Source organism: Ctenopharyngodon idella, chromosome 3, assembly GCF_019924925.1.
Source record: "Ctenopharyngodon idella isolate HZGC_01 chromosome 3, HZGC01, whole genome shotgun sequence".
NCBI classification, from domain to species: Eukaryota; Metazoa; Chordata; class Actinopteri; order Cypriniformes; family Xenocyprididae; genus Ctenopharyngodon; species Ctenopharyngodon idella.
Window position 1 is genome coordinate 50,394,494 of NC_067222.1, and position 130,216 is coordinate 50,524,709.

The window sequence follows — 130,216 nt, forward strand, 5'->3', positions numbered from 1 at the left end:
GTGAGTGAATGAGTGCGAGTGAGTGTGTGAGTGAATGCGAGTGAGTGTGTGAGTGCGAGTGAGTGAGTGAGTGAGTGAGTGTGAGTGAGTGCGAGTGAGTGAGTGCGCGCGAGTGAGTGAATGAGTGCGAGTGAGTGTGTGAATGAATGCGAGTGAGTGTGTGAGTGAATGCGAGTGAGTGAGTGCGAGTAAGTGTGTGAGTGAATGCGAGTGAGTGAGTGTGTGCGAGCGAGTGAGTGTATAAGTGAGTGCGAGTGAGTGTGTGCGATTGAGTGCGAGCGAGTGTGCGACTGAGTGAGTGAGTGAGTGCGAGTGAATGAGTGAGTGAGTGTGTGAGTGAGTGCGAGCGAGTGAGTGAGTGAGTGAGTGCGAGCGAGTGTGTGAGTGCGCGCGAGTGAGTGAGTGCGAGTGAGTGAATGAGTGCGAGTGAGTGTGTGAGTGAATGCGAGTGAGTGAGTGTGTGCGAGCGAGTGTGTGAGTGAGTGCGAGTGAGTGAGTGTATAAGTGAGTGCGAGTGAGTGTGTGCGATTGAGTGAGTGCGAGCGAGTGAGTGAGTGAGTGCGAGCGAGTGTGTGAGTGCGCGCGAGTGAGTGAGTGCGAGTGAGTGAATGAGTGCGAGTGAGTGTGTGAGTGAATGCGAGTGAGTGAGTGTGTGCGAGCGAGTGTGTGAGTGAGTGCGAGTGAGTGAGTGTATAAGTGAGTGCGAGTGAGTGTGTGCGATTGAGTGAGTGCGAGCGAGTGTGCGACTGAGTGAGTGAGTGAGTGCGAGTGAGTGAATGAGTGCGAGTGAGTGTGTGAGTGAATGAAAGTGAGTGAGTGTGTGCGAGCGAGTGTGTGAGTGAGTGCGAGTGAGTGAGTGTATAAGTGAGTGCGAGTGAGTGTGTGCGATTGAGCGAGTGCGAGCGAGTGTGCGACTGAGTGAGTGAGTGAGTGCGAGTGAATGAGTGAGTGAGTGTGTGAGTGAGTGCGAGCGAGTGAGTGAGTGCGAGCGAGTGTGAGTGAGTGCGAGTGAGTGTGTGAGTGAGTGCAAGTGAGTGAGTGCGCGCGAGTGAGTGAGTGCGAGTGAGTGAATGAGTGCGAGTGAGTGTGTGAGTGAATGCGAGTGAGTGTGTGCGAGCGAGTGTGTGAGTGAGTGCGAGTGAGTGAGTGTATAAGTGAGTGCGAGTGAGTGTGTGCGATTGAGTGAGTGCGAGCGAGTGTGCGACTGAGTGAGTGAGTGAGTGCGAGTGAGTGAATGAGTGCGAGTGAGTGTGTGAGTGAATGCAAGTGAGTGAGTGTGTGCGAGCGAGTGTGTGAGTGAGTGCGAGTGAGTGAGTGTATAAGTGAGTGCGAGTGAGTGTGTGCGATTGAGCGAGTGCGAGCGAGTGTGCGACTGAGTGAGTGCGAGTGAATGAGTGAGTGAGTGTGTGAGTGAGTGCGAGCGAGTGAGTGAGTGCGAGCGAGTGTGTGAGTGAGTGCGAGTGAGTGTGTGAGTGAGTGCAAGTGAGTGAGTGCGCGCGAGTGAGTGAGTGCGAGTGAGTGAATGAGTGCGAGTGAGTGTGTGAGTGAATGCGAGTGAGTGTGTGCGAGCGAGTGTGTGAGTGAGTGCGAGTGAGTGAGTGTATAAGTGAGTGCGATTGAGTGAGTGCGAGCGAGTGTGCGACTGAGTGAGTGAGTGAGTGCGAGTGAGTGAATGAGTGCGAGTGAGTGTGTGAGTGAATGCGAGTGAGTGAGTGTGTGCGAGCGAGTGTGTGAGCGAGTGCGTGAGTGTATAAGTGAGTGCGAGTGAGTGCGAGCGAGTGTGCGACTGAGTGAGTGAGTGAGTGCGAGTGAATGAGTGAGTGTGTGAGTGAGTGCGAGCGAGTGAGTGTATGAGTGAGTGTGAGTGAGTGAGTGCGAGTGAGTGTGTGCGATTGAGTGAGTGCGAGCGAGTGTGCGACTGAGTGAGTGAGTGAGTGCGAGTGAGTGTGTGTGTGAGTGCGAGTGAGTGTGTGAGTGAGTGTGTGCGACTGAGTGAGCGAGTGAGTGTGTGAGTGAGTGAGTGCGAGTGAGTGTGTGTGTGCGAGTGAGTGAGTGTGTGCGAGTGAGTTAGATAGATAAAGATAGATATATAGTTAGTTAGATAGTTAGATATTAGTTAGATAGTTAATTAGTTAGTTAGTTAGATAGTTAGAAGAAGAAAAAGTTTATATAGCAGATCAGTAAGTTGGCTTTTTCAAGCCAACTCAATTAATAGCACAAATTTAGGCTTTAGTCTCAGATAAAAGTTACATACATGTTGCTGAGCTGCTTCAAGAATCAATTTAAAGCAGGCATTCGCAATCTGCAAGAAACAATTAAAACTCATCAGTGAACAAGCATAAAAGCAAATAAAAAACATGCCGTTTCCCTTCCTTGTGTTTATTAACTTCCCAGTACTCACATGAGAATCCATGTCCCTTAGCAACCCCAAGCTCCAGAATTCTTCACGCGTGATACATAAGGGCCCTTCTTTCACAATAATTTCCGCTGCCGGCCGTCCGGTGTCCAGCACATAATTGAGCTGCAAATAATAGATATTATTATTATAATAGTGTGTGACATGAAAAACAATTACTATTTATACTAATTAACTTACCAGTTTGTCCTGGATAGGATTCCATTCTTTTGCAAAGGGCTTAAATGTCAAAGAGTAGTCAATGGCCGCTGTTGGGGATGTGCCGAGGGCCGTTGTCTGGGGCGTGCCGAGGGCCGCTGTCAGGGGCGTGCCGAGGGCGGCTGTCAGGGGCGGCACGGCATCCACCGGCGGCACGGCATCCACTGGCGGCACCGGCGACACCACATCCACAGAGGCCACTGGCGACACCGCACATTAAAAAAATATGGTTTTTTTGGATTATGTAGGCAAACATTTAAACAATGTTATCATTCTATGATTGTTTGTTGAACAGTAGCCTAGATGCACATTTTTATTTATCTTTGTTACTTAAAGTAGTTAAACTTAAATAGATTTTGTAAATGCAAATGTATTAAAATAAGGAAATGAAAGTATAAATACCCAAAATGGCATTTCCATGTGCATCAAGGGTGATATCTCCACGAGAAACTTGTTTAAAGTCCTCAAGTGTCTTCTGATTAACTCTCTCATTGTGGTGATGTAAAATATTACGCATAAGGAAGATGTGGCTTGCTGGGGAGAGAGAGTTAATGAAATAGTTGTTCTTTCGCATGCCAGCGAACAGCTGCTCTGCTGTCTGGGAATTGAGCCACCCACATAGCTCAGGCACAAGCCCAATTAATCTCAGAGCATCCTTATCATCTTTTGTGTTGTACTGATGAAAAGTGTCATACAATGCATAGTGCTCGGCAGAGTCAGTTGCAGGATGGCCATTAAGATCAGGTGGGTCTTTTTTCAATTGCAACCATGGTAAATTTATTTTCAGTTCCCCTCTCTTGGCAGAAGCAATATTCTTTGGGGTAGGTGCAGCCATTCTTCCTTCATATGGACTAAAGGGCAGTCTCTCTGGTTCCCGTAGGTTGGTATGACTTACTAACCCGCGTGCAAAAATCATAGACGACAATATTTGGGAAATGTTGGAATGACAGCAACATATCTGCATAATCGCGTGGGCTTTCAGCTCTTATGTTGAATTTGACCGAGTTCACAATGAACCAGCTCAAACCAGCATACCAGCTCCAAAACCTACCTTAACCAGCATATGCTGTTTTTTTCAGCAGGGTTACAGAGGGTCATGCTGTTGTTATCCCTTAATGCTTTAACATTAAGAAATCAGGGCGATACGATGATAAGATGGCTGAGATCAATCTATATTGTGTTTATTATTTTATCTGGCAGATATATCGGTGCCACTTAGTTATTAAAGGAACACTCCACTTTTTTTGAAAAAAGGCTCATTTTCCAACTCCCCTAGAGTTAAACAGTTGAGTTTTACCGTTTTCGAATCCATTCACCACTTTTAGCATAGCTTAGCATAGTTCATTGAATCTGATTAGACGGTTAACATCTCGCTCAAAAAAATGACCAAAGAGTTTCGATATTTTTCCTATTTAAAACTTGACTCTTCTGTAGTTACATCATGTACTAAGACCGACGGAAAATGAAAAGTTGTGATTTTCTAGGCCGATATGGCTATAATAATCAAGGAACTTTGCTGCCGTACCATGGGTGAAGCAGACGCAATGATATTACGCACACACTTTCACACACAATCAGGACAATGTTTGGATTTGTCCTGTGTATGTTGCTGTGTACTTTAGTAAATATGTTTTAATCGATAGAAACAGTTCAATGATTTATAGTTGTGTGTTTTGTTTTAAACAAGCGATGTAAAATGAGTTTATTTACTATTTAATGTAACATTGTAATTCTTTATCTACCTGTAATGAAGGATATTTGTGCGAGTAAAGCTCATCCACTGATGAGAAACAGTAAACCTGCATCTCATTTCTCTCTCTCTATATATATCATAAATCATGAACACGAGTTCAGTCTCTGGCGAGTAATGATGGAGAAACCGAACTTTTCAACTCCGAGTCAATTGAATCAAATACTTTGAGAAATGATTCAGTGAATCACGACACGTGTTGCTCAAACAGTGAACATGAATGAGAACAACAAACACTAACTTACAAACTACTCATGTTTTCATCAAAGTGTAATCATTTAAATATAATCTATAATTCATTAAATACTAAATGTAGATCATAAATGCCTAAAAATGAAGTTTATTAATTTTATTTTTTTTGTCTAAACAGGTCATTGAAGACCATTAACTCTGTTAATCAGCCGTAATGGTACACAAAACTCACGGTTCGGTACGTACCTCAGTTTTGAAGTCACGGTTCAGGGGTGCGTTTCCCAAAAGCATCGTTAGCCATCTAACATCGCAAGTTCCGTTGTTACTAATATAGTTCAATGATTTGGTGTTTCCCGAAACCATAGTTCAAACGAACATTCGCAAACTGCATCACAAACTTGTGTGGTTGGAACGACAGCTCTCGAGCTGTAGTTTGAAGCATAGTTTCTTGTTTTTATGACACATGGACTTAATAAATCATTATCTTGAGCAAAATAAGCAAGCTGACATTAAGTACAACGTATATCTTTTATTTCGAATATATAAAAATATCACTTATATATTTTAGTTTGTCAAGAGATTTAAAGCACCGTTTTTGAAGCGTACATGTGCGTACGTGCTCTAGTATGTAAGAACAAGCATTTGATTTAATCTGGAAATAAAGCAAAATTGGAAACAATCATCTCGACTCTAAAACCTGGGGACTCTGCCCTCACTATAAGTACAGAAGAGGTGGTGCGAGCTCTTAAGAAAACTAAAGTTAAATCTGCACCCAGAGTGGATAATATTTGTGGCTGAACTTTAAAATACTGTGCGGAGCAACTAGGGGGTGTGTTACAGACTTTGTTTCAGAACTCCTTGGTCAGTGGCATAGTTCCACAGAAATGGAAACACTCCACAGTTATTCCGATACCAAAAAAAAATTCCGTTAAAGCATTTAACGATCTGAGGCCAGTTGCTCTTACCTCTCTAGTGATGAAGGCAATGGAGAGAATTATTAAAAACTTTATCACTAAAGTCACCGACCCACAGTTGGACCCACTTCAGTTTGCCTATCATACAGCTAGAGGAGTCGATGACGCAAAAGTGTTTATCACAGATGTTGTTCATGAGCACCTTGAATCTCCTAATACCACAGCGAGACTTTTGTTTGTTGATTTTTCTTCGGCATTCAATACTCTGCATGGCTATGGCAGTTACTACTGTTATTCATGAAAATCCTATAGAGATCGTCGAGGAGTACAAGTACTTGGGTACAATATTTGATAACCTGTTGAAATTTACTTCCAACACAGAGGAGATACTTCGGAAATGTCAGCAGCGGCAGTATCTTTTAAGGAAGCTCAATTCTTTTGGGGTCAATAAGAATATTCTCTCTTTGTTCTATTACTCTTACATTGAAAGTGTCATTACATTTTCTATTGTCTGCTGGTTTCATTCTATCAGCCTTCAGAACAGAAATCGCTTGGAGCGTACAGTTAAAGTTTGTTCGAAAATTATTGGACTTCCTTTCAGGACTCTTTCCACTATAAGTGAACAGCAAATGCTGAAGTTGGCTGGTAGGATCTTACATGATCCATCACATGTTTTGTTTTCTGAATTTGTGTGGCTCCCTTCAGGGCGACGACTTCGTTGTCCAGGTTGTAGGACACAAAGGAGGAAGGCAACCTTCATTCCTAAAGTGGTTCAGCTTCTAAATTCTCAATAATTTCTGACCCCCATATTATGTTGTGATTACATATTTTTAAAAAACTTTTTTGTTATATTTTTATAGGGTCTGGATCAGCTTCTTAGATGTTTATATGTCATATCATAGAATACACATATGTTGCGTACATTGTGTTATTTATTTACTGTGTTGTGTTTTTGACGTATATTGCTTGTTACTCTGCGTGACCTTGTGAATTGCCCTTCGGGGATAAATAAAGTATTTGAAATTGAAATTGAAATTGAAAATAACTGAGGAAAATGAGAATTAGTCCTCTAATGCCATGTCCATAATTTATAGCAGAAATTCTAGCATTAATTCGATCTCAAACGGATTCATTTAAAGAAGTTATTGCTCACCACCTGCGTGACGTCATTCACCGACGTGGTTGAACGACAGGTTTGCGACAATACGGTTTTGGGAAACAGTCGTGACCTGCTATTTGATTTGTTCAACGATGCATCATAATATGGTAGTTCAGCAGCGAGTTACATCGTTGTTTGGGAAACGCACCCCAGTACGGTTTTCGGTACAACAGCTGGGGAGAAAACTAAACATAAAATTGCTTTTTTTATTATTAAACAGTGGTTTACTGAACAAATTGTGTTTTGTGTTTAAATACATAAAATTAAATTATGACTAAAAGGTTCTTAAGGATAAAAAAAATGATCTCTGGTATGGCTATAAGCTATGTAGGAAGCCCTTACTTGAACATTATGCTACTATAATATTAAAGGTTAACAACTGAGCACAAACTATTAGCCTAAATTCAATCGCTTTTTATTTTTAGATATAATAATCAACACTCAAATTGTATGCAAACATTTAAGTTGCAGCTAAGGCAGTTTTTGCATTAACTTCTAAATGTTTTTACTCCAATTCGTTGTTGAAATATAATCATTTCTACACACAGTGGGTTGTCATTTTCATGACAGATTTCTATAAACATACATTAAATAATCCAGACGTCAATAAAAGGTCAGAGGTGTAAAGTACTTGAGTAAATGTAATTAGTTTCTGTACTTAAGTATCTTTTTGGCTACTCTGTAGTTGTACTGAGTATCAAAGATATTGGCAACTTTTACTCTCTACTTGACTACATTTTAGTCAATGTACTTTTTACTCCACTACATTTGTGATTAATAATGCAATTACAAATTACATTTTTCATGGCAGCTAACATTTTCTGCAGCAGTTTGTTTCTGATATAAAGAAACGATATCAACATCTAAGAGCATTGAAGGTACTATATCTTGTGCATTTTGCTTTTACTCCCCCAAAACTTGTCAACAAGGATACTTGAATGTGAGTCCATTAGCAGGTAGTTGCTGATCGCAGATGTTTTATTTATTAGATGAGGAAATGACTGCAGCTGGTGATGAGGCTCAAACCAGCACATACAGTAGACTTTTACTGTTTAATTTTACTTAACATTATTTTATTTATCCGCTATATTGACAAGACCTTTTTGATGGATATGGGTTTACTTATGGCCTTTTTGTGCACTTGAGCTCAACTGAGACTTGAGAGTTTGTAGACGTTTAAAAGGTTGTTGTGTCGACCTTGATTTATAGCAACATTGAGGTGTTCAGTTTTATTTTGATTTTAGAAGATAAACTTGATTTCTCATCTTACAAATCAATTGTTTCTTATTTTCACTGGCATTCTCAGGACTAGTGCATCTTTGAGCTGACATTCAGCAGTACATTCAGTAAAATACTTCAGTACTGTTAAAATCAGATACTTTAAGACTTTTACTCAAGTTGTATTGGAATTGGTTACTTGTAACTTGTAGTGGAGTCATTTTCGATGTAAGGTATTAGTACTTTTACTCAAGTATGGTTTTCAGGTACTCTTTACACCTCTGTAAAAGGTTAAGTAAAATAAAATGAATATATGGGCTAATACAGTGCATATATTAAGCGAAAGAGTTAATTTCTCTGGTGAACAAGCTGTGGTGGACACTGAATGGCTTTTCTGAGGTAAATGCTACATGACATTGTTTACAATCGGTTTTATTGACGTCTTTCCGCCGTTGAAACTCTGACTGAGCAATTACATGAAATATGATCGTTTCAGTAAGTTGTACTGTATCTTTCAACATACCTTCAGATGTTCTTTCATGTTTATTCTGTAACTAGTATTAAAGAGGAAGAGATGCTCGTGCTGCCGGTTGAACTGAGGCGCCTGTAAAAGTGATCTGTCACATCACATCAAAGAGCGTCATAACGGCATTTTCTGTTTAAATTTCATGATTTCGTGGATATAATTTGAAGGATGGCACTTTGTTTCTTGTCGAAAGTAACAAAATGCAGCGCTTAATGTGATTAATAGGAGACCTTAACGTAATACCTGCCAAATAGTGAGCCGTTTTTAACTCACATGTTATAAATGCTTAATAAATGTATTTATTCACACTTATTTAACTCAAAACCAGATTCCTGGTTTATTTCATGATGCAGCAAAAATTGACTATCATAATTAGACTGAAGGGTGTTGTATTTGTGGTTTTCTTATTATTATCTCATGACTGCCACTTTTCTTGCTATGTTGCTTACCAGAAGTGTCCGTGTTGCCCATGATACTCTCCAAAAAGGTCATGATTCCTATCCACAGCAGTGTATAAAAACTGATTTCTTGTTTAAGATGAAATTCCAACTTTATTTTGAAAATAAAACATAAGATAATAACCATAACTTGATGAGATATTAATAATGAAAAAATTACCTGTAAACCTTAATGTAGGGTGGACACTTGTGAACCATTTATTCATGAGTTATAAACATTAATAACCTGTAAAAGTGAACCTTAATGTAAAGTGAACACTTGTGAACCATTTATTAATGAGTTATAAACATTAATAACCTTTGAACAGTGTTGCCAACTTAGCGACTTTGTCGCTAGATTTAGTGACTTTTCAGACCCCTTTAGCGACTATTTTTCAAAAAAGTGCCTAGCGACAAATCTAGCGACTTTTGGACAAACCTCAGTAACTTTCCCACATGTCACCAGCACTGTCCTGTGAGTGTGAAGTCTTGCTTTCACGCTGCCATCACACCTCTCTCTGCGTCTATTCTGTTCAGTGAGTGGCTGAGAGGAGCAGCAGCACATTCCATTGAGTGCACGGCATCTGACAGGCGTGAATGAGCAACTAACACATGAGCACACAGTGTTGCCACGAACCAAACACTATCTGATTCTCCTTTGTTTTATATTTAAAGAATTTAGTTTGACCATTTTGATTTCCATTCTTCCCGTGTGCTTATCACTTATATTACTCACTATCACAGAGCTTTAGTTCATCCAGTTTCCGAACTCTCTGAATGCATGTAATTTACATATAAAAAAAATGGTCATTTACTATATCATACTCGTTTTGTTGTCTGACTATATATATATATATATATATAATATGTGTGTGTGTATATATGTATGTATGTATGTATATATATGTATATATATATATATATATATGTAGGAAATGAGAACAGCTTTATTTGACATTCGGCTATATTATATTAAAATACAGTATGTGAGCATGGATTAGGTGAGAAAACATTAGGCAGGCAGAATGCAACCGACGTGATCACGTCACGAATATGCTAATTGACACATGACGTCATCTAGTGACATTTAGCGACTTTTTGGGCAGGCTTTAGCTACTTTCCATTGAAAATAGTTGGCAACATTAGCTGTGAAAGTGAACCTTAATGTAAAGTGAACATGTAACATGTAAGTGTTTATGAGTTATATTCATATTCAAAAGTGTTTTATGTGAGTTTATATGCATTTATTTGTCTACTTGATATGTGTAATGCATTGAAACTGTATGCATTGTATTTCTGAAGAGCTTAAAAATGCTTATTAGCATAGTATTATCATTTATGTAAATGATTGGTTATGTATTGAGTGACAAAAGTGCTAAAAATGTTTTTTTTTTTTCACCCAGTTGAGTTAATGTTTGTAAGATATGTTACGTTTAAAAGACATATTAATTGTCTATGATGTTTATGGCGCTGTGTGTATGAACAGGTCAGGTTTTTTGTGAAAGTCTGGAATAAGCCGTGATCCTGAGATGGCGAGCCCCCCAGTTTGAGAACCCTAAAAGAGACGAAAAGAAGAGAATTCATGATTCATCAAGTGATCCGTGCCTTATCTGCTCTCACAAGTGGAATTCATTCAGGCTTATTGGTATTTCTCATCAATTACCTCAACATTGCACAGTACTGACTGTTGCACTACTGAACGTTTACACCACAGATATTTGCACACGTTATACTAAGACTTTTGCATTTACTGGATTCATCATTTGGATTCAGAGGACTATTATATTCGCACACATACACATACACATACACTTGTTCCATGGACTGAGAACTGTTCATCTACCGTGAATTACTGACAAGTTTTGAATTATTTTCATTTATATTGTTATTTTTTCTTGATTTAATCTGTTTATTGAAAATTGTATATTCTTTTGTGGATTAAAGGTTCTAATTTAACCAATTTAATAAGAAACAAAGCTCCAAAAATAAGAGATTATAAAGCAATGTCAAATTTAAATCGAATTAAACGCAAATTGATATATAAAAAGGGACAATTCATAAATCAAAGTAACAAATATAATACGAATATAAATATAACACAATATAATTAGATCAAGTAACTACAAAGGAGCTCAAAACCTACATTTCTTAAAGGGAAAGAAGGGAAAAAACATTTTATTTGTTATACTATTTTATTGTTTCATTTTCATTTCATTGTTTACATTTCATATTTACATCCATTCAAACTTCCCTACAAAATAAATCAAAACCTTCTTGTTGAAAGTCATTTTCCTGGTCTGTCTGTTTTTATGTTAATGTGCATTTTCTCATTCTTGCCCTCTGTAGCGAACCTAGCATTCTGGTCCATTACCGTGTATCCTAATATATTGATAGCGTTACCTGTTACAAACACACATGAACCATTTATTCATGAGTTATAAACATTAATAACATGTGAAAGTGAAAAGGTAGTGTAGATCATAAATATATTTATTAAAGAAAAGTTCAATTTCACCTTGATTGAAATCAGTTTTTATACACTGTTGTGGATAGGCATCATGATCGTTTTGGAGAGTATCATGGGTAAGACAGACCCTTCTGGTAAGCAGCATGGTAAGAAAAGTGGCAGTCATGAGATATTAATAAGAAACCTTCAGTCTAATTATGATAGTCAATTTTTGCTGCATCATGAAATAAACCAGGAATCTGATTTTGAGTTAAATAAGTGTGAATAAATGCATTTATTAAGCATTTATAACATGTGAGTTAAAAACGGCTCACTATTTGGCAGGTATTGCGTTAAAGTTGCCCTTTTTATTCATGCAGTTATAACTGCTTATTATAATGCATTTATAAATTACTTATTACTCATCAACAAACACCTTTATAAACCCTTTACAAAGAGAACCCTAATGTAAAGTGTTACCAAACATTTATTTCAAAATTAGATTTCCCCCCTACTTTCAATTGTTTTACTTCAATGAAAGGATAGATTTTTGTGAATTTTTTGAATGAAAGATCAAAAACATAAACAATGAAGATATATTTTTACAGCCCATATGCTCATATTTACCAAGGGTGCCATTATTAGAGGAGGGCACTGTATATAGCCTACATCATTTTCATATTTCTGTCTTCTCCAAACTCTCAGAGTGCTTGGCATTGTCACGATCACCGTCTGTTCCTGTCAGTTCCTGGACCCCATTTCCCATAATCCTCCCTGCCAATCACATGCGCACTCCACACCAATCACCTGTTGCCACATACAGTTTAGCACACTACCTGGACTTTAAAAGACTCACACACACACCACCTGATTGCGAAGTCTTGATTTGCCCCAGTGATCAACTCTGAGCGTTTTCTTGTGGACTGTTTACCCTGTTACCGTTGGATGGTTTATTCGTTGTGATTCTCTGCTGCCTGCCCTGAACCTTGCCTGTGTACTGGACTGTGTTTGTCTGCTGCCTGCCCTGATCTCCGCCTGTGACCCGATACAGTTTGTCTGCTGCCTGCCTCGACCATTGCCTGTCCCGTTTATGTCTTTGCCTTTGCCCCTGTCTGCCTTGGTGACTATTCTCAATAAAGCTGCAAATGGATCCCCGCTCTGCCGTCCCATCATTACAGGCATGGTAACGGGTAAGACAATATTGGTATGTTCAGTCTTATTTTAATAGAGCTGCAACACTGCTGCTGCAGAGCAAGTATGGGGACTTAATACTGCCAAGACATTCATAACCATGCTGTTGTGAACATGTAATACACGTTGCTGCTGTACAGTATAACATACATGAACTACCACTAAGCAGGTGACAATACATATGTAGTTCTGCAGCTCCAAAGAGACGGATGAAGCGTGTGTATGTTACCTGTGTTTGCCTGGCCCTTTAGATGTATTTGACTATGAGAAATGGGGGCATATTCTTTGTCTTGTCTGCCTACGTGTAACGAATTAAAAGTAAATACAAGTTGAATGTAACACATTGCTTTTTCACTAAAATCCTTCTATTGTATTTTGTATTTACAAACCCGATTCCAAAAAAGTTGGGACACTGTACAAACTGGGAATAAAAAAGGAATGCAATGATGTGGAAGTTTCAAATTTCAATATTTTATTCAGAATACAACATAGATGACATATCAAATGTTTAAACTGAGAAAATGTATCATTTTAAGGGAAAAATAAGTTGATTTTAAATTTCATGGCATCAACACATCTCACAAGGCCATGTTTACCACTGTGTGGCATCCCCTCTTCTTTTTATAACAGTCTGCAAACGTCTGGGGACTGAGGAGACAAGTTGCTCAAGTTTAGGAATAGGAATGTTGTCCCATTCTTGTCTAATACAGGCTTCTAGTTGCTCAACTGTCTTAGGTCTTCTTTGTCGCATCTTCCTCTTTATGATGGACTGCAGGCTGGCCATTTCAGTACCCGGATCCTTCTTCTACGCAGCCATGATGTTGTAATTGATGCAGTATTTGGTCTGGCATTGTCATGTTGGAAAATGCAAGGTCTTCCCTGAAAGAGACGACGTCTGGATGGGAGCATATGTTGTTCTAGAACTTGGATATACCTTTCAGCATTGATGGTGCCTTTCCAGATGTGTAAGCTGCCCATGCCACACGCACTCATGCAACCCCATACCATCAGAGATGCAGGCTTCTGAACTGAGTGCTGATAACAACTTGGGTTGTCCTTGTCCACTTTAGTCCGGATGACATGGCGTCCCAGTTTTCCAAAAAGAACTTCAAATTTTGATTCGTCTGACCACAGAACAGTTTTCCACTTTGCCATAGTCCATTTTAAATGAGCGTTGGCCCAGAGAAAACGCCTGTGCTTCTGGATCATGTTTAGATATGGCTTCTTTTTTGACCTATAGAGTTTTAGCCGGCAACGGCAAATGGCACGGTGGATTGTGTTCACCGACAATGTTTTCTGGAAGTATTCCTGAGCCCATGTTGTGATTTCCATTACAGTAGCATTCCTGTATGTGATGCAGTGCCGTCTAAGGGCCCGAAGATCACGGGCCTCCAGTATGGTTTTCCGGCCTTGACCCTTACGCACAGAGATTTTTCCAGATTCTCTGAATCTTTGGATGATATTATGCACTGTAGATGATGATAACTTCAAACTCTTTGCAATTTTTCTCTGAGAAACTCCTTTCTGATATTGCGCCACTATTTTTCGCTGCAGCATTGGGGGAATTGGTGATCCTCTGCCCATCTTGACTTCTGAGAGACACTGCCACTCTGAGAGGCTCTTTTTTATACCCAATCATGTTGCCAATTGACCTAATAAGTTGCAAATTGGTCCTCCAGCTGTTCCTTATATGTACATTTAACTTTTCCGGCCTCTTATTGCTACCTGTCCCAACTTTTTTGGAATGTGTAGCTCTCATGAAATCCAAAATGAGCCAATATTTGGCATGGCATTTCAGAATGTCTCACTTTTAACATTTGATATGTTATCTATATTCTATTGTAAATAAAATATAAGTTTATGAGATTTGTAAATTATTGCATTTCTTTTTTATTCACAATTTGTACGGTGTCCCAACTTTTTTGGAATCGGGTTTGTATTTATTTCTGTTTTTCTTTGAATAATATATGTTGATTCTACTCTTCACTATTTAGACTTTTATTTTGACATTTTCTTCTGGCGCTCTGCTGACGCCATTTTCAAGTGACTGCGCGCCTCTCGCCAGTTGATAATGGTTATGCTGGGGAGAGGTAAGCGTTTTTCGGAGCTCTTCATTTTATGAGTGAAATAAGTTTACAAAGTGTATAAATCGACTAAATATCTTATTGTAAATGGCACTGAGACTATTTGCAGTGTTCTGCTGTATGTTTTATACGCAAGTGGATTAGGAATGTGAAGTTATATCGTGTGGGCCGTATGATATGCTATTCGCTGGGTTTTGAGTCATCAATTAGCTAACAAATGTTATATCATACAGGAGTGTCTCGTGATGTTTTATGTTTATTAGAAGCTGAATTCATATCAAATTCTGCCAAACCTCCCATACTACTTCTATATAGGATGTCTACTTCATAAATTGTATGAAAATAATTGAAATATATGGTTCAGATCACTCAAACCATATATGGAAATGGTGGCGCCCTTATATGGTCAGTAATGGAGCTTGGTTGTCATCTAGTGAAAAAGTGTGGTACTGCGCCCAAACAAAATCTTACTGAAAGCTCATTTTTTGAGATATCAACCTGAAATTTGGAACACAACTTGTTCAGATTTTTGGCTTTGATTTCCTTGCAGTTTTAGAGTAAATCCTGTTTTGTAAAATATATATTTTATGTAAAATATAAAATATTATATTTTTACATTTTATATTTTCATAAACTTAAACTTTTTTTCTGTTTCACAATAATCTGCCAAATTTCATCTTTAAAACAAGACCAACCTTATGTCTATATTCCAAAGTGTTCTTGAATTACAACCATTTAAGTTTGGATAGTGAATTTTCATGTCTAAAAAAAAAAGTGGGGGCGACAGTTAACAGGTTAAACCAATTAGCACAAGTGGAGAGCATTCAGTTTAACAACTCAACCAATAACAAGAGGTATAAATACAGCAGACTTACCTCTGTTCGACTGACAGTTCATCAGCATCCCTCCTCCACCCCATCTCCTCACTTCTAGTTCTATCTACTTTTACCACACCGGGGGGAGTACTCTGGGTTCGGGCCAAAATTCCGAGCTTGGAGCCCTCCCCCCAGACAGCACGCCAAATACGCATAACTGTACTCTATTTATTTACATGTATATGTGAACTCATAAAAATGCCTAAATGCGCTGTCTCTATAGTAGAGAAGTAGGCGGTTTTGGACACAGAGTGTCGCAACTCTCATATTTAACGGCTCTGACGAATAGTTGTTCTCACTGTCCAATGACAGCGCGTGTTACATTTACAAGTGAGAGAGGATTGGCTCTTCAAACTGAGGTGAAAGTTGATTGGTTGCTCCACATGTGTACTGTCCAATGGCATTTTTAACTCAATTGACAAATGGATAAAGAAAAGCAATTGGCAAATGCTTTTAAAAATTTAAAAAGCGATTTAAAATGTGCATTTAAAATTATTTATTAATGTACTTTTTATTGTTCTATTAATTTACATTTTAAAACATGAATTAAATAAACAGTTTTAAACTGTGTATTTATTTATACATTTAAAAATGTCCATTTATGTTTGAATTATTAAATTGATAAATTGATTCTTCATTTTATTTTTAAGTGGGTTAGGGTTAGTGGATCTAAATCTTTAAGTGTCACTCCTGCTCCTCATAACGACACCACATAACACAATATACATGTAAACTGCAGTTCAACATTTATTAAAATATTTCAACATTTATTTAATGATGTGATTTTGAGTAATTTGGTCCTCCATTGTAATGATGGGTCAACAGAGTGGGAATCCATTTGCAGCTTTTATTAAAAGCAAACACAACATGGCAAGGGCGAGGCAGAGACGAAAACAAGAACAGGCTGAGGTCGGGGCAGGCGGCAGACAAACAGAGTTCAAGAGACAGGCAGAGATCAGGGCAGGCAGCAAATGTACACAGTCCAAAAACAGGCAAGGGTCAGGGCAGGCAGCGGAGAATCAAACAAGGGAAAACAGTCCAATCGATAACAAGAGTAACAGTCCACAATAACGATCAGAAATGATCACCGGGGCAAATCAAGACTTCGCAATGAGTGTGTGTGTGTGTGTGTGTGCTGCTTATAAAGTGTGCAAGTGTGATGTGGTGCAGGTGTGAGTCAGACCCAGGAATGAGGGCCTCTGGGAAATGTAGTCTGAATGGTAAATAGTCAATATTCAGGTGAGGGCTCCCTCCGGTGGTGCGAGGGAGGAAGTGCGGGAGCCTCACTTGTAACAGAGCTCCGGATGCGTCCTATGAAAATCTTCCATGAGTGTGGGGTCCAGGATGTCATCCACATCGACCCGGGACCGCTCCTACGGGCCGTACCCCTCCCAATCGACCAGATACTGGAGTCTCCTGCCCCGGCGTCTGGAATCGAGTAGTTCTCGAACTTGGTAAGCCTCCTCGCCCTCGATCAGAATGGGTGGGGTGCTGTGGGCTCCTCCGACTCTCCCCTCGGCCGACTGGAGGGTTTCAGGAGCGAAACATGAAAATTGGGAGAAACACAATAATTAGAAGGCAAGTCTAACCAAAATGACACTGGGGTAATTTGTTTTATGATTTTGAAAGGCCCTACATACCTGGGACTGAGTTTTTTGCATGGAAGTCTGAGGCGAAGATCCCTTGTGGATAACCAAACCCACTGACCCACAGTGTATTCAGGACTGGGACGTCGATGACGGCTTGTTCCTCCTGCCTCCTTACGGCGCGTTGCAAATGGGTATGTGCATGATTCCAGGTGTCCTCGCTCCGCTGTAGCCATTCTGTTACATTTTGGCAGGATTCCCGTGGCGTTGTGAGAGAATGGCCCCGATACCAGTGCTGGATGCGTCCACTTCCATGATGAACGGGAGTTCTGGGTCTGGATGGCAGAGAATGGGAGCAGAAGTGAATCGCTTCTTGAGATCCTGAAAGGCCTGCAAAGCTTCGTGGGGCCAGGTGAGACGTGAGGACGTGCGTTTGGTCATGGCAGTTAAGGGAGCAGCAATGCCACTGAAGTTTCTAATGTGTAACGTCTGTACAAGATCAGTTAACCAACCAACTTCAGAATTTTCAGAATGCTTTTAGCCTCCAGAACTGTTCATGTTAATCACGAATCGGCTCCGGGAAGTCTGGGACAAAATTGCCCCATTGGCATCTTTGTTACCTCTGAAGCAAAACAGAAAATACCCTCACCAGCTCCAGGGACTTCAGAGTCACCCTGGTGGGTCTAAGGGCCATGTGGTCATGGACACTGGTCAAAACCCCAATACACATCACACACACACACTTGGCCTTTCTTAGCTGTTCGAGGGCTGCGGGTACCAAAGGCAAGGGGTAGCCACGATAATTGAGGCCACGATAATCAATACAGGGTCTGAGACTGCCATCTTTTTTCCTTTTTTTTCACAAAGAAGAACCCGGATGCGGCTGGTGAAGTGGAGGGTCTGATGAAACCCTTGGCTAGTTCTTCAATGTATTCTTTCATAGCGGCAGACTCAGGCTGAGACAACGGGAAGATTCTGCCCTTGGGAGGAGTGATACCAGGTAACATGTCGATGGCACAGTCACTGGGATGGTGAGGAGGTATTTCTGCTGCTTTACTCTTGCTGAAGGCGATTGCTAAATCGGTGTATTCTACAGGGATTTTGGAGTCCTCGAGGCTGGTTTCGTGGAAAGAGATGGATTGAACAGGTAATGGGGTGACTTGGTTCAAGCAGAGTTCGTGACAAGCTGGGTCCCACTGAACAGTTTGCCCTTCCTTTCATGAGATGTGTGGGTTGTCTTCTAAGCCATGGTAGGCTGAGAATGACTGGATTGTGAGGTGAATGAATGACGTAAAACCTGATCTTTTCGTGATGTAAAACTCCAACTTGCATGTGAATTTCTTCTGTGATGTGCACCTACTTTTCCTTCTCTTATGGGCCGACCATCTAGCGCCTCCACTGTCAATTGAGAGTTGCATGAAATTAGTGTGACATTATGTTCTTGGATGAAGGTGTTTGACGTGAAATTACCAGCTGCCCCGGAGTCTAACAGGGCGTGAGTGGATATGGTTTGGCCATTTACCATCATTCTTACAGGTATTTTTATGCTGGTTGGTGAATAATTTGCAGGCGTTCTAGAACTCACCGATTTGGAGCTAGATGAGCCTGGTCGGATCGGACATTAGATCTTGTGATGGCCAGCTTGGCCACAATACAGACAAAGGTGAAGTTGTAATCTTCTCTCTCTTTCTTCGGGGTTGAGTGGAGTGTAGCCGATTTGCATTGGTTCGGGACTGTGAGTGACTGGCGACTGGAGAACTGGTAGATAAGCGGGGCGTCGTGAGCGAATCAGATTATCAATCTGTATAGCTAGCTCAATGAATTCATTGAGTGTTCTTCCTTCATCGCGGCAAGCTAATTCAGCCTGAAGTTCTAGAGTCAGTCCTTTTCTAAACAATAGTTTCAGTGTATCATCAACCCAGTTAGTTTGTGCTGCGAGAGTGCAGAATGACAAAGCATATTCTGCTGCAGTGGTTTTCCCTTGACACAGAGATAGTAACTGGTCACCTGCACTCTTACCTCCCGTGGGATTTTCAAAGACCTCTCTGAAACTTTGTAGGAACAAGGAGAAGGTGGGAAATGTAGAACCATCCTCTCTCCAGACTGCAGTAGCCCAGTCCAGCGCTCGTCCAGTCAGCAATGAGCATACAAATGAGATTCGGCTTGAGTCTGTGGGATATAGAGCGGGCTGCTGGTTGACGAAGAGGGAACATTGGAGCAGAAACCCCTTACATTTAGCTGGATTGCCCTCAAACTTTTCGGGGAAGGCGTGTCGTGGGTTCACTGATGATGCGAAAGTGAAGGTTTGGCTGGCAGGAGTGGGAATTTGAGGTGGTGGCTGCTTCAGTGGGTGTTAAACGAAGGCTCTGCAGCGTCTTAACAAGCTCCTCGGTGAGAGAATTCAGCCGGTTGAGCTGATGCTGATGGACAGCGAGCTGATTGGCTTGGGCAGATAGCTCGGTTGTGAGTTGCATAAAGGCTGCTGGATCGCTAGTTGGCGAAGTCTTCTGTAATGATGGGTCAACAGAGTGGGAATCCATTTGCAGCTTTTATTAAAAGCAAACACAACAAGGCAAGGGCAAGGCAAAGATGAAAACAGGAACAGGCTGAGGTCGGGGCAGGCGGCAAACGTACACAGTCCAAAAACAGGCAAGGGTCAAGGCAGGCAGTGGAGAATCAAATAAGGGAAAACAGTCCAATCGATAACAAGAGTAACAGTCCACAATAATGCTCAGAAATGATCACCGGGGCAAATCAAGACTTCGCAATGAGTGTGTGTGTGTGTGCTGCTTATAAAGTGTGCGAGTGTAATGTGGTGCAGGTGTGAGCGCAATCAGTCCCAGGAATGAGGGCCTCTGGGAAATGTAGTCCAAATGGTAAATAGTCAATATTCAGGTGAGGGCTCCCTCCGGTGGTGCGAGGGAGGAAGTGCGGGAGCCTCGCTTGTAACATCCATACAGTATTGACACAAATACTTCAGCTACAGTAATGTTTGCATTATATCTAAGTTAATACATGTTCAAATCACTTCAGCAAAGTCTGCACATTTTTACACGTTTTAGTAAATAAAATAACTGATTTATGATCCATAATAATTCAACAGTAGTTACAGTAGATATATTTAATGAAGTGAGATGATGAATGTCATATTTGATGTCAGAAACTCTCCTGAAGGAATGATCATATTTCACACGCAGCTGATGATTCATACAGCATTCAGACATTTCACACATTCATCATCAATTCATATCTGATTTATGATTTGAGCACAAACACTAGAGGAACATCACATGAATAATGAAAATGACATGTTCTTCATGAATCATGTTTGAGAAAGACACTTTCAGCTGAAGCTCATTTTAACAGTAATAAAAGAGATTGATGAGAAACTACAATAAAAATGATTTACATCAGAACAAGTAGAGACACACACACACACACACTCACACACTGATCTATATGAGGATTTATCACACACACACACACACACCGTCACTCATCTTGACTCACTCACACACACACACAAACACACACACTTATTGTGACATGATATTTCAGTATTAATGTAATGAATAGACTCTATAACATCTCACTGTCACTGATTCATCATGAGCTCAAAGCATTCTGGGTAGAATCTCTCTACAGTCTGTTCTGATTCATCAACACAGTTTCACTGATGATCCAGACCAAACCCTAAACCCAGGACAGAGCGGTTGAGTGAATGTGGTCTGGACTGTGTGAATGAGTCTCATTGTGTCTCCAGAGACGCTGTAGAAGGACAGAGTTCCTGCACTGTGATCCACATACACTCCTATTCTATAGTGATTCTCCTCATTCACTCCTGTTCTACTGATGATGGGCTTTACAGTGAGATCAGTCTCTATCTTATTGTGTCTGAATGAGTAACTGGAGAAAGAGCAGATCAAACTCCAGGACTGATCATTAGATCCAAACCCACACTCTTTACCCCGTCCCTTCCTGCCGATGCTCTTATATGACACTGATATAAACACACCTAACCCACTCCACTCAATCTCCCAGTAACAGCGTCCACACACACTCTCTCTACACAACACCTGCTGATAATAATCAAATCTGTCTGGATGATCAGGATACGACTGAAGATCTGGGACAGTGTAAATAATCACTGTGTTGCTCTCAGACAGACGGAGGCGTTTATTCACAGTGTTCAGATCCAGAGTGAGCCGATGGGAATCTGATGGAGATAAAACACATCACAATCAGGAATTATCAATCTGTCCATCTTTTCATCTACACTGTAAACATGATTTCTGCTGATTGTTAAATGAACTTCATTAAAATGAGTTAAAACCACACAATTACTGCACATTCTGTCCTAATTTAATTGAGTAAATCCACTTAAACATGTCAAACTGAAGTTTACTTCATCATTTGTGTGTGGACGGCCAAACCTGCAAAAACAATAAATAAATACATACATAAATAAATATATGAAGAAATGTAAAAAAAAAAAAAAAAAAACATAATTAAATGATTAAATAAACATACAAGAAAATGTGAAAAAAGAAAAATAAATGAGTATTTATACCTTTATTTCTTTTTATGTATAATTGTATTTATTTATGCATTTATTTATTTCCACATTTATTTAAAGCAGGTGTGTCAAACTCATTTTAGGTTGAGGGCCAGATTGGGAAAAAAATAACCATGTGCGGCCGAATTAATAAAAAAAATAATAAAAAAAACACCTTAGTGCGCTGATTGTTGCATTAATATTAACCATATAAACAACAAATTAATTTGCAAGTAAACTAGTACACTGCTCCTTAAAACTGCATTTGTTTTTACAGCAAAATGACTATTAGATTTTTAAAAATTTATGTAATATTTTTTATTAGTGATGCACCTATTTTGATTATTCATGGCCAGTTCCAATTTTTTAGAAGCAAATTGGCTGATTCTGATACTGGTTGCATTTTTTTTTTTTTTTTTTAATCTAATTTATTTGTTTATTTGTTCAAAAAAATATGTGTAGTTCTTTGTTATTAGGGGCAAACACTGCATTTTTATCACAGTCCCAACAAAGATGTTATGCACATGAGCATTTTTAATTTAAATTATTGTATAATTTCAAGATTAAACGCAAAAACAGCATGGTCTGACTTTAGCTTTGTGAAATTATGCTACATAAGACACCTGCACAAAACAAAATCAGCAGACAGACTGAATGAAAAGCAAATTCACTCTCTGACAATAGGTGGCACTTATGGATCAGCAGTGATATAGCATTTCCACGGTTACCGCTATACACAAAGCAGCGCTGCATCGATAGATAGGCTACTACTTTATACAGAGATAAGAGGGTCATTCTACAGAAACGTCCACTTTTCTGTCCCTAGCCTTTACAGAAATATTACACTTGAAAAACACTTTAGGATTACAATTTCTTTATATTTTAAAATGAAACAATATGTTATTTGAACAATTAAACCTTCTTGAGCCATCAATGTGGCAATATTTGTTTTTTAATTAATTATAAAAATTCCAAGCGCCACAGAAGTGCTCGTCATGTACAGAGGGAAAGTGCTTTATTTTGAGCTCAGAAACAGTTTTTTTCTACCATTTAAAATACAGTAATTATACATAACTATCAAATATATGATGTAAATAAAAACAAAACAAAATGCAGAATAAATATAAAATATTTAATGAAAGTTGTGGTCCCCTGGAGTTGTGTCACTGGTGTTACCTTTAACAAAAATCTCTTATTTTGAAATAAAAATCACACTGATGACATCACTTCCTTCTTCCTATTTCCTGAAGATCAATGAAGAAAGGCCAATGGAAAGTCCACTATCTCTTTTCAGTTATCAGAAATTTTAATTAGAAAATCATAATTTCATATGAAGCTTTTAGTTGATTTTTATTGTTAGGGAATTTTAAAAAACTAGAATACAAATGGATTAAATTACTTAATTTAGTGAATATACCATGATTGACAACATGTGGATTGATACCTTGCAGCAGCCATTTTGTAAAATGCATTTTTCATGAAAATTGTCACTAGTGTCTCCCATTTGTGCATAAACTTTTTTCAAAGCCAGGGGTGGCGTTAGGGGTGGGCTAAGGGGGCTGGAGCCCCGAATGTTTTTCCAAAAGCCCCGAATCTTTCAGGTTTGAGGTTTCTAAACAGTGCTGTCAAAATATCATTTTTTCTAAACACATCTCTCTATTAAAATATGTTAAACAGCTCAATATCGCTTTTCTGCAGTATCCATACAGCGTTACCGGCAGTGCTTTCTCTTCTCTCCGACAGCGAGTTCACACCATAGACTGTAAAAAAAGATGGACGACGCGACGCTTCCTTCCATTGTAATGAACTGAGCATAAAACATTCGATGATGGGCGTTGACATGTTACGCAAAAACGTCGGTTTGGAGCCTGGGCGTGTGCAGAAGGAATCGTCAGTGGAGCCCGGAGGCAGAGTCGCAGTATCAAACTTCCACCCAGACGACTGCGTCATCATTGATGTATTTTAAATAGGCTATATAAATTATACACAATTTAAAATTCCATCTATAAAATAATAGGCTATTCTGTTTCTAGAGCAATAATATTTTTCAAACAGAAAATTCAGTAGTTAAACTCATTAATATGCCACTTAGAAACAACTCTAAAATGTCAGAAACAGTCCTGCCATTTTAAATCAAGTTTAAATCTCTGTTACAGGAGATCGATTGCTATAGACAGTGCTCTGTAATTAATTAGAGTAGGCTATCATTAGTTTTGTCCTGCTAATTATTATTTTATAACCATATAAATAATTAGTAACTGCCAGATAATGATCACCTGCTTTTTCCGTCATGGCTAACGTTAGGCGTGTTATCTTAACTAATAACATTTATTAATTAGCTTATAAAGCCCACATTTAACGTTACCGAAAAAAGCTCATGATCCTTCAGATCCTGTAGGTTGGTTAGTATACAGTTTACTGCTGAACAACTCATTTTGTCGGTGTGAAATAACACAGAAATCGAAAATTAATAGTTAGTTATATCTTCAATCTCCCCTCGAAGCTCTGACAGTCCTCAGAGAAGCTGTCAGTCACAACTGTCAATCATAATGACACGCCCCGTTTCTATAGCATCAAATTGCTAGCTAAAATCAAACTTATCACAAAAACGAGCAATTGAATATATATCAACGTGATAACAAATACCTTAAATGACCAAAACCATCTTTCGGAAAATTTTATGTGAAGCGTAATTTATTTTTTTATTTTAACTCATTCCCGTTTGTGTGCATGGAGAGGGTGAGGTTTATGACCTGTACTGCATCCAGCCACCAGGGGGCGAACAAAGAGAACTAAAACTAAAATCGAACTAAAATCGAAACTGTGATATGGCTTTGTGCCTTTATTAAACAGCAAAAGACAGTGAGTATATATACAGTCTGTTTGTGCTGCGTGTTTTAAATAGAAGTGCGCACATTTGCGTTCGCGATTAGCTGGTGATATGGTGATCAAAATAAAAGCTCAAGGGTTTATCTCTTGCAAGTGAAGAAATTAGTACAAAAGTATTGTAATTTCCCTATACTGTATTGTAAAGTAACTACTTATAAAATTTTCATTTATTTTACAGTGCATTTGTTACAATATATGGATATTACTGTTATATAAATAATTATATAGGCCTAAATCATATTATATTATTGTAATAATTGTTTGGCATCCTAAAACCCAGTGTCAATGTAATGTAGACTGAGACTCTATATCACAACTACAAAGATGTTTGAGCCCTCTTTAATGTCCAGGTACAAGTCAGTGCTGTTTCTTTGGTCAATGTGCACACTGTACATGGGCTTAAGCTCTCAGTTTTGAGCTCTCAAAGTACACCAGATTGATGCATTTAACCTTAAAATGTACAAAATTTTCTTACGGGGGGGCATGCCCTCAGACCCCCCTAGAGGAGGTAAACATAGTTTTACAAATTCCAGTGGGGAATAATGTACATTTTATGAACTTTACTCCAGCATACAACAACAAAGCTCCTTTCATGACAGTAAAGCTATTAATGCAAAATTAAATTGTGAATGGACAAAATAGATTTGGGCTAAACCCCGAATGTTTACAATGTCTGGCTCCACCCTTTTCAAAGCTATTCATTTAGTCCTTTTGCATAAAATAGCACTAAGATTACATGATTCTAACTTTTCTTTCTCATTGTTAATCCTCCTTTGGGCAGGTATGGCTAAATTAAGGGTATATGGCTAAATTGAGTGCAGCTGAGAAGCAGCGTCTTTACAGACAGCGCATTTTACAGACATTTTTTAAACTGTTGTTTATGATCTTTTACTGACTGCTTTCACTAAGTGTCAATGATAAGTCTTTTATTGTATACCAAATGTAACTTTTAACTAACCTGATTAAAATAAATAACACATAATCTCCTTATTTTTTGCATTATCATTATTATTCTGTAACTCTGACTGCATGTGCTGAAAAAATTGAGAAATAATATTTCATAAAAAATTTTAAAATTGCCAGAGAAGTAAGGTAACACCAGTGACAAAAAATGGTACATGTGATTGTGGGATTACAAATTTAAGAATCTGTTTAAGATCTGCTGATCCTACATCCTGACATAACCTCACATGAAATACTAAGGTGAAATATATTGTATTTAACATTTTGAGGTAAAGATAATGACAATTTAAGGAGATCAAGGCAGGCAGCCCAGGTGTCTGTAACATTAACCTTTTGTCTTCATGCACTTCCTAACCATTTGGCAGGACAAAGCTCAAGATACAGCGGTGCCTTTGTCTCTATGATAATGTAAAGGTATGGGCGATACTGTCAGACTGAGTGGATTAGCACCTATGCATTTGAATGACACTGTTATGCTGATTAGATCATGGCTGGGAAATGTAGGGAATGGGCTGATTCCTGCACTGCATTTGCATGCTTTGTTTAGATTGTCTCCACCTCTACTCTATGTATCCCTCCACCGTGAATGTATATGAACTACCAAGTACACTGCCTTAGTTGGACTTGGATGACTACAGCGACGCACAGCGCGTTTCTCAATAAAGAGTAACTTCTGCTTGAAAGATATCCCAATGTCTCCTGGTCTCTGCTTCGACGAGGAAAAAGTTTCCTACATGATCTTTAAATAAATGCACAAAAAAAAAAAATCATTAAGCTGTCATTTATGTGTATTCATAAAATCAAAGTGTAACATAATAATGTGGTCTAAGTTTAAATGTTAGAAAAACAAATACATTTTAAGACATCTTGCCATACCCAAAGTGGACGTTTCTGTAGAATGACCCAAGAGGAAAAGCCATCAAAACTTAATACTGAATACAGTTCCTTTCAGAAATACATTCATATCAACCCTAATTCAATATTTATATTATTCTTCCTATTTTTCTTGCTATTTTTTTTTTCTTTCTTACTTGTGCATGGTGCAGTATTTTCTCTGCTGGCACGTCTGTTCTCCTCTTTGTATCCGAATTCAGCGTGTGCCTGTGTTAACATCCTGTTTACAGACTTCAGAAATATTTCCATACAAATTACATTTTGGGAAATTATTATAAAGCACTTTGTTTGCAAGCCTGGAATAAAGATTGACCAAAATAAAACTAAAAAAACGTTTGGATTTATGACCAGTGGACTAGTGCATCTCTATTTTATATTATAGTTCAAAATGATCCCCTGGTTGGACATCTTTGTGGGCCGTATGTTTGACACCCCTGATTTAAAGGTATAAATACTCATTTATTTTTCTTTTTTCTCATTTCCTTGTATATTTATTTATGCATTTATTTATGTATTTTTGTTTTTTTTACATTTCTTCATATATTTATTTATTTATTGTTTTTGCAGATTTGGCCGTCATATTTGCGTTGAATGAACTGAAACTGGGCAGTGGATTTTTAGTTCCCAGCATGCTTTGCTCTGGTGTGGATCTATTACAGAATCTTGAGTTCAGATCTGACGAGTTCATGTAGGATTTGTCTCAGATCTGAACTTGATTTAGGATCTTCTCCTCTCTCACAGAATCTCATCTGTAGTTGTGAATCTTAAAGCCTCCATCAGTTCGGTGATCGACTCTCAGGTCTGTTACCAAGAGCAGCTGCTGTGAAGAAATGCTCCAGATTAAAATGGAGGATCAAAACAGGTGTGCTTTTAATGAAGAGCTGCAGAAAGACAAGTTTTGATCAAAGTCTGTCACTGTATTTCATGAGTTGGTCATTATTCATCAGTGTTTTGTGTCAAAGTGCAGCACATCATGTGACCCTCACGGAGTTGGTTTGACATTGGATGTTGATATTTGACAGATATTCAGCCACAAGGATTTTCAATAGATTCTTGTGAATAATTAGAATGGTCTTATGTGAAAAGTATTATAACGCAGAACTGAACACTCATCGCCGTTTATGAGTTTTAATCCTCTTTCATGTGTAGAAACATGTAGCGCTTTGTGGCATAAACAAATGTGTTTCTGGGAGTGAATAACAGTGTAAAGCATACCATTTCCTGTTGCCAGCAGGTGGCGCTATGACTGACTGAATATTGGCATATAGATGTCTTCAGGCCAGGACTCTTATCAAACATGTGAAGTTTGGGGCAGATCAGACACTGTATGCTTGAGTTACAACAGCTTTCTCTTTCATGGCGAAACATCAGACTTTGTCAGGCCGCCACGGACACGCCCTTCAACTAAAACTCTAGAAACAGTGTCATTATTCAGCTCAGTTCAATGTTCATTCAGTTCAATATCAGGAGTGATGGAGTTCATCATTTATTAAACAAATCTGAATAAGCTCTTATGAACCGTCACTGATATTAAGATAAATATAAGAATCTTTTAAACTCCAGACAAGCCCAAGATCACAGTGGCATTGAGAAAAAGATGTTCTGATGTTGGTTTAAGAGTCAAAAGTGATGCTGAAGATGTTATTGAAACTCAACTATTGTGAAAAATCTATAAATCCATTGAAAACAGAATGCTTGTTTGGCAATGCGTGTTACAACATTACAGCCAGATTTTTTAAACATTTATTCTCTCATAACTTAAACTAAACATTCTTTGTAAAATTCTGTTGAACAATAAGTATAATGCCTATTTATGAATATATTGTATAATGCTGTATAATATTTAATAAGCAAATTTCTAGGCCCTATAAATTATCATTACGACCAAAACTTTGCTGAAAAACTTGTTGTACACAATCTACTTCCAAGCCCTCGGTCAAGATGGCCGCCGCCACGCCCGAGCCCTCGGTTAAAATGGCAGCCGCCACGCCTGAGCCCTCAGTAAAGATGGTCGCTGCCACAGTCATGGAACTCTTCCTCATTCAGGATCCTGTCCCCGACCTCAACCCTGTGTTAATTCCAGTCCCTTACCACAGTCCTAAAGTGACTCTCTCCAGCGTCCCGAGTCCAGGGGCGACTCTCTCCAGCGTCCACTCTCTCCAGCGCCCCGAGTCCTATGATGGCCCCAGTCCCAGAGCCCTGAGTCCTATGATGGCCCCAGTCCCAGAGCCCCGAGTCCTATGATGGCCCCAGTCCCAGAGCCCCGAGTCCTATGATGGCCCCAGTCCCAGAGCCCCGAGTTCTATGATGGCCCCAGTCCCAGAGCCCGCTCCAGCCCACGAGTCAGCTCCAGTCCTCCACGGGTCCGCTCCAGGCTCCGTTCCAGCCCACGGCCCTTTTCGGGTTAAAACACCCGGAGTTTCACCCAAGTATTTTTTGGGGGGCGGGCTATCCATCCCCGAACTTGGTTGCCGAGCCTGGGTTCTGGGCCAAAGCCAAGGAGCCTACCCCGCCATGGCCTCCCGACTGGCCAGCACCTCCATGACGCTCCGGTCAGCCAGTACCATCCTGGAGACGACCTACCCTGCAGCACCCGGATCACCCGTCACGTCACCAGGACGCCTGCCCTCCACAGTCACCATCTGTTTCACCTTCCCCGGACTCCATTTCCCAGCATCCCTCTGGTTCCTCACCTGCACTCCATTTGCAATCACCTGCACCTGAGAGCCATCACCCTTGTTATCACCCATCAGCACACTACTTAAGCCCCACGTTCACTCCTCCACAGTGTCTGGTCTCGTCTATGTGTAGCACAACATCACGCTTGCCTGGACTCCTCGTCGTCTCCTGTTTCCTGTTTCCTGTCTCCTGTCTCCTGTGTCCTGCACATCAATTAAGTCCATTTCGATTTCTGACTATTGCTGCCTTAGATAAGTTGCAGTTTTTGCAAATATATAAAAACTATGCTTTTTGTTACGAGTAAGCAGAGCTGGACCGACTTAAAGGTAGATATTTGCCTTGCATCCAATGTTTAAGGTCAGAACTGACGAGTTTGTGTCCGAGAAGAGCACTCAGTCGGCCGAAGTGACTTTTCTAAAGCGATACCGGGACCGCAGTGAACGAATAATTGAAAGCGTAAGATAATCAGAAAAATCTAAGATCCAAATTAAAGCACAACTAATCTTAAGATCAGCTGTTACATCGGAAAAATTGTGAAACTAAGAGTCATTTATAATTGGAGTCAGATTAAATTATTCACGAAGTCGGAATTGAATTAGAAATCAAAGTTGTATTAAATTTAGATGATTTTTACAGACGTGCCAGAGGACGTACACGTGAAATACCTTCGACCAGACCACTAGATGCCGTCGTTGGGCTACTGGGTGGAACCTTACAATCTGATCATTTTACTGGAGTCTTACACGCATGATGTACAGTCTATGCCGCGCGTGCATTAATTTGAACCGCGACAGCTATTATGGGAGTGGCTTGATGAAGCGCAGGAGATGCAGATAACTTGATCTCGACCCTTAAGAAACTTTAATTAATGCTGTCACATCTGTTTCAAAGGTAAATTAGTTGCTAATTACAACATTGAAATAAAAAAGTGCCTGTACAAATACTAGAAATCGCGAGTATAGCCTAAATAAATGGGTAATGGTCCGACTCCCACACCGGAGACCCAGGTTCGAGGCCTGCGCAGAGCGGGACGAGTAGGACCTGGGTGAGGGGTTACATATGATGTCATTACGTTGCTGTCTTGACTCCAGCCAATCGCTGCATTGCTGATCGTGGTTTTGAGTATCGATACATCTGCCCTTTTCAGGGAACACGAGAACGCGTAGTAATCTTAGACAACTTAATCCAGATATTTTAATCCAATCCACAAATTCGTTTGAAGAATTAGCCAGAGTTCAGTTATCATGATTAGAAGATCTGACATCTGTCAAATCATCTTAGAAGGTACGAAGTACGGACACCTGGTTTGTAGTAAGACAGTGATGTTAAAAGACCAAATTCAATATACACCTTATTGATTATGCATACTTTGTACAGGCAAACAAATGAACACAGAATATTAATGCAACACAAGGTTTCTCGTTAAGTGTTTTTTTTTTTTCCCCATTGAAAACCATTATAAAGAAAATGCGTTGCATTCATATTCTGGGCTCATCTGCTCGCCTGTATATAGTATGCATCATCAAAAAGGGTTAAACTGAATTTGATCTTTTAATATCACTGTTTAGCACATTAAGGCACTTTAAGTTTGGGTTGCGCTAAGGATTCTTTAGTCTGGCGTCGGTTCACCCTCCGCCTATGCTGCTTGATTCTGCATTGCTAATCTGTGTTTAAAATTAAGCAGTGATTTAAAATGAAACCCAGATCAACAAATCCTTGACTTTGCTTAATTTAATCCTTATTGGTGCAACCATGTTCTTCACGTTAGCTTTTTAAAAAATCATCCCGCTGTTTTTAGTGATTGAAATCACTGCAGGTGCTGTATATGGATCACAAGTGCCCAAAACTTGCATCTTGTTCTCATATTTTTGTTTTTAAGATGGAAAATTGACAGGCTTGTGCTGCAGTTACATGTCTGTTTTGGCCGTGACAGTCACGTGACTGAACACTATCAATGGCAGTAAATAATTATTTTTAACGTCAAGCAAGTCACGAAAGTAACAGTCGTGTGGCCAGTCTATTCACTGCTATATGCCCTGACCAAAAACTTTGACTTTTCACAACGTTTTGTAGAAGCCTATTAAAGTTGGCATGAAATCAATATTGACAACTCTGATTTTCTTATGGAATATTGTAGTATTTATTATCAATAATTTATCCGTGCACTTTATTATTTTTGTGCCCTCTTAATCTTTAATCAAAAACATTAACCTCCCCTCCCCCCTCAAAACGACTCATCGTCTCTTCCTGTCACATGCTATGGCTCGAGGGCGGAGCTATCTGGAACTGCCAGCAGATCCAGTGACGTAAGGGGAAAATGCTGGGGCTGAAGCCAGTCATTGGGGTGTACAGTACCCTCAAACATTGAAAGGAACCTGATGGAGGACATGCTCAGTCAGTCAGGCTGCGTGTCCACTGGAGCAGAGCAAGCGACCAGAGCATTTTTAGATTCATTCCTATGAAAGTTGAGTTTCACACTTAACTTAGTGTGAGGCTCAACTTCCATAGGAATTAACCAAAAACGCTCGCTCCGCACCAACGGACATGCACCACCAATCAGTAAGTCTCTCGCGCGTGCTTTCTCGCTGTTTAGTGCCGTTGACCGTCCTCGTCATCCTCAATAAATAAAGGTCTTACAGTAATGTGAGGGTGCTCACAGTGAGTCCAATGGAGAGAAATCCCCCACAACTGACTGCAAACTTCTGCCTTCATTTTGTTAGCAACGCCCAACTTCCAACAATCCAATCAATTCCCAGAGGACGAAATCAAGTCCCGCCCTCTCATTTCAGATGCCGTTTCACTTGGATAGACGTCACAGTAGAGAAGAAAAGACAATCGCAACTTCTGCTTCATGCCGACTTTAAAATCATTCATATATTGCATGCTGTTGCGAAATGCATATCGCGATATGTACATTTGCGATATTTCAATCATTTTGATATATAGTGCAGCCGTACTGATGGGATATCCATCTGATCGTGAAAAGACCAGGTGTAAATGCCCTCTGAGACGCATTCGAGACGGATATAAATCTGATCAAACCTCTTCAGGAGGTGGTCTGGGACACTTTCCGGACAAAACTGGACAAGTCTAAATGCATCTGGTTGTTGGAATCACATATGTAAATTTAACTCTTCCCAAAAATACTAAAAATAAACGTGTGAGAGCGTGTTATAGGCTAAATAACATGTTATAGCCAGATATGACAGCGCTACTGCATCACACATCACCGCAGCTGAGCTCATATGAAGAGATTTCTTTTATTTGTATTATTTATTTGATTTAGGATTTGTTTTAAAATTTCAATTTCACAAAGAAATATGCAGCATTTTGTCTGAGAAATAATAAAAAGACATTTTCTCATTTAAATATCATTTTGTAAAAAAAAAAAAAAAAAAAAAGTGAGAAAATCGAATCGTGAATTGAGTGAATTGTTACATCCCTAGTGGTTTGGTTTTCAAATATCCGATACCAATCAAAATACCAATGCATGAAACTCCGTGAGCCATCATCACAGCCTCGGACTCTTCATCTGCCGAACAATCTGGTAGGCCTGTCGTCCCTAAACAAATAAAGCTGGTCGATTCATTCTCTTGCGGTGCAACATATGTGAGAAATACTAAAAAGTGTGAAGAAATTCGGCGGTCACATTTCACATAGCCAAAGAAATTATACCTGTCAGTACCGTGGAAAAACCTGGTTTCAAACAGCTGCTAAAGAAAATCGACCCCCGATACAATTTGCCTTGCTGTAAATACTTTGCCCAGGATGCGCTCCCGAAACTGTATTTTAAAGTTCTCGAACAGCTGTCACAGAAGCTTTCTCAGATAACACACTTCACGACCACTTCCGATCTATGGACGAGCCGAACCTGCGAACCCTACATCAGTCTCACCATTCATTTTATTGATGGCTGGGAGCTGAAATCCGCTTGTTACTTTCCGAATAAACACACCGGGGAGATCATTGCAGATGTTTCTTGGAATTTGAGAGCTGAGCAACAAGTTTGCATCGCAACTGATAACAGGAGCAATATTGTCAAAGCGACTGAACTGAATAAGTGGACAAGGCTGCAGTGTTTCGGGCATCGCCTTCATCTTGTTGGTCTTTTGCTATGATACATTTAATGGGGGCAAAAGAAAATTATGGTTTTTTTTTATTATTTAAAAGTAAATGCAAATATATCGAGATATATATCGTGTATTGTAAAAATTGACAATATTGAGATATCAAATTTTTTTTATATATCGCTCAGCCCTAATTTCTGCAGACACATTTCAGTGCATTCACGTAGTTTTCACACATTCAGGATAATGTTTGGATTTGTCCTGTGTGTGTTGCTGTGTACTTCAGTAAATATGCAGGTCAAGGCGGTTGGTTTTTTTTGGCATCTCCATGTGTTCCTGTTCAATATCGCAACTTGACTTGTCTAAAATGTAAACAAGCTCTTTGCTGTTGCACTTACTATTTGCTGTGATTTTTTTTTATGGGTGCTTTGTTGTACATAAATGTATGAATTATATGGACTTGTATCATTTGGTTATTTGGTGTCCTTTTGGAGTCTGCAAGTGTCCTTTTTTTGGAAAGACACCTAAATTTACCTTGAAAAAAGCTGAAAAATACAGTTTTGTGAAAATCACACTTCAATCTAATGGTTTACTTTGCTGGATATAGGCAATGATGGCAAAATGTACGTGTTAAACAAGATAAATTGTGTATGCTTAATTTCACGATAAGTGTGTGATTAATCACAATTAATCACACAAAAGGGTACGCAGTTAATCACGATTAAAAATATTTATCTATTGACAGCCCTAATATATATAAATGTGTATGTGTGTATATATATATATATATATATATATATATATATATATATATATATAATGTGTGTGTGTGTGTGTAGACATACATTTGTCCAGTCCTGCTGTAATCCTGAACTCTCCTCCATGATCCACACTGCAAAAAAACATAGTGTCAGTAAATACACATTTAATCAGTAAACGCACACACACACACATACACATTTACTCACTACATACAAACACAATTGCATTCATTCACTACACACACACACATGTCTATACACACACCCACATTAAATCACTATACACACTAACACACAAACACACACACACACACACGCCTATATTACTAACAGGGGACTATCACTCTAAACTGGCCAAGAGGGGACCAGTGTTTCTGGTCATTTTGAAGAAACAAAAATGACATACAAAATTTTCTTTTAAGGTCTTTTTCATAATATAACTTCAAATAAGCATTTTTTTTTTTTTTTTTTTTTTTAAAAACATGCCAAGAGGGGACCTGCAACTCTGACCGATGTCTACCTATCCAACAGGGGACCTCCATAGCCTGCAATGGAGCTGTGTGTGTGAACTGGCAGTGAAGTCTATCTTCATTATATATATATATATATATATAAAATGTTGTTCACACATGGCATAAGAGATCACAATATACATACATAGACATACACAATATACAATAAAAAAGAATGACCAAACCATCAGTTATCAAAAATTTTAATTGAAAAAAGATCATTTGAATCTGTTTTTCATACAATGGAGAAAACAATACCATCAACCAGATGACAACAGTTCAAAAGCAGAGGCGCAAAGACACCTCTTATCATTCAAAATATTATTTGCCTTATTTATTTGCCTAACCCTAACCCATGCAGTCCCTAACAATTTACTTGCCATTGTAACCACTTTCCTTACTTTTTTTTTTCTGTACATATAATCCAGAATGTCATAACACTTCTGATGAAAGCACTATAAAACATCAGAAGCATTCTGTTGTGGACATTAAAGGTAAGTAATTTCTTTAAGAAATACATTCTCTGTTGTGGCTTCATACATACAGTATACGATCAGTCCACATATCTCATTTAAGCTTATTGTCAAGTACACCAAGATTTTTATAATTTGTGACTGATTGTATTGGCTGCCCATTAATTAAAACATTTTTTTTTTACTAATTTCTACTCTACTAAAATCAATACGCATGTCCTTTGTTTTGTTTCCTTTGTTTCTTAGATGATGCTGTAACATTCAGAGATAGTATGTGAAATTTTGCTAAATTTAAAGGCAACCAAACAGGTGTCACACTTTCCAATCCAAATCCAAAGTGGGCAACCTTTTAGAAGAATTTAAAACTTTTATGTTGACTTGCATTGAAAAATTGTCTGTTGTCTCAATTAAATTATGTGAACTGAATGTCTTTTTACATTGAGAACTCAGATGTTGAACCAGCTGAAGATTTTCAATGCAACAATAAACATAAAACTGAGTTTTGACCCCCAAAATCTTATTTCTGTGTATTTTTTTTAAGGCAAAACTAAGTTTTATCTTCTGAAAACAAGGCTTTGAAAATGATGCCTTTATCGTCTGCATGTAAACAACAAAACAAGAATTTGTGAAAATTGTGACGTCATGTGCATGCATATAACATGTTCGCACGTGCATGTTATGTTTTCGTAGGGTGTTTCTTGACAAAGTTACATCTCCAACTACTGGCATGGCATGCATAATACAGCCTTTTTAGTAATTTTCTCAGATCCTAGTGTACAGGGATCGTTTTGGGATCACGTAAACATACCCTGATCCAGTTCATTTTTGTAATGCTCCATAGACAGCTTTACTACTTTTTTCTTTTTCTTTTTTAAATAAGACATGTTTGTAGTGTTTGTTTGTAAACAATTAGTTGTATTCAACAATATTTTAAATTTTTACATATTACACACAATTTTGACTGATATGCATAGCATATTACTTTATTCTAAAAATTATTTAAATTACCTTTTTAACTGTTTACTGATAGTAATAATGGGTCAAAATTCTTACTGTCAGTTTACAGGTTAATTTAAGTCTTCCCTAATATGAACTCAATGTCTTTTAACATTAGCATTTTAATTTAACCAACTTAAGATTTTTAATGCAACAATCAACATAAAATTGAGTTTCGAACCCCACAATCTTTGTACAATGTATTTTATGGCAAGAACCGGTGTTTTAGTGTTATTACATTCCAAGATTGTCAGAATGTGAGATGTTGTTAAATGTTAAGGCAACCAAACAGATGTTGCACTTCACCATCTAACCAGTGTCCTTGTGTGTAGTGAAATCACTATAACATGCACATGCTGCTGCTTCAATTCAGCATGTACACTTATCTTTTGTGGAAATAGGCATGGAATGGTGAAAATGGTCACTAAAAAATGGTAACATTTAAATTAACAGACTTTGTTCAAGTCAAAAATATTATTTGACATCATTGAATCAACCTACATACTTCAATTTATACCAACAAAACTAAGTTTTACGTTTTAAATCAAGCAGAAATAGCTCTTTAAGTTAACAATTGCAGGTCATCACTTTATACAGTGAATAGTGATTTTGCTAAAAAAAAAAAACCTTTACCATGTACACTTTAATTTGTGTGAAAATGGGCATGGAATGGTGAATAAAAAATGGTAACTTATTGTGGTAACCTGTTATTGTAATAGCGAATTTTGTTTAAGTAAATTATTAAACCTGTTAGATGGCAAATTACGAAATCTGTTTGGTTGCTTTTCCATTTCTTACCATCACAAACACACTGTAAAGATTTTGCAGGTCAGATCTCAAAATTTTATGTTGACTTGCTGCATTGCTGCAAAATTGTCAGTTATCTAAATTAAATCATGTGAACTAAATGTCTTTTAACACTGGCACTTTAGCTGAACCAATTAAAAATTTTCAATGCAAGAATCAACATAAAACTGAGTTTTGACCTTCAAAATCTTTCTACACTGTATTTGTATGGCAATATCTGGTGTTTTAGTTTTATTATGAACATTGCTATTACATTCAGAGATATTCAGAATATGAAACATTGCTAAATATAAAGGCAACCAAACAGGTGTCACACTTTACCATCTAACAGGGGACCACAGTTCTTATGTGTAATGAAATCACTATAACATTCACATTTGCTGCTGTTTAACTTTACCATGTACACTTTAACTTGTGTGAAAATGGGCATGGAATGATGAATAAAAAATAGTAACCTATTGTGGTAACCTGTTATTATAATGGCAAATTAACTAATTTTGTTTAAGTCAATAATTAAACCTTACTGAACCAACCTAAACAAGTTAATATTTACCCAAAAATGTTTTATGGGTTAAATCAAGCAGAAATAGCTACTTAAGGTAACAATTGCAGGTCACCATTTTATACAGTGAATAGTGATTTTGTTAAACAAAATGCTTTTGGTCCCCTGTAAGATGGTAAAGTATGACAACTGTTTAGTTGTTTTGCATTTCTTACCATCACAAACACACTATAAAGACTTTGGAGATCTAGGGCCAGATTTACTAAACAGGGCAAATTAGTGTGAGAGCACAAAACCATAAAAGTGCTGATGGTAGTGGAAAGTTCAGTGTATGATTGATCTACTGACGAAGCACAAATTAAAGAACACACTGATGCAGCCGGATCACTTCCATAATGACCAACGCAATCTACCAAGAGAAGTGCAAATTAGGATCTGGTTTAAGACTTTTGCATCTAAAAGGTAAATTCCTACAAATGCATATGCAATAAGGTCAGCTGCAAAAATACCTGTGTCCACACCTTTTCAGAGCTAATTTTTCACCATCTTTAGTAAATCCTGAAAGTGGGTTTGTGCTGTTGCAAACTGTAAGTAAATCTGACCCCAAATCTCAATTTTAGATGTTGACTTGCTGCATTGAAAATTAGGGCTGCACAATATATTGAAATATTGCAAATGTACATACCACGATATGCATATTGCAATAGTATGTGATATCTGAATGATTTTAATATTTTACCTCAAAACAATGCAAAAAGTTAAAGTTTTAGGTTGACACATATAACAGAGAATAGATTGGGTAGGAGACTTGCTTGACATTAAAAAGAGTTATTAAGCACAATAAGCTGTGGAAAACAACTAATTTTAATAACTCACACTGTCAGACACACACCTGAAGCACATGCACAAAGAGCAGCCTTTCATACATTGTGTGATCCCGGATTTAGTTCTCTTTTGTGGTTCATTATACTCGAACAAACACACACACAGTTATATCAAAATACCGGTCTTGGCAAGTATTAATGTAAACACAGATGGATATGTCTTAAGTGAAAATTATCATTTGGCAAAGAAATTGAATGTGTGTATATATTGGTTATATGATTTTCAGTTTTTAAATATATTTAAATATAATTTAAATTGATTAAAACAATATCGTATCACATACTACATATTTTTATGACAAGAACTGGTGTATTGTTGTTATGAACATTGCTATTATATTCAGAGATACGAAATATTGCTAAATGTGAAGGCAACCAAGCAGGTGTAGCACTTTACCATTTAACAGGGGACCAGTGTCCTTTACTCTATCATTTACACTTTAACTTGTGTGGAAATGGGCATGGAATGATTAATAAAAATGGTAACATCTAAATTAACTTATTTTGTTCAATTAAAAAATATTACCACTTTATATAGTGAATAGTGATTCTGTTAAAAAAATGATTGTCAGAGTCCTCTGTTGATGGTAAAGTGTGACACCTGTTTGGTTGCTTTGCCATCCCTTACTATCACAAACACACTGTTAAGATTTTGGATGTCAGATCTCAAAATTTTTTATGTTAACTCAATTGAAATATATGAAGTATGGATGTTCATTTTGCATTTTTCCCCCTGACTGACAGGTGATGCTTGTTGCCCAATCATTATCCATTAACAGACAAGATTAGAATGTTATATTAGAATTAAATTAGAATAGATAAGTGTCTGTGACTCATAGTATTTAACAATTGCTAGGACACATTTTTCAATATTTGTCACTTTTTCAAAACTCTTCACTCAGTTCTCCAAACCAACTTTTAGCTTCACAGCAGTTAATTTCACATTCAGAATGCACTAAAACTACCAAAACACTTCAATCATGTCATTCTTCCTGAACAGTAGCAACAATTTCACCAAACAAACTTTGTCACTCATAAAAACACACACACACACAAAAAACACTAACAACAGGCAGCATTATACAATGTTTTCTGCTGTTTTTTGCTGTTCAGAATTCACTGGAGTTTGTTACATTGTTCATGTTTACATTAGTGTACAAAATTATGTCTGTTTCCCCTTTTGTATAGATGATGAAAATGAAAGACTGATACTTACGTAGGTGTTCAGCTACATATTTGTTATGATAGTATTTTTTTTTTTTTTTAGTTTTGGAATATATTTCAATATGGTACTACTGTAGAAATGCAAATTTCTGTCTGAATAATAACCGTGTGAATAATTTTGAAAAAGTGAATTTTGAAATGTGTCCTAGTGATTGTAAAAATTAAAATAAAATAACTGTAAAAGCAGCTGTAAATGGGCCCTACTTATCATTCAGAATTAGTGTTAAACACATTTACACAAACACATGTAGATGGTCAAAGTATCACTGCCCTATAGGATCGTTCACACCATCATCCTGAGTGACTAAAGAGACAGAATGATAATATTCAATGAGAATGTCACAGATACTAAAAACTTGATGAGTCAAACAAACTCTTTTTGTTTAAGGTATAATTTAAAACTGTGGTCTAAAGATTGAATGATTTGGCCATAACGCATTATTATCCTCGATATTCTAACATAGGTAATTTCATGTGTATTTAGAATTTAGCTTGTTGCACATCCCCCGTTAGCAATTTACATTTCAATAGGATTCAAAAACCAGTTCTGTCACAGTTGAGGTACCTATACAGTTTATTCTAGTTAATATAATTTATTCATCATGCTGATACGATTATGTGAATCTTCTTTTTCTAATGTGTAAAAAGCGTGCAGTTTCCCCAAACACAAAACATTTTTATATATTCTATTAATCAACATTAATAATCATTATTACATCCTAGGTGTATTTGATTATCTTCTCTCAGAGGAATCGGAGGTATATTATAATATCCTGGCTCTTCCAAGCTTTACAATGGTAGTGAATGGTGGTCATGATTCTGAAGCCAAAAAAAGTGCATCCATCATAAAAGTAATCCATATGGCTCCATGGGGTTAATAAAGGACTTCTGAAGTGAAGTGATGGGTTTTTGTAAAAAAAAAAAAAAGGAAAAAAAAAACCATATTTATAACTTTATAAACAGGGGTGCACACAACTGGTACGCTGGTACGCATGCGCAGCCGAAATGAAAAATGCGCACTGTTAATATGCTCGAAATGCTCATGTGCGTACCAGTGTCATTGATGGTCTTTAGTACACAGTCGCCATTTTAGATCAACCAAAGTTAATACTGTGAGAGATGTCCAAAAAACATCAAACATTAATAGCTTCTTTGGCATTCCACCACCTCAAAAGAAACGTCAGACCAAGTCCCAGCTGAAGAAAAGAATTTTCTCCGAGAAGTGGCTCCAAGAAGTGCATGGCTTGAATCCGAAGAGGAGCGCAGTCAAATGTGGTGTAAGATATGTCGTGCACACCCCCATATAGCAGACAAAAGTAGTCCTTTTTATACAGGGACAAAGAATTTTGGTCATCCTTTTTTTGATAAACACAAAAAGTGCAGGGAGCATACAAATGTTGTACAAGCTTTCACTAACAGAAATGCAACTCCAGAAGAAATATCCGATTGCACGCTTGTTAGATGGCAACACAACATAAGTGAAGAGCAACGGACAGCTCTCTGTAATATTTTTCTACTAGCTTTTCATAAGGCTAAACACGCACATCCTATGTCTTTCGTATGCTGAAGATATTTCTTTATTAAAAAGGCTGGGAGTGAAGGTCGGAGGGGCATATCATTCACATGAAGGTGGAACGTGAATTATCCAAACCATTGCAGACTGTCAGTTCACTGAGAACTGAGAGAAAAGTTGAAATCAGCTGAATTTTGGGGTATACTTTTTGACGGGTCATAGGACATAACAAAAACAGAGCAGGAAATTGTCTACATTGTGTCTGTGTCCAGCAACGGAGAGTTTACCTCTGATTTCCTTGGATTAATTGAACTTGGTGCAAAACGAACGGCGCGGGACATAACGGACATCTGGTTAATCTATTCCAGGATTTAGGCTTGGATGATTGGGGGACAAAGTTGGTCTCTGTTTGCACGGATGGGGCTGCGGTCAATGTTGGCATGTACAACAACATTTTACCAAATCTATGGCAAATTGTTGCAATCGGGGATTCTCTTGTGCATATTCTGTGCACTACACACACACTTCAGACCTGCGTGAGCTGACTGCTGGTTCCCTTTCAAAGGGAACTTCAACTCTGCGTTTGATCACGCTATGGGGAACGTCACACGTGAGCTGATGTTTGAAAGCCAAGTATCAAAATCCTCCAATCCTATAACCGCAAGGTTTGTCCCCTGAAGCGGTGGATGAGCTGTGCTGCACCACAGATCTTGCTCTCTGGGCCACCAAGCAAACTGCCGCATCGATTGGCAGATCGATGGCGGTGATGGTGGCCATGGAGAGACATCTGTGGCTGAACCTCGCAGACATCGGGGAGAAAGAGAAGGGCTTCGTGTTTCGCCCTCTGAAACCTTCGCCCTCGGTGGTTGGAAAGTTCAGAGAGGCGAAGGCGCGCTCAGCAGCATTTAAGACCTGCATCCCGCTCAGATCCGGATCTAGGCCCAGACAGCCGGGAGGTCCTGGCTCGTCTCGAGCTGAGGCTCAGAGGCAGGGCCAGAAATCCAGTGCGGCCACTCGAGCGTCTCCTCCTCCACGGAGTAAGTCGCAAAAGCGGCGGGATATGAGGAAGAAGAAGCAGGACTTGAGAGAGGTGATCGAGCACAGGCGCCAGCAGCGACGGTGCTCGATCCCCTCTCTGGCGAGGGTGAACATACACCTGCCCTCGCCCTTCTTCCTCCGCCTCCCGGGGGTTTTTAATGGAATCTGTTAACATGCTCAGGCACCTCTAACAGTCAGGCTGACGGTTGGGCCCATGATGAAAGTGTTTCTGAAGGCCCGCCTTCTGGCTTGATAGTGAAGAGGTTCTTTTAGGCTTTAAAGAACCCTGGCTTCGCTTTCTTTCTCTTATCCATGAGATCTGGAGGTGAAGCCCAGGCTTTACTAAGTGTATGGCCCGGTAGGCCCGTAGCTTAGCGGCCAGGCTAGAGCTAGGTTAGGTGTGTTTGTTAACTCCCCTATGTATGACTATCCCTTCTCAGGTTGTATAGTTCCTAGTTCTGGCCTCCTCCTGAGGGAGTTGTTAGGCCGTATGCCCATTTCCCCCTTATTCATGTAGGTGCAATTGGTTGAGACTAACAGCCAAGGTTTTAGGCTGTTATTAGCCTCCCTGGTGCTGTTTTTCTCAGGTGGTAGGCCCTTATCTTTGCGTAGATAAATTATGCAGTGTATGCTAGGCCCCACTCTCTAGAACTTCATTCATGCTATGAATTTGTCTTTCCCCTGAGCCACTTGAATTAACATTCAGGTTTGAGTTGACGGTGCTAGCTTTTTAGCCTCCGTCCTCTAGGGCTCAGCACAGATTTGAAACTAAATCTGTTTGGTGAGAGCATTTATCCTCTAAAAAAAATAGGATGGCACGTATTTCAAAGCATTATGTTTGCTTTGGGTTCTAGCTTTTTGCCCTACATTTGCTTATGTGAGCTTTACTCTAGTGCTGCCACAGGTTAGCACCTGTTCTCATGATAGTAGGCTTGTGAAGTGGCCTCTATTTAAGAGCGTGGTGACTATTATTATACTCCCCAGTTAGGGTTTATTGTGTGTTACTGAGTGCATCACCTGTTGGATTGCATACTCAGGGTAGTGTTAGAACCGCTTTCGCAGTCCGGTTTCTATTAGCTTCCTCTGGTGATCTTTACAACAGCTATATTGCATATAGCTTTGGAGTTGCAGGCTCTAATGGTTTTAGCCTCCTTCTAGTTTAGCAGCTTGTGTTTTTCAAGTGCTGTTGTTATATGATCATGAGTTTGCTCAGGCCTAGGGCTGGACGATTATGGCCTAAAATCAAAACCTCGATTACGATTAATAAATTATTATTTTGTTTCTGTTTTTTTTTTTTTTTTTTTTGCCCTCATAGTTCACTGACAAGGTTTGTACTGTAAATATGGTTGACTATCAAAAGTGGGATATTTTTTCCTATTGAAAGAGTGATCTGACATAACAGCTCACTTTCAGCACTTATTTTATCTATGGTTCGTAACATTTCTTACAGATTTCTGCTCGTTGTAAATCAAAAACAGATAAATTAGCACAGTAGGCCAACCAGTACGAGTGATTGCATGTGTGAATTAGTCATACCGTCTCTCTATTAACTGTGAAGCTGTGGGTTGTAAATAGTTCCTTCAAAAGTAGAAAAATATATGCTATAATAAGTTTTGAGTTTATAAGCTACTTCAGTGATAAATCACAGGACAGCGCTGACAACTAGTTTCTGCATTCCACTCTGTGTGCGCAATCTTCACGTTTTGCGCAGCTGCTGTCTGTATGAGTGTTCGTGGCACAATGCAGCTGTGCGAGCACGGTAGCTCAATACATCTAATCGTCTAAAATTGCTTGAATGTCCAAACTGGCAAACCTTATAACAAATACAACTGACAAAGTTTAGTGAAGACGCAAGGCTCACCGCTCGCGCGCCATCACTATGTGTTGAACCGATGTTCACCTCCGTGTTGCTTTTATGCCACTGACTGGACGGGGCAGAGTCATGTGGCTACACACGCGGTACTATGTTTTTAAGGGGAAGTATTAACAGGATTAAAAAACCGAAATAACCGACATGGGAAAATTAAGTTGGTTAGAGGTTCTGAATTTCGGTTTCGATTACTTTTCGATTAATCGTCCAGCCCTAAATAGGCCCTATGCACTCCTCCTGTTATAGAGCATGTGTTTTTCTCATTGAGTGCATGGCCTGCTGGCTGGTATGGTTATGGTCGCCACTAGCTGATGCCACGTGTTTGCAAGGGCAGGCCCTATGGGCCTCCTGTGTAGCGCGTTGGGAGTTCAGTTGTGTACTCCTCTCGCTTTGAGAGTAAAAGGTGCTTTTACTGAGTACGTTACTGAGTGGCTGACCTCTCAGGGTGAGTTTTGTGGTAAAACCTTACTGATGTTTGGTTTTTCTACATCTGCTTCCTTGAGTTTGGGTTTCTAACTCTAGTTGAGCTAAATAGTTACCTAGTATTTAGGTTGGTTCTATTTTTTGCTCCTAGAACCCTAGTGGCCACTAGACTAATGCCGTATGTTTACAGGTAGTAGGCCCTCTGGGCCCCCTTTTGAACTTACTGGTGTATGTAATTGTGTACTCCTCTCGCTGAGAGAGTTATAAGTGTTTTACTGAGTACACTTTTGGTTGGCCAGGGCCCCAGGTGATATTTTAACCTCCTTATGGGTCGGTTATTTGTCCTTCCTGGTGCTTGAAAGACTGCCACGAGCTGACGCCACGTGTCTGCTGAGGTTATAGGCCCATTTTTGGGGCCTTCCTTAGTGCGTGATGGCGTATATGGTACTCATCTTGCTTTAAAGAGTAAAAAGGTTCTTTTACCGAGTGCACTGCTTGTTGGATTGTGTTAGGTGGACTGTTATGTGGGCATTTTACAGTCTCATTTTGCTGTTACTGAAGTCATGTTTCTTGCTCCCTTCTCAGGCCACCATTGAATGTCCTACTGTTGTGACAAAGTACTTTAGCATATGTGAGTCTTACTCCACATAGAATTACTATCATGATGTACAGGGGGATCGAAAGTTTGGGCACCCCAGGTAAAAATTTGTATTAATGTGCATAAAGAAGCCAAGAAAAGATGGAAAAATCTCCAAAAGGCATCAAATTACAGATTAGACATTCTTACAATATTTCAAAAAAAGTTAGATTTTATTTCCATCATTTACACTTTCAAAATAACAAAACAAAAAAATGGCGTCTGCAAAAGTTTGGGCATCCTGCAGAGTTTATAGCATGCACCGCCCCCTTTGGAAAGCTGAGACCTGACAGTGTCATGGATTGTTCTCAATCATCGTCTGGAAAGACCAGGTGATGTCAATCTCAAAGGTTTTAAATGCCCAGACTCATCTGACCTTGCCCCAACAATCAGCACCATGGGTTCTTCTAAGCAGTTGTCTAAAAAACTGAAACTGAAAATAGTTGACGCTCACAAAGCAGGAGAAGGCTATAAGAAGATAGCAAAGCATTTTCAGATGCCAATATCCTCTGTTCGGAATGTAATTAAGAAATGGCAGTCATCAGGAACAGTGGAAGTTAAAGCAAGATCTGGAAGACCAAGAAAAATATCAGACAGAACAGCTCGCAGGATTGTGAGAAAAGCAAGTCAAAACCCACGTTTGACTGGACGATCCCTCCAGAAAGATCTGGCAGACACTGGAGTTGTGGTACACTATTCCACTATAAAGAGATACTTGTACAAATATGGTCTTCATGGAAGAGTCATCAGAAGAAAACCTCTTCTACGTCCTCACCACAAAAATCAGCGTTTGAAGTTTGCAAATGAACATATAGACAAGCCTGATGCATTTTGGAAACAAGTTCTGTGGACCGATGAGGTTAAAATAGAACTTTTTGGCTGGAATGAGCAAAGGTACGTTTGGAGAAGAAAGGGCACAGAATTTAATGAAAAGAACCTCTGTCCAACTGTTAAGCATGGGGGTGGATCAATCATGCTTTGGGGTTGTATTGCAGCCAGTGGCACAGGGAACATTTCATGAGTAGAAGGAAAAATGGATTCAATAAAATTTCAGCAAATTTTGGATGCTAACTTGATGCCGTCTGTGAAAAAGCTGAAGTTAAAGAGAGGATGGCTTCTACAAATGGACAATGATCCTAAACACACCTCAAAATCCACAGTGGATTACATCAAGAGGCGTAAACTGAAGGTAGCTTACTGCCCCTCTCGCAGTCGCTCTTACTTGCTCTCTTCTCTGAAGAATGCGTGGTTGAGATTCTGTGTTCAGACAGGGCTGGTCAAGACTAAGTTTGTCCTTCATCAGACCAGGTCGGCCTCCCTGGTGGCATTGGGGGTGACTTCGTTCCCCCCTAGTGACTGGGGCTCCTTTCGGTTCCCTGGCCATATTCCCTTTAAGGGACCTTTTTTCCTCTGAAAATTTGGTCCCAGAAGCCTTTGAGCAGCCTTAGTAGGCTTTCTACGGAAGGCCTCTTTGAGGCTTAGCTTGGGCTGTTGGCCGTAGGGAATGCTGTCACTGACAGCCTTGTGTGATCTGAGGGTGAGTTGCTTTCTGGCGTTTCCTTCGAAACTGCTTGACGTTTGTCTCAGCCATTTTTGGCATGCACTCTCTTAAGCATGGCGGCGTGGGTATATCGTTCCCCATAGCGTGATCAAACGCAGAGTTGAAGTTCCCTTCGAAAGGGAATGTCTCAGGTTACGTATGTAACCATAGTTCCCTGAGAACATGCGTTACCATGCCATGCTTCGGGGCTGCCTGCTGAACAGTCCCTCAAGACGATAAGGTACCGACTGTCTCTCTAGGCGCTCCTTATATACTTCCGGGTCGCGCCATATGACGTCATAGGCTGTCGCCGGCCAATATGATTGGAGTGTTTTAATACTTGGCTTTCAGACATCAGCTCACGTGTGACGTTCCTCATAGCGTGATCAAACGCAGAGTCTCGTTCCCTGTTCTCAGGGAACTATAGTTACATACATAACCTGAGACGGTTTCATATTGTGAGACGTTTAATCGCTCCATTGTCAAGCTGTTGCAGTTTTATTTATTTAGAGGTGGAGCAAAACAATTAGAAGTGTTAAAGACACTTTGTCATGAGAATGGCATTTCCTATTCTAAACTAGGAAAGTTTCATAATATCATATGGTCTGCATGGAGGCACGAGACCCTGTTGAAGATATGGAGACAGTTGCCTGCTATTCAGATACAATTGTCTAATACAGATGACAGCGACTTAAAGCATATCTGCACAAAATGTTTTCAGTGCTTTCTGGCTAACATGCTTGACATTGGCAACATTCTACAGCTGACTTCCCAAAGGTTTCAGCAGGAAAAACTGACCATAGGAGAATGTAAAGATGAACTCATGCTAGCCATTGGACAGTTCACCATTTGCTTGATGGAGAAGGCCACATTTCACAATGCAGATGCTGACAGAGACAAAGCTGAATTACTCAGAGGTTTAATTGGAGAGTTTGAAAGCAGATATGAACCTCTGAAGTCATGTGATCACTTTTTGTTTTTTTTATGCATCAACCTGGCCCCAAGAAATGCAAGACCTCCACCGTTTTGGAAACACAGTAATCAGCACAATTCTCCAGAAGTATGAAGCCATCTTGCCTCTTGACAGAGAATTCACTATAAGAAAATGGATGCGTTTACAGCAAGCAGGAAAGCGTTTGGCAGCATCCTCTGTGTATGACTTGGTCAAGATAAGTTAACACAAGCAATCCAGATTGTTACTGCAACAATTACAAGATTCTTAAATTGTCCCTTATACTTCCTTTGAGCAGTGCAGCTTGTGAGAGAGGTTTCTCACACCTCAATATAATAAAAAACAAGTACAGATCCCGTTATTGTCTTTCAGCCCTGATGCACATTCACTTGTCAAAGATGACTACAGAAACATTTGACCCAGAGGCAACAGTAGAGGCATGGATGCAGACAGCCCATCGTAGACTTAACCAGGGAAGTGCATCCAGGAGGCAGCAAGATCGTCCTGTATTACATTTGAAATTGAGGACAGTGAGGAGGGCAGTAAGGAAGATGATGTTAAGTTTCGCTGCGCACAGGGTGAGTACCAATTCCAATCTCTAAGTACTCTCATGAGAACCAGGCTTAAAACATTGTGTGCATCCCTGTTTATAAACTATAATAACCAGCTTCTGGCAAACATCCATACGCAAGTCAACTTAGTTGACAAGCCGCGGAAGCGCAACTTCCAACGTGACGAATGACATATTGACCAATGTGCCAATGTACTTCAAACAAATGTGCCAATTGAACGCTCAAAAAAATGAATTGTTGATTAAAAAAAGTAGTGTCAAGTGGTTCCACGCAACTATATTGAGTAATCTGTACACATAATTTAGTTTTATGAACAAAAGAAATTCAAGTAAAGCTGACAAAATTTCATTTGAATGTCACTGTTACATAATATTTATATGTGCAGTTTAGGTGCAATATGTAAGAATTTTGCAGTAAAATAACCAAAAAACCACTAGGCTGAGTGTTATATATTTTGTTCACTTGAGTACTTACAATATCCCAAATGTTTGCAACTATTTGTAAATCATTAGAAAATCGTGATTTTAACCAAGGCTCTGGGACATGTGAGGAGTCGCCTGTCAATTGTGTCATACCCGCGTTAACGCTCGGTCTGCCTCGGTTTCCAGTTTTATTTTGTAGAAACCATGGAAACAACAAAGACGCCTTAATATATTACATGTTTTAATAGGCAAGGGAACAACTGTTTGGTTACATTTATAGACAGAAAACTAATTATTGTTATATAGCTCAACATGTTTAGTCTTATTGTTTAAATCTAATTTTCTTGATTTTTTGCGAGTACCATGCTTCACCATGCCTCAGAGAAAAACACTATTTCGTGAAGTAGCTAACATAATCAGATGCAGCTTTATTTTTAGTAACAGTAATACAGAATTTTCTCTGTCATACAATACGTTTTAAAATTAATTGCATGCCATTTATCAACACAAGCCATCCAGCATTTAATATGATATTCTAAAATTGATCTGCAGTGTGCAACAAGTCTCTCACAGCAGCCACCAAGCGAACGCACAGAGTAACGTCATAACATAATTTTCAACACACTCAAATGTATCTAATATGATAAACAGAACTGCGTTACCTCACACTCATGACCAGAAAAGCAGGAGTGGCGCTGGTGACTGTTGCAAAACTAAAAGGCATTTGTTGCGCAATCGCTCCACCGGCCTCGTTCAGCTCCCCCAACACTTGGTCCTGTTCTGCTTCATGCTACAGTAACGTTAATAATTGCATCCATGAACATGATTTCTTCCCGAGTCCTATCCCAATTGTTTTTCGCTGGCTGTGAGGTGAAGACCCCATGTCCCAAGATTCCGCGCTTAAACTTACCGTCATCAAGCTACACCTTTGCTTTGAATATGCCTCAAGCGATCTCTAGCAAACAAAACATTTTACATATTGCACCTTTAATAATGTTATGTTTATTACGTAAGGTGAACACATTTATTGAATTAATTTACCTTATTAAATGATCATGATTAAATTACATTTTCTCTACAAAATGCAGTAAAAAAAATAGCTCATTGAACAAACTCGATTGAATTGAGAGTAGGAATTCCATCCTAAACATGTGTATATGAGGCTCACAGCATAAACACAGGCACCACTCTTCTGCATAATGGTAACCACAAAATTCAAAAACATTAGAGGAACTCCTCTAAATGTCAAACATAACTGAACATTAAACACTAACATAAACTAACAATATCTTCCCTTACTGAAAAACACATTAAATAACACTTTATTTTACCTTAATTTAATCTTTTAATGCAGTCCCTTGCAAAGCATGCTGGGAACTATGGATCTCTACAGATGTTAACATTAATTTGTGCGTTTCACTCAGCAATGTTACGCTGACTAAACAAACACATTAAGTATTGTGATCAAGGGTGGTTTGAGTGAAACTAACTGTAATGATGGGTCGACAGCATGGAGATCCATTTGCAGCTTTTATTAAGAATAGTGTATACACAGGTAAGGGCAGAGGCAGAGACGTAAACGGGGACAGGCAATGGTCGAGGCAGGCGGCAGACAAACGGTATCAGGAAGCAGGCAGAGATTAGGGCAGGCGGCAAACAAACACAGTCCAGTAAACAGGCAAGGATCAAGGCAGGCAGCAGAGAATCACAAGAGATAAACAGTCCAATCGGCAACAGTATAACAATCCACAGAAAACGCTTAGAAATGATCACCGGGGCAAATCAAGACTTCGCAGTGTGTGTGTGTGCACGTGCTGCTTAAATAGTGTGAGTGTGATGTGGTGCAGGTGTGTGTGCAATCAGTCCCAGGAATGAGGGCCTATGGGAAATGTAGTCCGAATGATGGTATCAGTATTCCGGTGAAGGCTCCCTCCGGTGGTGCGGGGAAGGAAGTGCGGGAGCCTCACTTGTGACACTAACAACAGTGAAAGTTCATTTTTTTTGAGCTATAAAAACATATAGTGCTAAATTTATTAAACTACCTGTCATAATAAAGAGAGAACACAAATATTTTAGGATTCTATCAAAACTTGTTTAAACCTAAAAATGGTATTGCCATTTATTAGGAAAATAACAAACTGAAACTAAATAATTTCTAAATAATATTCACACATGTCCAAAAAAAACCAAACAAACTTAATAACAGTCTCTGTTACTATTGCTTGTAATTGAGCATCTGAAAAAAACATCAATAACTATGAAGTGTTTTACTTTTTCCTGCCTTTCTTGTAAAACAGTAAAATCAAAAATTCATAGATAGTAACAATAATTATATTGTAGCTTTAGAAATACTGCTGTAACTAAAGAGCTTACACATACTGGTTGATTAAACATTACAGAAACATGAAAAATGATTTTAGCAGCAATACTGATAGTTTAGGCTGCCCTGACCTGTGGCACAAACCATACCTTGGGTATCAGATGTCTAATAACTTTAGCACTGTATATACTGAATATAGTTTAAATCTCTACATTAAAAATGAAGATAGTAATAAAGATAATAAAGTAAAACTCAAAATCAGTGTTAACCAACAGGCAAGATAAATGTTCTGCAGGAAGACATTCACATTCACTCTGGACACAATCACCTCTTACTGTCATTTCTTTATCCTGTAAATAGGCTATAAGAAACATCTTACATTTATATTCAATTACATGTTGTTCTCCCTTTACAGTTACTACTCTCATAAAATACTTGAATGACATGTTGATTTTTAAATTTAAATTTAACTTTAAACAACCAATATTTCAGCAAAATGAATATTTTTGCGCTGAATATTAATTGTCTCCCTCTATGCCACGTTCATCTGTTCCCTTCTGGAATTCCTGTTCCCCCGAGTGGGTCTGCTGACAGCGCATGCGATCATGAAACACAGCTGGGTGTTCGGAAAGCGAAAAAGCCCAAAAGTATTGCCACTGCAGCATAATAAAATGATTCTCACATTGCAGTTATATTTCTGTGAATTTAATTTATCTTGCACGTGTTCATAGTTTATGTATTAAGTTGGAATTTATTCAGTTGAATTTTGCCTATACAAATTAGCCTAATATGTCCGTGCTTTAAATTTTAAAGACGTTTTAAATTTTAAAAGAAATAAGGATTGAATTGACAGTTAGGAAAATCTCACTTCTAAAAAAACAAACAAAAAAAAAAAGATAATTTTTAAGTTTCGGAAAAAAAGACTTACTTCTTTAACCTTTTGGCTTCCTGTACATCCGGTTGTGCTTGCGTAAAGGGAAAACACACATTCCGAAGGGAACAGAATAGGCTGCTTCACCGGCACTCATTCAATAAAGTTTGAAGTTTAACGCAGACTGTCAGGACGAGCTTTTATGCAAAATGGAAATGCTCGCGTGAATTTGTAACATTTACAGATAAGGATATAAAGGTAGAATGAACATTTTGCGCTGACGACGCACATGCATCTGTCAAAGCGCCTGATAGGGCAAGCCATTACGTTAATGCATTAGCTTGATGCTTAAAATAAAGAATTCTCATGTTTTGATCAGCTTGAGATCAAAGCTGATCAAAAGTACCTTTCCTGCAGCTGCTCACTCTGTGCATTTTTGTCCATAGAAATGCGTTATTCAGTGCTGTAATTTGACACAACTGGCGGAAGTCTTCCGTGCACGGTGCAGACCCAACTAATGGATAATTAGAATCGTTGTCGATGATTTTCATTATAGATTATCGATTTATCGAATAGTTGTTGCAGCCCTACTTCAGAATCATGACCGCCATTCACTACCATTATAAAGCTTAGAAGAGCCAGGATATTTTTTAATATAACTCTGATTGTGTTTGTCTGAAAGAAGATAGTCATATACACCTAGGATGGTTTGAAGGGTGAGTAAATCATGGGATCATTTTCATTTTTGAGTGAACTATCCCTTTAATTGACAATAATGACCCTGTAATGAGTTCCTGTTAATTTTTTTTTTTTTTTTTTTTTTTTTTTTTACAATAACACAACACAGTGGTACTGGTATCTCATAACAGCACATACAGCCATATAAGCCATATCATCTTACAATCTTTGGATATACATGTTTATACGTAGGCATATAAAATGCAAAAACAAAATAATAATAAGAAATATTAATAATAATAATACAACAGAGCATATAAAAGTAAATAAATAACAGGGACATTTTATAGAGCAATAATTAAAAGGATTTATCAGTCATTGAACATCTTCCAGAAAGTTCCACAAAGAAAACCAAGTGCGCCAGAAAACATCTGATCTTTGATGCAGATCGTAAGTTTAAAAGAGTAGCGGCCTGACTTATCCACATATTAACTGAGGGTATCTGAGGTGTTGACCATAGTAATAATATACATTTTCTCGCTAAATATATACAAAAGTTCAGTACACTTTCTTTGTCACAGTCAAGGCGCAGACCAACTTTATAGTTCAGAAGGTAAACATTTGGAGATAATGCAAAAGTCTTTCCAATAATCTTTTGAATAATCTTATGGATCTCTTTCCAGTAACCTTTGATTTTATCACAATCCCAAAACACATGCATCACTGTGCCAATGTCTGTCCTACATTTGAAACATAATTAAGAAGAATTGGGGAATATTTTATGAAGGCGAACTGGAGTTAGATAAGTCCTGTGGATAAATCTATAATTTTGTTCGTGGGCCGAAATTGAGACACCTTTAGGGAAACCACATGTACAAACAGATAACCACTCCTCATCACTAAAATGTGACCCTAAGTCCTTTTCCCATATCACCCTCAAAGAGTCAAAAGTTGAAGGACCAACATTAGACAGCAAAGCATATAACTCAGAGATCTTCTTCTTAAGAGTAAATGAAGAGAGAAGCTGTTTTTCTACTTCAGTAAGATCAAATCGTATATTACCTTCTTTTGAGTGTGACTCTAAAAAGTGCCGTAGTTGAAGAAATTTCTAAAAATCATTACTGGGCAGGTTAAATTCCTGCTTTAATGACTGGAATGACCTCATTTGACCATTATCAAATAAATGGCCAAACTCAGACACTCCTCTCAACCTCCAGGTCAGAAGACCAATATTCTGTATGGTTGGGGGAAGATCAGGACTGAGTGTGATAGGAGACTTAAAAGATATCTTATTTGGAATAGCTAAATATTTCTTAACATCCTTCCACACCAAAAGAGTATTTGACACAGTGAAAATATTAGTCAGAGATTCAATTTTTTGTATATTATGAATAAATGGCAGTGACAGTCTAGGAAAGCATCTTGAATATTCAATCCCAGTCCAGCGTGAACAAAAATATAACTGAAAATTAGGGAGCGAAACCCCACCCGATTCCCTTGGTTTCATCAAAACAGAAAGTTTGAGTCTAGTTTTTTTATGATTCCAAATATACTTTGAAATTGAAGAAAATAATCCTTTTAAAAAAATCTGTACTTAAGTAACATGGCAAATTTTGAAAGAATATTCATTCTTATAACATTAATCCTGCCAAAAAAATAATTTGGAAGAATCGACCAATCTAATAGGTTCTGATTAATTTTCGTAATTAACTGGGGATAGTTGGCTTTATACAAATCGACCAAGTATTGACATCGATTCCCAAGTATTGAAATTTTTCAGTTACGGCAAGAATTTGCATCAGTAGAGGTCTCAGGATATATAAGATAGAGCAGAACATCGTCTGCATAAAGGGATATACAATGTTCCTCTAGCCCTATTTTAATACCATGTATATTAATGTTAGTTCTCACAGCAACAGCCAGTGGTTCGATAACCAAAGAGAATAACAATGGCGAGAGTGGGCAGCCTTGACGACAGCCTCTGCTTACTGAAAATCTGTCAGACAACACTGTTAGTGTTAACTTGAGCCATAGGGTTGGAATATAAAAGTTTAACCAAACTGATAAAATTAGATCCTAGTTCTATTTTTTCTAATACTGCAAAAAGAAAAGGCCACTCCACCCTATCAAAAGTCTTTTCGGCGTCGAGAGATACAATGAAGGCAGGTTCCATGGTAGCATTTAAATGATCAATAAAATTCAATACCCTACGAATATTATCAGTGCCATATCTGGACTTCACGAAAACCTGTCTGATCTGGGTTGACGATGTAAGGCAAAACAGTTTCAAGCCGCCGAGCTAAAGATTTAGCTATAATTTTAAAATCCACATTGAGTAAACTAATTGGGCGATAAAAAGAACAATTCACTGGGTCTTTGTCTTTTTTCAGAAGCAAGCTGATCACTGCCAATGACCAGGATTCAGGCACAGAATTTGAATCTAAAGTACCATTTATTGCTTGCATTAAAATTGGACAAAGCTCGGGCCAGAATTGCTTATGAAACTCTAATGGAAACCCGTCTGGGCCAGGAGCTTTACCGGTTGGCATAGATTGTATAGATTGCCAAATTTCTTTCTTAGTAAAAGGGGCATTTAAAAAAGCTCTAGTATCTTCCGAAATGCTAGGAAGAGAAATCTCATTTAGGAAATTCAGCAAATCCTTACTGGAGCCACTGGACCTAGCTGTATAAAGAGTTCTGTAAAAATCAGAGAAAGCAGCGTTAATGTTCAAGGGATCAAAGATCATTCTGCCTTCAGATGTCTTAATTGCTTTTATGGTTCTTTCGTTCTGCTCTTTTTTTAAATGATACGCCAAAAGGCGACTTGGCTTGTTTCCAAACTTGTAATAACGCTGTTTACTGAAAAATAATAGTTCATGTTCTGTATGATCTAGATTTAGCTTGGCTCTGGCATTATTTAACAAAATACAATTATCTTGATTTGGGAATCTTTTATGTTGTTTTTCCAGAAAATTTACTTCAGCTTCTAATTCTTTAATTTTTTGGGTTCTGAGTTTCTTCCTCAGAGAAGCATAAGCAATAAAGTGGCCTCGCAACGTGGCTTTGGCAGCATCCCATTTTAACGCAGGGGAAACTGGTGAATTCTGATTGTAGTGAAAATCTAGTATTGCTTAAAAATGAAGTATTAAATCTCCAGTAAGTTGACTTCTGGATTGATATACTAATATCAGTCTCTAAATAAACAGGACCATGATCAGATAACACAATAGGGCCAACATGACAAGAACTCACACAATGTATACATTCAGAAGGTATGAAAAAATAATCCAGTCTTGAACAAGAGTTGTGAGAATGAGAGCAGAAAGTATAATCTCTGTCTTTAGGATGCAGCTCTCTCCAAATATCTACCAGGCCAAGGTTCTTACAAGTATTGTGCAAAATATGAGATGATTTACAACCAATTGAAACCCGGGGTGGTGATTTATCTAAATTTCCATCAAGTACACAATTGAAGTCACCTCCCAAAAAACCAATGTTCTTGCAATGCTGATTAAATTTTAAGACCACATATGACATAAAATAAGGTCATTAAAATCTGTATTTGGAGTGTATACATTTCCTACAGTGATATGTCTTCAAAGAATTAAACCTGAAATCAACACAAATCTTCCTTCAGAATCATATTCTACATGCTCGAGAATGAATGGGATGTTTTTATGAATAAGAATTGCAGTGCCCCTACTATTTGACGTGAATGAGGAAAAATAAATCTGACCAACCCAAACTTTTCAACTTCATATGTTCTTTATCAGATAAATGAGTTTCCTGTAGTAGCACGATAGATGTATGTTCTTTTTTAAGGAATGTTAAAATTTTCTTCCTTTTAATTACATGACCTATGCCCTTCACGTTACAAGTTACTAATTTAATTCTTATGACTCTACACTTTTCTGCATACAGAAAAGTGTAGAGTCATAAGAATAACATGCAAAATTAAACAACAGATTATGTCAGTATGAGATACCAAATACGAACAGAAGAGTACCACAAGTAAAACAAGAAACAAACCTGAAAAACCCTCCCCCCAAGACCCCATCCCCAAACGATGAGGCACAGATGATATCAAAAAGTCACAAAATAACACAAGAAGCTTTGAAACAGCTGATAACATAATACCACCAAGTTATACGGCCCCGTCATGGCCCGCTCCATTAATGAGTATAATACAAAACATAAAACAGTAATAGATGAAACCATTGGGATAATAATTATTAAAATAAACAAATAAATATTTGAAATAAAAAATAAAGAACTACCCTTTCATACCAGCCACGTATACATGATATTTGAAACCTTACAAACCTACGTGGTGGACAGTAACAACATTTTGGGTTACCTTAAAGGGTATATCGTATATGTCCAATGGAATCGTCAGTTTTTTCCTCCAAAAATCAAGGTGCAGATCTCAAACAAAAATCAAAGTTAATCATCCAGAGAGTCCAGGAAAGCCTTGGCTGACTTCGGATCGTTGAACAGTTTAATTTTTCTGTTGTGCAGACACCTGAGTCTGGCTGGATAGGCAAATCCCCGATATAGACTGCGGGCGGCCAGAGCTTTACCCACAGTCGTGAACTTGCAGCGTTTCTGCAGCAGGCCAGCTGACAAATCCGAGTAGAATCGAAGCTCTGAGCCATTGTGAGTAACAGTCATCTTCAGGGCCATTTTCAGAATTTCTTCTTTATCAGTGAACCGTAGAAACCGAACTAAAATACTTCTCGGAGCTGAATTCAGATTGTTAGATGCGAAGGTGGGAGATCTGTGGGCCCTCTCGATGTTTAGTGCAGGGAAGTCAGCAGGTATATCTAACCACTTAGGGATCATGTCTCGCAGAAACGCTGTGAGTGGGCCGGAGCCCTCAGCTTTTTCTGGCAGACCCACTATTTTCAGATTCTTGCGACGGCCTCTGTTTTAAGATCGTCTATCTTTGTCTGCAACTGATCCACCATCACCTTCAAGCTGGCCAGTTGCCCTTCAGTAGTTGCTGCTGAATCTTAGACCGACGAAATCCTCCGTTTGGCTTCGCCCAAGCGAGTTTCAGCGCCCGTAACTCTCTCGGTGAGGGCAGCAAATGAATTCTGAAGGCAAGACACAGAATTGGCTATCCCCTCCAGATGGCTAGTAATTCCATCGAGGCGTGATCCGTTGGCCTTTATTTCTGATAAAATCAGCAACATATCTAGAGGAGATTCGGCTGTGTTAACGTTAGCGTCAGCCGAAGGTGCATGGTGAGTAAGCTTCTTCTTATCTTTTTCTTTAGCCTTCTGTGAGCGCGTCGAGCCAAAAATAGGAAAATCTTTATCAGAAGGTGTGTCTGACATAGTTATAAGTCCGTTCAACGAAATAAAATGAGAAATCGGAGGAGAGAAATGTAAATTGTTTGAAAGTTTGAGCGGAGCAAAGAACTCAGGCAGCCATCTCACTCTGGGTCACGTGACGCCCCCAGTTCCTGTTAATTTTATAATTAATGAGTAACATTAAAACAGTCTGTGTAAATAAACATTTAAATGCTACTTCAAAGTTTGCACTGCAAAGTTTCTTATATTATGTGAAGGCGAGGGCCTTACATCTCCGCAAAAAAAGTGATAATTACATGACAGGCTGGTGTCTGAGAACTACATGAAACAAGAAGGCTGCACAATGGATGTCTCTATGCAAACGCGTAATATGTGAAAGCACAATGGCGCATGCTGCTTCTGAAACACATACATACTGCAACACGCAACGCATACACACTGCAGAACAGAGTATGTGTGAACCTGGCGTTAGGTGTAAATTGCAGAAATGAAAAAATAAACTTGAATGTTTTTGGGGAATACAAATAGGGATGTTATCTTGTTGATGATTGATGGTTATCCAATTAAATTAATGATAAATAGGAGGCAAAGCTATTTTAAAATCTTCTTAGTTACTAAATTTATAAACTTAGTTACCACACCCAGAGTAGTGGGCAGCAATTTTTGCTGAGGCTCCTAGGGAGTGATTGGGGGTTAGGTGCCTAGGGTGCCTCAAGAGTACCTAATTTCCTGCCGGTATTGAGAATCAAACCTGAAAACTTCGGGGTTACCAGTCATGGTCTAATGGTGGAAAAGCTGGTGAACAATAGCAGAGACACCCTAGTTACCCAGTGAGTAGCCGACTGGAATTAGCAATGTCACTTTAGAGTTTTAATGTTTTATATTTTAAACATTTAATACATTCCTGCTTCAAATGTTTGTAATTTATTGTCCTATTTGAAAGTTTTAGTTATTTAAATTGACAAATTTAACACGATAAACACTATACAACTATATCTGATAGTTAGATGTGGTCCTGGGATCTGATCAGATTTGGACTGACAGTCTGAACGTAGCCTATATGTTGGATCAATGTTGGTCGGAGATCAACATTGTTACGAGGCCATGAGAAACATAGATTTTACATTGAATCTAAAGTGAATAGCAGGAGTTCATCACTAATGCTCAATCATCACTTAATCATTTAATTGTCTTATTAGCTTTAACACTGTTTTAGTGTTACTTTTTTACTCTCTGTAGGCTGCACTCATATAGACACAGAGCAAGTAATAATTTAACACTGAGGAGTTTACTGTGCTCTTTTACTGCCATGCAATTCTCTCATTTATTTTTATGTATTATTATTATTATTATTATATTACATATATGTTAATTAGATTTCAGTAAGTTGTGGAAGTGCACTACAACATAGAAGTGATTCACTCTTCCTGCTTAACATACTTGAGATTGTCCAGTCTGTAGTTTGGATGGTTGAGCAGCTTCACTCCTGAGTCTCCTGGGTGATTGTAGCTCAGATCCAGCTCTCTCAGGTGTGAGGGGTTCAAACTCAGAGCTGAAGACACATAACGAAAGCCTTCCTCTATCACCATACAGCCAGACAACCTACAAACACACAACAACAATCCACATCACATTAGTTTAGCAGTCAGATGTCACTAACACAGTCATTTGGGTAGTAGCTGTTATTTTCTGTAGTTTCAGTCACAAAAGTCAAGTCAAGTCATCTTCATTTATATAGCGCTTTTCACAATACATATTGTTTCAAAGCAGCTTCACAGTGACAATAGTTATTATTGTACTCAGTAATTACTCAACACTCAATAATTATTATTGAGCTAAAGTTGGTTTTTGATTGAATCACTTCCATTGTAAAAATTGTTAATTTTTGCTTTAGTGGCCGCTTAAATTACACCTTTCCTACTGAAAACCGAATACCTTTAATGCATTCTTGCCGTTCATTTACGTATTTAGTCTATAGGTTTGCGTGTTTGAGTGTGTATGTGCGCAGAAGCTTGGTCTTTTTAAAAAAGTGATATTTACCAAATTACTGGTCTGCACAATAAAGAAAAATTTGTTGTGTCCATGGATCTATGCGAGCTGGGATAATTTTGATAGCGTTTTATCTATACATAGGGAAAGGAAAGGGAAGGAGGCCTTCGCAGGCGATCGTTTAGACGTTTTAAACGTCAGGGCTGCGTTATCATCATGTCTAGATGCAGGTCCTTCATCTTATCTGGATACGGCCTGGATCTGGCAGGCTGTGGCAAACCTCGGGATAAACAGAGAGAGACTAATATTAGCGTAGACACCATTCTTCTTGTGATGTAGCGAGTACATCAGGTGTTATGGGAAGTGTTCCCGGTTCCGGCTGACCTAATCTATGCAGCCTAACAATTTACATGATTTGAATTATAGAAGTATATAATGGTTTATGTGTATGCAAGTTTAAACAGATGTGTTTTTAGTCTAGATTTAAACTGACAGAGTATGTCTGCTTCCGGAACAGTGATAGGAAGACTGTTCCAAAGTTTAGGTGCTAAATAGGAAAAGGATCTACCGCTTGCAGTTGATTTTGATATTCTAGGTATTATCAACTGTCCAGAATTCTGAGATCGTAATAGACGTGAAGGACTATAATGCATTAAGAGCTCGCTCAGGTACTGGGGAGCTAAACTATTTAGTGCTTTGTAGGTAAGTAGCAAGATTTTAAAATCTATACGATGTTTAATAGGGAGCCAATGCAGTGTTGACAGAACCGGGCTAATATGGTCATACTTCCTGGTTCTAGTAAGAACTCTGGCTGCTGCGTTTTGGACCAGCTGTAGTTTGTTTAACAGGTGAGTGGAACAACCACCCAGTAGAGCGTTACAGTAATCTAGCCTTGAGGTCATGAACACATGAATAACTGTTCCGCATTTGTCACTGAGAGCATATGTTGTAGTTTAGATATATTTTTAAGATGGAAGAATGCGGTTTTACAGATGCTAGAAACATGGCTTTCAAATGAAAGATTGGTATCAAAGAGCACACCCAGGTTCCTAACTGACAATGAAGACTTAACAGAGCAGCCATCAAGTGTTAGACAGGATTCTAAGTTATTACGTGAAGTCCAAAAATTACAATCTGTTTTTTCTGAATTTAGTAGTAAGAAATTAACTGTCATCCAATTTTTTTATGTCATCCATGCATTTCGTTAATTTTGTGAATTGGTAAGTTTCATCAGGGCTCGAAGAAATATAGAGCTGAGTATCATCAGCATAACAGTGAAAACTAACGCCATGCTTCCTAATGATATCTCCCAAGGGTAGCATGTACAGAGTGAAAAGCAACGGTCCTAGTACTGAGTCTTGCAGTACTCCATATTGAACTTGTGATCGATATGACATCTCTTCATTTACTACTACAAACTGTCAGATAAGATTTGAACCATGACAATGCAATTCCACTAATGCCAACGTAATTCTCAAGTCTATTCAAAAGAATATTGTGGTCAATAGTGTCAAAAGCAGTACTAAGATCTAGTAACCATGATCTGATGATAAGAGCAAATCATTTGTAACTCTAATGAGAGCAGTCTTAGTACTATGGTACGGTCTAAATCCTGACTGGAAATCCTCACAGATACCATTTCTTTCCAAGAAGGAACATAGTTGTGATGAAACTGCCTTTTCTAGTATTTTTGACAGAAAAGGTAGATTTGAGATTGGCCTGTAATTGACTAATTCTCTAGGATCAAGTTGTGTTTTTTAATAAGAGGTTTAATAACAGCCAGCTTAAAAGTTTTTGGTACATATCCTAGTGATTAAGATGAATTAATGATATTAAGAAGAGGATCTAGGACCTCTGGAAGCATCTCTTTCAGTAGCTTAGTCGGCATAGGATCTAACATACATGTTGTTGATTTTGATTATTTAATAATTTTAGAGAATTCTTCCTCTCCTATAGCAGTGAATTAACTGAATTTTTCCTCACGGACACTACAGTGCACTGTCTGATGCAATACTGTAGTAGACGGTTGCATGGTTATAATTTTCTCTCTAATATTGTCAATCTTGCAAGTAAAGAAGTTCATAAAGTCATTACTGCTGTGCTGTTTGGAAACATCAGAAGTTGAAACTCTATTTCTCGTTAATTTAGCCACTGTATCAAATAAATACCTAAGGTTGTGTTTATTTTCTTCTAAAAGTTTTGAGAAATAAGCAGATCTAGCATTTTTAGGGCCTTTCTGTACTCAATCATTCTCTCTCTCCACGAAATGCGGAAAACTTCTAGTTCTGTCAGGACCACTATCGTCAAATATGATTGATAATTGCATAGAGTTTGTATTGGCGGTATGGTTCTGTTCTGGGCAAGAACTCCCTGCGCATCCATGCAGCCTAGCATGGATAAGAGCAGGGAGAGCAGCAATAACCCCCCTAGGGTAACAGAACAGAACCAATATGCAGATATAATTAATGTCAATAATTTAACATGTACACAAATTTCAAGAATAGTTTGATTCAGGGGAATCATAAGGCCAATCTTGACTGAAGAGAGGAGGAGCTGGGGATGGAAGAGGGTAATTAGCTCCTGAGAAATGCAATAGCTGCTAATAATACTGAGGAGCTTATATATGGATGCTGTGATAGGCGTTGTATTCCTATAGGTAGACGTGAGTCACCTGGGAGTCAGCTGATGCGAGCTGGACTGACGTGACCTGCCAGAACTGACGCTAACGCTGGATTTTTTTTTTCTACCAGCTGCGCTCCATTTTTCTGGCAGCTCTCTTAAGAGCCCGAGTGTGCTCATTGGCATTGGATTAGTTTCCTTAATCTTCTTTAAGCGCAGAGGAGCAACTGTGTTCTGGAAAAGACAGAGTCAATAGTTTCTGTTGCAACATCAAGGTCTTCTAAGCTAGAATGTCTGTAAATGCCAATCCCAATGCGTCTTTATCATTATCTACATGGATATTAAAATCACCACCAACAAGGACTTTATCCGCAGCTAGTACTAACTCTGATAGAAAATCAGCAAATTCTTTGATAAAGTCTGTATGGTGCCCTGGTGGCCTGTATACAGTAGCCAGCACAAATGTCAACTTACATAACATTACATAAAGCACCATCACTTCGAAGGAATTATATTTGAAAGACTTTCGAGTAATACTGAGGATATTACTATAAATTACAGCAACACCTCCCCCATTGCCTTTCTGACAAGGATTGTGTCGATAATCGTAACCTTGAGGGCTAGACTCATTTAAAGTAATGTAATCGTCTGGTTTTAGCCAGGTTACTGTCAAACACAGGAAATCTAGATTATTGTCTGTGATAATATAATTTACAATAAGTGCTTTTGAAGAAATTGATCTAATATTCAGCAACCCAAGCTTTATCATTTGTTTATCAGTATTATCTCAGTATTATCAGTATATCTGTTTTTTATTTGTTGAACATCAATTAAATTTTTACCCTTAAATGGGTTTGGAAGTTTTTTGTATTTACTGTTTCGGGGTACAGACACAGTCTCTATGTGATAATATCTAGGTGAAAGAGTTTCTTTGTGTTGGGATTTATCTGACTTCTGTGACGTGAGACAGCTAGCAGACGGTCAGTTTAGCCAGTCTGTCTGCTTTCTGATCTGGGCCCCAGTTTGTCATGTTTCAGCTTTAAGACTAAAACCAGTGACAATGTAGAAATTAACAAAAGTGGCAAAAGTGAAGTCAATAGAAACATTTATACTCCAGTAAAGTAGAAATATACTTAAGAACAGGAATAAGGTATTTCTACATTGTCACTGGACACCAGTGGTCGTTTTTAATTGATCTCACTGTCATTTCATACAAAAAATCATTTTGTGTTCAATTACCATTATCAGGAAGAAAGAAATATTCCCCCATAACATTGGACATTATATCTTGCATTTAAATGGAAAGTAAATAAGTCATTTGATCTCACCCAGACAACAGTGCCACAATAATGTATACAAAGTAGTGAAAGAAAGAATTTAAAAATAACATTTAAAAAACAGCATTTCTAACTTTGTTACTAAAAATATGAAGGTGCTTGCAGATTCTTATACACACATTTTAAAACACAATAATGAAATCTTCACTTTTAGATCAAGAAACTGTCAAACAAAAACTCACTGTCAATCAAAAACTTGCTGTCAACCCCGCCCACATAAGGGATTTGTACCAGTATGTCACAGTGAATTATTTTTTCCAATTTCAAAGTTTTTTCATTAATATTTAATTAATATCTTTATTCCTCTAAGCAAAAAAATGCCAAAGATGTGCTACACGGGGTGTGAGTTCCATCTCGGTGCTATTTGGGTGCAAGGGATAGTCCAACTTATAAAATTAAGGATGGTCCAAGGCACTCGAATCGCATAGAAAAACTTTTTAAAAAGCCTTTATGTCATCATGGCTAAATATTAAAACAGGTGACATGTACACAGTCTACACACCTACACGTTGCAGGCTGATTTTGCCTTCGTCAGAGTGTGAGTAACAAACACATTGAGAGTTCATTTTGAGCAGCAATTAATTAGTCTAATGACAATCACCTGGTTGTGCTACACAGGACAAACAGAAGAGAGGAAGTTCGATGATTACATATGAAATTAAATCAAACACAGTATTATCAATATTAAAAAAATATATATCGTATGGCCCTTCATTATAAAGAGAAAAATCAAGGTAGACCAAGTACATTAAAGATAATCGGTATAGAACATGTCCCCAGGTCAATAAGAGGAGGTGATAGGGTTAATAAGCTTCTACAGAGAGTGTCTTTCTGGATCTATACACTGAAAGCAACTAAATTTCCAGGCTTAAATGGGGAATTAGACTTTATACCCTTTAATAAGATGTTATACTTAAATAGTATTTTGTTGTTTTTTGGTTTGAATGTGTTTTTTTGTTTTTGTTTATTTAAAAAAAACAAAAAGTTATACTATGTACATCATCTAATATATACATTACTGATTTGTGGAGTTTATATATATATATATATATTTGTTTTTGTTTTTTTGGGAAATATAAATTACATTGTTTATTATTGATTTGTGACATTATTAAAAAGGTTTTTTTTTTTCTTTCAGAAATATAAGTTACACTTTGTATATTATCGATTATATTCACTGAGTTGTGGAGTCTGAGTTATATACTTTATTACATTCATTTTTTTTTTTTTAATATTGATTATACTGTGTTTGATTTAATTTCATATGTAATCATCGAACTTCCTCTCTTCTGTTTGTCCTGTGTAGCACAACCAGGTGATTGTCATTAGACAAGTAATTGCTGCTCAAAATGAACTCTCAATGTGTTCGTTACTCACACCCTGACGAAGGCAAAATCAGCCGAAACGTGTAGGTGTGCGGACTGTGTACATGTCACCTGTTTTAATATTTAGCCATGATGAAATAAAGGCTTTTTAAAAAGTTTTTCTATGTGATTCAAGTGCCTTGGACCATCCTTAATTTCATATTTTTATTCGTTTATTGAAAAGTTACGTTCAAAATATTTGGCACAAATCTAATTCCATATTAGTCAAGTAACTGAGTGCAGCTGAGAAGCAGCGACTTTACAGGCAGTGTAGGGATTCAGAACATGAACGCAGAGCATTTGCAGAAAAGGAAATGGGACTGTGATATTGAGATATTGAGACAAATAAAGAAAACGAAAATGAAAGGCATAGAGAGACTGTCAGCAAAGATGCAAAGACTTAGAAGTCTGTACAAAAACACAAACGAGCTGTTTCCTTTACTCTACTCTTCCATTTGTCCTGTTGTCAGCAGACTTAAATGTGTGAAGTACGTCAGAAACTGAATAGGCATCTGTATAATGTATCCAATGTAGTTAATGGTGATTGGTTCTGTTTGTTTTTGATGCGACATGACATATTGTGAATTATTCAGGTCCTGTGAGAAACTGTTCCAACAGGTGGAGTATACATGAATATTCATAAACTCGCTCTGCAGTGGGCGTGGCATTTTGAACTTCGAACAAATTAATTGTTGTTTGCTATCAGATCACAACTTGTTTTACGGATTATTTCGATCAGGTAATAAAGCCGAAGGGACATGCACCCTATAACTGTTCATATTCTCTACATAATTCATAGAATGATTTGCTTTGCATGTGCTTTTATTAACATTAAGGATACAAAAGACCATGCCAGAGCACAACAAATTGAGCACATATTTCTGTTACTCTTGATTGTTGTCTTTTGTTGTAAACTGTGTCCCTTCCTTGTTTTTTATTCTAGCATAGGGCTGTCATGATAACCGCAATATCTTAATACAGCCCTACTGACAAAACAACCACAGAGGAATGCAAGAACCACAGCAACCACAATATTTGCATGTTATCTTTTCTCATAAGATTATGCCCTTCTCGTCTTTTCACTTCGTGCATGTGTGCCAAATATTAAAGAAGTTCATAATGATAACATAATGTGTACCATGGTGATTTGTACAGAGGCTCCGTAGCACTTAACAAGCCTTAACAGACAGCATGAGAGAGAGATCGATTACATCACATGTAATTACCTGCATCTGTCCTTCAGGGTAAGTCATTTATATTTGTTAAAAAAGGTTGTCATGTTCAAGGAAAGTGAAATCTCTGTCTTAGCATCCTTTTAACATTCAAGGGGATTTCCAATGAATGGCGTCAGCGCTGGTAAACGCATTGAATCAATGCCATTGATCTCAATGAACTGAAGCATCAGCTTCAGCGTTACCCCTGCAATGCATTGCTGGTCAGCTGAGCCTTTTGAAGTGGCACTCAAAGTAGAAATGATTTCACGTTCAAGCTCAAACCGGTGCGCAGCGTTTTGCTACGGTTTCCGGGTTGAATGACATGTTTCCTGGAAACGGTGTGCAACGGTATGCAACGGGTTTGAGATATGTTTTCTCTTGTTTGGTGGGTGTGTCAAAAATGTCAGCCCATTCAGCATCAACATGCATATAAACCACGCGGTATTAAAGAAACAGCTTGTAAATGTAATTAACATCAAAATAAATTCACAAGAGCAAGTATATTGTTTGCACGTTTATTTACATTAATGGCAAAATAACTTAAATAATAAGAGCACAAGTATAGATCTGGAACTTCTCTAAGTCTGTCTAAATATCATTTAGTCACTGCAATGTCTTCTGGTCCATATCCTTTCCTTAGGAAGGTGTGCTAGACACTGATTAATGTAACATGAAAATACTATATTTTGTTATTGTATTGTGGAGTAATACTTTCATAAACTTTTATAAACATAAAGGCAAATGTTGGATCACATTAATTAGGATCCACAGTTTCCTCAAATCCCTTCACTCGATTGGGATGTTCTCTTTTATTCTGGACAGCAAGGGCAGTGACTGTAACATCGAGCATATTTTGCAGTATTAAACACGAATTTATACCGACTTCATCAGGCTTCGAAAATTCTTCAAAAAGAACACAGAGTATGGCCTTCTCAGCTGCCATAGTTGCAACTCTTGTGTCATCAGAACAGGGTGTTCAACGCACCACCGTTTCCGTTTAAAAAACGTTTTGCAGCACTTTGTCAGGGCTGAGCGCAGGTGTAGGTGTCCACCATGAAGCGACTGAATGCCAGTGAATGGGGCCTATGGTATGAAGATGTATAACTATTCGTCTACAGGCTTGTGCGACTTGATGCAGTGGCGCACAGACCGATCGGGGGCTGACTTGAAACAGTGCATGCCGGTAAGAAATTTTGTCCGACTTGAGACAGCGCCGACACCATGTGACTGTGACATATGGCTTCAATGTACTGCGAGAGCGATTCAAGATCAGCCGCCTGAGTCAGCCAGCACAGTTTCTCAAGAGGAGCTGCACGAGCTCTGATGAGGACACAGCTGTTTCACGATTGGCTGGATTCACCGCATGACAACGATCACGTGTTTCATGTTTATTGTCATGCCTTCAGTTCCACTAATGCTCACAAATCTGTATTTTTATAACAGTTAATGCTCTTTTCATGTAGTCGCGATGTTGTATTGTGTCATGTTTATCAAAATAAACTGATAAAAATCGTAGACCTCACTACATTGGTATTTAAATAATATGTACTTATGTTGAACTTTATTCTTGTACAAACAGACGCTGTAAGCAGTACATAAAGTATTGAATGAAAATGTCTCTGAAACATCAGTGTATTAGTCAAATATTGCATTTATTTCACTTCAGCTATGATAAAGTATGCAAACGCAGTGTGAGCATCACTATGAGAAGCAGAAAGTGTCTGACTTCAAGTCTCCGTTTTCAGCTCCTCCCCGCCTGCACGTGGCTACTCTCGCCGATTGGTTACATCCAGCCGCAGCCGATGTCCAACACACCTGATATTTATTACAGTTATTTTTCTGAAATAAGACATGCTTGATGACGTATGCAGCTTTCAAATGCGACCTCCGGAGGATGCAGCCTCCGAAATGAGACGCAGTGTGTGGGAAGCCTGCTCATAGATTTCTCTCTCTTGCTTCCTCATGTTGTAGCGCTTGTGTATGTGTTTTCCAAGACTGTGGTGTGTGCCATTGCCGGCTTGCTGTGCTGTGCTCCTATTCTAGTTAAAGCTCCTTGTGAGGAGGCTGAATTGTTAGCGGTATAGGCACGTAAATGTATGAGTTGCAATTTTCTTTTTAAATGGACTAGGGTGCGTTTCCCAAAGCCAACCATCATTGCAAGTTCCGTTGTTACCAATAGAATTCAATGGAACTTTGGACCATAGTTGGCTTTTGGGAAACGCACCCCTGATTGTGTGAGAAGTGGGAGGCCCCTATTTATTTAATTAGAATTTTTTTTCCCTGTTTATTGGTCAGCAGGGAGGTAACAATTGTAATTCTTATTTTACTCTTTTGTTTCTAGGAAAGACGTCTAAAAATTAGTAAGAAAACCTTTTCTGTTTGTTGTTTTGGCTGACTAAACCCACTGATCCTGAGCTAACTGATCCTGAGCTACTTATTTCCGTTCACAACAAGAGAAAACGTACCCTTATTTAAAATAAACATTATCCATTTGCTTCTTTGTTGCATTGTGTGTTTGTGGGAGCAGGAGATGGAACTCCGGGCAAAATTCATTAACAGGTGTCGCTATGTTACGTTCAGTTGCTTTGAAGGTGTAGTACTTAACAGCGGCTGTGAAAATAAATCTGCATCGTTTGTTCTTTTGATCTTTTATTCAAATAATTCACAAGCAAAGGTGGCTGTTTACAAGAAATTGGATTCGCTGCTAAGTCAAAAATAAGAAAATAAATCAAAAATAATGACTTTATACAACAATTTTTGTCTTCCTTGTCACAGGGTTCATGCAGGTTTCAGTAAGTGAAATTTAAGACCTTTTTAAGACATTTTAAGACCATAAAGATTGAAATTTAAGACCTACATGACGCATTACCAAAAAATATTCAACTCAAAGAAATTCTGAAAAAATCTTTTTATTTCAATAAATTCGGTCATTGAAAAAGCATTAATTTAATTTACAGATAAAGCAATCACATTAGTAACCTTCCACACCCAACAACGTGCCAAATGCCCAAAACTTTAGGCCTAAAATGAAAATAGGCTAAAACAAACTTGCCCTCAAATAGAATAGATTTCATCTCATATTTATTTACATTACAAAACAGCATATTAATAGCCTAATAGAGATTGAACAGGCTACTCCAACCCATGTAACAACCAATGTAGCACACTCACACACACACATCAGATAATCCATGTTAGACAGATAGATAATCTAATTATCCTGAGTTAAGTATCTATCTGTCTATCTAACATGGATTATCTGATGTGTGTGTGTAGGTCCCACGCTGTCCCATGTCCCATGAACTGTGAGCCCAGGTAGCTCGACTTAACAATTCCATTGTTCCAGAAACGAACGTGGACGTCAAGCTGCTTGGTCTTGGTGGTCTGATTTAGGCTTTCGTCAAACATTACGACATACGGCCCGGTAAGAGTACGAATCAATTCCCTCTTTATAAACTCCCCCAATCCAAATCTCGCCACATAATCTTGTTGGGCCCGCAGGAGAACGTCTTCGCGATTACTGAATCAGGGAACATCACTTGGAAGAGATTGCTAATCTCACTGTTGCTATTAAATGAGTGTTGTTTAGTCATCGTGTAAAGCACCTCGGCTTTCGATGTGTCAGTTGATCCAAAAGTACCCCGAAGGTCGTTCGACAGAGCTGCGATGATATTGCACTGGAGACCGGAGGGACCAGGCATTGAGGAGGACGACGGTAGTGGTGAGGCACAAAACTGGCTAATTGGCCGAGTCCGCTGAAGGCATTTTGCAGCTAGCTTGTGTTTCTCCGCTCTGGCGTGTGACTCCAGCGCCTTCACACCCAGAGTCCTTAATTGAATTTTTTTTTTTTTTTTGCAGCAAGCCTCGTACCTGGAGCTGGGTACCGCTTGTAACCAACAGCAGAAATCGCTGTGATCTAGCCATGTCTCGTTGAAAGTACACTTTCCCATTTTCCACATGTAGCCGAACTTTAACAAACTCTGAGGAGACGCAGACGTATTTCGCCGGGCAGGTATTGCATTTATCACGGGATTTGTTTTATCACCACGTACGTACCAACACCAATATCCCCCAGAAAGAACTACGACTCGCTACTTTTTTTTTTATATTTCATTTTTGGGTGAACTAACCAGTCGGAAATCACTAAAATTAACATTAAAAAGATGTGTGAACTTGCATGTACCATGTCAGACACTAATTTTCTCTGGCCCTCTCTCTGTTTGTCGGAGTGATGAGACACTTTCATCACTCAATGGCTGGCTGTCTCAGTGGTGTCCGCAGAATAATATAGGGTTCATAGACAATTGGAAAAGTTTTTGGGGCAGACCTGACCTGTTGAAAAGAGATGGTATCTAACCCTCCTGTGATGATGCCACTCTTCTCTCTAGTAATATGGCACATAGTCTTAGAGCTGAACCTTAACTAACTGGAACCCAAGTCAGGAAGCAGACAGACCGGCTAAACTGACCATTGACTACATACACATGTGCACAAAAAATTGGATTATTTCTAATAATCAGAGTAAGGTCTTAATTGCAGTAAGGTGTTTACATGACACGAGCAGAACTCTTCACTCCAGTTTACAGTCAAACCAAAATTTATTCAGACACCTTGAACATTTCATTCATTAATTCAGTTTATTCACTATAGTTTAAAAAAATGGTAATAAAATATGACAAGATCTCAGAGTTAAACTGTGTCAGGAAAAATTAATCTTAATTATGTCGGATAACACTTAAGCAAAACATGGACAGGTCAAAGTGTCTGAATAATTTTTGGTCCCAGATTTTTATCAATTTTACTGGTAGTCCACTGTATGAAGAATTTTTGGGTATAATATGTCATACTTTATTTTGCTATCCTCACTTATATAAATGAACTATAGTGTCCTGCACACACTAGTAAAAATATATAAAAAATATCTGAATCATTTTTGGTTTGACTGTAAATGCAATTTTCATTATTCTGATTATTCGCTAATAAATAAGGTTATACCACACTCAGATAGGCATGTAGTATACATGTTACGGGCCACTGTTTTAAACTACTCACATCAAATTTAAAATACATTTTTATGGACATACTGGATGTTATTCGGCGTTCTTTGCCCCGTTTGGATGAAGATATAGAGCAGAGACTGTGCGGCGAGTTGTTTTGACAGAGTTTAGTGATTTGGACGGGAGAACACTTCAGAATAATGTCACAGAGTTCATTCATGAGTTGTTTGAACAACACGCGGCATCTGTGTATGTCCGAGCATTTGCACACTTTGGTCAGAGCGGGAATAATGCAATTAAGGTGTTTACATGCATGTTTATTGCGATTAAAATCAGAATACACCACATAGTTTAATGTGATTATGGTTACTACGATTACGAGCTTAATCGCACTTTAATCGAAGCATCGCGTTTACATGAGGTAAAGTTTAATCACAATATTGCCAAAATCCCATTATAATCGCATTATGAAGGGGCATGTAAACGCACTCATTGCCAGCTGTCTCACGTCACAAAAGTAAGATAAATCCCAACACCTAGATGCTCTTTAACCTAGATATCACTACATAGAGACGGTGTCTATTTCCCAAATTAGTAAATACAAAAAACTCCTAATACCTTTTAACCCCCTGGGGTCGGTGGTCGTGCTGGTGATATCACCTCTCTTTTTTTTCTTATCAGTGCAAAAAAGACTTGTACAGATAACTGTTATACATCATTTGAAACTGTTAAGTGTCTACTTTTATTTATGAGCACTCACAATAAAAAACAAAATGTGCTTTGTGCTAAATAAAGAAATCTAACATGATGTGTGATCTGCCGTCTCTCAATGAAATTCATCTGATACTTGTCAGAAAATGAACTGTAACTTAGCGAATACTTGTCACAAACATGAGACATATCTAAAGAAACTTTGAAATGTCAGGTTTTAAATAATGTAAGTCAAATCGAAAAAAATATTATGTATATTCTATATTCTGCTTATTTAATCTGTTTGAAAAGAGACAGATGTCAGTCATTCGCGTGTCAGCTCATTATCCGCTAATGCGGCCATGCCCAATGAAAGCGTGCACTATTCAAAGGCAAATTCTGAGGCGATCCATGCAAACAGAGTCAATGCCTGCATCAACTCAAAAGAAAAACTGAACACTGGACACTCCAATGCATACCGCAGAATGCCAGAATGATTTTCACATCATTTTGTAGTAAAAATTCTAGCCTACAAGACTGATAACTCAAAAGTCTTGTGAACAGCTATTCAGTATGTGTTATAGCCTTATTGCGGTGACATTTTTTTTCCCAATAAAACTTACTAACCATGCATTATCTTTATTTTCTAAAAAAAAAAAAAAAAAAAAAAAAAAATGCAAACATGTACACCCATTTGCTCACATATTATTGTGCTGAATACAGCAAAATTACATGTTGGCCAATAGCATGTTATATGTAGCTGAAATAAGCAAAAATGTCAGGGCATGTCAAAACATCTTAAGGGCCCCCAAAACACCTCAGACCCCAAGGGATTAAGGGTAAAAATTTAATTGATGTTCAACAAATAAAAAACAGATGTAATACAGATGAACAAATGATAAAGCTCAGGTTGTTGAATATTAGATCTTTTTCTTTAAATGCACTTATTGTAAATTATATGACCACAGATTATAACCTAGATGTGCTGTGTTTGACAGAAACCTGGCTAAAACCAGACAATTAAATTACTTTAAATGAGTCCACCCCCCAAGATTACTGTTATAAACACAAGCCTCGTCTGTAAGGAAAAGGCGATGGTTATGCTGTAATTCATATTAATATCTTCAGTATAACTCAGAGGTCTAGTTTCAAATATAATTATTTTGAAGTGATGGCGTTTTATGTAACACTATCTAGTGTAAGTGATAAACTCTGTTGACATTTGTGCTGGCTACTGTATACAGGCCACCAGGGCACCAAACATCATTTGCCGATTGTCTATCAGAGGTAGTACTGTCTGCGGAAAGTCTAATTTGATGGTGATTTTAATATCTATGTAGATGGTGAAAAAGATGCAATGGGATTTGCATTTACAGACATTCTAAACTCTATTGGAGATAGACAACACGTGTCAGGACCCACTCATTGTCGTAATCATATTTTACATCTAATGTTGTCACATAGAATTGATGTTGATGCCGTTGAAATTCGTTGAGCGATGACATCTCAGATCATTATCTAGTCTCTTGTATACTACATTTAGCCAAGGCTGCAAAACCGACTCCCTGTTACAAATATGGTAGAGAATTAGTCAATTGCAGGCTGATCTCGAATCTAACCTTTCTCTCAAAAATACTAAAAAAGCCAGTATCCTCACAACAATGTTCATTTTTAAAAAAGAAATGGTATCTGTTAGGATTTCCAGTCAGGATTTAGACCGTATCATAATACTGAGACTGCTCTCATTAGAGATACAAATGATTTGGTCTTATCATCAGATCGTGGTTGTATCTCTCTATTAGTATTACTGAATCTTAGTGCTGCATTTGACACTATCAACCACAAAATTATTTTGAATAGACTCGAAAATTATGTTGCATTAGTGGAATTGCATTGGCATGGTTTAAATAATACTTACCTGACCGTTATCAGTTTGTAGTAGTAAATGAAGAGATGTCATACCAATCACAAGTTCAGTATGGAGTACCACAAGGCTCAGTACTAGGACTGTTGCTTTTCACCCTGTACATGCTACCCTTGGGAGATGTCATTATGAAGTATGGTGTTAGTTTTCACTGTTACGCTGATAGTGTATAATTATCAAAAATGGTAATATAATAAAGTCTTTTTACGTCACCATTTTGCATGTTCTTCGCATAATAGGCCTGTAAGTGGCACCTGGGCTTAATTGAACCAACTATGATAGTTGGATCAAAATAAATAAAAACAAACAGGAATTTAGGCTAGTTTAGTTTTGTGCACATTGCCGTGTTAATTATAATCAAAAGAATTTTGTTTTATTGACCACAATATTATCATTGATATTTGTTTGAGAGAGGCCTCGAGCACTAATTCAGATGGATTAAAATGCAGAGAACAAATTTGAAGTATGGTTATCATACTTGGCCTTCACATTTCACTCATTACAAAGTGTTCAGATCACTGTGTTAGCTGTTTGGAGAACAGTGACCTGAGTTTAGACAAATGTATCAAATCGATTGAGAAAAACTGTATTATGGTAGCATTTTGTTAATTATTTTAAGGAAAACCATTTACCTCAAAATCTCCAGCTTACAGTTTCTCTTCAGTCCATCAGAAAGAAGCTTCACTCCAGAATCGTGCAGGTCATTGTTACTCAGGTCCAGTTCTCTCAGGACAGAGTTTGAGGATTGTAGAACTGATGAAAAACTCTCACAAGCCTGAACAGTGAGATTACAGTGAGTAAGGCTGAAAGAGAGCAGAATACACATCAACAGTCAGATCATCTACAAATATTAGGACCGGCTGACTGCAAACAATCTCTTATATGTTCTTAAATACCTCAGTATCTGCAGGTGACAGTTTGGACTCTTCAGTCCATCAGAAAGAAGCTTCACTCCAGAATCCTGCAGGTCATTGTTACTCAGGTCCAGCTCTTTCAGGACAGAGTTTGAGGATTGTAGAACTGATGAAAAACTCTCACAAGCCTGAACAGCAAGATTACAGTGAGTAAGGCTGAAAGAGAGCGGAATACACACATCAACAGTCAGATCATTTACAAACACTATGACTGGCTGACTGTAAATTATCTCTTATATGTTTGTAAATACCTCAGTATTTGCAGCTGACAGTTTGGACTCTTCAGTCCATCAGAAAGAAGCTTCAATCCAGAATTCTGCAGGTCATTGTTACTCAGGTCCAGCTCTTTCAGGACAGAGTTTGATGACTGTAGAGCTGAAGATAAACTTTCACAGGACTGACCAGTGAGATTACACCCACATAGCCTGTGTAGAGAACAAAACAAACAGTGATATCAGTGTGATTATCAGGAAGGGTTTATAATCTGAACTACATGTTTGTGCTAAATTCAGTGTAATGAGATGTTAGCCATTAAAATGTAATGTTACTCTTAAGTGTTTAGTTTATAACTCATCTGTGCATTTGTGCTCATCACTGCAGCAAATTGTACATGAATGCAACTGATACAGTTCAGCTCAATTAAATCTCAATGATCCGGTCACAGCGGTTCTCAAGTTATCAACACACTGAAACTGTCCTACTAAAATAAGGCAATAACTGGAAGTAATATGATCATCAGAGCATGGTGTGCAGAGGATTTGACTGATGAAATGAAAATAAAGCTACTGTAATAATCAAATGCACAAGGAAAGGGAACATGTTTTAAATTGTTATTATGACATGAAACAGTTCATTGAAACAAACTGTTCATAAGAATGTTTTGTATTATTTCATTGGAAATAATGAAGCTCCCAGCTTCATTGTCTGTCTTATTACATATAAACAAGTCACAATCTCTTCGTCTGAGGACAAGAGTATCTCACACCACTCCATATATATATATATATTAAAAAAAGACACGTATTATGGTGGAAAAACAGCAGTTGAATGGGAGTTGAGCATGCCCAGACAGCTCTCGAGGGAGCTGTCTGTGTGAACTGTGAAAAACTCACTCTCAGGACACTGAGATCACGCCGGGCACTCTTTGATAAAGAGAAAGAGGGTGCCACGGCCAGTGTTCCCCGCGGATCGGGTCCCGCTTCTGCTTAGGCAGAGCGGCGGCTCCATTTGTGGGGTTCACAAATGGATCTGACAGAGGGGTTAGAGACGGGCGCCTCCCTTTCTCTGCCCTTACCTGCCAGGTTCAGTGCCGTTTCCCAGGTGGAAGCACGCTCTGCGGTTTCTTCCCCCTGGGTTGAGGCACCGGTACTTCACATGTCCAGCTCTGAGGTGGTGGATATTGTTATATCGATCTGAGGACTCGCCACCTCACACACATATCATGTTTCAAAATCACACATTTATTATTCTAACATCAAAAACAAATCAATAGTGAACAGCAGTTTGAATCGCGTTCCTCCCTGTGCTACACTACAAAGCGAGTGGGGATACACACGATTTATGTGTTGTTTGCTGGGAGTGGAGCATGCACGTCAGCTCCCAGCTGACAGTGTTCATTCATGAAAATGTCCCGAAGAGAAGTATGCACTAGCGGGAGTTTTTTAGCTCCACTCCTGATGGCTTTATTCTCGAGGGAATAAAAGTCTAACGCAAGGCTCGGATCTCGCGCTTGCCGAGGCAGCGCGTGGATTGAGTCTTCAATAAAGAATATATGGCTCGGATCTTGCGTTTGCCGAGGCAGTGCGTAGATTAAGTCTGCAAGAAAGAATATATGGCTCGGATCTCGCGTTTGCTGAGGCTGCACATAGATTACATGTCCATAATATATATATATATAAATATATTATGCATTTATATTTGGAGGTAACTGAGCAGACGGGAGTTTCCCTTTCTCTCTTTCCCTAAAATCTCTTGCGAACTATTACAAGCTATAATTCTTTTTGTATTCTAATATATTCAGCCTATCATTAAAAAAAAAAAGAAAAAAAGTCGGCTGCATTTAATTTGAGGATTAAATGAAATATTGAATACATTAAAATCCAAGAAATTTAAAAGAAAAGAAAGGAGACCGGTCTGCCAACCCTGCCGCCTTGTGTGCTTCAGAGCGCAGCGGTTTCTAGTGTTCCTCCAAGAAGAGGAGGGTTGTAGAGCGGTCAGTTCAGATGTTCCCTGCCGGTTCGCTGTTTTAGGGCACTGGTCTGACCTGTTCATCCAAAAAAAAGTGTCGCCACCCGTGCTCCCCCGCAGAAAGCTTGGGGACAGGCGACACAGCCGAAGTCTTTGTGGGGTAAGACAGATCTGCGGACTGTTATTATCACCAAGAAGGCTTTGAAGAGGTCCTGACGCCAGTGGCGTGGGACATTGGAGGGCAGCGGTATAAAAATACTCGGTACCCACCCCTCTTCGGCGCCCTCAGGGGGCTGTTCTGCTAACCCTGCCACCCAGTGTGCTTCAGGGTGCAGCGGTCTCCACCGATTCTCCGAGGAGGGCCGGTCATCACTTGATTCGGCTGTTCCTTGCCGGTTCTCCGCTTCAGGGCGCCGAGTCAAGTGCTCAAAAAACACCAGTCTCGAGAGACTGGTTCCCTTAGTAAATTTTCTGGCAGAATGGAAACTTCTTCCAAATATTTCTAAATGGGTGCTGCTCACAATAGAAAAAGGTTACAAAATTCAGTTTGGGTCTTGTCCGCCCCAGTTCAATGGGGTCCTTCCCACAGTGGTGGCCCCCGAGCAGTCTCTGGTAATGGAACAGGAGGCTATGACGCTTTTGCAAAAAGGAGCTATAGAAAGGGTTTCTCTTCCTAGCAAGCTGTCAGGGTTTTACACCCGATACTTCATTGTTTCAAAGAAGGATGGAGGGTTGCATCCCATCATAGATTTACGCATGTTAAATCGATCTGTGCAGCTCTGGCTCCATTAAGACTCCAGGGCATCCGCGTACTGAACTATATCGACGACTGGTTGATTATAGCTCAAACCGAACATCTGGCAGCTCAACATTGAGATGTTGTTCTGTCACATATGAAGAGGCTAGGGAGGGCTGAGGCTCAATGCCAAGAAAAATGTGCTCATTCCGGCTCAAATTACCAACTACTTAGGGGTAGTTTGGGACTCCACCACGATGCAGGCACAGCTGTCTCCTGCTCGTGTGAGTTCCATTCTCAGTGCCGTGAATGGGGTGAAACTAGGCCAGTCATTCACTGTGAAACAGATTCAGAGACTGTTGGGTCTCATGGCAGCTGTGTCCAACGTGATACATTTTGGCCTGCTGAACATGAGACCCTTACAGTGGTGGCTCAGGACCAAGGGGTTTTCTTTTCGCACGGGAAATCCTTTTTGCACGATCAGGGTCACATGACGATGTCTTCGTGCTCTGGTCATGTGGGAAAAGCCTTGGTTCCTTTCCCTAAGGACCCGTGTTGGGGGCTCCTTGTCGTCGCGTAATGCTTACGACGGATGCCTCCCTCACGGGGCGATCATGAGTGGTCGCTCAGCTCAGGGTCTCTGGGAGGACCATCAGCGTTCCTGGCACATAAATCGGCTGGAAATGGTGGTGGTATTTCATGCAGTAAAATACTTCCTCCCAGACCTGAGAGGCCATCATGTGTTGGTCCGCACGGACAACATGTCGGTGGTCTCATATATCAACCATCGGGGGGTCTGAGGTCTCGCCAACTATGCAAATTGGCCCGTCGGATCCTCCTGTGGGCCCGTGGGAAGCTCCTCTCACTGAGAGCAGCTTATGTCGAATGGAGACTCCACCCCTGAGGTGGTGGAGCTCATCTGGAAAAACTTCGGTTGAGCGGAAGCCGCCCAGTTTGCTTCAAGGGAATCGACCCAGTGTCCACTGTGGTTCTCTCTGTCGCATCCAGCACCATTGGGTCTGGATGCTATGGTACAGACGTGGCCGAGGTGGCATCTGTACGCATTTCCCCTGTTTGCTCTGCTCCCGGGAGTTCTGGAGAAAGTGCGCCAGGAAGGGGTCAGTCTAATATTGGTAGCCCCGTTCTGGCCAACCCGAATATGGTTTTCAGACCTAGTGTCTCTCTTGGACGGCTCCCCGATGGAGCTTTCCCTCAGGCAGGACCTTCTGTCTCAAGCAGGCGGCATGATACTTCATTCTCACCCAGAACTATGGAGACTGTGGGCCTGGCCTCTGAGGGGGCCAGGCTCATAGATACTGGTCTCCCAACTAAGGTTGTGGAGACCATACTCCACTCCAGAGCTCCCTCCACGAGGAACCTGTATGCATATAAATGGAAATTATTATCTACTTGGTGTAGACAACGTAAGCCATATCGGCCTATCATCTCCTCTGGGGGATTCCTCGGTAGGTCGAGACCCCCTTGTTATACGCTTCCTTCATGGTACTTTGAGGCTGAGGCCTGTTGTTCGTACAAGAACTCCGGCCTGGGACTTGACCGTGGTACTAGAAGGGTTAGCTGAGGCTTCCTTTGAACCACTAGAAGAGGTTTCTGAGAAATTCCTCACTCTAAAAACAGTATTTCTACTGGCTATCTCATCTCTCAAGAGAATAGGAGATCTTCAAGCACTTTCGGTTGCTCCTTCATGTTTAGAATTTGCGCCTGGTATGGTAAAGACTTTTCTTCACACTAGACCTGGCTATGTGCCAAAGGTCCCCACCAATGTCCCAGGGCCTATTGTACTTCAGGCTTTCTGTCCTCCTCCTTTTTTAAATTCGGATCAGGAGCAAGTGGGTGGTTGAGGCCATCTCACTTGCTTATGAAGTGGCCGGACAGCCATCTCCTTTAGCTGTCCGCGCTAATTCTACCAGGGGTATGGCGGCCTCAAAGGCTCTGATGTCGGGAGTTTCCATCCACGACATGTGATGCGGCTGGGTGGTCCTCCCAACATCCATTTATTAGGTTTTATAACCTTGATGTCAGCTCCACTCCGGAGTCAGTTGGGACAGCATTCCCATTGCGTATCGACGCAACGTCGACAGTTCCCTTGAAAGGGAACGTCTCGGGTTACGTATGTAACCCTGGTTCCCTGAATAGCCTCTGTGAGCGTCTTGCTTCAGCCATAATCAGAAGCTAGCGTTCTTTGTTCTGGGTACGCTTTATAGTTTCCTGGTCCGTGACGTCACCCGTTTCTGACGTCTTGTCGCGTTATTGGTTAGATTTCACGAGTGCTTCACGACGCAATCACGCAGAGGCATTCCCATTGCGTATCAACGCAGCGTCTCGTTCCCTATTCAGGGAAGCAGGGTTACATACGTAGCCCGAGACGTTTTTCTTGTTGATTAGTTTCCTGATTGTTTCCAGGTTTGTTTTGTCAGCCTGTTAGCCCTTGTGTATTTAAACCCCAGTGTTTTCTGTATTCTTGGTCAGGCCATGTCCTTGTATGGGTGTTTTTGTTGGTGATCTCAGTTCTGCTCCTGGTGTTCAGTTTCGCTTGTTGTGTTTCCTGGTGTTTTTGTTTTATTTTGGCTCTTATTTTTATTAAATCTCACTCTGCGTTTGGATCCAGCTCTCCCTCGTTTCTGAGTTTCACATTTATTATAGTTACACATCAGATTTACCCCCAACTCTTTGCGTTCACTTAAGACATAACCGACTATGTTTACAAGAATATTCCTCAAGACAGATATTTTGAAATAATTATGTGTATCTAACCATTCGAGCGCAATACAACACTAAAGAGAACTGAATTTCAGATTGCATGCTGTCTGAGACAGGAGTCTTTTTGTGAAAACTGAAACCAGGTTTTCTGCCTTGTGTGCTTGGAGAAAACACCACTGATACATTCATACAACAATATAGACAGGAGAAAATATGTGCTAGTCATAGTTATGAAAACAGCTATTTATCCACATTTTTGAATATAGAAATGTGAATGTCAAACCTCAGTATGTTTAGTTTACAGTTTGAACTCTTCAGTCCATCAGAAAGCAGCATTACTCCTGAATTCTTCAGGTGATTGTTGCTCAGGTCCAACTCTCTCAGATGGGAGTTTGATGATTGTAGAACTGAAGATACAGTTTCACAGCAAGTTTCATCAAGACCACAGCCGTCAAATCTGACAAAACAGAATGTTTAACCAGATTATTTTCTGATGTTCAATGTTTTCCAATAACACATTGTACCCTTCATAATCAGGACAGACAGATATTTTATTATTCAGTATTTTTACATTTAGTTGTTTAGAACAAAACCTTTAATTAAACAGCGATCAGTGAAATTACTCACAGGGCTTTTCTGCAGCATCTCACAGCTGGAACGAGTCTCTTGTAGTTTGAAGATGACGTGAACCTCTTTGGGTTGAACTCATCCAGCATCTTCTCTGACATCAGCAGTATGTAGGTCAGCACTGTGCACATTGAAGATGAGAGTTTTTTCCCTGGATGTTCATCTGAACTGAGGTATCTCTGGATTTCCTCATATAATGAATGATCTTTGAGCTCAAGTAAGCAATAAAACAGGTTGACTGAAGCTTCATCTGAGATCTTCTTGTTTTGTACTTGTTTAATGTATTCAGTTGTTTGTGTGATGCTCTCTGTGGTGTCTTCAGTGTGTGTGATCAGGCCTTTGAGCAGGTTTTGACTGGATCCCAGTGAATTTCCCATCAGAAACCGCAGGAACAGGTCCAGATGTCCTCTCTCACTCTTCATGGCTTTATTAACAGCCTTCTCTAGTAGCTCCTGCAATGTGATGTTTTCTTTTGGCTTCTCAAAGAAAAACTGAAGCTCCTGCATGTTCTTGTTCAGGTAACAGAGGAACACATGCACTGCAGCGAGGAACTCTTGAACACTCAGATGCACAAAGCAGAACACCTTTTCTTCATGAAGTCCATCTTCCTGCTTAAAGATCTCAGCGATCATTCCTGTGAACTCAGTGTCTTCACTCACATCAATACCACATGCTTCCAGATCTTCCTCATAGAACACAATGTTTTCCTCCTTCAACTGTTCAAACGCTAGCTTGGCTAACTTCAAAATCATTTCTTTATTTGACTGTAAGAGCTTTGTACGTTGTCTCTCTGTTTTTCTGTCATATTTCTGGCTCTTCATGTTCATCTGTATCAGCAGGAAGTGAATGTACATTTCAGTGAGCGTTGTGCTGATGTTCTCAGTGTTGTTCTTAAGAATATTCTGAAGTACTGTGGCAGTGATCCAGCAGAACACAGGAATGTGACACATGATGTAGAGACTACGAGACGTCTTAATGTGTGAGATGATTCTGGAGGCCTGAGTCTCATCTGTGATTCTCTTTCTGAAGTACTCTTCCTTCTGCTGGTCAGTGAATCCTTGCACCTCTGTGAACAAACCCACATACTCAGGAGGGATCTGATTGGCTGCTGCTGGTCGTGAGGTCACCCAGATGAGAGCTGATGGAAGCAGAATCCCTTTGACCAGACTTGTGAACAACACATCTACAGATGATCTTTCCTCAACATTGTTCAATATTCCGCTTTCAAAATTCAAAGGCAGGCGACTCTCATCAAGTCCATCAAATATAAATGCAAGTTTACATTCCTTATATAACTTTGATTTTTCCAGGTCCTTCAATTGAGGATAAAATTTCAGCAGAAACTCATGGAGATTGAACTCTCTGTCTTTAATGCTGTTAATATCTCGGAATGGAAGCAGGAACACACATTGTATATCCTGATTGGCTGTTTCCTCTGCCCAGTCCAGGATGAACTTGTGCACAGAGACAGTTTTTCCGATGCCAGCGACTCCCTTGGTCAGCACAATCTTTTCCTCATTGTTTTTCCTCAGTTCAGTAAATATATCATTGCATTTAATGGGTTTGTCCTGTGTTTTTTTGTTCTTGAAAGCATCGTCAATCTTCAGAATCTCATGTTCCTGATTGACATCGTTCATATCTCCTTCTGTGATGAACAGTTCTGTGTAAACAGCCTTGAGATGTGCTTCGTTTTCTTTCTTGCCTTCAAAAATACGCTCTGCTTTCTTCTTCATATCTGTTTTGTGAGTTCCCAAGAATTTTTTCAGAATCAAATCCTCTGTTATAAAAGATTGGTGTAAGTAAATAAAACATGAGGGAAAGCAAAAAACATATTTTATTTAAAAAAGAAACATGTCATTGCTTTCACATCAGCATGAACTGATCAGAATTCATTCAACATAATGTAATCAAATTACTGTTGAAATTATTACAGCTGAGAGGCCTCAGATCTTCCATTTAATTCACTACATTTTGATAAATATATTACACTCATGGAAGGGAATACCCTTAAGCATTCAAATCAGAAATGTCATCCAGGCATATATACTTTTTTTAATTTGTAAACTCAGTACAGAGGATAGGGTTCGAGGAACAGGTGGCAGTGAATGCTCTAGTTCTTGTATTTAAGGTATACTGTCATGGTCATTGCCAGTCACATCTGGTGGTTGACTGGAGTATTTGGCTGTTGAAAAGGTCAGTGGTGCTGTCTAGTTAGTTCTTGTGATACAGTACATCACCTCTCACAGTTAACCTTTGTTCCAATATTAATAATGATCCCACCCTGACCTGTCCAAAAACTGCATGGCAGCGTTTAGATTTTAAAAGTCATAAATAATCTTACACTGACTCTGAATTATCAAGAGAATAAGTTTTGTGTGTACACAGACATTTAGGATAAAACACTTTTTTTTCTGTACATTAAGTGTCCAAATTCAAAATACATCTGACATGTTTAAATCACTTCTGAAACACTTTAAAAAGGTTAGTTCACACTGTACAGACTGATGCTGATCAATCACCAGATCACATTCCTGCTCCTGACAAACAGTGAATGAACATGTTCTGTAGGTAAAAACAAACACCAACTAACACTAACAGATACCGACAGGGAAAAGACTTATCTGGTGTTGGTCAACATCTGATGGTGCAGTGTGAACTAGCCTTATGACTGTTAAGATGGTACCTTGCTCTTCTCTGTGTTTCTCTGCTGTCTCTGTAATATTTTGTGGCTCTGTGAGGAGAAAGAAAAGGAGGGAAATAAAAAAAATATATGTATTTTTTTACAGATACACAAAAGAAAATCCTGTAGCTAAAGTATGTCTGCCTGTGACCTTAAAATGAACTGTGAGATTTAGAAGCCTCTTACAGTCATTTTATTCTCTTCCTGAATGTAATATAACTCACCATTCACTTCCTTTATGTTCAGTCACCATAGAGAATATGCATGAGTGAAGAAATGTCACATAGCCTATTTTGTATTTTTCCATAGCTACCTTTTAAGGAGTTTTTTTCAAGTGATATGTTTCTTTTCCTCTTATTTCTAGCCACCTTGTTCCTGTTTTTCTTTGTTCAAGGTTATGTTCCATATTTGTAATTTCGGACTTGGAAATGATTCATTTTATAAATACATTTTCTATGGAAAGTATAAATTGTGTAAACTGCTCAATAAAGATTGAATATTTGTGACATAACTCTGTTCATGTGATGATTCTTCCCACAGCCACCGACCATTTATAACCGAGGGACTGAATCTTAACTGAAGAGTAAGAGAAATCTAATTCTTACATGACCTTTATGGGAAAAGGCTTCACAATCAGTGAGCACAGCTGTAGTGATAGTACCGTTTCTTGCAGTGTTGTAGATGTTCACTGGGGCTGTGAAGGTGTTTCCAGCGAGTACAGGAGCATTTACAGTTGCTCCCATCTGAGCATTCAGATCAACACTGACTCTAGTGTGAGCGCTGCTGCTCATCTGGACTGGAATAGAGACAGAGATTAATTACATTTCCTAAATGACAACGTTAACATTACTGATAATCTTTTCTTCATTACCTTCCTTGTGTTTCAGCTTGTCTTCTTCCATCTCATCTCGTGAGTCACAATGCTGATCAACAGATGCCATCGTCCTTCACTGACTCACTGCTGTTGGACATGAAGAAAAAGCTTTTGAATTGCTCCTCTGTTACCAGACACTTTCCAAAAATAAACAAGGTGCTTCCAAAAAAAAAAAAGAAAAAAGAAAAAAGAAAAAAAAAAGGTAAATAAAATATAGCAGCAGCATGCAGCAATTATAAAATATATTATGAGTTATTAAATGTGAAGGGGGTGGAGAATGTGAAGAATCATTATCCTTCATTACATGATTTTTAAGAACTTCTTCAAGCTTATGAGATTTTACTTCGTCATAGATTTATGTTAAAGCATTTATTTTCCTTTTCATCTTCAAACACTAGAGAATAATGATGAATATTGTCTGTACCTCCCAACTTATCTATGTTTTGGGGAAATATCCTGCTCAACAAACTTCAACCCTGGAGAAGCTACGCATCCTTTTTATCTGTATGTGTGCGCTGGTATTCTTGTTGCAGATCAGTATTGGTGAAAGATGAACAACTTGCACCCTGGATGATGGAATGACTTGATTTTCTTGACAAGCTAAATAGAATATAATTTGAATAATATTTAATAAGTTTTTTAAGCCATTTTGACAGCCCTAAGGTTTAGAAGTTAAGTGTAGTGTAACTTCGTTAGTCCACGTAGGGCCCCTGAAATCTGGTAGTTTTCATTTAGTGGATAACAGAAAACCAGGCTTCTGAAGGGGAATGTAAATGTCAACTGCCCTGAAATTGATGCGAGCAGCAGTGTTGCCAATTTGGGGATTTTGTTGCCAAATTTAGCTACTTTCTCATTGTTCCTACAACTTTTATTAATGTTTTGTGACAAGGAGCTATTTTGGCTATGTTTAAATAAATTTGTCGATTTTTTTATTTTGGGCAATGAAACTCTTGCACTGGTTGGCCACACCCTGCTGTAATCTCACGTTCACGCTCAATCCTGCGCACTGAACACACAGACACAGCAGTACACATGAAGAGGCTCTCAAAATATACAGCTTGACAGACAGATAATTATTATATTGAAAGACAATATTAGACATATCATTAATAGATTATAATATTATTATAATTCATAAAACACATTTAACGTACATGCCCCGCCCCAGACCTATGTAGGTCATCTGACATTTCATACAGTTGAGTAATGATGAATATGATGAGCAACAACTCTCCACACGATGGCAACAGAATGCAGTCAGAAAGTCCCTAAAATTCAAGATATCGGGGCAAAAATGCCCTGTTTGAGTTTTTGTTTCATATTGAGATAATATGTACGGTGACCAGGAAGGGACATGTGCGGTTCACTTAGTTTTGTCGTGGCCACAACATATTAACTTGTGGGGACGTGATAATAAGTCGATGTAAAGTCGTGGCTTCGAGATCCTGTGTTCAGGGAACGACATATTTTATCGTGGCCACGATTTAAAAACAACCTGCGTAACCATAGTGAACTGGGATTATCAGAAATGGATAGTCTATAATAATATTTATTTTTAATTAAGAATGACAAAATAGGGGAGGAATTAAGAAATTATTATATTAATATATTATAGCCTATTATATTGCGCACAATGTTGACTATATACAGCATTTAAATGTTTAAAAAAAATTTTAGTTATTATCAACAAATGATAAAAGAATATATAAAAACATGAAATGATATTTATGACATTAAAAAAAGAGTTTTAGAAAAGAGTTAACTTGTTTACAGAGTGACAACTTAATACACACTCCTGAAGGAGTTTTTTGTTTAGAAATAATTAATCGAATGTAAAATAATATAAAATAAAATGTGTTCACACACTTTACTGTTGAGCTGTTGAGTTGTCATTAATGGGTGTCCCTAAAATGGGGATATTTTTTTTATATACACATATGCAGACCTGTTTATACTTTATTTTCATATTTGGTGACTTTTTGTGAAAAATGGAGACTTTTGAGGGTGGTCCTAGAGATTTTCAGAGGGAGGGGTTTGACAGCACTGGTGAGCAGTGACCCATAGTGAAGAGAGATAAAGAGAGATATCTCGGTAACATGATATAAAGTATTGTTCACTCTCTTGTCTTTCTGTGTTTACTGCAGTAAACTGGCTCAACATCTTTCAGGGTTCGTGTATTAATATGTTTGAATATTCAGTTCTTTGAGGACAATCACTTGCTGGGATCAAAGTAAACAAATGACTTTTTTCCCTGAAGAAATGTTCAATTGTGTGTTTTATTAAGTACCTGCCTTCTGTTTCATTGACAAAGACATTATCCCATGTTGCATTAGTGGTAACCATTACCTGTACTAGTAATAATATGCACTGTCACATCAACAACATCATTGCAGTCCTCTAGTGGACATATGAGTAACTGCATCTGTGTGATTCTGCAGCTGCATTAGACTTCAGTTACTTGCAGTTTGTCAGTTAGTTACTGCCTCTTTTGCAGTCACTTTTACTGGATATCTTCTCTGAAGAAATGTGATTGGAGACTCTGTTATCAGACAGGTTGTTGGCCAAGACTAGGTTTCTGTAGAGTAGACCAGGGGCCTCATTTATAAAACTTTGCGTACGCACAAAACAGGCCCTGAAAGTGCGTACGCCACTTCTGACGCATAAGTTGTGATTTATAAAAACAAACTTGACGGGAAAATTTGCGCACTTCCACGCAAACTCTGACCCATGCATACAAACTTTTTTATAGACAGAGCAGTTTGGCGACACCTACGGTGAGCTGAGGGACTGATGGCAGATGAAGGAAAACCGCTTTAAATCCTCATTACGATAATCGTAAATACAGTGCATGTTCACAATCACAGTTTAAATAAATAAAAGAATGATTTAAACTCGCGTGGAAACTCACGTTTTCATTTTGATATACACATCTACATTAATATTACACTTCCGCTAATGGCGATAAGCACTGAAATTACATTATGCAGTCATTACGCAGAAGTTAAACAAAAATGATATGAATTTAGATAGTAGATGTGCAACTTTCGATCACTTTTCCTGTGACACAGCTGTTGTAATGACAGCGAGGAGCGCTAGGAGCACAATAATTCCTCTTTAAACTAAACTGCAGATGTTATGACAAAACATTTTAGCGAGAACGATGATCAGTGATGCACACTTAACTTCAAGTGACAGATTGAATAGGTCCAATGATAATAGCTTATTGTACGACCGCAGCTGCACGGTGGTGTTGATGTCGTGTGAAAGATCTTCAAACAATTACCACTGTATTTGAAGGATATAATTTGAGGAAAACGGTAAGATTTGCAGGTTTCCTATTTAAAATACTTTGTCAGACAATTGTATTTACACTGCAATAAATAAGTAGGCCTATCTGTTTCCACTAAAAATAGCCTATAAACTTCCTAAAAGAATGGCATTTATAGTCCATATCTAATATTTTCCAATGTCTTGTACCTTTGACGGTGTTAACCATGGTGTCATGTGGATGGGAATATGCATGGAAATGATATGCAGATGAGGTTATGCATAGTAAGACTAGGCGTTGTAAGCTCCATATATGGTGATTTCAGGGAGGAGACAGGGTGGAGATGCACGTACGAACAATCTTCCGCTGACTGGGATTTATAAAGGGATTTGTGCGCAGGTTCTGGCATACGCATGGTTTTATAAATCTGAATTTTTTTGTGCGTACGCAGAATCTAGCTTTTGCGCGAACGTACACTTTTAGGATGAAATCTACACAAAGTTTTATAAATGAGGCCCCAGGTCAGGCCTCCCTGGTGGCAATCAGGGTCGAGTACGTTCCCCTGACAAGTGACTGGCTAGGGTTCCCTAGGGCCCCTGGCCACATTCCCTTAAAGGTACCCTTTTTCTTTGAAGGAAACTTGGTTCCAGAAGACTTGAGCGGTCTTGGTAGGCCTTCTGAGGAAGGCCTCTTTGAGGCTCACAGGGTTGTTGGCCATAGGGAATGCTGTCACTGACAGCCTATGTATGACCCGTAGGGGGAGTGGTTCTGGCACTTCAGTTGAAGCTGCTAGTTCTTACGTTTGTCTAGCCATTTTTGGCATGCACTCCCCTCAAGCATGGTGGCGTGGGTATATCGTTCCCCATAGCGTATTCAAATGCAGTATTTATATCATTTTTTACCTCTAAAACACCACTATGTCCAACTGCCTTGAACATCCGGTTAGTGAGGTCCGATCGCGCTCTGACAACGGAAGTGATGTCTCGCACTCATTGAAGTATAAGCGCGAGAGATCACTTCCGGCATCAGAACGTGTTCAGACCTTACTAACTGGATACTGAACGCAGTTGGACATAGTGGTGTTTTAGAGGTAAAAATGATATAAATACTGTTCGGTTTCTCACACAAACCGATCGTTTCGTGTCTTAGGACATCAATGTGTCGTCATGAGCCGCAGGGTTTAATTTGGATTTGTCTGTACATGTTTTTTTGACTCTTATAGATTGTGTTCCCATTGACATGCATTATACGACTGACAGACTGCAACGGTTGGAGTTAAAAATTATTATTTGTGTTCTACTGAAGAAACAAAGTCACCTGGATCACACATCTTGGATGCCATGGGGGTAAGCAGATAAACATCAAATTTTCATTTTTGGGTGAACTATCCCTTTAAAGTGGATTTGCAACTACATATTAGGGATGTGTCCAAAGTCGAATACTTTATATGGAAAAGTGTGTTTGTTGGGTGACAATCTTTGCTAGTGTTCTGGAAGAATGAATTGATTTAAAACTGTAGAAGTGTTTGGTAGTTTAGTAGTAGTGCATTTTGAACATGAAGTTATCTGAAAGCTGATGAGGAGAGCTATGTAAAGAGATTTGAAAAAAGTGTATTGAGAAACGTGTCCTAAATATAGTAAAAACTGTAAAAAGTGCAGATGACTTTAATTGTGTTAATCATCCCATCTGGGTTTGATTTAAAAATAAATGCTCATTATCTCAGTGTTAAAGCTGTCACTTCAACAGTCCAGTATGGGAGTAAACTGGTTGTCAGCGCCACCTGCTGTACTGATGTGAATTTGATCTTCATTCAGCTCTTCATCTATTCTTTTTACATTTGGTTTGAAACTATGAAGTGAAAATCTCAAGCACACAACAGATCCACACAGACACACAATAATCAACTCAGATCAGACACAATATATGAAATCTGGCAACAGAAACCACGAAAGATTGTGGAGGCTTGATATCAGTGCAAGATAACGCAAATTCCAAAATAAAATGAAATGTTTTCAGGATAAATAACCAGCAGGAAAATATCACACACGATTATGCTTAAAAACTGAGAAGAGAAGAAATTGTGATAATAAATGAAATATGATTCATAGTTCATCTGAATCAACACTGACCTGATTGAGCTAAATAACAAAACTACTGTCTTTCAAAGCCGCTTTACAGCAGAATCTGAACCATCTCCATAGCTGTTTCCATGACTGATCCTGTTTTTATCACTGTGAAGCTGTTTTGACAAACTACATCAGTCCAGACAACATCCCAGCCATCGAAACACCAACGATGATAGAGACTGAAAAAGCTGCAAGAGAAAACAGCACTTGGATTGTGAAAGCAAAGACATTTCCAGCTATTTCAAGATTTCCTCTGTGTCTCTAGAAGATCTTCCTCATTTTAACAGACACTTGATTCCAGCAGAGCTGATGGAGAAGAGGATCTCCGGCCTGCTGGAAACAGCTCCAGGTTAACTTTACCAGGTTCAGCAGGTAATATAGTCACTGGTCATTCCTTAAGCCTCGAGTGTTGAGTCTAGTTTATTTACGGAGCGCTTACCACTACACTATAGACCAAAGACTCTACAGTCAGTAAAAACACCATAAAATATATACATCAAAAACATAAACAAAACAAAATACAGCTCCAAAAACACCAACAATTAAAAGCCATAGAAAATAAGTATGTTTTTAAGTGAGATTTACACATCCCAATGGAGGAAACGGATCTGTTATCAGACAGAAGAGTGTTACACAGCCTCAAACCAGACAGAGTCAATGTGCTGCTCTTTCTGTCACTGTTTTTAAAACACACACACACACATACACACACATGCACACTCACACACTTTTCAGAAAGCAGGTTTGTATCTCAGAGAAGAGGGTTAGGTTAGTTTAGTTCAGATAAACGTCTCTAAGCTTCAGATGTGTGAAAGCACAGATTATGTGTCAGTTAATTATAAATCATTATTATTCAGCCCTACTTTTCCCATCTCACATTTCACAGATCTGCATTCAAAAGTGAAAATATTGTATGTATTTATGAACTCTGTTTTTGAAAATAGATGAGAACAACTAAAGAAAGATGAAACACTCACCTCAAACATTATTTGTAGACTTTTCTTTCTTCTCTTCCGAACTGTCGTGTTGAACAGCAGCTCTGAAATTTCTTTCACTTCCTTTCTCTGAAATAAAGGAAGTCAAATTGATTTTCAAATGTCAGTGACAGTCAGACGTCAACAAACACACTAACTCTTAGCAGTTTTTTATTCTGAAATCTGTGTTCTCAGTAAACTGAACTGTTTGGAAGTAGTTTGTTTCAAGTTTGTTACAGTTTTTTACAATTGCTAACATCCTTTTGTCCAATCTGTAGTCACATTTTCAAAACTCTAAACACAATTAGCGCCTCATCCGTCTGTTGTGATCATACCATTAACACAATTCATGTTGTTTTCACACAATAGGTTGTTTGCAATCACGTGGTTCTGGTGACATGCGAAATTCAGGTGGAGGGCAAGCAGTGAAAATTAGAATGGAAGAGATGGAGAAAAGTTCGTACTGTGTGTTATTGTGTTTTGAAAAGGAGCGACTTTTCTACTGAATTGAAAGACTTGACTGCCATAGAGGAGGTAGATTTAGAGAATGTGAAGCTGCCGTCACGCCATGTTCAGTTCTAGTCTGGTTTGTCTATATCACGCTGCCTTTCTGCTAGTGACGTTAGGGCAGTATTTTGATTTTCTGTCATGATTGTGAAAAATGTCACCATTGTAGGTCATTTAAGCTGAATCGAGAATTACAACAGGAGCTCACATCATCGTTCAGGGAAAAAACTGGACGGTGTAATACAATTTTCACCTTTTCTACGTGTAAAAACACTAAAAGAAGCAGGTTGAGGAGGTTAGGCCGTATATCAAATCTAATAATGTCACTGATTGAACCCACTGCCTATCACTCAATAAAATAATCACATAGTGTTTTTGAAAGTTTTGTATTTTGTTTGGTTTAATAATTAACATTAGGCTACATTTGCAAGTCAGCTTGCGAGTGAGTATAACTCGCAGGCAGCCACTTCACAACTGTTCACAAGCTTTATGGGTTTGAATTTGGTTGTCATTTGTTGAAATCAATAAAATAAAAATAAAAAATACAGTGTGTCGTGTCGGTGTCTGTCATAGACTAAAAAAGGGCGTCTGTCCGCTGAATGCCCCTCTGATTCTCCTCCGTGGCCATATGGGAAAGTGAATATTTACAAAGACAACATTAAAACTACAGCAGACGCAAAACGCTATTAAAGGCGACAACTTTTAAAATTAAAAAACGATAAAAGTTACTTAAACTATGAAACCTTGTGGTTTAAACGACACAAAACATAGGATTTTTGAGTCTGTGATAGTGATTCCTATATAGAAAAATCACTGCATAACAACCAATATACAGTCAATTAACATGTTTCTAAAATGCTTAAAGGGTTAGTTCACCCAAAAATGAAAATAATGTCATTTATTACTCACCCTCATGTCGTTCCAACCCCGTAAGTCCTTCGTTTATCTTCGGAACACAAATTAAAATATTTTTGATGAAATCCGATGGCTCAGTGAGGCCTCCATTGCCAGCAATGTTACCATCACCTCTCAAGATCCATAAAGGTACTAAAAACATATTTAAAACAGTTCATATGAGTACAGTCCCAGATAGCATGTAGTAATCGGCCCGAGCTCGGCTGCCCTGTGGCGCCTGCGGCTCAGACTCGGCATCGTGTTAACCGGGCCGATTGTGGCCCGCAGCTCGCTCTGGCACATGTATATTTGTTACGGCTGTAAAGCACTGGGCCGATTTCTGTTCACCATAACTGGCCCCACTCTGGCTATAGAGATCTGTGCCACTTCTGGCAATGACTCAGCTTATGTTCACTCACAGATGGTTACATAAGCAATAAATAAAATTGTCTTAAAATTGACTTCGTTTCCTGGTAGTACCTGATATAAATTAACGTTACACTTTTAATGTAGCGAATTTGTCAAAAACAACATATCTGCGGAAAAACCTAATATAATAAAAGTGCCATATAAGACAGAACATTCTCTAATATGTATAATATCAAATCGATTTATAATGTAGCAATTCATTATTTTATACGCTTTTATGTATGTTAAACGCGCTTCAGGTGATTCATTCATCTTCAGGCGCGCGGCGGTGAGAGGGGTCTCGTACCTGTGGTGATATCCGCCATGTTTGCGCGGTTTGGAGCGGACACGAGCAAAACAATGGATTATTTACCAAGAGATATTAATGTTTGAGGTCATTTCGACAAAACGGCTCTGGTAAGCATCGACGCACATTTACATTTGTAGTATTTTACTTAGCAGACGCTTATAAAGGAACTTGCTAAAAGTTTTCATGTGACTGTCGCGAACGCTTTCTTGGCTTGTCTGCAAAGTTTCGGTATGCCACCTACAGCTAATAAACGGACGAAATCTTCTTCATCTTTGATCTAAGCATTATGTGGATCTCGAGTGTTTACGCTGCGCTAAACTTTGACGAGCAACACTCCGATCTGCAAACAAACCCATACGGTAAAAAAATATATTTTATCTGGCCAAAATATATTTTAAATATATGGTAAATATATGTTGTAAACAGTGAAGTTCAATGAAATATATTTTTGAAACTGAAAATATATTTTGTTTCAACTTTTATACTTAAAATATATTTAAAAATGTATTTCAGGGGCAAGAACATACATTTATATTTAAAAATATATTTCAGGGTGCAAGAAAATACATTACCAATCTTACAGTCGACAATGCAAATGTGGGTGGAAGAAATTGCGATCAAAACTACATTCCATTAAATGTTAGAAGAATTTTAAACATTTACAGAAAAAAACATTAATTTCCCCATATTTTCCACATTGACCAATTTTGTTCACATGATCTTCCCAAAAAATACAGAGTGATCATGGCACTTGATCCCCAGCCTTTATTGGAAACACCCTCACAAATCTGTGGCCTATTTTAATCTATTTATTAATTACTTTTATTCATTTGTTTATTTATTTGTAATTTAATGTCAGTGTAATATAGCGTTTAAATGCACGTCAAATAAAAATAAATAGATGAATAAAATCGCTAGATGTACGATGTTAATGACTGTGATGTAATTTGAATGGGAAACCACTAGCAGCGCTCACGGACTTTTGGAGTACTGCGCATGCGCGTCATTTTGAGCTGTAACGGTCGTCAGTCAGCCGAGAGTTCTCGGAGGAAAAGGTGAGTTATAACTTTATTTTTAGTCATCATTTTTCACATATGTAATGTTAATTGCTACTTTGGATGTATAATGTTTTGTATTGTCAAGGTTTTTTTTAACTTTATTTGTCAATTTAATGACTTGTTTGTTTCATTTGCTCACATGAGGAGACGCATCTGAGATTTTTAGATTTCCGTTTTAACGTTAGTTGTTCTTAATTTGGACACTAACGAAAACTAACGTTACACACAAAAAAATGTGTAATATTTTTTTCAATTTCAGCTGTAGAGTGTTTGGGAGACAGTGCCGCTTGCTGTTGTCGATCGATGATGCTCGCGTGATCCTGTCACTGATAGTGGAGCATGTAAGTTTTTGGCTAAATTTAAATGTTTTGCTAAACTTGTTAATTCGGCACACTTTATTCGCTCGTTATTAGAGTTCAGGCATACGCTGGTTTGGCATTAATGGCGTTTCATTCTTTCAAATTTCCTATTATTTTTTTTTTTTTAATATAGCCCTAGGTTATATAATACTGCAGTTTTTGCTCACTTTCTGCTGAATGACAAGCTGTTTTCGATGAACCAGTTGAGCCAGTGATTCAATAAGTCGCTTGTAACAAAAGATGCTTATTTGTCACCACCTACAGGTTTACATGTGTCATTCATTACTGTATGTACTTTTTATTTTCAGAAGCAGAAGCGGAGATAGTTTGTGCAACAGCAACAAGGTGAGAATGATCATGAGACACTAAGAAGTAGAATATTTTTTTTTTATTATTTTGTTTGTGTAATTTATGAATTGATATGTTCTTTGCACTTGTGTCTTTGTTAATATCTTTTTCTGTCTGTCTGGAACAGATGCAGGTCCAAACCCATCTGTCAAGATGCTTCTTTGTCCTCTTACTGTCTGCCCCACCAGCCCAGTGCTGGAGAGCCTCTGACCACAAGTCATAGGTACAACTTGGGTAAAGCTGGTTTTATATTCGCACATTCGGACTTCCGCGTTTAAGAACGTTCTAATAATGTGCAATAAAGTAAATGTTTGCAAATTCTGAACAGCGACATGATATTTACAATCAACGATTGTAACCCTACAACATTTTTCACAATTGATCAAAATGGGCAAGTATTATTTTAATGGCATACTTACTTGCGAACGTCCACTGAATGTCCAATGTAGTGTACAAAGTTATTGTAGCCTATGCGGAAGTCCGAATGTGCGAATATAAAACCAAATTTACCCAAGTATAGGTACAGGATAATGTTCATAGTCAAGTCATCTTCATTTCTGTAGCACTTTATACAAAACAGCTGCACAGTAATAAACATGAAAGTAAACATGAATTTAAATATAAAGGCCAAATTACAGTTTTTTGTTTGTTTATTTGTTTTTTGGCTAAGGAAAAAGGGATACTTCACCCAAAAATGAAAATACTCTCAGAATATGATTTTCTTTCAAATGATTATTTTTAGAAAATAATCCATCTCTGTGAGTGCAAGTGTAAGGTTGACACTTCAAAAACCACACAGAGTAAAAAACAACAGTAGTCAATATGATCCTAGTTGAAGTGAAACAATAGGTGTGTTTTAGGAAAATACTAATATTTTAAAGTCTGTGCTTCCAAATGACTCCTCAAGCTTTAAAACATATCACAAGTTACAACATGCTGACTTTGAGCCCATATTTGACAGTTGGCAAATCCGTAGTGTAACAAATTTACCATAATAGTATTTTACTCAAACACACATATTGTTTCACTTCAGAAGACATTGATTCATCAACTGAGGTCATGGATTACCATCATGTTCACTTTGTTTGGTTTTTGACCTTCTTGCATGAACTCACAGAGATGGATTATTTTTCTTAAAATCTGTTTGTATTTCACAGAAAAAGAGGATGTCATAATCATCTGGAACAGCATGAGGGTAAGTAAATGATAATATAATTTCTGTTTTTGGGTGGATTATCCCTTTAAGTTAGCTTAAATGAATGTGCCTTTGTGATATTCCACTATCCCTTCATTTGTAAAAGTGAAAATGCAATGCAGAAGTGTAAATAAAGGCTAATTCAACCTCTCCTCAATCATCAGTTTCTTTACAGTACTATCCAAAAATATGCCCATTAAATATCTTTAAAATCCACTATACCTGTAATTGTTTTAGTTCCAGTGTAAACAAAAATATCAGGAAATCCAAAACTAGTCAGAAGACAAAGTGCATGCATTCTGTACCTGTGCAGATGTTCAGTTATTGTGTTTTGTCTTTTGTAGGAGCAAAGAGCAAAACTGACAGTGGTGGAGAGAGAAGAAGTGCCCTTGACGAGGAAACCATGGCAGCCATATAGGTAAGTCAATACTTGGTGAAAGGAAAATTTACTAGAAACATTTAGTTAACTAAAAAAATAACTGATTTTTGTCTCGCAGTCAAGAAGAGATTTCCAAATGTGTCCAAAGAGGCTTTGAGGATTTGAACTGGGGAAACTGAGACTTCTTGAAAGCAAAAAAGTTATATTTTTTTGAATATATTGTAATAATGTATATTTTTTGAGCATTGTAAAGTATGTTCCTTGCTGATTTTTATTCACATGTTCACGTGTTATAGACAACAAATAAAAGTTTTTCAAATGTGACATGTGAATGTATTTTCTTGGGTTGAAATGTATGTATGGCAAAATATATTTTTAAATGCTTTTGAAAAATATATATTTTTAAAAAATATACAAAAAATGGCCAAAAAATATATTTTTAGAAAATATATTTATGTAAATATATTTTAGCGAATATATATTTTTTTGGCCATTTTTTGTATATTTTGAAATATATTTGAAAATATATTTTTTTACCATATGGGAAAGAGCTGAGGAAGAGGATGATGACGGTCCTGCATACACGAGGAGAAAGAGCAGGTTGGTTTGTTTGTTTTTAGTTTCCACGCTCATATATTTTTATGAATGCAATTGTAATAAGCAAAAGTTGTTTTATTCCATATTTCTTCAAGAAGGTGAGTGAAGAGGATTTGTATACTGTCATAGAAGATCATTGTTTTGGCTGCGTTTACACTGGCACAAAAAATCCGATCTTTTGCTCACATCTGACACAGATCGGAATTAGATGCACATGTGTAAACACAAAAATCCACACGAGATCCGATTTTTTTTCGCATCCGATATGAGCCACTTCCAAATGTGGTTTTAAATCCGATAAATCCGCTTGTATGCACTCGCCCTAAAAATTCGCAGCTTTATTATTGAGGTGGGAACTTTATCTAACGTTATATATTTTTCTAGAAAGAAATGGCGCGCACACACATCCATTCAGCAGCTGAATTTGAACCTTTGCCCGGTTAATTTAAAAGAGACCGCCGTGTTGTTGTTTTTCTTATAAGCCAAAAGCTTCACTGTAGCTAGCCTACTCACTCACACACACTCTCTATCTCTCTCTCTCTCCCTAACTCACTCGAATTCATAAAAAAAAAAAAATGGAATTCTAAAACCGATAACTAGATAAAATATCAAACGCAAATTACCTTTATTTTCCGGTCAATATCCGTTCAGTCAGAATTCGCGCTGCAATACATCCATGATACTGACAGCTGTTAACTTATCCATTCTGACAGGTAATCATGGCCACTCGACATTAAATATATAAATAATTTTAATAGCACGGCCATTCAAAACCCAAGGGTCTGCTATGTGCATGTAAAATTATCAATGACAATCATTTTGGGGCAGGAAGTAATGTAAACGCAGACATCGGATACCTGTCGCGTCTAAAGTGAATGTAAACACAATGGCCAAAAAAACGGATATGGTGAAAAGATCAGATCTGTGCATTAATATCATTATCATGATCGTATCGTATCGTATCGTGAGGTACTCTCCGATTCCCACCCCTAGTAATGAATGTCATTTCAGTTCTACTTTTTGAGTATGAATTATATTGAGCAATGTTGCCGGGCAATTTTGCCAAGCGATGTTGTTGTGGGCACTTTCCCGTTATGAATGGGCAACAAATTTCTATCTGGATATCTCATTCTCAATGGGAAAGTGCCCAAGCAACATCTTTCGGCAACATGCCCTGTGTATCACCTTAAAAAGACAACAATACAGCACTGTAAAAGGTTTTGCCACAAACTCAACTGACTGCTTCTCTCCTGTATGATTTCATATGAGTGTCTTCAGACCTTAGAACTGTACCTGATTTATGAGCTTCTACAACTTTTGACCTCCTAACTGAACTCCTTTTCACAAATTGATCATAGAAATAAAAATATAGAATAAAAAAATGGTAACACTTTACAATAAGTTTCATTTGTTAACATTAATGTATTAACTAACATGAACTAACAGTGAGCAATACATTTGCAACATTATTTAATCTTTGTTAATAAATATAGTCATTCATTGTTAGTTCATGTTAGTTAACACTTCAGTTAACCAATACAACTCTTGATTTTAATAATGTATTACTAAATGATGAAATTAACATTAAGATTAATAAATGCTGTAGTTAACTAATGAAACCTAATTTTAAAGTGTTACCATAAAAAATGAATAACAATTTTCTCTTAGTCTTATTAAAGGATTAGTCCACTTTTAAATAAAATTTTCCTGATAATTTACTCACTCCCATGTCATCCAAGATGTCCATGTCCTTCTTTCTTCAGTCGAAAAGAAATGAAGGTTTTTGAGGAAAACATTCCAGGATTATTCTCCTTATAGTGGACTTCAATGGCCTCCAAACGGTTGAAGGTCAAAATTACAGTTTCAGTGCAGCTTCAAAGGGCTTTAAACGATACCAGACGAGGAATAAGGGTCTTATCTAGCAAAACGATCATCATTTTCAAAAAAATACAACTGTATATGCTTTATAAACACACATTATCACCTTGCACATGCTTCCGCTTTCCGTATTCTTCCAAAAACTTACGCTGTATGTCCTACGCCTTCCCTATTCTACTTATGGAAAAAAACTAAACTGGCTCCGCGTTCGTTCTGTAAGTTGAATAGGGAAGGCGTAGGACATACAGCTGTTTGGAGGACATTGAAGTCCACTATAAGGAGAATAATCCTGGAATGTTTTCATCAAAAATCTTAATTTCTTTTTGACCGAAGAGAGAAAGACATGAACATCTTGGATGACATGGGGATGAGTAAATTATCAGGAAAATTTTATTTTAAAGTGGACTAATCCTTTAAGTGCAGACAATAAGTGCACCCATAATCAAAATCCTCTCACAATATTCAAAGTGCAAATAGAGACCAAATTTTTCTTCAAGCATGACACAGAGCTAAGAGATGATTACAACTACACAGCCCAGCCTGAGATAGCTTTCATATTGGGATATATTTGCATGCAACAGGGAGCCGCTTTCAAAACGTGGGGTATTGAAATCATGCTTTAATGAGAGCTTGTGTTTACTTTCGATTTCGCGATGGCGTGTACTCTGTGAATAGGGATCGGCGGCGACCGTTATCCAGCTGAATTAAATGGTTTTTATGTCTATAAAACCAAAACGACAGTGGAGACGTAAGGTAAATGTAGCGGTGGCATATTCTATCCTAACTTCACCCTCACACTCTGCCATGGCAATATCACTCTTGAGACAGCTTTTCACCTCTGAGAAATCTCATCACATTTTAATCTCGTGAGATCTCGTGGCACGAAATCTTGTCACACCCCTACCTCGCAGCCATCTCTTTTTCTAGGCTTATCTTCAACTCATCCTCTTGCTCACTCTCTTTTCTCCCTCATTATGAGAGGACATGCCCCTTACTGCTGATTGGCTACAAGCCTGTTGTGGTGCTCAGTCTGATCTATTTTCAACAGCTTTTTTTCAGAAATTGCTTACTGCACCTTTAAAACATAATCTTGTCATGTTCAAATTATGTGAAATTTTCCTTTAAAATACTGTATGCACTTACGCCTTGGCATATATATTGTGTCATTCCCATTTTGAATCAAACCCATTCTTATTCTTGCCAGGCACACTCTCGGTGGTCGTTGTGTCGCAGGTGTGCCCTGACACCTTTGGAACATCCTCAGTTATTTCAGTTATTAATATTTTCCCGATGTGAGCCGTCAGCTCCAGTCCACTACAATTTGGAGCGGTTAAGGCCCGGGTATACTTCATTTCCCGCATTCTGCTACATCTCGCTCACAGTTGAGCACGCAAGCCTTTCAAAGATACTTCTACTAAAATAGTCTAGTGTTTGAACACAGCGCGGATCACTAACGTTTCCAAACCAATGAACAGAGCAATGCCAAGTATAGACTAGGCCTATTAAATAGCCTATTTAAATGATTTCCTATCCATAGGCCATTTTGATCAACGGCGCTACTTATAGGCTATAACAAAGTATTATAATAAAAATAAGAAGAAGAAGATGAATGCCCCGTTCTAACTAGGCCTATCAGGCGAACCTATGTTATTTATAAGCATACCTGTCGATTAGACCTGGACCTGCAGAATGTCCTCCTGCTTCTGCAAGTCTGTTTTGAATCAAAGAACTGAACCTATCTGCCAGAGAGTTCAGCCTTTTTTGTCGCTCCATCAGCCAAGACGAACACCTCAAATCCTAAACTGCGCTGAAAATACAGTTTGAATATCCATGGGTTTCATGTGACGTCATTGTATTTTATCGCCGCCATATTTGTGTCCGGTCATAGCTGCGCGACCTGTTTAAGTCTATGGTAACAGCAGCTACAACTACCAGAGGAAGGCCAACGAAACACTCTCAGAAGGTTCACAACAAGTTTACAAAATATCTGGGATAAGTGGTGCTGTTAGCTGTTTTAACAGTCGTCAGAACTACAAATTTATTTGATCCCAAAAGAGTTAGATCGGCGGAATTGTTGGCTTCAATCAGAAGGGACCACACCACTGGAAGCCAAACAGCAATGCACAACATTAATAACTGCTGGGACTGTCATTTACATAACATTATAACGAGAACACTATTGTAATAAAACTATGTGAATTCTCTGTGTTGTTTCAACGTGTTGTTGTGGGAAGAGCGCGTCTACTGGAGTTAAACATTGATTACATAACTTAGTTCAAGCTTCACTTGTGCATTCACGTCATTTTGTGCAGATAAAACTCATAATATTAAATTTATGTGGTATAAATATCTGATTAATCTCATAAAGGATGTGTTTGAGGTAAATAACCCGCAAAGCTGATGATCATCTATAGCTTCAGCGCGAGCGCTCAAAAAGTAAGGCAAAACATTAATATGATTGGGACTGTTTTCTTATACATGATATTATAGTCGTATATACTTGTAATATAACGTTGTGAATTCTTTGGGCTTATTTGCTGTGTTTTGGAGTTACGTTATTGACTACGTTACATATTCATTTCACTTCAATTCCTCTGTCCTCGCATCTTTTCCTTTGTCCTTCCCTCACATCCTGAAGAGGTGGAGCTAAGATGCGAGGAGAGGAAGCGATGATGCACAAATAAGAATTGAGAAGCACCCTGAGTGTGCCGGACGGGCTGCCATTTTCACGTAGTTTGTGCTTGCTGTTTAATAATCATTTGAAATGTAACAAACTGGCAGCTCCAATAGTAATGAATATTTATGTTGAACTCTGCTGTGGAAACTAGCATGTACAAACCTTAATTCAACGATTTACTGATCAATTTAAAAAGGAATATTATGTTGGACCAGCGCGGTTTGGAAATGAATAAATGATTGATTCAGCTGCGGGCGCCATCTCCTGGCGAGACGCGGGAATTCATTCAGCGCGCAACTCTCACTGTGCATTATTATGGCGTTATCTTACTGTCAAATGTCGAGAGCGCATTATTGTGACGCGAGAGCACATCAATGTAATGCGCGAGCACAAATCTCTCCACTCGCGCACGGATTTCCTTTGCTCTCACACAAAATTGGACGCGCGCTCTCAAATATACAGTGCTCTCTTATGAACTGCCTCTCCTCTCGCTCAGGTATTGCGTGTGCACGCTCAAACTGAGTCCTGTGCGCTCAGACTTTGTCCTGTGCGCTCGCGAATCTCTTCGTGCTCTTTCTTTACAATTTAATAATATTAATCAAATGTAACTTAGTCTAACTGCATCACATTACAGGTCAAACCCAGATTTATCTAAACAAACAACCAAAAAAAGTTTCTTAAAGTTATTGTGGTCGTACGTTTTGTGTACTTGTTGAAATATAAAAAATAGGTAACATTTTAAAATAAGGTTATTTGTTAAGATTAGTTAATGTATTATCTAACATGAACTAACAATGTGCAATACATTACTGTAATTATTAATCTTTGTTAACGTTAGTTAAAATACAGCTGTTTGTTGATTGTATGTTACTTCACTGTGCATTAACTAATGTTAACAAATACAACTTTTGATTTTAATAATGTATTAGTAAATGTTGAAATTAATATTAACAAAGATTAATAAATGCTGTAGAAGTGCAGTTCATTATTAGTTCATGTTAACTAATGCAGTTAAATAATGTTAATGAAATCTTATTGTAAAGTGTTACCAAAAAATATCTTCTGATTTAAAACAGAACAAGATCAGGGTCAGATCATCATTCCCTAAATATTAATGTGGAGATCAAATATACCACCGATAGTGAATTTCTTTTGAGGTCTGGTAAAACATGACATACAAAAATACTTAAGCTCTTATGTGCACAATCAATCAAAAGAATGCGATCTTATTCCTAAATGACAACGATTCGGTTATGTCTATTAAACCTTTGAAATTACGATCATACCGGAATATTTAAACCTGCTTTTGCATTGTCGCTGAAAGCAGTGGTCATGTAAGCTATATGTTTTAAACAGCTTCACAAAGTGTTTTCAACAACACACTATTGCTACTTCTGTGATGCAAACATTAAATAATAACGCAAGTATTGCAATAACAATTTATAGTCTGAATATACACTGATTTCAGCAATAAAATCGAGTAAATGACCTTTGAAACTAATGTTATTACACTGTTCTGCCAGTAGGTGGTGACCAGTGACTGTTAAAATGTATTTGATGTATCAAAATCATTAATTCAAGATTTGTTTAAAAACACTGGACGAAACATGTCTTCATTCATTTCAAACGATATTGTAATTAATTAATTTAAATTAATACATATTTTTTAATAGGCTAATTTATAACATTTTACACATTTCTAAATAAACATTAAATTAGTTGTTTATTCGTTTGTGTTAAATTAATGTTTAATTTAATGTTTTGATATTGGATAATATGATGGTTTTTGATAAATCGTTCAATGGGGTTTGACCTGTAATGAGATGCAGTTAGACAAGCTTATTAATATAGAAACCATCCAAGCGCCCCATTCCGAGCCATTTCTAAGATATGACCTACATTTTGATTATTATTATTATTAAATATTATTAAATTGTAAAGAAATTAAATATCCATTTTTGTCGAAAGAAATCCATGTGCAGTTCACTCTCAGCCAATAAGATTCCACGTAGCATTTTCATGGATCAGTCGTCTCTTCTGATTGGTTGATAACCTTTGACAGCGTTTAATTTAGAAGCAAATTAATTTCTGCAAGAGCACGGAGAGATTCGCGAGCGCACAGGACACAGTTTGAGCGTGCACACGCAATATTTGAGCGAGAGAAGAGGCAGTTCATGAGAGAGCACTGTATATTTGAGAGCGCGCATCCAGTTTTGTGTGAGAGCAAAGGAAATCCGCGTGCGAGCGGAGAGATTTGTGCTCGCACATTACATTGATGTGCTCTCGTGTCACAATAATGTGCTCTCGACATTTGATAGTAAAATAATGCCATACTTTATGGGTATTCTCAAGCCATTGAGCGCGCATCGGCTGTACACTCGTTATTGCGGTGCATTGCTGAGTGCACTCATTCAATCCCACATCGCCCACTATGGTTTCGGACACCACTGCAAATAGTGACTTATTTAAGGGTATAAGGGGCGATTTTGGACACAGCCATTGAGTAGGCGGTTTCGAACGCTGCCGAAAACATGATTAAACAATAAAGAGCTGTAACCAGTTAACTGAAAATGAGCAGAGTGTTCTGGGAAATGGAGTCCAGGAATGACAGAGTCTATGGTGACAGTAAGGGACAAGGCTGCCATCTGCTGGCAACACTGGCATCAATTCTCATTCAGAAAACATACATGTCATTCATAACACACTGACCTAAAAACACTAACAACAGGGAGCATTACATAATGATGAAGGAAAGTGCAGTGAATCAGTCTGTGTCTGCAGCAGAGTGCTGGAATCCCACATTATCCCACACAACAGTAACAGTCAGGGAGATCGATGACCCTCTGATTACACATCCAGAACAGAAATGAGTTTCTGTGTATTGTTGTTTATCAGTCTGTGACTGCTGCAAATAAATAGTGTTTTGCATATAAATGACAAAAGTGTTCATGGATTTTTGGAGATGTGATCATTGAATGCATTTTGTGTGAAAGCAATGAAAAATGTTTCTCAGTTTGTTCCGCATAGACTTTTGTTTCACTGGATGTGTGAAGAGTCAGATGGAGCGGCCGCAGAGAGCGCTGAGCCTTTCCTGAAACACACATCAACATACATGAACACACAGTCGCACCGCAGACACTTTCCTGCACTACCTTCTCAAACACCATCACTAAAATACAAACACCTTACAAAAATGAACTGCAGTATATAGAAGTACAACTACAGTATAATTAAGCACAACCATAGATTTGCAGTATAATGAAGTATAATCGCAGTACATTGAAGTTCAACAGCAGTAAAACTGCAGTAATATTTTGTAAGGGTGATGCAATGAAGGTCCTGCTGTAGATCACGTCAGCTTTCAGTCAGAGATGGGCAGTATTTTAATTAAATGTATTTAAAATATGTATTTAATTACTTTTGAGTATTTTGTAATTTGTATTTTCCATAAAGAATAAATCAAATGTAATTTGTAATTAAATACTTTGAGAGAAAGTATTTTGTATTTAAAATACTAAAAGTACATTCAAATATGTTATTTTATTCTCACATTTCATTCTTTGATGTGCATGTGAAACATTGTGTCGGTGCTCTTAGAATTATTTGAACATTTATTCAAACAGTAGTTTGTTCCAGTGTTGGTTAGAATAGGCCAATGATGTCTGAGTTTACAGGTGCAATTATTCTTGCGCCAGGCTTAAAGGTAGGGTAGGTCATTTTCGGAGAGGCTGGCAATAGCGAGCTAGCTTTGAAAGTAAGATCCCGCCCTCCCTTCAGAGCGTCTCCAAAGCCACGCCTCCTTCAGAACACATGAACGCGCACAGCAGGGAGCAAAAGCGTCACGAGAGACGGTGTTAAATTACCTCATGTCTCAAAGCACATAACATTAAAATAATAATGAACTTAAACAACTTAAAGAGCTCTGACCTGTACAACCTGACTGCTGCAGATTCATTTCGGCGTTGATAGTGTTGCCACTGAAACACATAAATTCGACTCACAGGCCGCTCCTACTATCTCATAATTACGGTAGATAGGGCGTGAGTGCAGCATAAGCTCATTGTTTTGGTTCAGGAGAAACTGTAACTGTGTATTCACACAGGGAGTTGGCGTTAACGCTTGATGGCGGCCATGTCTGAAGCTTATCAGATATTACACATGCTGATAATCAGCAGACGGGTAGGTCAAGTAATAAAAAAAATAGCATTGATTATTTGAAAACACAGTCGGTCGTGTCTTAAATTAATATAATCATAAGGATATTCGGTCTGTGCGTTTGTTCTTAAAGTGACAGCAGCCTAATAAACCTGCTGCTGTCTGTCATAAAGATATTAATAACTTTAATATCTTTATAAGGATCATCAATCTATATTTAATTGTTAAAGTGAGCACTTCAAACGATTGCGTGTAAATTTTGTTTGTATTTTCAAATTACAAATTACCTGTATTTTAATTAAATAAATTTGATGAGTAAGTATTTGTAATTTGTAACTAAATACGTTTTGATGTATTTGTGCCCATCTCTGCTTTCAGAGCATTTTTACAGAGTTTCAAAGACACTGTACTTCATCCCTCACAGCCTCGTCTTCATTCCTTTCAGAAGAGAAATGTTCACCATTTAAATCAAAAGCGCACTGCTCAAATCTAGCGGTGGTGAGATGAAGCTTCATGAAGTTTTGAAGCTTTCCAGCCAGATTTGTTACATAATGTTTCATAATTTTCTAACTGGGCAGTGCTTTTGTTGAACATACAGAAATGAAGTTCTTTACACTGGATAAAGAAGGTGAAAGTGTTGAAGGTGGACTGGACAGAGCTTGTGTAACATGAGAGGGAAAAACTCTATCGTCTATATGAGCCCAATCTACAGTCAGTGTCACTATTTATCAACTCTAGTTGGATTTAAACACTCAGTTCAGACCCAGAGGAAGTTCTCAACCACAGGAAGGGCTGGTAATGTCTAAAGGTGTAACTATACAATGAAGAGGAAGACTGACAGAAACAGAAAATGGCTGATGAGTGTGATCTGTGTCTGCTGGGACTGATCATTCTCTCTTCACTTCTCACAGGTAAAGACATCTGGATTTTCTCTAAAGACGTTTAGTGGAATTAGTCTGGAAAGAGTTGTTTTGAACATGCTCAGTTTATTCTTGCACACATTCACGTTGTGATCTGAGAGTCATGTACTGATACATACAGATCATACATCCGATGATCAACAATTATCTTCATATTAAGAGATTTCAACAGCTCTCCAAAAAGAAAAAAATTACTTTATTCTGGGGAGAGTGATGTTTGTGTTAATGAGGAAAAAAGACTTTGATTCTTCTGCTGGTATGTTTTAATTTATTAATATAGATCATAATGATCACTCAAATTTACTGTATTTCAGATACCAGTGGAGTGAATGTGACTCATGTGTTCATCAGTTCTGGTGAAAATGTCCGTCTGCCCTGTAATAATGATCTTTCTGACTGCACATCAACTACATGGACCTATTTCAGACATTCAGCAGCAGTTGAACTGATTACTGAAGGGATAAAGAAGAAAGACACAGAGAGACATGAGAGTCTGAGTCTGGGGTCTGACTGCTCTCTGAACATCAAGAACGTCACAGAAGAAGATTATGGATTTTACACCTGCAGACAATATGAGAATGGAGGAAAACAATTAACTGATGCATGTGTTTCTCTGCATGTTCTTCATGGTAATTTTATGATTATGTGGTCAATTTAAAATGGGCAGATTCTTCCTTTAAACTCAGATGATGATTGAAGAGTCTGTGATTTTCGTCTTGTGTTCAGTTTCAGTGTCTCCATCATCATCTTCATCATCATCATCATCCTCACAGACCGAGATCAGTCCAGGCCGCTCTGTGACTCTCTCCTGTCAGTTGTATTCAGTCTTCTGTGATTATTGGGTCCATTCTGATGAACTTCATCTGTTGTGGGTGAATCAGACTGGTGTTGATCTGACGACAGACTCAAAATATCAGATATTATTCTCATTGGATCACTGTAACATCACTCTGACTACAACACTCCTGAATGAAGATGACAACAGAGAGTGGAGATGTCAGCTTACTCACAGAAATCAACTCCAGACCTCCGTCAGATACACTGTCAAGTATTCAGGTGAGAAACAACTATTGCTACTGTAAAATATGATGTTAATGTCCTACAGATGAACATCTGAACATTCATCTTCTGCAGTCGATTCAACAACACAGATTCCAGTCAGCAGCTCAAACTCTGAGAAGAAATCAAGCCAAACTACAGCAGCAGCTCCTACACAAGGTTCATGATCACATGATCACTGTCACACATCATCAGTGTCTCACTTCACTGGTTTGATCCTGATAAGTTTATGAATTCAGTGTTGAAACCTCAAAGGATTCCTCAATATTTGTGCATTTGAATGTCTTCATTCATGAATCGTTGTATGTTTTAGATGTCGTCAAAACATAGATATTCCACATTTCAATGGTAATGCAAACTTAGAAATGCAAGTGTTCTGAACCTCATTAACATGAACACTGTATTTATGAATGAATAAAGCATCAAATATATACAGTGGGTACGGAAAGTATTCAGACCCCCTTAAATTTTTCACTCTTTGTTATATTGCAGCCATTTGCTAAAATCATTTAAGTTCATTTTTTTTTCTCATTAATGTACACACAGCACCCCATATTGACAGAAAAACACAGAATTGTTGACATTTTTGCAGATTTATTAAAAAAGAAAAACTGAAATATCACATGGTCCTAAGTATTCAGACCCTTTGCTGTGACACTCATATATTTAACTCAGGTGCTGTCCATTTCTTCTGATCATCCTTGAGATGGTTCTACACCTTCATTTGAGTCCAGCTGTGTTTGATTATACTGATTGGACTTGATTAGGAAAGCCACACACCTGTCTATATAAGACCTTACAGCTCACAGTGCATGTCAGAGCAAATGAGAATCATGAGGTCAAAGGAACTGCCTGAAGAGCTCAGAGACAGAATTGTGGCAAGGCACAGATCTGGCCAAGGTTACAAAAAAATGTCTGCTGCACTTAAGGTTCCTAAGAGCACAGTGGCCTCCATAATCCTTAAATGGAAGACGTTTGGGACGACCAGAACCCTTCCTAGAGCTGGCCGTCCGGCCAAACTGAGCTATCGGGGGAGAAGAGCCTTGGTGAGAGAGGTAAAGAAGAACCCAAAGATCACTGTGGCTGAGCTCCAGAGATGCAGTCGGGAGATGGGAGAAAGTTGTAGAAAGTCAACCATCACTGCAGCCCTCCACCAGTCGGGGCTTTATGGCAGAGTGGCCCGACGGAAGCCTCTCCTCAGTGCAAGACACATGAAAGCCCGCATGGAGGACTCCAAGATGGTGAGAAATAAGATTCTCTGGTCTGATGAGACCAAGATAGAACTTTTTGGCCTTAATTCTAAGCGGTATGTGTGGAGAAAACCAGGCACTGCTCATCACCTGTCGAATACAGTCCCAACAGTGAAGCATGGTGGTGGCAGCATCATGCTGTGGGGGTGTTTTTCAGCTGTAGGGACAGGACGACTGGTTGCAATCGAGGGAAAGATGAATGCGGCCAAGCACAGGGATATCCTGGACGAAAACCTTCTCCAGAGTGCTCAGGACCTCAGACTGGGCCGAAGGTTTACCTTCCAACAAGACAATGACCCTAAGCACACAGCTAAAATAACGAAGGAGTGGCTTCACAACAACTCTGTGACTGTTCTTGAATGGCCCAGCCGGAGCCCTGACTTAAACCCAATTGAGCATCTCTGGAGAGACCTAAAAATGGCTGTCCACCAACGTTTACCATCCAACCTGACAGAACTGGAGAGGATCTGCAAGGAGGAATGGCAGAGGATCCCCAAATCCAGGTGTAAAAAACTTGTTGCATCTTTCCCAAAAAGACTCATGGCTGTATTAGATCAAAAGGGTGCTTCTACTAAATACTAAAAGGGTCTGAATACTTAGGACCATGCGATATTTCAGTTTTTCTTTTTTAATAAATCTGTAAAAATGTCAACAATTCTGTGTTTTTCTGTCAATATGGGGTGCTGTGTGTACATTAATGAGGAAAAAAAAAATGAACTTAAATGATTTTAGCAAATGGCTGCAATATAACAAAGAGTGAAAAATTTAAGGGGGTCTGAATACTTTCCGTACCCACTGTATATTGGTAAATGGCAGCCATCGTTTCCTCCTGACAGCTTGAGATTGAAATAAGATGATAATAGATGACAGACTCGAGGAACAGTGGAAGTTCACACAGAGTCCAGCACATATTCTTCATTTCTGTGGTGTTGATGATCATGATGATTTAGATTATGTTTATATGTTTCATGATGTGTTGAAGTGAACTAACAGACGTGATCCACAGATTCAGCTGACACAGCATCAGAAACTGAAGTCAGTGTGACTGCTGGATCATTATTCAGAGGTACGACACGTTCATTTCTACTGACAGCTTTACACCATTAAACTATCAGTCAGTCTGTAAATGCTTCATCAATAACTGTTCATAGTTTAATCCCCTTGACTTCAGTCATGTCCAGTTTCTCTTCTTCTTCCACACGTGTTTCCTGCAGTGATTGTGATCATTGTTGAGATGGCAGTGTTTGCTGCTCCTACTGTGATTCTTCTTCAGATCATCTGTGCAAGAAGAGCTGGTGAGTTTGAGCTTCACACAATCTGATGATTCACACAATCTGATCTGGAACAATCTGCACATACGAGAAAAACACATACGAGAGGTCAGTCAATGCTTTTATTTTGCAGGAAGGAAGGACTTGCAGCACTCAGAGCAAATAGAGATGCCTACGATATTACAATAAAATACTGCTGAGTTTGGAGACAATCTGAAACAAGATTTAAAACAGCAAAAACTCACAGAGGATTGTTCATTGTTTGATTTTCTTCTCAGAAAACAGAGAAAAAAATCTCCCTGAAGAAATAGTGACGCCATCAAGTTTAGATTAAAATATATTTTAGAAATAAAAGGCCAGATTTATGTTTATTTACAAACCCGTTTACAAAAAAGTTGGGACACTGTACAAAATGTGAATAAAAAAGGAATGCAATAATTTACAAATCTCATTAACTTATATTTTATTCACAATAGAATATAGATAACATATCAAATGTTGAAAGTGAGACATTTTGAAATGTCATGCCAAATATTGTCTCATTTTGGATTTCATGAGAGCTACACATTCCAAAAAAGTTGGGACAGGTAGCAATAAGAGGCCGGAAAAGTTAAATGTACATATAAGGAACAGCTGGAGGACCAATTTGCAACTTATTAGGTCAATTGGCAACATGATTGGGTATAAAAAGAGCCTCTCAGAGTGGCAGTGTCTCTCAGAAGTCAAGAAGGGCAGAGGATCACCAATTCCCCCAATGCTGCGGCGAAAAATAGTGGAGCAATATCAGAAAGGAGTTTCTCAGAAAAACATTGCAAAGAGTTTGAAGTTATCATCATCTACAGTGCATAATATCATCCAAAGATTCAGAGAATCTGGAACAATCTCTGTGCGTAAGGGTCAAGGCCAGAAAACCATACTGGATGCCCGTGATCTTCGGGCCCTTAGACGGCACTGCATCACATACAGGAATGCTACTGTAATGGAAATCACAACATGGGCTCAGGAATACTTCCAGAAGACACTGTCAGTGAACACAATCCATCGTGCCATTCGCCGTTGCCGGCTAAAACTCTATAGGTCAAAAAAGAAGCCATATCTAAACATGATCCAGAAGCGCAGGCGTTTTCTCTGGGCCAAGGCTCATTTAAAATGGACTGTGGCAAAGTGGAAAACTGTTCTGTGGTCAGACGAATCAAAATTTGAAGTTCTTTTTGGAAAACTGGGACGCCATGTCATCCGGACTAAAGAGGACAAGGACAACCCAAGTTGTTATCAGCGCTCAGTTCAGAAGCCTGCATCTCTGATGGTATGGGGTTGCATGAGTGCATGTGGCATGGGCATCTTACACATCTGGAAAGGCACCATCAATGCTGAAAGGTATATCCAAGTTCTAGAACAACATATGCTCCCATCCAGACGTCTCTTTCAGGGAAGACCTTGCATTTTCCAACATGACAATGCCAGACCACATACTGCATCAATTACAACATCATGGCTGCGTAGAAGAAGGATCCGGGTACTGAAATGTCCAGCCTGCAGTCCAGATCTTTCACCCATAGAAAACATTTGGCGCATCATAAAGAGGAAGATGCGACAAAGAAGACCTAAGACAGTTGAGCAACTAGAAGCCTGTATTAGACAAGAATGGGACAACATTCCTATTCCTAAACTTGAGCAACTTGTCTCCTCAGTCCCCAGACGTTTGCAGACTGTTATAAAAACCACACAGTGGTAAACATGGCCTTGTCCCAACTTTTTTGAGATGTGTTGATGCCATGAAATTTAAAATCAACTTATTTTTCCCTTGAAATGATACATTTTCAAAGTTTAAACATTTGATATGTCATCTATGTTGTATTCTGAATAAAATATTGAATTTTGAAACTTCCACATCATTGCATTCCTTTTTTGTTCACAATTTGTACAGTGTCCCAACTTTTTCGGAATCGGGTTTGTATATGGTTTTGTGGATATTTCCCTACAGTGTTGAATGTAATTTTCTTGTGGTTCATATATAAACTGCTTTAAATATAATATTAAATACAGTAATGGACAGACTGTTTGTTCTGTGTGGTGAAGATGATTTGGTGATTCTCATCTTGTCTTTTCATTCCTGTTTGTAGCATCTTTTTGTCATTTTTTTTTTGAATGATTGCTTCTAATTTGCTTAATAAAATCTCTACAATTGTTTAATGTGTCTCCTTTCCTGAGATGTTTGTTATAAGTATGGTGATTCATGAGCTTGTAATGTGAGGATGAACAAATGATTGATTCAAGTTCATAATAATTCACATAACTTTATTCTGGTTAGTTCAGAAATTCACATTGATAATGACTTGAACACACTTCACCTTCTGTCACAGCCGGGTTACAAGAGCTCGGTTATTGGTTTAGACTTGTTAACTGAAAAGATAAGAGTTGAAAGTCATGCAGCACCTAAAGAAAGAAGAGGAAGTGACATCAGAATGACTGAGAATCTATACCCATCATCAGTGCAAACTGGGTCAGAGATGATCACTGCTCTGTGGTTAAACTAACAGAGTTCTCACACTCAACAGTACCATGTTTCTAAACCTCAACAGTGAGATCACAGCTCTGAAAACACTACAACTGCTTTAAATAATTCATTATTTTAGTTACAGAAGTGTATAACGAATATCAACTATCTTAATATTGTAAGAAAGTCTTGACTCTGGAATAGATGAAAACACATCTGACAGTTCTGTCTGTCCTGTTGTTGTTTAAAGTGGTGGTATAATGCCATTTTACAAGATGGAAAATAAGTCTCTGATGTCCCCAGAGTGTGTATGTGAAGTTTTTCTACTCTATTATGATAGAATTGTTAATTTTCACTTTCATCCTCCATGTCTTGTACTGCAGAAGTCCTGCAGAAAGTTGACCACTCTAGACTCTCTCTGATGCCTCATTGTACCCTTCTCACTGAAGACAGGAAATAGTGTCTTGACTAGAAAATCAGCAACCACCTTAAGTTTACAGAGGAAAAAAGTCAAGCCTTTTTATGGCCCAAGCCACTCAGACGCAGGGCCCTTTTGTTTTTCTAAGGAGAATTTTTTTTTCCGTTATCCAGGGCTTTTTTGGGACCTTAACATGCTCAAAAACTCTTTAAAATTGGCACACACATTGGAATCAGCGGCCATTAGGACGCCGCAAATGATGGGACCCGGGCGTGGCAGAGTGGCTCGACAGCACCCCCTTGAACAAAGTCCGAAAACTTTGTCCGTATATCAAACACGCTTGCATGTATTAGTATTAAACTCGGTACACATATAGACCTCATCGGGCCTAACAACTTTCATGCTCTAAGTTATACGTCAGCTCAACAGGAAGTCCGTTATTATGGGTTGTTTGAAAAACGCATGCTCTGGAATTTGATATACTCCTCCTAGGTGATTAATCTGATCACCACCAAACTCGGTCAGCATGAAGTCACAACATTGAGGATGTAAAATTGCCAGCGGATTTTTGATATCTCGAACGGTTTGGCCATGGCGAGGCAATGAATTTATGGCGAGAAAAGGGAAACAGGAAATGTGTTATAACGTCTGCATACATTGATTGATTTTTATGAAACTTCAGCTGTGTGTTCGTTGTAGGAGGCTGATCACATGGATGTGACTATTGTAAGTCAAAGTTATAGTGCCACCAACTGGCAGCAGGAAGTGTGTCACTTTCAAAATGCTTTGAGATCACCCTATTATTTTTACCCAATTTGCTTCAAACTTCATTAGAATAATGTCAAGACATAACGAAGGTAGACCTGTAAAAAGATTTTTGATATTTTTCAAACACTGTTGCCATAGCAACAGATCAAACTTCAATATTTGTTTTGGATGGGTTTGAGACACTTAGCATGCTTCAAATTTCATGAAACTTGGCTCATATGTCAGGATTGTCATCCAGTAGACATGGGCAAAGCCTCAGAAACGGCCAGAAAGAAAGGCCTCTATAGCGCCACCTTTTGAAAAAAGTGGGGGGTTAGTTTAACCTACAGCCACCAAACTCAGTACACATATTGATCTCATTAAGCTGGACAACTTTCTACTTTACAGTCATTAGCTCAGACCAACAGGAAATCCGATGTTTTGGTTTGAATGTGGATTTTTTCACCCTCTCTGTCCCTCGTTGTCAGCTGCCATAATCTTTGAACAAAACCACATTTACTCAAGTCACACACAAAGGTTATGGAGTTAATACTGTGCCATAATTAAACATACAGTATTTTGCAAACAAACACGATTTGCTTTGCAAAGGAATACTCGACAAAACTTTTATAGCGCCTTTAAAAGTTGCACCTCAAAGCGCTTTACAAGAACATCTAGTGGATGTTGCCCAAAAAGGATACGAGTTTCGCCTCTTGGGTTCTATACTCTTTGCTGATTCTGGGGAATTGCGGTTCAGATTCCTGCTTGTTAAGTCTGACGTCATTCATCAGTGTTTCTGGGTTCAACGCTGCACTGTTGTATTTCTAAAAGGAAACTGCAAAAAGGTTCTAATATGCTCATTGTGTGCTTTAATACTACCGAAAAATTAATGATAGCCAGACAGCAATCTTTTATGAAAATCATTTCATTGAACTGCTTCCTTGCCTTTTTCTCCCCTAATCTTGTTAGGAAACTACCTCTCAATTAGTGGAGTTGCACACCTGTTGGTGATTATCAGAGTGAATATAGCTGTTGAATGTTAAGCTCAATTGAATGTTGATGTTCTGTTGCACCTCCTCTTGTATTGGCAGAGCACCTTTTTTCATATTCGTTACATTCCAGTGTTAATTTCGTTGACGAATAATTTTCGTCATAATTTCGTCAACAACATTTTTTCACGGACAAAAACGAGACGATGACTAAATAAAAATGAGTTTTGAATGACTAAAACTATGACTAAAATCTACTCTAATTTTCGTCAACGAATAAAAACGAGATGAAAATGATAGAGGGGGATGATTTGGGAAGTTATCCAGTCAGGACTGATGTCCTGTGTGGAAGATGCGCACATTTGAAGTATAACGTGCTGATCTAACCGCGGGAAACCCGGCGCTGTTGCGCGCTCTACAGGTTCGTGCAGGCTTTTCAGACTGCTTCGCAATTAATGAATAGCGCACGTTTTTGCCAATCTATTGCTTACAAACTAATATTGATGAATTATGACAATGTTTACTACACAATGTTTATATGGTAATATGTTTTAGATGGTTGTAAGAACGCATATTTTAACTCCCTCATTTGAACTTAAATGAGCAGCCTGATTCAGTGCAGACATTTCAGAATTAGAGTCACGGTGTATTTCGAGATGGTTTATAATTATTATTTTTTCCTGGTTATTTATTTATTTTTTTTAATTTTGTTTACACAATAAACTGTATTTAATAGCTTCTAAGCTTTAGCTTAACCTGATGTACTAAAATTACTAAAACAGAAATAAAAAAGTATAGACATTTTTAAAGCAAAAACTAAAAGACAAACATAAAAACAATTACTAAAACTTTAAAAAACTTTTAACTAAAGTTACAATGAAAGCAGAAAAACTAAAAATCAAATCAAAATTTTAAACAAAAACTATATTAGTACCTCAATGATAAGTGTGTCAATCACTGAAAAGCACTGTATTGAGCTCTCTGTCGTGTGTTTTTGCACTTGAACGGTCAAAAACCGTCTGCTTTGGTGAGTAAAGTTGTCTTAGGTGAACATAAACAGTTTGGAGAATATCAGATTTATATCAGTGTATTGGATCTGTGTATTGTTAGAGAAATGCTTACTTAATGCATTACAATTTAACTAAATTACATTTTAGTCGACTAAATCTACTGTAGATCTACACTAAAACTAGACTAAAACTAAAAAAATTTCTGACTAAAATATGACTAAAACTAAATGCCATTTTAGTCACAATAAACTACTATCTACTGTAGATTTAGTCAACTAAAACTAGACTTAAACTAAATGGGATTTTAGTCAAAAGACTAAACTGTCTTATCCATTAATGTCTATGAAATTAAATGTGTCTTGTTTTGATGACCTTTCTGTTGTCTAACATTTGATATCTTTTGTCAAACATTAGCTTTGTTGCTAGCAGGGTAGCTTGTCACGAGGGTGGTACAGTCGGGGCACTTGTAACACTGCATTGTAATTGACACCATCAAAATTGTGTCCAGCTTGGAATCTATCAAAATAGATTGATAGATTCCAATAAAATTGCCTCTGAATCTGGGGATCCATTTTACTTAGTAGGCCCTGTACGCTCTCTGTTCACAGCATGCTGAGAGGTTCAGACCAAGGAAAACACCAAGAGTTAATTAATTGTTCTGGATAATATGGATGTAATGGATAGTGAATAGTTTTAACTATATCTATATTCTCTGGAGTTTATTGTGGTCATTGGTATTTATATGAAGGTGTTACATGTGTTGTTACAATTATAGGTCTCCCCTACTGGTCTGCGCTTGACTGTAGGAGCTTGATGATTTTAACCCATCGTAACTTATTGGAACTGTGCCAGGGTAACTACTCACATTGTTGTTGTTCTTAAGGCTTATGACCTTCTTTTTCGGATCACACACACTAGTGCTGTAAGTACTCGAGTCTGGTCTCGAGACGTTTTTCTGTTGTTTCGGACTTGTCTCGGACTCGTTGGTATTTGCTCTCGGACTTGGTCATTGGTCTCGCCAAAAGTTCTAGTTGGTCTCGACCGAGTCCAGCAGGTCAGTCTCACTTCTTTCCAATTCCGAGCCGATCCGTTGTTACCAGCGGCGACGCACAGGCAATAACGCTGCATTCACACGGGGCGTCAGCGTCAACGCTTGACGGAGGGTGTGTCTGAAGCTTGTGTTGACGCGACCGTTATAGTGATAACAGCCAATCACATTACTTTCCGGTGTTGCACAAACGCAATTGGCTAGCGACTGCTCTAGGGTATTTGCATAGGTTGATCTGATTGGATGACGCCTGCGTTGGCGCTTGAAAAGTTGAGAAATCTTCAACTTCTGCCGCTTGCAACGCGAGTGAAGCGACGTGACGGAACCCACAATTCAGTTCGGCAACGCATTGCGTCACCTATTCAAAGTTAACGCCGCCTGCTGCTGCTAATATTCTTGCTGCTGTCTGTCATGTTATTTAAGGAACAAAAGACAAAGAAAATCACTTTCTGCTCTTGACTGAATACGTTTTATATCTTTAATGGTAAGAATAAATCTGTATTTAATATTTACAATAAACAATACAGAAATTAAGGTAACCAATGTAAAATAACACTAGATGTGTTATTTTACATTTGATTACTTTAATTTCTGTAGTATTTCTTACCTGAATAAAAACCTACTTAACCTGGAAAAACTTAGTTTCATAGCTCTCTATTCTATTGCATTTATTTGTGCTGTTGCTTGCAATTTGTTTTTATTTGTTTTTATTTTATTACTGAGTTTTACTTTTTTTAATGAAAATAAAACTTTGCGTTGAAGAAAAGTAGATTTTTGTTTGTGTATGCTGTCAATTATAGTTCTTAGAAAGAAAATCAGAATCAGTAAAAATAGGTATAGGCAGATCACACTATCAAAAAATCGGAAATCGGCCAAGAAAATTGCAATCGGCGCATCTCTAGTTCCAACGAAATCCACAGTAGAACTGAGACTCATATCGATGTTTTGTGAACGAATCTGTGGCTGTGAAAAAAACCATGAGAGTCAATGATTCAATTACCCTTTCAAAAATACCGCCACTTGCTTCGTTACTGAATGAATGAAGGACTCGATGACTCACTCATTAAGACAATGACTTACCGCCACTGAAAATGTGAAGTTGCACTTCAGCTTTATTGTGACTTTAGTGAAATTGCTATACCTAAAGTAAATAAAATGGCCTTATTTGATCCTACAGTGTTGCTACTCTGCACATGCTTTTTGATCATTACAAATAATAATGCAAAATGATTATTTTAGAATAGAAGATTTGCTGTCTTTCACATCACATAAATTATCAATAGTTATGTACGTGGTCTTGAAGAGGATTTTTTTTTTTTTCCTGTCTCTGTCTTGACTGTCTCATTGGACTCTGACTTGACTTGGACTCGAACTTTTTGGACTTGGACTTGACTTGGACTTGAACCTCTTTGGACTCAGTCCAAAGACACACACACAGTCCTGCTCGCACTTGCCTAATGTCAGAGAATGACTTTCCCTTTTTTACGTAGATGCAAATCTGTCGTAAAATAATCCTATGCAACTCGTGCCATTTTTTCCAAGCGTTCTGAAGGTTTACTGTAGGGTTTGGTGAGGAACAATCTGAGACGGCAAGTTCTTACATTTATAAAAATCATAAAATCGGGTGTGCATCAGTTTGCGGTGCTTCCTTTGGAGATATCAATAATAATACATTTTAATAAAACACACGGCCTACATTATCTCAGAAGAGTATGTCATTTTAACCTCTCTGTTGTTCTTTGGATGTCAGATAGTCTGAAGGACAGTTCTTGCTTGAACGTTGATAGGCCTATTATACCCAAACCCAAGTTGATGTGTTATTCTTTCCTTTTTGTATTAGTGTGTAAAAATACTTGATTTACATCTAATTATATTTAATTTACATTTAATTTCACCATTAGTCTGGTTGTTTGTTCAGAAAAAGAATAAATGTGTTTGCAACGCGTTAAGAATCTTACAACTGCAGCTGAGGAGGACTATTATTCTGCTGTGCGGTTTTGAGGAAGAACTGGGGCACGTTCAAGCTCAAACCGGTTTCATGAGAAATCGAGGGGAGACATCTCCCCAGACATCGGGTCTCCTTCAGGACCCCGCAGTGATCTCATTGGTTCAGCGGACTTTTAATGGTAGTATTTTTAGCCCCTGATTACAATTCCTGCAAAATAACGTCATAGTTTATATCGTTTAAAATGCGTTATAATGACCATTAACGTCGTTTGAATTATTTGATTCATATACTAGTATATAACTGAAGCTATAGGTTGTGAAATCAAGCATTTTTCATTTCTTACTTTTTTTTTTAGTTAGCTTACATATTAGCATAGCATTCATCTACTCAATTACCCTGCTAGCTTAGCTTTATACACTACACATTTAAACTTACCCTACATATACGTGTTAAATGTCCAAATATTTCATTTATTATAATATGTTTGTATTATTCGTGTCATTTTTCGTATTATTATTATTAATACGTCATCTAAGTAATTAAATAATTTAATTATATTACATCATATTAGGTGCGTCAAGGTGTTTGTGTGTACTTAGCATGAGAATCTGTTTTTTATTCAAATGTTATTATAGTATTATTATATACTGCACCACATTACCATTATTGTGTGAAATTAAAATTAAATTACTTTTACAGAACATATAGTGTGTTGGAAGAAACATTATGTTGGTTTATTATTATCTTGTTTGAGAATAGTTTATTAAGTGGAAAAAATATAGTGTTAGGCATGGTTGTGTTTCCAGTTTTTTATAATGTAATACACAGACATTAATTTTACATTTCAAGCATGTTGTTAGTGCACTTAATGTAACAATATTATACAATAGTTTAATAGGCTTTAATTAGTCAACCACAATTATTACAGGTTATTAAGATTTTATTTACACAAAAGAACTGCAAACTGTTGTGCCTCTATCATTAAAAATGTCCCCACTGTTGCTCGACCCTTGATATTCAACACTTTTGATCTGCATTGACACTACTGTATGTGAACTGAACTGAGCTGGATATGTGCTGATATATAGATAAATTAACTAAATTAATAACTATTGTTTCTTACATCGGAATGAATCAATACTGAATTTACTTTAGCTGGACAATGACACTATTTTCTTTAAGAGCTGCTGTGCTGCCAACATTATATGCCAGTTATCACTGTAAAGCTGCTTTGACACAATCTGCATTGTAAAAAGTGCTATATGAATAAAGATGACTCGACTTGTTTCAGCAGTTGGTCGAAAGTCACACTATAATGCTTTAGTCTTTATACACATAGTTAGAAAGTTCAACCGTGGCAAGTGAAGAAAACACCATGAGATGGAGATACTGAAGGAAGAAAGCTGGGAATACTGGGGGAGCAGTTCTCCTCTGGATATTCTGTCTGAACATATGAACAGTGACAAACAGTAGTTAGTTGTTACTATAAGCTATTGATTCAGCTGTAAGTTAAAGTTTAAGGCCAGTTTCACAGACAGGGTTTAAGTTAAGCCAGGATTAGGCCTTAGATCAGTTAAGACACTTAAGTAGCTTTTTTAAAAGTGTCTTAGAAAAAAAAAACATTACTTGTGCATCTTGAGACAAAACAATGACACTGACACATTTCAACATTTATCAGAGCACATTTCTTTCAGTTAAAACAGCTCAAACATCCATTTTAGTCCAGGTCAGGATAGGCTTAAGCCTTGTCTGTGAAACCAGGGGTAATTGTGCTGCGTTCAGTCACTAACAGTATCTTCTCTGTGACCCAGATGATGCCGGCAGTGGCAGGAACAGTGAAGAGAGCTGAGCTGCGTTCATCCATTAAACAATCCCTTGTCTTGCTGAAGCAGAAGCAGTTCATCCTCCGTGAGGTCGACTGTGGAGGACTGGAGCGTCATCACTGTCAGTAACTGGAGAGGATCAGAGGGGCAGGACAAAGATCCTGCGGGAGAGAGAAATTAATTCTGGTTTATTTTATGTTGTTACAAAAAATCTGAATCTATTTTATATTCAATGGAAACTTTTCTAGCTGGACAGTGTACTGAATCACAGTTTGATGTTCAGAATGGCATTTTATCATTAAAACCAACATTACTCTTTATAAATACGCATTATTTCAAATACCTAAGACTCAAGTTTGGATGTTTGATAACTATTTGCTTTTTATCTGAAGTGACATATGTAACTCATGTTAAATGTAGAGCCTAAAGAAAATAAATAATATAATTGTATAATCTAATAGTTTTACTTTTAATTGAAAAGCTTAAACGATCTATTAAAATGCATTGTGAATTATGTATAAATAAAAATAATTAGTATTATAATTAAATGCAGAACACGTGATTTTTTTTTATTTTTTATTCTAAGAACAACATACAGTATGTCATGAAACAATATCAAAAGGAAGAAAAAAAAAAGAAAAAAAAAAAAAGAAGAGAACAAATTACAACAAATAAAACAGGGTGCCAGGGGGAAGTAAATATAAAAGTTTGAAACATAGATAGAAAATATACATAATACAAATCAAATAAATGTATTATAAAGTTCACAAGCTTTCAAAGTTCTTAAAGCTTTCTTGTTTAAAGAGTCTCTGATACTGTCAATATATATAGATATTTCAGTTAACAAAATCATAAAGTTTGGTTTCTTATTGGTAAATTTGCACTTATGAATGTGAAATTTGGTTAACAATATAATTAAATTTATTAGGTAAAAGCACTGTTCTTCTTGATCAGAATAGTCAAAAAAAGTACGTTTTCCCACAATTTTGAACACTGAATATTTTCGTTGATAAATTTTTGAATCTTACACCATAGTGTAACCGAGTATATACAGTGCCAAAATAAGTGCTAGGCAGTTTCCTCATGTTTGTTACAAAAAATACATTTTAAATTTATTCCTTTTTTAAATTTTTATAAATAATGATTTGCTGGATAAAATCTGTGAATAAGCTTATGAGAAACACATGATATATTTCACGAACACGTGATGTATGACGTAAGCAGAAGACTCACGGAAGTGCACGAGACACGCTGAACACGAGCGACACAGAAGACATTAAAAAGGTTTATGTTCTTATAATTCATTTAATATGGGCATGAGTAACTTTATAATACTTTATGATTGATATATATATATAATTATTATTATTATTCTTCCTCACATGATTTTGTGATTCATTTACTGTCAAAAACACCTACATGTATATAAAAAAAAAGTAAAAAAGCATAACAGCAAATAATTTACAATTTTATCGAGCATGAAAATAATAAACATTAAAAATTTTATTAAATCTAATTCTAACTTCATGGCAGTAAAGCTCAAATCCAGAATTATCAGCCTGCACAGTGGTGAAGAAAGTCATATGTTATTTATTTACTTTTCCTGCTGTTTTAGGTTTTTGCCATAGTATCGTTTAAGTATCAGTATTATGATTTTTAAATTGGGTATCGTATCAAAGTCAAAATTTTGGTATCGTGACAACACTAGTCCTTTCTAGGGGAGGCTGGAATTTTTAACACTTTTTTTCTAATGTCATCTGCCCCACAGTGGCACAGATTAAGTATTCTGTCAACTGCACGCATCTGTTTGGCGACATATGGATGGATTGTACAGATAATTAATACTAGAATCATATCAAGACATGAATCTCCCCCTCGCACCCAAGTGGCAGCCATGTCATTTTTTTTGCGTACAGCACCTCGTAGGATCCTAGTTGGGCGGAGACTCTATTCTTTTCTCTTTTTTTTTACGCCTTTGATGTAATGTAAAAAGAATACGATAGATTGTCATATAAAATTATAGCAGAATATTAAAATAGGAAGGCAAAGAAATATATATATATTAGGGGTGTAACAATACATCGATACAGATTGATACATACAAATATGGGCTATTTATTGAGCCACTTTTGCTCTCCACACTCTCCACATTTTCACACAATGACAGTCTATGCATTATCACCAACATGTGCATTCTGGTTTAAACTACCTTTCAGAACTTGTGAAAGACGCTCGGGACAGTAGATGGAACTGTCACTGTCCCAATCGAGCCAGTGCTGAATCTTCACGAAAGTTTATAATTTACTTGTGTTTAAAGCCTTGCAAAAAGCAGTGCGCACACACCTCAAACAGTGTCTGTTAGTTAGATCACAACACTGGCCAACAGAGCGCTATGAATCATTCTTCACACACACAGTAACTGAAATTTAAAACTGTTAAAAGAAAATGCTCAATAAACTGCTGCGTAGGAGTGCTGCGCGCTGTGACTCTGTTGAAAGAAATGTCTTTAATTTTATTGAATATAGGCCTATATACAATATATACACAATATATACAACATTTCCTTGTTTATCAGATATTTTACATTACATGTTGTAGCACAGAAGCCTCAAATACTTGACTGTTGTCATGTCATAAGCTGTCATTAGATTACTGTGAGTTTTTTATTTGTGGATGTTCCAATCAGGGTGCAGGATGTGAAATTTTGAAATAGTTATTTGTTATATAATTTGGTTGCAGTTGTGAGTTTAAAAAATTTAACTGGTAGTGTAAAATAGGCACATAAATCGAAATATTGATCGATATACCCCTGGATCATACCGCAGAACTTTTTGAGGTATTACTATTTTACTAGCTGCCAGGAGAATTAACAACAACTTCTTATCCTTTCTGTTCCACCTCTCAGAGAAATATTACAAAGTACAAAAATTCACAGGTAAAATCAATCTCTAACTCAGACAAATTCTAGAGATATTTTAATCTTTTACCAGTGCTGAATAATTTTCTGACATTCCATTTCCAAAATTCTCTCAATGTGGCTAGAATGATCGATTTTTTTTTTTTTTAATTAATAGGATTGAGTTGATTTTCTCTCCAGTTCAGCATTTTTAACCAGAAGTCAACAAGTGAAAGGAGGGGCGCAAAGGTACATATTTCCACAACATATAGGGTCAGATGAATAACGGCACTGCATTCAGAAAAGTGAGATAGTACCGCACGGACCACCACTTGGTCCTGTTTTATTTTGTTACACAAGTTTCTCACAGGTACACGGGCCTTGGAGTACAAAGAAAACCTTAACTGGTTGTGTGGAACATGATCATGCCCCTGGGTAAGAAGGAGGTTTCCTGGTCCCAGAGGTGGCCTGGTTACAGACAGGTCTTGGGTGTGGGATATACCCATGTAGGAATGCTCCTCATCGGCCATGTGGTCGGCGTCCAACTACTTAGAGGGACAAGTGGCGTTCAGCTTCTGTTTTGTTTAAATAGAAAACTTTTTGTAAAAAACAAAAATCGACATTTCTGTCCTTGCTGGTCTTAAACAATGAAGACCATATAAACCAAGGGCTGTCTGAATATTTGCTGCTGGGGGGCCAGGTGCAAAAAGTGTCATCTCGGGCTGCATGGCTGTAATAATAATAAAAAAGTTACTATTGATTTAATTAATTTAATTTGTGTTTGTCTTTGCTTATATTTAAAACATACTACTCTCTAGAAATCATGTTTCCGTGTCTGATCCCAGGTTGTTACGATTGGCTCTTCATATAGATAACGCTTTCAAGGGGTGGCCGCAGTAATGTAGACATAACACTCACACAAGCACATATCTACATTGTCTCTTCTGTGGCCCAGAGGATGCAGGCAGTGAAGAGTGCTGAAGTGTAGTCATCATCTCTTGCTGTCTTGCAGAAAGTGGAAACCGTTTATCTTCTGTGAAGTCCATCGTGGAAGAGACAGTGGCATCATTCTCAGTGTAACTTGACAGGACAGAGTGTAAAGATGAATATATTTGTTAAAGATCTGATACATAATCATTTTATCCTCTCTATCTTTGTAGAATACTGTATTATACAGCATGTATTGCGCAGCATCACTTACTGTTAAAGATAAACATTATAACATATTTATATATGATAATAATGTCAAATGTATTATCAGGTGTGTAGCCAGGGATGGGCAGTATTTCTGATACATGTATTTCAATCACATATTTCAAATACAAAATAGTATTTTGTAATTTGTATTTGATAGGGTTGATAAAAATGGCCTTGTATTTTGTATCAAAATACTTTAGTGTCTTGTATTTTTGTAGTTTTAAAATACTGTAAAATACTTTACATGATGACATCATAAAAATATGATTGGTGCGTACTCAGTAGTTTGCCCAGACTTGTTGAGATCCGAACAGAAAATTGATCCATATGGAAAAAGGTGGTCAAAAAACGTGCAGGCTGTCTGCTTTCCATCAATTTTTTTTTTTGCAGAAATTGCTATAATTTTTAACAGTTCATGTTAAGTTTTGGTGTTTGTTTTAGTAGCCCAAACTAAATAGTTATAATTTATAATAGAAACTAGTTCTGTGAATACAGGCACCATCAGTTCTCTTATAAATTACTTGTTTGTCATTGAGTCAGTGTTTCTGATGCAAAGTAGGCCCTTTTTTTTTTTTTTTTTTTACCAAACACCAAGTAAATAAATTAGGATACAATTATATGAGTCATTCGCAACTGTTAACCATTAAAATGTTGGTTACTTTAAAACTAACCTTCATTTGGGAGATCACAGAGATATTTGAATATTTGATCTGTTAAAGCCACAATGTCAAGTCATCTTCATTTATTTAGCGCTTTTCAGAATACATATTGTCTCAAAGCAGCTTCACAGTGACAATAGGAAAATTATTATTAAGCTAAAGATGGTTGTACATTGAACAATCAGGATGGGACTCGGTCAGAAATCATGTTCATGGATCAGATTAACGTTACTGTAGTATGAAGCAGGGATAGATCATATAGACCAACTGATGGAAGGTTTGCGAAGAAATTCCATGCTCCCTTGTAAAAGTATTTTTTAGTATTTTTAAAATACAAAAATACAGTAGTTTATTTTGATACACTTAAAATTAGAGTATTTTGTATTTTATTTTAAAATACATTTTGATGTATTTTTGCCCAACCCTGTGTGTAGCCATGTTTTCAAATGAGTGTTATACCACTTTTTCTGCTTAATTGACTTGTGCTATTTATGTTAAAAGCAATCAAACGGAAAGTACCCTACGTAATCCACGCCTAAGTTTATTATTGATGCCACTGCTGTTACTTACATGCTTACTTGTGAAATCTTTTTGTTTTTGATGTAGTTACGTGTGTGTGTGTGTGTGTGTGTTATATTGTATGTACTGAAAACAGACTCTCTACCTTTACTGCTACTCAATATACAATGTTTTTGACGTTGGACCTGCTGGAAGACATCATGGACTATGGGCCTTGGAAGACTTCTGTGAGAAACGAGCAAAATCAATTTTGGATTTGTTAGATTGTGCTGTATTTGGCCGTGCAGTCGTTTGGGGTGGCTCGACAATGTATTTGATTTCTCTAATACATAAAATAAGTAAGCTTGACCAGGGTTCTTGTGGGGAGAAGTATTTATTGAAGGTAGTAGTGTAGCACAGTCCTTCAGCAGCGATGTCAGTGTCTCAGCCTTCAAAAGATCTTAACCCAAAGTTCTGTCTGTGGGACAGAACTTTATACATGAAGACAAAAGGGCTACAAACAACAGAAAACTGTTAGGACCTCCCACAGGAGATCGATCTACCTTGCAATCTACTCTGAGCAATGCTGTTTCTTTGTCATTTACACCCATCAGTTTCTGTGGGTCATACGTCTGTATGGGCCATTTGGTTCACACCTTTACAGACACAGAGTTGATTGCATCTGAGGCACAGTCACAATGTAAATGCATCTAACTAAAGATAATGAAAATACACAATCTTTCAGAATCCCCTGAATGTATGAAAACTGTGATCCTGGCAACACTTAACATATACATACCAGGCTTTAACGGTATAGGTTGATTGTGTTCTCCGTTTGCACTATGAATTTGTTCCGATTTCTTTCCCACAAAAATGCATCGATCCATATGATGAGTGTTGAATGTGCTTTCCATCTGCGCAACACCTGCTGACCCAAAAGCAGTAATGCAGAAGCAACAAAACTGCGTAATTTTATCTTAAGTGAGATGGAGCTGTGTAAATGTGAAGTATCAGTTTTCTAATGTAGTCAACACAAATCAAATAATATTTTAATTTTGATGCACACATGTAAGTGCGTTATTTAATGTAAACCGTTAATATTGTTTGGGAATATTTAAACGTTTCCTTTTTTCAGGTATGCTACAGTATGTTCCTCAAGTTTAATGACACTCTTTATAGGCGAGCTTGCGCTTTCTGGTGTAACCTACAAGAGTGTACTTTGCTGAGAGATAAACAAGACTATATATATATATACACATATCTCACAGAAGTAAGTACACCCCTCACATTTTTGTAAATATTTTATTAGATCTTTTCATGTGACAACACTGAAGAAATGACACTTTGCTACAATGTAAAGTAGTGAGTGTACAGCTTGTATAACAGTGTAAATTTGCTGTCCCCTCAAAATAACTCAACACACAGTCATTAATGTCTAAACTGCTGGCCACAAAAGTGAGTACACCCCTAAGTAAAAATGTCCAAATTGGGCCCAATTAGCCATTTTCTCTCCCCGGTGTCATGTGACTCGTTAGTGTTAAAAGGTCTCAGGTGTGAATGGGGAGCAGGTGTGTTAAATTTTGTGTTATCGCTCTCACTCTCCCATACTGGTCACTGGAAGTTCAACATGGCACCTCATGGCAAAGAACTCTCTGAGGATCTGAAAAAAATATAATTGTTGCTCTACATAAAGATGGCGTAGACTATAAGAAGATTACCAAGACCCTGAAACTGAGCTGCAGCACGGTGGCCAAGACCATGGGGCTGTCGTCTTAGAAGGAAGCCTATTCTAAAGATGATGCACAAGAAAGCCAGCAAACAGTTTGCTGAAGACAAGCAGATTAAGGACACGGATTACTGGAACCATGTCCTGTGATCTGATAGATAAACTCATTTGGTTCAGATGGTGTCAAGCGTGTGTGGCGGCAACCAGGTGAGGAGTACAAAGTCAAGTGTGTCTTGCCTACAGTCAAGCATGGTGGTGGGAGTGTCATTGTCTGGGGCTGCATGAGTGCCAGTGGCAACCTGTGAAGCTCTGGTGAACTCCATGTCCAAGAGGATTAAGGCAGTGCTGAAAAATAATGGTGGCCACACAAAATATTGACACTTTGAGCCCAATTTGGACATTCACTTTGGGGTCTACTCACTTTTGTGGTCAGCGGTTTAACTCCCTCAGGTCGGAGGTATCGCCGGCGATACCACCTCGGTTTTTTTTCTTACCAGTGTGAAAGAGACTCAAAATACTTTGTCAATGTTGCACATACAATTAAGAGTTATACACCATTTTAATCTGTGGAATATCTTCTTTTATTTGTGTACACTCAGAGTAAAAACAAAATGTGCTTTTTGTAAAATAAAGAAAACTAACATGATGCGTGATCTGTCGTCTACCTCTGAACGAAGGGGGATACACTGATACATTTGATAAAATTTTAATTATATATATATATATATATATATATATATATATATATATATATAATGTGTGTATACTTTTATCAAATTATACATTTTTATCAAAATGTAATTTTTCTATACCACATTTCTTTTATTGCGTTGTTTCACGTGTTTTGTGTATTGTTATGGTTAACGTTAGTTCATGAAAATACAGTTGTTCATTGTTTGTTCATGTTAGTTCACAGTACTTTAACTAATGTTAACCCCGTTTTAATAATGTATTAGTATGTTGAAATTAACATTAACAAATATTAATAAATGCTGTATAAGTGCAGTTCATTATTAGTTCATGTTCACTAATGTAGTTAACTAATTTTAACTAATGAATCTTATTGTAAAGTGTTATAAAAATGCTTTACAAGGGTGGTTTCGAACCCTGAACCTCTTACATGCCAAACAAAATTAGTTACCCCCAGCCCACTTGCACTGTAAAAAATATTCTGTAGTTTTTACAAAATAATTTTGGCAGCTGTGGTTGCCAGAATAATTTTGTAAAAAATACAGAAAAACTGTAAACACATTTACAGAACAAACTGTCAATTTTACAGTATAAAACTGTAGTTTACAAACAAGAAAATTTGAATGTAAACAAGTAAATTCAACAATGCACACTACTAATAAAATCTGTTTTGTACCTTTAACATATACTGACAGCCACCATAATAATTCAGGTGGTAAAAGAGAAAGCCACATGAAGAATCAGAGTTCATCACAAGCAGCTTTTCCACGAGCTGAAGTATATACTAATGTAAAGAGGGTGCAAAGAGTCATTCACGCAAACGCAAAACACCATCATGGTAACCCACAACACTTACATAATGCAATAAACATTCATTAAACAACAGAAGATGTAACATAAAACCCTAATTTACATAACTAATAACAAAAACTATTAAGAAACATGATTTTTTAAACAAAATACTTTAAAATATGGAGTGTCACACAGGGAATTGTGGGAATATCAGTTTACAGTTTTTGACTGTAAATTATACATTGATTTGTTCTTTTTTACTTCTAAAAATTGTAAAATTTACAGCATTTTACTGTGAAAATTACATAAAATGTCTGGTAAGAGCTTTTACAGTTTTTCCCTGTATATAGTACTGGAACTTACTGTTAACCTATTTACATTTTTTTTCCGTAGCGTTTTTACAATATTTCACTGTTAAAATCACATTCATTTTTTACAGTGTGGGCACACGCAGTATATTGGCGGATTTATTAATTCACCCATGTGAAGAATCGCGAGCATAACAGTACATAAAGTTTATTATATGAAAGTCATACGATTTCTTATCATTGTTTGTGATATAAATGTGTAATATATATTAAAAAAAAGAAAAAACATTATGTAACATGAAAAGACTTGGAAATGAAAAATGTGCTTAATTTGAATTAATGGGTGGCTCTTAAAAGAGCCGTTGCTGCCCTTAAAAGGACATTTGATGGCTTCATCTTCAGTGTTCTACCTGCAGAGCTTCTCTTAGCTTACTCAGCAAAAGCTCATTCCCCTCTGGGCTCAGGTGGACTCCGTCCCTGGACAGATGCAGGTCGATGTTGGAATGACGAACGCAGCGCATCTGTCTCTCTGCCAAGAAGCCTGCAATCGAACTGTTGAGCCACCGCCGGCTCCGTTCAATGCCGTATGCTGACCTTACAGTCTGCCCTCGCCAGTTCAGTCAGGGCAGAATGAACGAAAAAAGAAGCCTGGTTCTGGGCAGCATCCTGAAGACTTCCACCAGGTCAGTCTTTATTTCCCGAAGGAAATGCAGGCAGTTGCGGCCCTCCCGACATAAACTGTTTCCACCGAGGTGAATAATCAAGATGTTGGGAGCTGGAGCTTTGTCCCTGAGAGACCGCAGCACAGGAAGCAACTGCTCCCAGAGTCTGCCTCCTCTGCCCTCCCAAGTTATCCTGCAGCGAAGGTCAAGGCTCTGGTTGAGCCTCTGCTCACAGATGTGAGCATACAGCCTTAGAATAATTGAACTTCCAACAATAAATACACGAGGTACTCTGTCATCGGCCATCTCAAAGAAGAGTGAGGGTGCTGTGATTTGATGCCAGTATTTAGGATGAGCCCTAATCTGAAATTGAATGAGCAGCCTCCAATAGTAGGACATACATTTCAAAATAAGAGTCCCGATGTATATCGGTCTTGTTTATAATTAAAAGCC

The 130,216-nt window shown here is 38.1% G+C and overlaps 1 protein-coding gene and 1 long non-coding RNA gene across 15 annotated transcripts; one reads left to right on the forward strand and one right to left on the reverse strand.

The window, feature by feature from the left end:
• Nucleotides 1-16,135: 16,135 nt before the first annotated feature.
• On the reverse strand, nucleotides 16,136-90,745 carry LOC127508731 (NACHT, LRR and PYD domains-containing protein 12-like). 13 transcript variants are annotated; one of them, XR_007928892.1, is made up of 13 exons: nucleotides 90,594-90,743; nucleotides 84,220-84,309; nucleotides 84,010-84,144; nucleotides 83,352-83,399; nucleotides 80,669-82,445; nucleotides 80,325-80,498; nucleotides 74,649-74,822; nucleotides 74,380-74,553; nucleotides 74,116-74,286; nucleotides 58,790-58,951; nucleotides 33,885-33,931; nucleotides 17,047-17,327; nucleotides 16,136-16,929 (listed from the first exon to the last, which is right to left on the reverse strand). XR_007928892.1 is itself a non-coding variant. In XM_051887025.1 (13 exons), exons 3-13 carry the CDS (start codon nucleotides 84,287-84,289, stop codon nucleotides 20,652-20,654), a joined length of 3,489 nt encoding a protein of 1,162 aa, XP_051742985.1. In that variant the 5' UTR covers nucleotides 84,290-84,306; nucleotides 89,620-89,804; nucleotides 90,594-90,741; the 3' UTR covers nucleotides 19,528-20,651. The 13 variants fall into 13 exon arrangements, 12 of the variants coding, with proteins under 12 accessions (XP_051742985.1, XP_051742983.1, XP_051742982.1 ...); XM_051887025.1 differs by lacking the exons at nucleotides 16,136-16,929; nucleotides 17,047-17,327 and adding exons at nucleotides 19,528-21,208; nucleotides 89,620-89,804 and having other exon boundaries at nucleotides 84,220-84,306; nucleotides 90,594-90,741; XM_051887023.1 differs by lacking the exons at nucleotides 16,136-16,929; nucleotides 17,047-17,327 and adding exons at nucleotides 19,528-21,208; nucleotides 89,620-89,804 and having other exon boundaries at nucleotides 90,594-90,741.
• Nucleotides 90,746-106,534: 15,789 nt separating this feature from the next.
• Nucleotides 106,535-110,232, forward strand: LOC127508990 (uncharacterized). 2 transcript variants are annotated; one of them, XR_007929073.1, is made up of 5 exons: nucleotides 106,535-107,331; nucleotides 107,434-107,493; nucleotides 109,591-109,650; nucleotides 109,799-109,879; nucleotides 109,989-110,232. It is a non-coding gene; the product is annotated as an uncharacterized LOC127508990 (long non-coding RNA). The 2 variants fall into 2 exon arrangements; XR_007929072.1 differs by lacking the exon at nucleotides 106,535-107,331 and having other exon boundaries at nucleotides 107,392-107,493.
• Nucleotides 110,233-130,216: the final 19,984 nt, after the last annotated feature.

What these genes read in the sequence shown, in the direction of transcription:
- LOC127508731 (XM_051887022.1), bottom strand. Translation starts at nt 84,289, where the DNA reads ATGGCATCTGTTGATCAGCATTGTGACTCACGAGATGAGATGGAAGAA. An exon ending in GAAACACAGAGAAGAGCAAG is followed by an intron (nt 82,446 to 83,351) that starts GTACCATCTTAA and finishes CTTTTATAACAG; the next exon opens with AGGATTTGATTCTGAAAAAA. An exon ending in AGATGCTGCAGAAAAGCCCT is followed by an intron (nt 80,499 to 80,668) that starts GTGAGTAATTTC and finishes CTGTTTTGTCAG; the next exon opens with ATTTGACGGCTGTGGTCTTG.